We start from the raw sequence: 121,152 nt of genomic DNA, 5'->3' as shown, positions 1-121,152 counted from the left end.
GAAACAAATTGACACATTAAAAACAACCTTTTGTTTTTAATGTAATGTATACTAGTGTAAACTCTTAGAAACAAAGTGCTATCTGTAACCTAAAAGGTTTCTTTGGCGGTCCACATAGGATAATCCTTATTGGTTCCAAATAGAACCGTTTTGGGTTCCATGTCGAACCCTTTCCACAGAGGGTACTACATGAAACCCAAAATGATTCTACCTGGAACCAAAAAAGGTTCTCCTATAGGGACGGCCAAAGAGTCCTTTTGTCACCCTTTTTTTCTAAGAGTGCAGAATCTTGTAAGCCTAAAGCTTTTCGTCAGTCTCGTTTGACAGCAGTCAATGACCTAAGCGGACTGTACGTACCTGTACACTCCTTTATGGTTCTTTGCATTGTGTGTTCTCTATGCTCAAGTGAAGTCACATTCCATAACATGTTAGAACAGAACAAACCCGAAACTGTTTGCCTAAAACCAGGGATAACTCCTCACGGCATGGCTACACCCATTCAGCCTGTACTCCTCTGTTTCGATAGGGGATGTTTTTGATGTAGTGTGTGGAGCAGGGGAAGAGTCTGCTATCTCCATGCCTGTGTCATCCCCCCCAGTCAAAAAATACCCCAAGCTCACTTTTCCAATTCCTGTTTTCTGTTTTCTGTCGCTGCCATCTTTTTTTTCATTGCCTTGTTCAGTCCCCTCTGGTGGCTCTGTCAATAAGCCAGTCATGACAATGACACGTGGAATTTTTCATTACCTTGCCCCAGGGCACTATATAGTTCACTACCCATGCCTCTTTCCACTCTTGTTCACACCCTCTCTCTCTCGGATTCTCTCTATTTGTCCCTGTCCTGTTCAGACGAAGCCTGCTGTGTTCCCTAGCTGTCTGTACTGCTGTTTAGCGAGGAGTAGAGCTGTGTAGGATTGAGCAGGACAACGTGTGACCACGTAGAACAGTCTAGGGCTGTGTGTAGGGCTGTATTAGGGCAGTGCAGGGCACAAGGGCTGTGTTGGGCTGGCAGAGGTAGGGCTCTCCCATGGCCTACCCTCAGTGCCCAGCCCCTGGGTCCTATACCATGGTCATCATCCCTCTCCGGAGCAGCCTCTACAGTCTTGATGCCCTACGCTTCTACCTATGGGTGAGACCTGTGTGTGTGTGTGTGTGTGTGTGTGTGTGTGTGTGTGTGTGTGTGTGTGTGTGTGTGTGTGTGTGTGTGTGTGTGTGTGTGTGTGTGTGTGTGTGTGTGTGTGTGTGTGTGTGTGTGTGTGTGTGTGTGTGTGTGTGTGTGTGCCTGCCTGCGTGCGTGCGTGCGTGTGTGTTGATACTTATCAGGGGCTTCAGTTTGACAGATTCATAGGTAAAATATGCTGCCGTGAGTGCACACCGTGTCTCTGTCTGACTGACTGACTTATTGTACCGTACAGTATGTTCTGCATATTACCTAAGTGAGCGTATCAAGACAGGAATGCCGGCGTGTGCATTTCACATGGTCTTATTTCACATAGGATTATGTAGAGAACTGTAGTTGCGATTATAGATAGTCGGTGTCTGTTCAACATGAAATGACAGAGGGAGTTACAATGAGGTAATCAATTCCAAACGTTGTAAACACAAGCTATTGTATTGAGTTTGTATTGAGTAACCCCAGCCATAGTACACCCCAGGTCCCATCTGGAGCTTCATTACACACATACGGCTACACTATTACATTTTGTCATTGCTTAAAATGACTCTATTCACTCCTTGTTTCATGAGGTAGTTCTAGTTTCATGGATACAGATCCATGTTTAGTCTTCGACATCAGAGCAGCGGGACTCCATTGCAACAGCCACCCCGATGACAAATTGCCACATGTTTAGTCCAGCTCCTCACAGCTTCCTGGCAAAAGCCTAAATATAGTATTCCAGTCACACAGTAGTAGGCTACTCATCTACACTATATTTCCATATCCAACACAACATACTTGTAGCTCTACCAACTTCATTTCCCAATACAAATCTCCTATATGGAAAATAAAGCTAATTGAATTTGAATGTTGCCTAAATCTCACTTCTTGTTGTCTCAGATTAAGAGGCTGAAGAACTTGGAGAGGGAGCAGGACGCTCTGTGGGCCGGGCTGCAGGTTCTGGAGCAAGCCCGACTATGGTACCGACATAGACTGGAGGACAACAGATCCAGGCAGGCTAACGTGGGCACCGGGGCTGGAGCTAGGGCAGAGGTGTGGGGAGGAGAGGTGAGTTACTACAGTGAGGTTCAGATTGTTTTACACAGATAGACAGAACTTCGCAAATTGTTCTCCATGTTGGCACCAAACAATAAAATGAGCAGTCTAACTAACATTTTTTACGGGAATTTTATGCCTTGGAAACTCAAGCTGAGCTTGCATATTCTGTATATACAGTTGAAGTCGGAAGTTTACATACACTTAAGTTGGAGTCATTAAAACTCGTTTTTCAACCACTCCACAAATTTCTTATTAACAAACCATAGTTTTGGCAAGTCGGTTAGGACATCTACTTCATGCATGACAAAAGTAATTTTTCCAACAATTGTTTACAGACATATTATTTAACTTATAATTCACTGTATCACATTTCCAGTGGGTCAGAAGTTTACATACACTAAGTTGACTGTGCCTTTAAACAACTTTCAGAAAATTTCAGAAAATGATGTCATGGCTTTAGAAGCTTCTGATAGGCTAATTTACATCATTTGAGTCAGGGGTACCTGTGGATGTATTTCAAGGCCTACCTTCAAACTCAGTGCCTCTTTGCTTGACATCATGGGAAAATCAAAAGAAATCAACCAAGACCTCAGAAAATAAATTGTAGACCTCCACAAGTCTGGTTCATCCTTGGGAGCAATTTCCAAATGCATGAAGGTACCACATTCATCTGTACAAACAATAGTATGCAAGTATAAACACCATGGGACCACGCAGCCGTCATACCGCTCAGGAAGGAGAGGCGTTCTGTCTCCTAGAGATGAACGTACTTTGGTGTGAAAAGTGCAAATCAATCCCAGAACAACAGCAAAGGACCTTGTGAAGATGCTGGAGGAAACAGGAACAAAAGTATCTATATCCACAGTAAAACGAGTCCTATATCGACATAACCTCAAAGGCCGCTCAGCAAGGAGAAATGTCCTCTGGTCTGATGAAACAAAAATAGAACTGTTTGGCCATAATGACCATCGTTATGTTTGGAGGAAAAAGGGGGATGCTTGCAAGGCGAAGAACACCATCTCAACTGTGAAGCACGGGGTCGCAGATTCATGTTGTGGGGGTGCTTTGCTGCATGAGGGACTGGTGCACTTTACAAAATAGATAGGAAAATGATGTGGATATATTAAAGCAACATCTCAAGACATCAGTCAGGAAGTTAAAGCTTGGTCGCAAATGGGTTTTCCAAATGGACAATGACCCCAAGCATACTTCCAAAGTTGTGGCAAAACGGCTTAATGACAACAAAGTCAAGGTATTGGAGTGGCCATCACAAAGCCCTGACCTCAATCCCATAGAAAATTTGTGGGCAGCCATGAAAAAAGCGTGTGTGAGCAAGGAGGCCTAGAAACCTGACTCAGTTACACCAGCTCTGTCATGAGGAATGGGTCAAAATTCCCCCAACTTATTGTGGGAAGCTTGTGGAAGGCAACCTGAAACGTTTAACCCAAGTTAAACAATTTAAAGGCAATGCTACCAAATACTAATTGAGTGTATGTAAACTTCTGACCCACTGGGAATGTGATGAAATAAATTACACCTGAAATAAATCATTCTCTCTACTATTATCCTGACATTACACATTCTTAAAATAAAGTGGTGTTCCTAACTGACCTAGGACAGGGAATTTTTACTATGATTAAATGTCAGGAATTGTGAAGCTGAGTTTAAATGTATTTGGCTAAGGTGTATGTAAACTTCCGACTTGAACCGTATGTCTTTACAAGCTAACAAGTGTCGTTAAACCGTACAGTTGATATTACACGTATCACTTCTCATCACTCTGTACAGGGGGTGTCATCGTGCCGCCTCAGGTCTCAGATCCAGAGGGTGAATGGATCTTTGGGTAGTCTGATGATTGAGCCCAACGTAACCGGCTGTCCATCCTCTCCGAAGAGGGTCGAGGTATCAGACAATGAGCTACGGTGGCAGAACACGGTACTGGTACAGGTGAGAGAGAACCCCTTTAGTATCTTTATCCGTGATCTCCAACCCTGGTCTTGGAGAGCTACCGGGTGTGCTGGCTTGTTTATTTCACAGCCTAGCACTAAAGCATCCTACTTCACTTCTTTTGATTGATGTGGATGGGTAGATTAGGTCATTTTTCCTATGTTTTATTTTGGCAGGAGGTGAGCGAGAAGAATTTTCAAATTTCCCTGTTGGAGCTGGAGAGAGACCGCCTTTTGCAAGAGCTGAGTGTGCATCTGGGTGCAGAAGTGTAGTGGGCATCCTGACTGAGTTATTTGAGTTTGTACACTGCTGTCAAGCCCATTTTCACTTTTATCAAACATGAACACACACGCGACTGCACACCGCTTCATAACTCTCCAACTAAAGTTATTCCAATCAATGTCCGGATTTCATTGTCTCTCACCACTGTAAATATGTTTGTAAAATAATAATTCAATATACTCTATGTACAAAGACTGAATGTGTAATTGTCTCATTTTCTTCAGTCCTGTTGTCTGAATAACCAGACTGACATGTAGGATCATCACCTCAGGCTCGGGTCCTCACCTTCCAAACATATATGCAAATGCAAAGTGGTCTTAGCCTAATCAAGTGTCTGTCTATTGGTCATGTACCGCCTATGAAACACAGAGCAACACCAAACATCCCCAGAAGGGGGCGGTAGACCCTCAGCTATGGTGAAAAGTCAAGTTGAATTCAGCATGCATATGTTGCAGTTCAAAATCTACAATCAGTACATAAGCAGAGACAAACTCTAATATTTAGATGATTGTCCAGTTATGATTTTTTTTTAAAGAGATTGAAAAGGCCATCTGTGTCTCCAAGTACACTGCAATCTGATACACCAACTCCTTGTGCAGTAGATTTGTCTATGGGCAGTAGCTAGTACCCAGCCAGCACCCTGTACCCTCTCTGTCAACGTTCATCATAGTTCACATTTCCGCCCCAAACCTGTGAGGTTTCTGTCGATACACGTTACCGCTCCTCCGCTGGTGGTCCCGCACTGATGTTACCTCAGCTGATAAGACTTATCTAGCCTCTCTATCACTGACACATGGCTGGCTCGCACACACACACACACACACACCTCGCGAGGATAAACACACTAAGGCAGCCATGCCCCGCACTCAATCTATTCGCACAAACACTGTCAGAGTAAATATCATTCCCCTATTTCATTTGGTATAGTGTGGCTGTATGCTGGCTTTTATGGGTCATCATGAACAGGAGCTTTGGGAATGTTGCTTTGGGAATACTAGTGCAGTCTACCACATGGCAGCAGCCTTATTTATCTGACGTTCTATTACTTCCTTATGTTTCCTTCCTGCTCCTGTTTTCATTGTTCTTGCCATCTTCTGGAGACGTGGACCAATAATCTTGTTGTGGGTGATCTTCATCAGATAGAGAGAATGGCGGTGTCATTGTCCCCCAGAGAGTGTTTATCCTGTACCTATACCGGCCCAGTGTCTCTGCTCACTTGTTTGGCCCAGAGAAGTGATGTTGCTGCCGTTTATCTGTGTTTGGAATTATACATATCCCACCAAGGACTTATAGTAATCCCAAACAGAGAGCGAGAGAGGCAGGGCACTGGGATGGACACGCCCAAGCACTGCACGTTTACCAAGGTACATATAACGTGCTATCGTTGGCCAAAGCTTTCAGATTGTGACGACTGCCTGAAGCTCAATTTTGAAAAGCAGCTATTGGACTGAGAGAGAGGAGGCTTGCTCAGTCAGCTAGGCCAAGGTACGTTGAATGCTACTGAACTGTCACACCAACACATCAAATACAGTATGTTGCACACACTGTATTTGTAAAGTGCACATTTCTTTGGCCAAACAATAATGATAAAATTGCATTCATAAATGCAACCACGTACAAACCCTTGGTAACAAGAAAAAATGAAAAAATCCATTACGGACCATGCTTCAAATAAGTAGCCCCTGTTCCCTCTCTACAGACCACCACTGAACCATCAAGACCAGGGTACCAGCACTCAGCTAATTATTGGTTCTAATTCACACTGCAGAGCCAAACAACCTTTTATTGAGGATGTCACGCTTCTATGACACCGACAATCTTTCTTCCTTGCCAGCATGGTTCATTGACTTTCAATTCTGCTGGTCTCCCACTCAACATATCCTGTACCCAACCTGTTGTGATTTTTTTTCTTCTTCTGTGGTTTTCCTAGAGTTGTATTGATTTGTATCTATGGTTTTCTTATGAAGGAGAATTAGGATATACGCGCACCCACTCCCCTGCAGGTCTGTAGTGGTGTGAAATGTAAACAGATACATAGTTTGATTGCTTCCTCTCGGGTGCTGCGGGTATTTAATGCATTCCACAGACTATTAGGATGGAGAACTTCCTGCACACCCTCAGATGGTTACTAGCTTTGAAGTACTCAGGAAGTCTAATAGACTTCACTGGGGGTCTAAATTAATCTATAACATCTCCAAGATGTAAAACAGTAGTGTTGTGTTTGCATCAACAAAGTCCTGTGTATTTTCTTTTCTTGGCTGCCTGGCAATATCAGATAATGGATGTGTTTGTTTATGACAACTGGATAATGGTGTCCATTTTATTAACAAAGGTATACTGAAAATACTGTACATCCTATTTTAATACTTGTTGTAATACGGTGTCCCAAAAGCGCACCATACAAAGAAAATAAGTCTCACTTTTCATCACTGCCAAAGATTATGCTAAAATGTAGTGTCAAAAGTTTCAATCATCCACACATAATAAAGTGTGATAGATGTTAACCTATTAGTCAGAGTGTATAGTGTTAACAGACATGAGACACACACTTCCGATGGATACATCACTCCAGGCTCTCCTGTCATCAAGGCATTGATGTTCAGGCCTTCTCTCCCCTGGACTGAGTTCAAATCCTGAAAGGATGGATGACTCAAATCCACTTGTTTTCAGTCCATCACATCAGTGTCAAATAGCTACGGATGAAATATTATTAATTCGCTCTCAAATCATTTTACTGGCACACTGAGTCACTGACACAACTGAAAATGTCAAAAGGAATATAGACCTACACAATTATATCTCTAGTGGCCTGTTTTCGAGTGTGATGAGATGACACTGTATATGAACAAGGCAGTGCAAACCACGTACTGTACCTATGCAAAATATATTTGGGTTAAGGTCATTCTAAGCCTCACACTGGTTTACAAAGGCAAACCAAAATACCCTAGCGCCTGGGGCTTCATGAGAGAAACATTGTGCAACTTTTAACCTGATTTCGCATCTGATAGCAGGCTTTACAGAGTCCACGGTGTCCATTGTCAAAATGCACCGTCTTGTTGCTTTTTGTCAAAATCAAGTGATCAAAATGTTCATTGAAATTAATGATAGAGAGTACACAGTTCATTCATACATAACTTTCATGTCATTTTGTTTTAACCAAACCTCAACAAGGGTAGCATAAAGTGATAGGAAATACAGTTTATTCGTTTTACACAGTTCTAGAAACTCAACTCTCCACTGTCGCTGTTCTTTGACTCGCCGTCGCTGTAGCATTCTGTCATCTTTGGCGCGGGCGCACGGCTGCGCATCTCTCCAGCTGACATTTCAACTATCCCACCACCACTGGACACGTTGACATCTAACAGACTCTGCAAGTGTTTTATGTAGTATATTGCCGCACGCAGTGTCTCCACTTTGCTGAGTCTTTTGTCCTCGAACTCTTGGGGAAGATGCTCCCGGAGCCGTGCGTAACCCTCGTTTACGCAACGCACCCGCTGCCGTTCCCTTTCGTTCCTTTTTCGAATGAACGCTGGTTCGAATGAATAGTCATATACACCGATGTGCCTGTGGAATGGGAAATATGAGAGACTCCCTGCGAATCTCTGACCGTACACAGGATCCAGGTAGGTTGTTGTGTCCAGGGGAAAGGGAAGTCCAAGCGTGTCCTTGTAATGCGCTATCTGGTGATTCATGGAGAGGCCGAGCGCTATGGGTTGGACATATGGGATGCGCTCAAATAATCCCTTCTTCTGTTCCGACATCTCTCTGCAAAGAAAAAAATTATTTAGGGTTGAATTATACTTATGATATAGGCTATTCATTATAACACAATACTCTTTGATTAGCCTATAATCATGCAAACTATGAAACTCATCCAACCCATGGTTTTAATGGAAATTATAGGCTATTTCTAACTGTCATGCATCTTAATTTTCCAAACACCCAAAAGCCTTCGAAATTACAGTGTAAAATCCATGGCACAGACTAGAACATTTCCATTAATTCCACAATTGAATTCATGACCTGAGCTTACCTTCTCACAGAGTCTTCATAATCATCTCTCATCGTGCGTTATCGCCTTTCCCCGTTTATGATTGTCTATTGAAGTATGCAGGTGAAATGGTAACCTGTTAGAAAGCAAGTTGTCACATCCCCATTCCCTCTGTCTGTGACAATCTCTAGTTTTTGTTGGTTATCACGCCAGGTGGGTGTGATCCTATACTGGGCGGGGAGAAAGAGATACGCAACCCTTTCTCTCAAAACAAAACTACAGTATGCTATGTATATGAGTAGACATGTATTACTGAACAAAATTGAATAATTGGGGATATACTTTTGACAGCAACATGATAGGGATAGTGGGGACAATGGGAGATAGAACTGTCAAACAAAAGCCATGTCTAATTTGCATATTGAATATGTCACTTCGTTTAAGTTACATTTACAAAGTTCTGGAACTGTGTAGCCTAAAAAAAACTTTTTTGTTACTGTCTGTGATAAAATAAAAAAAACAGAGAGGCTTTGGCAAATGACCTTAGATCAGATGTTCGTCCTGCAGTGCTGCTTCCTCCTTGCGCATGCTCAGTGTGTCACGCTGTCATGGACCCGAACAGAGAGGAAGCCTTTTGGTACGTTAGCTTTTGTTTTCTTAAAATGTTCACTTACTGTATGCTACATTTTTATCTATTGCATGAATATACAACATCACAGCATTGTCTTTGAATCGTCAACGTGAGCTATACGCTCAAATAGGGATCGTAACGTTTGTTAGATCAAATTGTTCGTTTTTTTTGATTCTCGTTAACTAGCTAACGTTACTGTTAGCTAGCAATTCTTAGCAAGCTAGATAAATAGCCAGCTAACTATATTAAATATTACCAATTATATTCATGTGGCTAAAAGGTGCAATATGCAGAAATCTTTTCTCCTTTTCCTAATAGTTCGCCTAATTCTAAGTTTGTGTCTAAACAAACAATGGACAGTGTAGATAATAATTTTTCATTAAACCAATCATTATTTTGTACTTTCAGCTGTTTGAAGCTGGTGTACAAAACGTTAAAAAAAAAACTTCTTAGACTTGCTTTCAACGAGAATGACAGATCTATACGTCAAATTTCTATGTGAGTTTGGTCAGGTCGCCCAAAAGTTAGCTTACATATTGCCTACTTTGTTGATAGGGTCTCAGGTCAGTGGCTCTGATTTTGACTTGTAACATGTTCTATAAAAGAGATCTCTTGCTGTTAGCTAGCTAACTCATGCATTGTGTCATATTTTGGAACATATTTTGGTGAATGGGACATGAAGCAAATTGATAATTGATCTCTGTCTCTATCCTCTCCAGCTGGCAGAATGCACACATTTCACACTATCTTGGATGAGCACACACTGCCGAAGTCAGGTATCCAAACACTGTGATAGACTTTCGACACACATTTCATGTTTTTTGTTGTTGTTGTCAGCCTCAAATGGGATATAACACCTTTGACTTTTGTTGATTCCTCTCCAGAATGAATGACATGAACCTCAGCCCTGTTGGGATGGACCAGTTAAGTGTGCCCTCTGTGAGTGCCAGTCATCTGGGTCTACCCACCTCCCCAACACACATCCCCATCACTACACCAGGTAAAACACATTCACTTATCTGGTGAAACTATATTTTCTTAATTTGTTTACATATTTATTGCAAATATAGTTGTTGATACAATGATCAATACATACATTTTCTTCAGGCATGTCTGTGGCTATACCCAGCCTGGGGCCCTCTCTTGGGTCTCTGCCCTCTGCTCTGTCGCTCATGCTGCCAATGGGTCCTCTTGGTGACAGAGGGGTCATGTGTGGCCTTCCAGAGAGGAACTACTCATTGCCTCCTCCCCCCTACCCACACCTGGAGAGTAGCTACTTCAGACACATACTGCCAGGTAGGGCTAAGCACTTCTCTTCACCACAGTATGTAATCTCCATTGTATCTCTCATGGATATCTTAAGGATGCATGATATTACACCATGACACGTTAGCTGATCTATTTGTATGTGGATTGGACATGATTTCTCTTTCTCTTTATCAAGGTATCCTGTCTTACCTGGCAGACCGGCCTCCCCCTCAGTACATTCACCCCAGCAGTCTTAACATGGACGGAACTCTCTCTGTGTCCAGCCAGAACCCCTCAGGGCTGGACCCTTACAGTGGCCCTGGAGGGCCTCTGGAACAAGGCCTGGTGTCCCTGGACTCCCGTCAGGTTGGTGGCCAGGGAGACCTCCACCAGGGTGGGGGCCACGAGGTGCAGCTGGACTCCACAGGGCTGAACATGGAGTCCCGGGTCAGCAGCCCCATGTCCCCAGACAGGATGGGAGAGGACCTGGCCAACATGGAGGGGGTGGTGGGGGCTGAGAACCAGCAGCAGCTGGGAGGGAGAGGGCAGAACCATGAGGGCCTGGGAAGAGTTGAGTCCTCTGGGGGTGTGATGCCCCTGCACGGGCCTGGCCTGGAGCTTCCTGTGGGGATGGAGCCAGAGCACCTAGGGGGCCGGGTGGGGAACTCAGGGGGAGGCGGTCTGGGGGAGTCTTTACACAGCTCAGGGGAGCTGAACTCTGGGGTGGTGAGTGTGGTTCTTACCCAGTCCCAGCTGGAGCCTGTGTCCCTCCATGGTCATTCGGGCATGGGCCTAGAGCCGGTGAACGTGTCCCCCATCACGGCAGAGGTGTCCCTGGGGCCAGAGAACAGCCTGTTGCTGGTCAACTCCACCCTGCAGCTGGAGGACTCCACCTCCAACAAGGAGAACATGGTCACTGCCTTCACCATCTGTGAGTAAGAGGGAAGGATGACGGACATTTTGCTTTTGTGTTTACTTGTGCTGAGTTATTGCTGGGCCCGGTGGCTCATTATGGTCTGTAAGGGAAATTTGAGCTTAGTAATGTATGAAGCTATACTAGCTTACTGTTGTTCTGTTCTCTTGATCCATTGGAAGTCTTTGAACTTCTGATCTGTATATCTTTGTCCTAACTTGTTGTTATATTGTGTTGGAGAACAGGGTGTACGCTGTGTGAGCGGTCGTATCCCTCCGACTGCCCAGAGCACGGCCCAGTCACCTTTATCCCTGACACGCCCATCCAGAGCAGAGCCCGTCTGTCTCTGCCTCGCCCGCTCTGCCTCCGCATCTCTGTAGCTGATGAGCCTTTAGGTATGGAAACCCCTGTGGAGATGCAAGCTTCAATTCATCGGGGCATGGACTCTTACAAGGTGTCAAGTGTTCCTCAGGAATGCTGGCCCATGTGGACTCCAATGCCTCCCATAGTTGTTTCAAGTTGGCTAGATGTCCTTTGGGTGGTGGACCATTCTTCATACACACCTTAAAACTGTTGAGTGTGAAAAACCCAGTAGCGTTGCAGTTATAGACACAAACTGGTGCACCTGGCACCTACTACCATACCCCATTCAAAGGCACAAATCTTTTATCTTGAACATTTACCCTCTGAATGGCACACATACACAATCCATGTCTCAAGGCTTAACAATCATTCTTTAACCTGTCTCCTCCCCTTCATCTACACTGGTTGAAGGGGATTTAACAAGCGGCATCAACAAGGGATCATAGCTTTCACCTGGTCAGTCTGTCATGGAAAGAGCAGGTGTTCAAAAAAAATTGTACACTCAGTGTGTATTGATCTGGGCATTTCCATGTAAAAGGAGCCATGAGCACCAACATGTGAAGTTCATAGGAGCATTTAAAATTGGGTGTCAAATGAAAGCCAAGAGTCCATATACATTTTTTATTTATTAAGGCATATATACATTTTTCAACCATGTTCATTCCTAAAATTGAATAAGCAAAAATTTTGATTTCTGGTTAAACAGGCTCTACCAGGAAAAAGTATTTAAAATGTATTATAAATAGATAAAAAGACAATAATATTGAAGACCCCTGTCAACTAATATCAAAACTTATATTTTGTTTTGGGGACATCTTCCTGCCTTCTGTAAGTTTAAACATTTTGTGCCTTGAAATGACGTTACCAAAAACGCACATCTTTTACGATATTATCTCATTTCTCTCCCTAATGAGGAGAGAAGATAATGAAAGTTCACAGAAGTAAGAAGTAAAGGTAGACCTGACAATTAGTTAGTGTTTTTACTGATATTTTATTGAGTGATTTTAAATTCAAAGTTACCAAATCGGTCATTTCCGCAATTGAATTGGCTACAATGGGAAATCACAGTAGTCACAAACCACAGTTGGGTTCACAAGATTGGACAGTACAGCATAGTATAGTACAATAGTGTCGAGTTCAGTACAGTGAACAGTAGAGCACACGAGTTGAGTACACTAATGTACTGAACTGTACTGTTCTGAACTATACTTTGCTGTACTGAACTATACATTACTGTACTCAACTGAACTCTGCTGTTCTGTACTCGACTCTGAGCTCTACTGTGCTGTACTGTACTGTACTCTACTGTGTTTGCCGTACATTTTAAGTGAAACATCTGAGTTTCAGCGCAATTACGTTACTGTGGAATTGCCCATCTATGAGATCTGCCCACTCAAAAACAACCGAAAGCTTGTTTGCCCCTCATCAAAATCTCTATATGTGTGTGTGTCTCTTAGGACTGTTTGCCCGGGACATCATACCTCCCAGGACCTGCTTTGGGCCCATGGTGGGTCAGCACTGTAGCAACGTAGACCTGCAAGACTGGTCAGACAAGGACACCCCTCAGATATGGAAGGTCAGTGGCGTATACTATACACATGTCCTCATTTAGATTTCAGATGACCTTATAATAGAATTGCATGTGAGTCAATGAAATGCTATGTCAATTATGTGGACGAAGGAAGGCACCATTCTGACCAGTAGATGGTGGTGTTGTTTCAGATGTTCCACAACAACGTGCTGGAATTCTGTATTGTGACCACAGATGAGAATGAATGCAACTGGATGATGTTTGTCCGCAAGGCAAGGTAATTATCACTTAGTGAAGCCACCTCATGCATTTTGCTCAATGTTATCTTTGATCCAAAATGGCTTCCATTCAGATCTGTGGTGTCTCTGTGAGCAGGACCAGAGAGGAGCAGAACCTGGTGGCCTACCCCGACAATGGGAAGCTATTCTTCTGCACGTCCACTGAGATCCTCCCAGACCAGGAGCTGCTCTTCTACTACACCAGGGACTACTGCAGGCAGATGGGGGTCCCTCAGGTCCCAGAGGGCCAGATGTGCCAGTGCGGCAAAGAGTGCCAGTCCTTCGCCGAGCTCAAGTCCCACCTGAGCAGCCACAACAACCACGACCACCCCCATTCCCACAGCCCCAGCCAGGACCACCATCAGGACCACCACCAGGAGGGAAAGCTGCCCAGCGGTACCTCCAGCTCCTCCTCATCCCCCTGGGCCTGCCACTCCCACAACAGCAGCCACTCTAATAACACAAATAACTCTGGCTCCGACACACACTCACACAGACACTCGCTTGAGAGGAAGTACAAGTGCAGTATGTGCTCGCGGGCGTTCACCACGTCCACTAAGCTCAACGTGCACTTCATGGGACACGTGGGGATGAAGCCGCACAAGTGTGAATACTGCAGCAAGGCCTTCAGTGATCCGAGCAACCTAAGGATGCACCTCAAGATACACACAGGTAGGGGATGGGTGGCGTGGCCTGCAGGTAGGGGATGGGTGGCGTGTCCTGCAGGTAGGGGATGGGTGGAGTGTCCTGCAGGTAGGGGATGGGTGGAGTGTCCTGCAGGTAGGGGATGGGTGGCGTGACCTGCAGCTGGGGGATGGGTGGCGTGTCCTGCAGGTAGGGGATGGGTGGAGTGTCCTGCAGGTAGGGGATGGGTGGAGTGTCCTGCAGGTAGGGGATGGGTGGCGTGGCCTGCAGGTAGGGGTTGGGTGGCGTGACCTGCAGGTAAGGGATGGGTGGCGTGACCTGCAGCTAGGGGATGGGTGGCGTGGCCTGCAGGTAGGGGTTGGGTGGTGTGGCCTGCAGGTAGGGGATGGGTGGCGTGGCCTGCAGCTAGGGGATGGGTGGCGTGACCTGCAGCTAGGGGATGGGTGGCGTGGCCTGCAGGTAGGGGATGGGTGGCGTGGCCTGCAGCTAGGGGATGGGTGGCGTGGCCTGCAGCTAGGGGATGGGTGGCGTGACCTGCAGCTGGGGGTTGGGTGGCGTGGCCTGCAGGTAGGGGATGGGTGGCGTGGCCTGCAGGTAGGGGATGGGTGGCGTGACCTGCAGGTAGGGGATGGGTGGCGTGGCCTGCAGGTAGGGGATGGGTGGCGTGGCCTGCAGGTAGGGGATGGGTGGCGTGACCTGCAGCTAGGGGATGGGTGGCGTGACCTGCAGCTAGGGGATGGGTGGCGTGGCCTGCAGGTAGGGGATGGGTGGCGTGGCCTGCAGGTAGGGGGTGGGTGGCGTGACCTGCAGCTAGGGGATGGGTGGCGTGGCCTGCAGGTAGGGGATGGGTGGCGTGGCCTGCAGGTAGGGGATGGGTGGAGTGTCCTGCAGGTAGGGGATGGGTGGCGTGGCCTGCAGGTAGGGGATGGGTGGCGTGGCCTGCAGGTAGGGGATGGGTGGCGTGGCTTGCAGCTAGGGGATGGGTGGCGTGACCTGCAGCTAGGGGATGGGTGGCGTGACCTGCAGCTAGGGGATGGGTGGCGTGGCCTGCAGCTAGGGGATGGGTGGCGTGGCCTGCAGGTAGGGGATGGGTGGCGTGGCCTGCAGGTAGGGGATGGGTGGCGTGACCTGCAGCTAGGGGATGGGTGGCGTGGCCTGCAGGTACGGGATGGGTGGCGTGGCCTGCAGGTAGGGGATGGGTGGCGTGGCCTGCAGGTAGGGGATGGGTGGCGTGGCCTGCAGGTAGGGGATGGGTGGCGTGGCTTGCAGCTAGGGGATGGGTGGCGTGGCCTACACTCACACGTACTGTATACACATTGCCATGGGACCTTTCAACATAGCAGCTTAGCATTATCTGTGTCAGTCTCAGGGGTGTTTTTAGATTAGTCAAGATATTATTAGTTACTTTAAAAGACATGAGGGTTCTACTGTATACAGTACCAGTCAAAAGTTTTCTTTATTTTACATTGTAGAATAATAGTGAAGACATCAAAACTATGAAATAAAACATATGGAATAATGTAGTAACCAAAGAAGATTTCAACAAATCTAAATATATTTTCTATTTAAAGTAGCCACCCTTTGCCTTGATGACAGCTTTGCACACTCTTGGCATTCTCTCAATCAGCTTCACCTGGAATGCTTTTCCAACAGTCTTGAAGGGGTTCCCACATGCTGAGCACTTGTTGGCTGCTTTTCCTTCACTCTGCGGGCCAAGTCATCCCAAACCATCTCAATTGGGTTGAGGCCGGGTGATTGTGGAGGCCAGGTCATCTGATGCAGCACTCCATCACTCTCCATCTTGGTCAAATAGCCCTTACACAGCCTGGAGGTGTGTTGGGTCATTGTTCTGTTAAAAAACAAATGATAGTCCCACTAAGAGCAAACCAGATGGAATGTCGTATCGCTGCAGAATGCTGGTTAAGTGTGCCTTGAATTCTAAATAAATCAGTGTCACCAGCAAAGCACCCCCACACCATCACACCCCCTCCTCCATGCTTCACGGTGGGAACCACACATGCGGAGGTCATCCGTTCACCTACTCTGCGTCTCACAAAGACACGGTGGTTTGAACCAAAAATCTCAAATTTGGACTCGTCAGACCAAAGGACAGATTTTGACCAGTCTAATGTCCATTGCTCGTGTTTCTTGGCCCAAGCAAGTCTCTTCTTATTGGTGTCCTTTTAGTAGTGGTTTCTTTGCAGCAATTTGACCATGAAGGCCTGATTTACGCAGTCTCCTCTGAACAGTTGATGTTGAGATGTGTCTGTTACTTGAACTCTGTGAAGCATTTATTTGGGCTGCAATTTCATTCATGTCTTAAACATTCATGTCTTAAAGTAATGATGGTCTATTGTTTCTCTTTGCTTATTTGAGCTGTTCCTGCCATTATATGGACTTGGTCTTTTACCAAATAGTGCTATCTTCTGTATACCACCCCTACCTTGTCACAACACAACTGATTGGCTCAAACGCATTATTAACTTTTAACAAGGCACACCTGTTAATTGAAGTGCATTCCAGGTGACTACCTCATGAAGCTGGTTGAGAAAATGCCAAGAGTGTGCAAAGCTGTCATCAAGGCAAAGGGTGGCTACTTCGAAGAATCTCAAATCTAAAATATATTTTGATTTGTTTAACACTTTTTTGGTTACTACATGATTCCGTATGTGTTATTTTAATAGTTTTGATGTCTTCACTATTATTTTACAATGTAGAAAATTGTAAGAGAAAAAAAACTGGAATGAGTAGGTGTGTCCAAACTTTTGACTGGTACTGTGTAAGGGGATTATTTGGTCTACATATGCTTCTCGTTTAGGTTTTACTCACTCGAACTTCATGTGCTCCCACAGGTCAGAAGAACTACAGGTGTAATGTGTGTGAGAAGTCGTTCACTCAGAAGGCCCACATGGCGTCTCATATGGTGATTCACACGGGGGCCAAGAACTTCAAGTGTGACCTGTGTGACAGGATGTTCATCAGGAAGCAGGACCTCAAGCAGCACATGTTCACACATACACAGTAAGTCAACTAAACCAAGCTATTGACATGAGTAGTATGGAAAAAGTCTCTGCTCTAGTCAATAGCCTGTAACTAGGGCCCAAAGTTTCTGCTCAGGTCACATGGCCAGGGAAAACTGCTGGACACCAGATGTAAGACATATCGGTAAACATGTTTTATAAAGTGTCTGGATCTCCATCAGTCTATTTTCCTCTGTTCTTATCGCCATTTCCCCTCCCCCTTCTATCCCTCTGCACTCTTTTCTCCACCCCTCTCCCATCATCATTCCCAATGCACAGAGAGCGTCAGATCCACTGCCCCAAGTGTGACAAACATTTCTTGAGGACCAACCACCTGAAGAAGCACATGAACTCCCACGAGGGCCGCCGGGACTACGTCTGTGAGAAGTGTGAGAAGGGCTTCCTCACCAAGTACCACCTCACCAGACACCTCAAGATCTGCAAAGGCCCCAAGACTGACCGAGGGGCCCAGGAGGAGGATGAGGAGGAAGATGATGATGATGATGATGATGAAGAGGAAGTAGAGAGACTGGTTGATCCAGATAGCAGAGAGGACTGTGGCTTAGAGGGATACGATTCTGAGAAACCGTTGTCGCCACACAATTGACTGTGACTTCATTGTACCATTACTAGATATGTTTATTTATATTTACTTAGTTTTAACTGTTAGTTTGTTTTGCCAATATCTCACTTGTTGTTGCTTTTATTTTCAAATATCAGTTTAACATTGGGAAAAATCAAACAAGGATAATCCAGATTGTGATTTAGAGGTACTGTATATGCATAGACTTCATGTTTTATTTCTTCAGGTACATTTTCCTTGCCAGACAACGATGATATGCTGCTCTATCATCGCTCCATACATTAGTTTGAAACTGCCATCCTATAAGTCGTTTGTGCCGATGTCAAAATGATGTGATTCATGTAAGGCCGGCTTTGGCCCAACCCATCGGTTTCTGGGACCAATCAGAATGTGTTTGGGTTCTCAAAGAGTCGGGGAGGAAAGCAAATCCAGACTCAACATGGAGAAGTGATGTTAGTGGGCTTGATGTTTGGCCGGAGCGATGTGGCTGAGTAGCCAGTCAATAATTTTCCTAGAAAAAGTGATTAAGTTTTAACTCAAAAGACATGGCCTTTTAACACACAATAATATATTTTTTTACGTGGTCATCTTTATGGAATAGATGCTGAGTTTGAGTCTGTCTCTGGATGCTGGTTGAATGTTGAAGAGGTACACCTTGTCTGCCACAATTTTATTTTTGTATGTATGTGCAAATATATGAATAATGTTAAACGTCTGAATTCCTTATTGATTGTGATAATGTAACAAAATATTACATTCCACATCTCATCTGCGATAAGGTATTACCCAATTCACAACACAGCAGCACGTTTTGAAAAAGGGGCGGGTGTACGAAACGGAAGTAGTTAGACTGCTCTTGGACATTACATTTCCGGTTGAAATACAAAGTTTGCAGCGCCGTTGGAACTAACGGGGTATGTATGAAATATACTTACATTTAGCTGTATTTACTATATTACATTACACGTATTGGTGGTATGACTAACTAAGTAAAAACAAGTTAAACGAGTTGGTAAAACAAAAATCATACATTGCCAGCGATTTAGTGTTTATATTAGCTAACTAACTGTTGACGTTAGCATACTATGCTAGCCAGCCAACTGATTGCCAGAACATACTGACCCTATTATTACGCTTGTTTACACTGAGCTGCACTGGGGTCGGAAAGCAATCATGGTTACATTAAGACACAGTGAAGCTGCGTAGGATATGGGTCGGATAACGTACCTCGATGCAGGGATGGGATATGCCAGTGACCCTGTACTCTAAATTTGACCATTATTACATTATTATTATTATTACACTGATACATTGTGAAGATTGAAACACTGATAGTTTTCCTGGAAAACTGCCTTTTTCGGCCTCATGCCAGCTAGTGGTAGCGATCGATTGCAGCCATTTTGGAGTTGTAGTGTCAGGCAATCAGCTCTTTTTGTTGTTCAACATGATGTGCTTTTCCATAATGGCTGCAGTGGCTACTGCTTGCTAGCATGAGGATGAAAATGGTAGTTTTCTGGGAAAGCAAGCAGTATTTCAATCTTCTCGATGGAGCAGTGTGGACGAAGGTAAAATTTGGTGTACTGTGGCATATCCCATTCCTGCATTGAGGTACATTTTCAGACTCATATCTTGCACCGGCGCCATGGTGTGTTAATGAAACTAACCATTATTGCGTTCCGACCCCAGTGCCGCTCAGTGTAAGAACGTTTTTAAAGGCAGGGTCGGAATCTTCTGAGTGTCAGACACTGTTAACCATTCTGTCTGAATTTAGCAGCCTACGTGACTCCGACGAAACAGGAGGGCATGTCTACTCTCATCGACAGGACGATGAGGATGAGGAGGGAGGAGCAGGCGCGCCAGGTGGTCCTCGCCTGGGCAGTCCTCAATGTGTCGCTAGCTGGCATGATCTACACAGAGATGTAGGTTGTGTTTCCTTGTCAACGACTGACTCGCATGATTAGTAGTCTGTTGCTAACTAGAAGCAAGTGGTGCTAATGCCTTTCTCAGTAATATGTACATTGTCCTCTCAGGTCAGGGAAACTGCTGAGCCTGTACTTCAACATCTCTTACTGGCCTATCTGGTACATAGGTGAGTGCTCTTGTTGCTGTGTAGTTAATGGAGAGAAATTAAACATGGTTTTGGGAGGGGGTGGCCAGGTGTGGCACTGATGCACACTGGTTACAGATGAGCCATAACCTGTCAAATTCATCTTATCTCTCCTTCCTTTTCCTTTCCCACAGAGCTGGCCTTCGCCTCAGTCTTCAGCCTCAACGCCCTGTTTGACTTCTGGAAGTACTTCAAGTACACCATGGCCCCCTCTACCATCGCTGTTACCCCTGAACAGCACCGCCTTCTTGGCCTCAGAAACTCAGGTGAGTCATTGGCTGCAAAGTGGTTAAGACGATGGTGTTGTACATGTTTGTTTTATCTATGAAACCCAAATGTAGTCTATCCCTCTTGTACATTTGTCTTTTTAAACTGCCCAAATGAGTTAATACTATGTTGGTGTTCATCTCTATTCAGGTATCCAAGCGTCACCCCTGCTGAAGCAAGAGAAGCAGGAGGCTCAAGCCCCGGCTCAGTCGTCGCCCCTCCAGGGTCAGAGTGTGCTCAGCTTCAGTCCCTCCAGACCTGCCAGCACCAGCCCCAAGTTCTCCCCCAGCTGTGTTCCTGGATACAGCCCCCTTTTGAGCAGCCCGTCCACCCCGGGCAGCGGGGGACACTTCTCACCGTCTCTGGCCTTTGGAAAGGTCTGTCAGACGCACAATGCTCTCTATCTAGCTATCAATCTGATGCATTTGTGTTGGGTGTTTGTCAATGAAAATGGTACACTAGAGGTGTTACTGTAACCATAGGCAGTATCTAGCTACCATTAAGTTTCCTATGTTGTGGCTATCACTTTTTTGTTTTCCTTGTCATGTCTGAAATCTACTGGCATGAAGTCTGGGAGATCAAGCTTTCCCATTTGTAACATCTTTCTGTTGATTGCAGTTGAACTACAGCCCCCCCCCATCCTACCCCAGCAGCATTGGCCCAGTGGATGGCACCAGCCTGAGGGCACGCTACCGCACCTCTCCCTCCATGTTCAACTCCCCCGGGGGCAAGGAGGACTACATGGAGTCCCTGAAGACCCTGGACAGGTTCCTCCGCACCGAGGAGGAGAAGAGCCACCGCAGTCAGTTAGGTATGAGTGTGACAGTGTAGCTTAGGCCTGGCCTTATTACCATTTTCACAATGAGTTACTACTAGTGAAACTGGTCTGGATAAAAAAACAGACCATGGCTCACTTGATAAAGAGATGTCAATCCCACTGTGACTTTCTTGGTTAAATAAAGGATAATAATGAACTACAACTGAGCTTTTGTGTCTCAACTGTGAAGAGCATTATTGTAATATCCTGTATGCATCCTTTGACTGTTTCTCAGGGAGCCCAGAGTCGGTGTCGCCCTCCCACAGCCCCACGTTCTGGAACTATAGCCGCTCGGTGGGGGATTACGCCCAGAGCCTGAGGAAGTTCCAGTACCAGCCGGCCTGCCGCTCCCAGGCCCCCTCAGCCAGCAAGGACGAGACTGACCTGGGCTCCAAACAGGCTGCCGAGGAGGTCAGCAGGATCAATCAATAAAATAACTATTCTTTATTATACCAGAGGGAAATTGGTTTTCCTAGCAGGAATACACATTCTCCTGTAACTGTTCTTTTTGATCTGCAGGTTTGGGCCAGAATCACAACAAGTCGTCTCGTGGTGGACAGCATAGACGGCTGGACGGCCAAGCTCAGAAATGTAAGGAGATATAACACTGAAGCTCCGGTAAAATCTGTTATTTTGTCTGAGAAAGTGGTTGATAAGTGTGTAGTTTCTCCTTCTTTCAGTGGATAAATGACACCATTCTAGTGCCACTGGTGAAGGAGATGGACTCAGTGAATGGCCAGCTAAGGAGAATGGGTTGCTCTGAGCTCCAGATTGGAGGTATTTATTTTGCAATGAGGCAAAATGGAAAATTTAGTTTACGCCAACCCAGTTATACTTACCATGTCTGTCGCCCTATTCAACAGAAGCCAGTATAGCCAGCCTAAAACAGGCTGCTGTTTTGAAGGCCTCGGTCATCCCTACCATGACTTCTATTGTGCAGTACCTTGACATCACACCTAATCAAGAGTATCTAGTGGAGAGGATCAAAGGTAGGCCTATGCGAGGTTATGTTTTGTATCCTTGCTTATTCACTGTGCTATAATCCTGTCATATACTATAGGTGTCCACAACTGATGGACCAAGGTCATAAGACTTGATGAAAGCAGAGATTGACATATCATTATTGACAATGTGTTTATTTCCCCTCGTCAGAGTTGGCGCATAGTGGCTGCATGAGTTCTTTCCGCTGGAACAGGGGCGGGGATCTCAAAGCCAGGAAGTGGGACACAGACCTCCCTTCAGACTGTGCTGTGAGTCTCATCTGTCACCTCTCTAGTCTCGACCAAAAAAAGTATAGTCTGACCTACTCCTGTCACTATGACGATAGTGAGAGATCAACATGGTTAAATCTCAAACACATGTTGTGTTTTCTTGTCCATTAGATCCTCACGCATGTGCTGTGCACATACCTGGACTCCCGACTCCCGCCTCACCCCAAGTACCCCGACGGAAAGACCTTCACCTCGCAGCACTTCACCCAGACGCCAGACAAACCTGGTAAGGCCGAGCAGCACAACACACACAGAATGGACATCGTTCTTCTTCTATTCTTCACTGATACCCCGCTCTTGTTTCTTAAGTAGACGTGACGAATGAAAACCTCTTCTGCATTCACCAAAGTAGCACCAATCCCCCGCACTACCAACTTATCTACCAGGGCCATGTCTACAGCCTGCCCAAGGTAAGAGCCAATCTCTGCCTCTTTTGACCGTATGGCCTTTTTGGTCATGCCTTTAGTGAGTGAGATGTATCTGTCAAAAACCACATGTGCTCCATTCATTTGAGTCCCCTCTGATTGTGCTCCCAGGGAAGGAACAACCTGTTCCACACTGTTCTCATGTTCCTCTTCGTCATCAAAACCAAGGAGTCTGGGATGCTGGGGTGAGTACTCCCAACTATTCCACTGTATTTAAACTTCCCAGTCCAATGTGCCATCATTGACTCATGATGGGCACTGTAATAAGCTCTTTGTGATAATGTGCTGCTGTGCCACTTTAGTAAAGTGAACTTGTCAAGACCACATTGACAATCAATCTCTATGTAAAACATGAGTGTTTTAATTGCACATAAGTTGTACTCGTCTGTCTTTTTACAGGAGAGTAAATCTGGGCCTATCAGGCGTGAACATCCTGTGGATATTTGGGGACTGATGCATGCAATCTATCTCTATTCTTGAGCATTTCACAGCAGAGTGTCACAGAGGACTTTAGAGGTCAGATACTTCCTCAAAATTTTGTCAAAGGTTTGTTTGTGAAACAATAAATTGTAGCTTCTGATAACAAGAATATTCTGTAGATGTTAGTTACCATAACTGTCTTCAGATCCAGGTTCATAAGGAAGCACTTATGAGAGTAACATTTTGTTGTACATTTGTTCAGTCATTTTCCTTAGAAACGGCAGACCACATTTTCTCAGTTCTATTTCATTTGAAAATAGCTATTGTCATTTGTGACATTTTTAAATCAAATTATTACAAGGACCATGACATTTAGTTTGATTTTATGGTGCATAAAAAACAACAGTACTGTATTTTAACTCGAGGCATCCACAACTGACTCAATTTTCTAAATATTCTGTGAATGTATCAGGATAGTGTCCTTGTAAATAATATACCACAGGTTTGTCTGGTGGATTGCATTGTGTTGAACCCTCCTGGCTTGAATGTATGTTAGTGTTTTCCTTTTTGTATGAATTGTTTGTGAGAGCTTGAATATTGCAGCTAGAATGCTTGAGTTCTTCCTTTTTGTTGAGTGACAGGGTTTGGAGCGGTAGAAAGTTACCTGCATAAGAATGCATGGCTTGTTTACTAGGGCTGCAGTTACTTGCATTGGCATACATATTATGTCTTCTAATTAGACGTTTGTTCCACAGTTCAAATGCTTGATAAGTACAAAGCCATGCACATGGTATTCCTTTTAGAATATCATAATTATGGAAGGTTCCAAGTAAATTGCTGTTATTTTTATTACCAAAGTCTTTGCTTGGCATATTCTGATGTATACTGGTCAAAGAGGTGCCTTTTATGATGGGTTGTGTGAATGTCATTAATTTTGATAAAAAATAAAAGCTAATTCAAAGCTGGTAAAGGGCTGCATGGACTTGTGGGCTAATGGGGTGACTCCAATGCACTCCAAACCCCCCCATTCAATAATTTTGAATTATTTGTAGTGATATGGTTTTCAATTGAGACATGGAAATAAACATAATTGATTGAATTCATCCGTCTATGGTTGAAAGCATATTGATGTTTCCATATATTTTTACTAGAGTTCCTCTTTAGTCCGTACTCTGTAAATCACTTCATTGTTATCAATGCATAGACTTAGGCGCGAGAGCTCTACATTACATTACCAGAACCCACCCCATGGTGGCAGTATTTATTTGCTCCCAGAACCCATTTTCTTTAGATTGACCTAATGAAATATCAAATGTTTTGTCACGTGCGCCGAATACAACAGGTGTAGACATTACCGTGAAATGCTTACTTACAAGCCCTTAACCAACAATGCAGTTGTAAGAAAATGGAGTCAAGAAAATATTTACTAAATAAGCTGAAATAAAATAAAAAAAGCAATATAGAGATATAGAGATGTGCATTGAAAGAGGGGGTTGTCAAATGAAATGAAAGGATGTAAGCAACCATGTCCAAATGAAATATTGTTTTTCAGATGGCATTGTGCCATGTGATGCAGAATGGAAAGGCTTCAATTGACATACATTTGTATTGCATTCATATCAGAATACAGTATCATTGTAAATACAGTTTAAAAAATAAAGGTTAAATTAAGGTTAAATAAGAATCGGTGTTTTTGTCACTGGTGCGTTTACTTTGTATTCTTGCTTAGAGGACTACATGCGAGATATTTTCTAATTCCTTTACATTTTTTTAAAGGTTTTTTTCCCAGATAAACTCAATGTAGTTTGGATACAAGACTTGAATCAAATATGAAGTGTCATCCCTCACATGAGCAACTGGCTATATATAAAGTTCTGTAGTACTGCACTGTATAGTCCTCGTTAAATTCAAACGTAATCTACCATAATGCATTTGAAACGGTAATACTTCTTGGGAGATGTAGTTCTGTACTGTTATCTGTCAAATTATTTGGGAAAGCTTGGGGGTTTAAGTCCTTTTATGTAGCTAGTCTATTTACTTTTATTTTGATAGGATCAGAAATAGTGCTTGTATGGCATTGATCATTATATATCCACTAAATGTTTGAGACTTAAACTACGAAGACCACAATGCCTTGCTTTTAATCAGTACTCTGCCACTCACAATCCGTCGCCTAGTTATGTGTTGGGAAAAGGACTCCGCGAAATAGCAGCGATGTCAGTCCAGGTTTTGGCAGCGGAAATGGCCGAGGTCGAATTAAAAGACGTCCCCAGCAAAGAATTAACACCCGAATCGCCTCTGACAACAAAGGCAGACGACAAAGGGATAGTTGAAAGCGAACCAAAAGCTGTCGTTCCTTCGGCTACTACCCCAACGATGGAGCCTATCGTAAAAACCGGGGACCCGAGCCCTGGTTTTCTCACCCCGAACACTAAGATGCCGCAGGCGTCCGCGATGAAACGGACAGATCCACAACAAAACGGTGGAGAAGCTTTCGTAAATCGCGACGGTACGGTGGCAGAGGCCCCAAGATTGAAAAAGGTGAGGATCAACGTAAATGCGACGTTGGCATTTATAATGGTATTCTGCTTGGGGCAGATGCAAGTTTTTTGTTTGCAATGCTAATTAACGTTAGCTAACCAGCAAGCTAGAAATCTGGCATTGTGTGACGATGGCTGTAGCTCAAGCTAGCAATTAAAAGCCGTTTTGCTGCAACCTGACTAGTCTAGTCAGACAAGTCGTTTTTATAAAGATATTCAGAAAGTAACGACAATGTTAGTTACATAATATTTGTAAAGTTATTGTGTTTACGTTCGCTGCCACAGATCATACCATACTGTCTAAAATGATAGTTAAGTTAACGGTGCGCTGTCGTGGCGCTGTGTGATGCCAGTGTTGGGACAACAACGTGTCCATGTAGCTAAACTAGCAATGACGCTGTGAACAAAGTAGCTGGTCCTGATTGAAGTTTAATGGCATCTGCATTCTACCTGGTGATGGTTTTGTTAACGCGTTTCAAGACTCACTCACGCCATGTCACAATTTTGTCCTGACAACAAAATAATATGATGTCCACACATGTTCATCAAAATGTCGGTATTGTTGCCACATGTAGCTAATGTACATTTGACAGATACAGGTACAACCATGACAATACAACTAAAATAGCATTAGTCAAATCGTGGTGATGGTCAAATACATTCAACAAAGACCGTTGTAAGACGTGATTTAAATGCTGTTGTGAGATGAACTGAATTTGCATGGGGGTTCTCAGCTGTAGAGCACAGCGGTGGTGTGTCTGATCTGGAAAGATGCAGTTTTGAATGCAAGCTAGGCTACATGACTTTATCAATGACCATTTTTCGCCATCGCTCCAGTTTAACCTCACCACAACGGTAGCAGACTCATCTGACTGGTCTGTCGCATCTTTGTCATCTATTTCTTGTCTCATTCAGCCTGGCAATAGATTACAGACTACTTAGGGGAGTTTCCATCATTCAGGAGTACTCTGCTAGGCTCTCCTGTTGCTATATATCACCAGAAGATGTAGGTCTATGTGTGTTCCCTGTCTCAACACCTCTTCCCCAGGAGGGGGTTGGCAAGTCTCAAAGCTCACTGGTCAATTACTCTTATCCTGCCAGTGTCATGGAAAGTTCTGAACTGAAGAGAATAATGGGTTCAAGGAAAGTAAAACTTCTAAGTAATTCCTTGAAAAAAAATGGTGTCGACTAGGCCTAAGAAGTCTCATGATAAATGGTCGTTTAGGATTTATGGCCTGTGATCGCTGTCATAAAGCTATTAATCAAAGGTGTTCAAAATCAATGTTGTGGAAGGCAGTTCATTTGCAGATGGCAATTAAATTGTGCTGTCATGTTCAGGAAATGAAGTAGGGTCATAATTGGATGCACAACATTACAGAAAATGGCAACTTTTTATGTCTCCAAGTTTGTGCTGACCCTCCCTAAAACATACTGGTTTGTAGCAGTGATTTAATCCCTTGTCCCCAAATAGGCAACAGATCTGACAAAAGACCCTCACACTATAATTTTTTTAAAGCATTTGTTTTACCCCTTTTTCTCCCCCAATTTCATGGTATCCAATTGTCCCATCGCTGTATCTCCCGTACAAAGGTCGAGAGCCGCGCGTCCTCCGAAACACAACCCAGTCGCACTGCTTCTTGAGACAATGCCCGCTTGACCCGGAAGCCAGCCGCACCAACGTGTCGGAGGAAACGCCGTACACCTGGCGACCGTGTCAGCGTGCTCTGCGCCCGGCCCGCCACAGGAGTTGCTAGTGCGCGATGGGACAAGAACATCCCTGCTGGCCGATCCCTCCCCTAACCCGGACAACGTTGGGCCGATTGTGCGCCGCCCCATTGGGTCTCCCGGTCGCGGCCGGCTGCTACAGAGCCTGTACTCGAACCAGGATCTTTAGTGCCTTAGACCACTGCGCAACTCACACTATTCTGCCACCAAGCCAGTGACTATTAACACTGAACACAGGACTGGTAAATAGTGGTCACACAGAGAGAGGAAGTGAAAGAGGACTGGCTTACGACAGATGGTCCATCAGCCCTCCGTGTCCGATAAGAGCAGCCGGACCAGGGACCCTATGCGCAGCAAGGAGAGGAGGCTGCTGCATGGCATCTGGCTCGTTATGGTGACTTGTCCTTAAAGGGACCACCAGCAATACCTTCATGAGAAGATTTAGTGCCGTCCGCCATGGTACAGATTCAGTATTCTGTTTTATACATGTGAGCTACTTAGACAGCGTTTTGAACATCACTAGCACTTTCTGAAGGGGAAAACACATTTTATACCGGCCTATGAAATGTTGTATCATCTCACTTCACAATCATCAAAGCAGCCATGCATTGAAACAGGAACGTGCATGCAAAGTCTTAGGCCTATTTATAGGCTGCATGCACGTGTGTGCTGTGCATATTGTGTATATAGGCTGCATCTGTTGAATCACCCAGTGCAGAAAGGGCAGTGAGATGGAGAGCAGCAGTAGATTTGATGGTATGTGGCATGGATGGCTGGTTTTAATCCATGCCTATGCCTAACCACATGGGGGATTAAGCATGGGGGATTAATCTGCCTACTCTAGGTGGGCAGATGTTAGCCTTCGGACCGGCTGAGTGATCCGCTTAACCCCCGACAGACTCTGCCATCCTATCATGATGTTTCTGGACGGAGCGAGGAAATATACGCTGCCCCTGCCAGGAAGAACGGATTAGCAGCGGTAGGTTTCAAGTTTCGGCACCATGTGTGGCTGAGACGGCTGCTAATGAATGTACCCATCCTCGCGCCAAGCACAAGCTTTGCCAAGTTACAGATGCTGACGACTGCCATGGGTAGGTGCTGATGACTGCCAAGGGTTAGATGGGCAACCACCCTGGTAATTTTCCACCCTACTCTCTGACCCAAGGAAAAGGTCCCCCAGCATAAGGTATTTTCATTAAGCTGGAGGTCCTAGCAGGGGTCACTAGTTTACTGTGGGCTGGGCATGATCTGTAGGCTAAATTGCTTGCAGACAGCTCTGTATATTAAAAAGAAATGTGTTCTGTTTGAGATTGTGAAGAAACTCCTTGCAAAACGTCCTGGTTTATGGACTAAAACATGACTATCTGTCTAGGTCTTTTCCAGGCAGTTGGTCTGTCAAGCCCTTTTGACGCTCTGAAGTGGGAACATCCACCCCTGCAAAGGGGCATGAACCTTACTCTAGGAGAGTTGGAGTGGAGGGGATTCTCTCTCTAGCTCTGTGGATGACGACCTATAGCCTACTACTTCTTGCTGTTCCAAAGCGTAGGAGAAGGAAAAATAATGCTGTCTCCACCTAGCTATTCAAATCAATACACAGGGAAGTGTGTTATCCCTGCTCTTCGTGCTCATATCTCCTCTGCTGTCAAGAAGACGAGTTTTGGGCATGGCTGCCGTGCCGTGACTCGACCCCGATAGTGCTGGTCATTGGCAGCCGCCCCGGGGATCCCTCATCTGAGTCAGGCTCTCTGACACAACCGTCTCCATCAGATTAACAGCCTGATTGCCTGCTCTCTCAGAAGAGCCCATTCTGCTCCAATGATGTAGCTAGTGATTCAGGCGGAACAGCTAGAATGAGGATTATCACATTGCCCTGTCGGCTGCTGCCCTTTCAAGGTCAAACACTCCTGTGTCATAAAAATGCAGTTATCTTGGCAGATGCTTTATTACACTTGCATGAAAGGCTAGTGCAAAAAGGATCTCTAGTAGCTATTGTTTAACTATTTATCAGTCTTATGGCTTGGGTGTAAAAGCTGTCCAGGATCCTGTTGGTTCCAGACTTGCATCGGTACCGCTTGCCGTGCGGTACCAGAGGGAACAATCAATGACTTGGGTGGCTGGAGTATTTTTTTGGGCCTTCCTCTGACACCGCCTGTTATAGAGGTTTTGGATGGCAGGGAGCTCGGCCCAAGTGATGTACTGGGCCATACGCGCTACCTTCTTTAGCGCCTTGCAGTCGGATGCCAAGCAGTTGCCATACCAAGCGGTGATGCAGCCAGTCAAGATGCTCTGTGGTGCAGCGCTATCTGAGGGCTCATGCCAAATCTTTTCAGCCTCCTGAGGGGGAAGAGGTGTTGACGTGCCCTCTTCATGACTGTTTTGGTGTGTGTGGACCATGTTAATTCCGTAGTGATGTAGACACCGAGAAACTTGGAAGCTTTCGACCTGCTCCACCACAGCCCCGTCAATGTTGATAGGGGTGTGCTCGGCCCTCCGTTTCCTGTAGTCCAGGATCAGCTCCTTTTGTCTTGTTGACGTTGTTTTATATCGGAGTGCCTTTTGATTTTGAGGGCCTGCACATGCGCAGTTCGGCGTGAGACTACCGTTAGACCGGATTTTTACGTTTTCTGCGCATTACCTTAGCTAGCCAAAATTGCCATGACAACACCTTGTCCTGATTTAGTGGGGGAAAATCCTTTGTGCTTGGTCCCACATTAGCCATTAACTGTTGGCTAAAGATTGTGAATGAGTTTGAACATTCGCAAAGGTCTCTGGCTGAGGCCACCCCCAGAAACCAGAGATCAAGGCCTGTGTCAACAACCTCGAGCCCAGTTGAGAAAGACACGCTCCAGTGGGGCTTCAAGGAGAGCCGTGCACGTGATGCGGTGTTCATTAACACGGAGGATGGTTGGAGGAAGAAGAGGAATGGTCGGTGATGGGGACTAGGTTTGTTGGTGTAGTGCTCACAGCAGCAAACTGAGCTGGAAAGATCCCTCCGTGCCTGGGCCTTACTGCCTAGCTCCAGGCCAGTCTACAGGAGCCTGATGTACATCGGCCAAACCACTACAAAAGACCACTCGAGGCCTAGTCTATTCTGCCCTTTGTGTTGTGTTAAGAACTGGCAAGCGCGAGTTTACGACCAACACACTATCTTTTGCCCGCCACACGCAATAGGACAACTCGCATTTTCTCACCAATGCAGATATATTTAGATATCAAACCGATATGAATGTCTAGTGCTCATGTTGACTATTGTGCTTCTCAGCCTGCCTTGGACACTCTGTAGGGAATGGGATGTGAGTGTGTGTTTTGGCATGGTGCCCAGTCAGTGCACTCAAGTCTTCGCCTGATTATCGCTGTGGTTTTTTAATGGCCTTGGAAAAAATTCTCTCACAGTCGTTCACGCACACGCCGTGTTCACCTGAGGTCACCCCACTCTCTCGTTACCCCCGTGTTCTGCTGTAGGCAAACAATAGCGTGAAACAAACCAAACAAAGAAGTTTCTGCTGACTTACCGCACTTCCTTTGTGGGTTGAAAGTCATTGTGTTCTGTAGAAGTGTTAATTCACTCTCCCTTTTCTTACAATGTAATTACAGCACAATACTGGAGTCCCGCTGTACCTTCCGTTGCCTTCATCTGTGGTGTTGTGATTATTCCCAGGGAAATGGGCTGTTCGCACCACGGCTAGATAATCTCTCTGCTAGACTCCAGACCCTGAATGGACTCATGTGTTTTGTGATATTTCTACCACACATATGCTTTAAGTGAAAAAATGTAGGCTCGCTACTCCAATTCTTTTTTCTTTTTTTTTAGAGTGCATTACAGCTGGATCTGGCTTAGGATATCTCTGTGCTGCAGCCAGACAAACTTTCTCGCAAAGCTGTCAGGTGCGTGTGTGCCTTGTCAGCATCTGGGGTTCCACCTTCAGACCCTCTCCCTTCCTGTCGTCACTTTGTACTATGGCTCTGGAGGGTGTGTTCTGTGAGGTGAAGCATTCAGAACGACCCAGCTAGAAATATAACCAATGGAGCTTCTGAAGTCGTCAGAACTGGTTTCCACAGGCTCAGTAATTGTACCCAGTATAATATTCGTACTAGAGCTCGACCGATTATGATTTTTCAATGCCGATACCGATAATTGGAGGACCAAAAAAAGCCGATACCGATTTAAGTTAATACATCAATAAAAATCAATTTAGTCTCAAATAAATAATGAAACATGTTCAATTTGGTTTAAATAATGCAAAAACAAAGTGTTGGAGAAGAAAGTAAAAGTGCAATATGTGCCATGTAAAAAAGCTAACGTTTAAGTTCCTTGCTCAGAACATGAGAACATATGAAAGCTGGTGGTTCCTTTTTAACATGAGTTTTCAATATTCCCAGGAAAGAAGTTTTAAGTTGTAGTTATTATAGGAATTATAGGACTATTTCTCTCTCTACCATTTGTATTTCATATACCTTTAACTATTGGATGTTCTAATAGGTACTTTAGTATTGCCAGCCTAATCTCGGGAGTTGATAGGCTAAGTCATAAACAGCGCAATGCTTGAAGCACAGCGAAGAGCTGCTGGCAAATGCAGGATAGTGCTGTTTGAATGAATGCTTACGAGCCTGCTGCTGCCTACCACCGCTCAGTCAGACGGCTCTATCAAATCATAGACTTAATTCTAATATAATAGCACACAGAAATACGAGCCTTAGGTCATTAATATGGTCAAATCCGGAAACTATCATTTCGAAAACAAAACGTTTATTCTTTCAGTGAAATACACAACCGTTCCCTATTTTATCTAACAGGTGGCATCCCTAAGTCTAAATATTGCTGTTACATTGCACAACCTTCAATGTTATGTTATAATTATGTACAATTCTGGCAAATTAATTACGGTCTTTGTTAGGAAGAAATGGTCTTCACACAGTTCGCAACGAGCCAGGCGGCCCAAACTGCTGCATATACCCTGACTCTGCTTGCACAGAACGCGAGAGAAGTGACACAATTTCCCTCGTTAAAATAAATTCATTTTAGCAGGCAATATTAACTAAATATGCAGGTTTAAAAAATATATACTTGTGTATTGACTTTAAGAAAGGCATTGATGTTTATGGTTAGGTACACATTGGTGCAACGACAATGCTTTTTTCGCAAATGCGCTTGTTAAAATCACCCGTTTGGCGAAGTAGGCTGTGATTCAATGATAAATTAACAGGCACTGCATCGATTATATGCAACGCAGGACAAGCTAGATAAACTAGTAATATCATCAACCATGTGTAGTTAACTAGTGATTAAGATTGATAGTTTTTTATAAGATAAGTTTAATGCTAGCTAGCAACTTACCTTGGTTTCTTCCTTCCCTCGCGTAACAGGTAGTCAGCCTGCCACAGTCTCCTCGTGGAGTGCAATGTAATCGGCCGTAATCTATGTCCAAAAATGCCGATTGCCGATTATGAAAACTTGAAATCGGCCCTAATTAATCGGCCATTCCGATTAATCGGTCGACATTTAATTCGGACAGTTATACATTAGCTAACCGTTAGCTGAAGAAGATCATGTTGAATGATGAAGTTTAATACGAATATTAAGTAGAGGAATAATAGAAAGATGAAGAACCAGTGAAGGGGGGGCTAGATGGAGTCAGAGTGCAGAGTGTTCATTTGGAAAGTCCCCAGACAGTACATCTCTGACAAAGGCCTCCTCACACAGGCCACAGGGAAGGAATTCCATTCAGACTCTGACACCAGGCCCCTGTACAAAGAGCCAGCATTGTGTTCAAAAAGTGCGGCATCACAAAAGCCCCCCCCCCACAAAGGAAAAAGCACTGTTCTGTCTGCCTGGTTTCCTCCCCGCCAGAGCTAAAAAGGCACGAGCCACGAGCAGCGCTAGGCTAATCCAGTACTGGGAGAGACCATTCCCGTGGCGACGGGATAGAGGACTCCTATGAGCTGGATTAGTCTGACTGTACAATCAGCTCTGTTGTAGTTGCGTTGGTTTCAACCTGCAGCCTCTGTTACTCTGGCTTTGACTATTGGCATCTGTTGGGTTGTAATACATGGGCCTTGATACTTCACAGCTGTTGTGGCAGGTAACCTAGCAGTTAAGAGCGTTGGGCCAGGAACCAAAAGGTTGCTGGTTTGAGTCCCCGAGCCGGCAAGGTGGAAAAAATCTGCCATTCTGCCCTTGAGCAAGGCAGTTAACCCCCCCCCGACAACAAATGCTCCCCAGGACATGGTCATCGATTTTTAAGGCAGCCCCCTGCATCTCTTTGATTCAGAGGGGTTGGGTTAAATGCGGTACACACAATTCGGTTGAATGTATTCAGTTTTGCAACTGACTAGGTAACCCCCTTTCCCCTTCGTAAACAACCAGTGTAGACTAACATTGACATGCTTACTTACGGGCCATTCCCAACACTGCAGAGAAAAACGTAGAAACAAATAATAACACAAGGAATAAATACACGATCAGTTATGATTACTTGGCTATATACTCTGGGTACCAGTACCGAGTCGATGTGCAGGGGTTTGAGGTAGATGTGTAAATATATCCTAGTTAGGGGTAAAGTAACTAGGCAACAGGATAGATAATTAACCGTAGCAGCAGCGTATGTAATTAGTCAAGAGTTAGTGCAAAGAGGGTCAATGCAGATAGTCCAGGTAGCTATTTGGTTAACGATTTAGCAATGTTATGGCTTGGGGGTAGAAGCTGTTCAGGGTCCTGTTGGTTCCAGACTTGGTACACTGGTATCAATTTTATACTGCGGTAGCAGAGAGAACAGTCAGTGACTGGAGTCTTTGGCAGTTTTTAGGGCCTTCCACTGCCACCGCCTGCTTCCACTTCCACCACCTGTTTCCTCTGACACCGCCTGGTTTTTCGGCCCAGATTACACGACCACTGACTTTTGCGAGGGAAAGCTTCATTACGGTCAGGCGGACAAATGCGCGAACAGACATTTTGTCATTCGTTCAGAGCTCACAGATGGTTGGATCCCTTCCACGGTCGCAATTAAACAGTGCAGACTCAGAATAGCATGACCCTAAAAATGACTTAACTGCCCTCAGTGTGTTTTATGTAATTGTACATTTCCATTGAGACAATACTATTTTCGGGAACACTTCTTACAGACATATAATTCCACAATCCCCAGCTCCCCCTCCCTTGCTTTGTTGTTGGAGAAATAATCTCTAAATTGCTTCCCGTCTGTATAAGTGTTGTTTTCTATCACTCTCAGGCTTAGGCTAGATGCAGGCCTAGCTGTCTGTCACTGACCCCTAGACCTTGAGTATCTATTTTTTTAAATATATATATATATATAAAACAAACAAAGAAACAAACAGATACTCAAGGTCTAGGGGTCAGTGACAGACAGCTAGGCCTGCATCTAGCCTAAGCCTGAGAGTGAGATATATATATATATATATATATATATATATATATATATATATATAGCTAAAACGCCTAAATCCTTAAGCTTTATTCACAAAAAAGCATAAATGGCATAACTGTTGCGGTATTAATCCGGCTGCATTTATAGACTAATGGAGGGAGAGGCAACATCAATGAGTGTGTGGCTGGGCTTTGGGGAATGGGGCAATCTAGTATATTGATCGTGTTTCTCTGATCAGGGAAATGATTGAAAAGCACTAGATCCCATGATCAATAGTCATTGGGATGGGTCGGTGGTGTCGCTGTCCACGGTCGTTTGGTTAGGCAGATTGGGTTCTCAAAACCACCCTGAGGGATTGGGACCGTGACCTTGAGCTAAGTGACACGCACCCTCCATCAGTTGAGTTGGAACATTGTTCTCATGATGTTTTGTGTTTATCTTACATCAATTGTCAGACTTTTCAGCTGCCGCTTTTAGAGCCTTGGCATTATGTGGCTCTCGGAAAGCCCCCTTTTTGCAGTGATCCCGCCTGACACAAACAAATATCTTCTCCTGAATGTGCAGGTAGGTAGCAGGAAGCCACGCTTAATCCCTGCTAAGCCTTGGCATTCCCTATCTGGTTTTACAGTGGCTTGCATGCTTATTTTCAGTGTCACCGAGCCCGTTCTCATGGCTACATGTTGAAATGGGTGAACTGCTGGGGCTGAAGCAGCTATACTGTGCTTTGTGTGGTAAAGGGTGTATTTCTGAATGCACCAGGCTCTCTGTGTGTGTTTTTTAATTGTCCTTATTTATGGGAACACTTGTCTGTGTGTATAAATCAGCCGGGCACTGCTTACATCACACCCCCGAGGGCAGCCAAGCGGCGCTGCACTCTCCTCTCTGACTCGAACTCAGGCTCACGTAGCCACCCTCCTCAGTAGCCATTGGAAGAGATCACGAGACACTTCTGAGCAGCGATTGGATGGAGCGGTCCTCTTTGGAGGGTTCTCTCTGCATCATCAGTGTGTGTGTGTGTGTGCGTGATTCCATGTGCATAGACTACCCTCTTCTTATCTGTCATTGACGGGGATGATCCTGTTGGATCTCTCGTTTTCACCATTCACCCAGTGGATTATTGCTCCGAGTTTGGTGAATGGAGGGAATGTGGCCAGTGATTTCCCCGGGACCTACGTACTGAAATGACATGAAAGGACATGACAACCTTTTTAACTCATCGCCCTGCTCTTCCTGCTTTGAAAATGGCCTCAAGGTCAAAACTGCAGGCACCCATTTTCCACCGCGCTGCTCTGCTCACACACGGCCCAAGCCGCAAACACAAACCAAGTCGACATTGATAAGGAGGCATGGCGGATTCAAGCAGCGCTGAACTTCATAAATCAGAGTGAACTTCAATATACTGGTGTTACAGTGCTGGGGCTGTCGGCTTATCCATCAGGGCTACTCAATCTGCCTAGCTGTGGACAAACCCCTACGTTCAATGGTGTGGAGGTCTACCACTGTTTAGGGTCCCAAAGATACTGTTAAAATAACAATTGTCTCTGTTACAGTCTTGTGAATGTGTAGTCTTTTCCATTTGAGTTTGTGCCCTTAGAGGTGTTGTATGGTCATTGTGTGGGTTTCTTCTATTGGATCTGTGAGGAGTGTGTGGGAAGAAAGAGATGGAGGCTCTCTCAGGGTAAGGGGGGGGGTTAGTGTCCAGGAATACTCAGGGCAATCCAGCCCACGCAGATTCCGAACCCTGGGTTCTGTCTAGCCGTGCTGGTTGTCCCTAAATGGTAGCTGAGCAGGGTGAGCCTCTGGCTGTCTGTCCAGGTTTCAACATTAACTTTATTTTCCTCACTGTCCCAGTCAGTGTCTGTCTGTCTGTCTTGCTCACAGAAGAAATAGAATGATTAACTGTGTGGGTGTCTGACATGCTGATAAGTGCAGAAAACAACCCCCCCCCCCCATCAGCTGCCCCAAACACCAAAATTAGCCCCTAGTACTTAGTCTAGTAGACAGTCGGTTGGGTCTTCCCTGAATCTCCAACCCCCCCCCCCCCCAAACCAAAGTCTTAATAGTGTTAGGCCTGCAAATGTAAATAGCGGTAGGCGATGTGTTTTTTTATTTGAAGTGAGAACCATATTTTAAAGGTTAAATAAAGTACAAAAGCTTCACCGTTTTCATTTTGTAGCTGCAAGCATATCTTGTTTTCTTGTGAGGATTTTCCACGCAAAACAACTATTTTCAGAGCTGGGCCTACGATACTGATATTCCTGTTAAAATCTGTTCACTCAGCCCCACATTTAGTCTCTATATAGCACACCATGTACCTTTTTTTGTTGTCATTTGTATCTCGTCTCAGTATAATCAGAGGGCACTTTGTCCTGCATTATCTGGGTCTCTTTTGATCCAGTCGTCCTCTAATGGAGTGTTATTCCGTGACAGCAGGGCTGGGGAGGCTGAAATAAAATGGATCGAGTGCCGTGTGGCCTAGCCTCTCGCTCTGTTGTGTTAGGTGAGTCGTGGCTGGCGGAAGCGAGCGAATACGGGAAAGGATTGTATGAATGAGTGTACCTGAGGCCGTGTTAGTGGGCGAGCTCAAAGAACAGCCTCTTCAATTGCTCTGAAGGTCCTGTAGCACGAGTGCTGCTGGTTTTTGGTAAGCACCAGAGAATGACGTAAGTGGAAACATACAACACAAATCGCTTTGGGTAAGCCGTATCCTTGAGCCTCAACATAGTTATTATTGTGATTTAACAAAAAAAAATTAAATGTTCAAATGAGAGCGTCAACATAGATCGCTGAGTGGAGGAACACGTCCTATGTGAATGGTTGCTGCTTACCCCGCTGGCTCATAGAAGTTCTACATATTCTATTTCTACGCGTAGGCTCTTATTACCTGTAGGAGATCCATATTCTTAGAACAATGTCACATTCTAAGAACTCCCTCCTGTAAAGGGGTCAGCAGCGTGTTCCCCTCCCTCACTGAGAACAGGTGCAGCAGCCAGTGTGTGGGTGTTCTCTGCCCTGTCACCCTGGCCAGCTGGTCCCAAAGGGGAGCTATGTTTCTCCCTCCAATTGCACTCCTAAAAAGTACTCCGGTCGGAGACTAAGTTGTTGACATGGCCTGTGCTCTGTTCTTGTCCTGTTAAGTTTAGCCTAGTTTTTAGAAAGCGGTCTTTTCAGGATCGCTTAGGCTATTCAATACCAGGTCTCTGTGGAGTAGTCTGGTACCCTGTTTCTCCTGTTTGCTGACAGACATTAACCTCACTGTCACAAATGTTGCCAGCCAGTGGTTGGTTTTGTTGCCTGCCCTGTCTCTTGCCGGTGATATGGCGTGGCGGATGGAAACATGAGATGTTGACACAAAGCAGTGTCTGTAATAATTGGGAGACATTAACATTCAGAAGTGTCAGACCCTTCACCGCTGCAGTCGACACATGAGGTTATTTTATTCTTTTTTTCTCTTTCTGAACAATCCGGATTTTCTGACTACTTATCTTTTCTACGTTTTTATATCCCTGACCCTGATCTTTCGCCAGTCCATTTGTTTTTGTTTAGCATTTAGAACCTGAATTCATAAAATGGGCCATCAATCTCTGTGCTGTCGAAAGCTGCCACCACCATGTGACGGTGACCTGATTTTAATTTTTTTAATGTATTTTTAAAATCTTGGCAAACAGCAAAGCATCTGACTCCTGGACGGTCTGTTCCAAGAACTTGTTTCCCTGTGGGTAGCCAACTCCACTGTGAGGAGAGCCTGAGTGAGGTCCGAGAGGATTATTAACAGCCTGTAGTCGCTCCCCAACAGAGACTTCCATCCTTCCTCTGGCTGACTACTGACAACCTTGCTTCGGTTTGCGTGTCTCTTTTGCTCTGACTGACTCAAGTCAATGAAGTATTGGGTGGCCGACGATGGTAGGTTTCATGAACCACGGGTCTCTTGAAACAATATTCTATTTGAGACTAACCAGGGTAACTTTTAAACTTTTGCAGATTTGTTAGAATCTGTGGAAAAGTGGAGCATGCGCAGAGTTGCAGCCTCTATAATTACATAGAGCGAAGTTTATCGTCATGAAGGGCATCATTTCAACTCAAGTACCGATAGAGATGTACTGTATGACCCTTCTGTTGAAGCCTGGAGCTATGATTGTCCCAGTGTCCTTCCCATCTCCATTAAAACCCTTTTGAATAATGGGCATCATTCAGAAAAATAATGTTCACGATCCCACGTCCTCAAGCCGGGGTGTCAGGCCAGTGGATTATCAGATTTGTTGGATGCGGACGTTGTACGTGCGATTCAGCAGCCCGGCACAACTTCGAGGAAGCAAACGGAAGTTTCCGAAAACGAGTCCAGACAGCCTAGTTTGATCAGGTTTGTTGTGGTTCTAGTGTTCAAAGGTTCTCTATAGCACCCGCCTCCAATAAGTCTGCGGCAGTAAGTTGGTGAGATGTTCATCTTGAAAGAAACTCTAACTTGTAGTTAATGGGTCAATTCCTGGGGGGATGTAGCATTCTGGTTAGTTTTGACCAGTATCTTCTAAAATGGGCAGTGAGAGGCAGATGGGCTGAAGCGTTTGAAGACTCTTCTCGTCAGCAAAATGGGACACTCATTCCAGGCTGTCCTCAGCCCACCCTGCCAAGACTCTCCTCAACTGTGCCCAGAGAGACTTATGGTGTTGACAATGTCTCCTCAGTATGCCTAATTATCTCACCCGTCGTTATCTTTCGCAGTCAGATTCTACACGCGCTAAAGATCTGGCCTAATGTTATAATGTGTCCTAAAGACAGATTTGGGATCTCTTTAAAACCAAAGCAGAGCTTAATCACATACTTGTGTTCCTCTTATAGCCCATTTAGGACTGGGTTCTGGTTTATTTGTTGAAGCTACCACTCCCCCCCCCCCCCCCCACCATCCACATGGTAGCAGTCCAGACTCCAACCCCTGTCGTTACTGCCGAGTGCGCACACACACAGGGCCTGCTCTAGATGTGTCTCTGTACAGCTCAAGGGTCACAATGGAGTATGCACACTTCACACGCAAGGATCAGTTTACACACACACACAGGGATATCCTCCCTCCCCTGGAACCGAAGACAATAAGCCTTCTCTCCGTCTCTCTCACTCCTCCGCTGTACTTTTTCCCCCCTGGGTTTCACAATGTTCCTCTGCTGTAAAAAACTGAACTGTGAGCTCTCTGAGCGGATAAGGACTCTGAGGAATGGCTTGTCCTGGCTGCTCCTGTTGGCATGGCCCAAGTCCTGACTGTTCTGGCTGTGCCGTGCCATAGAGACAGCGCAATCCATGTCATCTCTCTTAAGACGTGTCACCGTCCGCGGCAGCCCATTGGACTATCCTCTGTTTACTTAACACTCTGTTAGGGAGTGAGTTTTCCCTTCCCTTCAGCTCGTCAAATGACTTCACCTTTGTGTCTCTGAAGCGGAAAAACCCCCACCACATCAAAGTTCAGTTCGGTCCCGCGCTCTGTCCTGGTGCTTTTCATTGCCTCATTGTTTGAAAGGTCAAACTTCTTCACCGAGGGCGGTAACTGATTTCAAAATCCCTGGGTTTTGTCTTCCCATGTTTGTTAAGTTTGGCAACGTGACATGGAGGGGGAAATTGGCAGAGGATGCTGGGAGATTATGTATTTGAAATGCCTCACGCACTCAGTAATAGCCGTGCATGCCACTAGCTAAATGACATCTTGGGATTTGGTCAGTTTCAGTGGACAGACTTCTCACGCAGTCAATCATTACATTGCAGGCGCCTCTTCACAAAAGTATTTTGAGAAGCGAATTGAATGAAGCTGGTCTATCGTCAAACTCCAGGCCCCCCCCCCCCCCCCTCTGCAGATCAGTGTCTAAGCAGTGAGCACCCAGCCCTTTGCGTGCAGTCCCCCATCTCATGTCTGCCAATGTGGGCTCCACCCTGCCCTGTCTGGGGTAGGCTGGTTCCCAGGCTCCTGTTACTACGGCCTGCTCCTCAGTGTTCAAACTTCCTTCAGGGCATCACGTTACACTGACTCAATTATATTGCATGTCATGCCAGTGTGGGCTCCACATGCAGGCTTATCATTGTCATCTGCCCAAAATGATTGGTGCATTATTGATATCAATGCTTCTGGGTGCATTGTTTGAGAGAGAGAGTGATCCCACATGCAGGTGGGATAGTCTAGGGATTTGGCCAAACAGTATCTTGCATCTCTTTCGTATGTTGAGGGAAAACATTTTCATTAAGGAAAAAAGGATGGCGCAATGTGTAGTAAAGATGAGGTAGGCTAAGCTAAATTGTAGCTATAAAATTGTCTTTCGATAATACCTAGGTGTTGGTGGGAATCAAACAGAATGTGTTTAATATTAAATTTTTTTACATTTATTTTGACAGGGAGTCGTGCTGTTATTATATATATATTATTTTACATCAATACATGAAAAGCAAAACAAAACCATAGAAAACACATTCTTCAGTAAAAAGGTCCTCAATCGTCCTTGTTGAATTGCCCTAGAGGCACCAATTCATCCAATTTTAGAGTGGTGGATTTTCCCACAAGTAAGCTGCAAAAAAAATACTAAACCGATTTACCTAACTCAGTGGAGATGGATGGGATAGCCATCCCTGAGACTGAGTCTGTTATCTCGTACGTCTAAGTTAACAATGTAGAAAGGTACCGCTGAAGTTTACGCTGGAGGGCATTATAAACAAAAGCATCGATCTACGAGCCTTCAGAGATCCAGCCTACTTTCTGATCCAGAAGGACACGGGCTGGGGTTGACTCGCTGTCCTCTGATCTAAAAAAAAAAAACGAAAAAATTTTCTGCTTCTGAAGAGAATTCTTCTCCCAGAAACAACAATTTATTCCTCCCGGTGGAAAAAGCTTTTTATCAATTTGTTTGATTTTGTAGGAAAGTGGATATCCCTGTCTCTGTGAGAGTAGTGCTTTAGTCGTGCTGACCGGATTGCTAGATTTGAACATTTTCCTTCATGAAGGGGTTTTCCTCATGAAAGAGGAGTCGTTTTTTCCTAATAGTGAGAAAAACAAATAAATGAATCCGTCAATGCAAAGGCATTTCTTAACATTGTGTAAATATTTTCCCCTTAACATGTCCTGGGCTCCCTTTTATTGCTTCAAGGGGTTTGTGTGTCTCTTTCCTGGTCTGATCCAGCTGATGTGCTGTCATGTCAGGAATCAGGATCGCCTGAGACTCCTCTTCTCCCCATCCAGCTATGAGCCCTCCAGCCAGAGTAGAGCACAGTCTGTAGCTAGTGTTGGCAGAACAGCACAAATAGTACTGTACAGCAGGGCCTGCCTGTCAGCTGCAGGGATGGAAGCCCAGAGTTCTAACCCCTCTCACACACTCTGTATACGCAGTTGGAGTACGTATTTCAGCAGGCTGGTTTCGTAGTACCGTGTTGTAGTACTTTTATCTTGGACTCACTCTGTGTTTCTCTACCTATTTTTTTAAAATTTTATTTTAACTTTTTCACTCCTCCCTCTCTCAAACGGTTAATTCCTCTTCCTGTCTTGTCTTCGTTCTTCCTGATGTCGATTTATGGCAGCCCCCCGCACCTCTCTGATTCAGAGGGGTTGGGTTAAACGTGGAAGACACATTTCAGTTGAATGCATTGTTGTACGACTAAGTAGTTTCCTTTCTTTCCTTGCCCTCGTTCTCTCACATGTTCCCTTTCTCATAGTCCTCCAACCCATCCAGTATCGTCCACCCAGGCCTGTACTGGTCCCATGTGTCTCTGGCACCTCACTCCCTGTTTGTTTTCATTCTCTCTGTTGAACTATGGACTCTGCCTGGTGTGGATTCCACAGTATCAGATCCGATCACATCTGTGCCTGTTTATTTTTCTCAGGACTGTAACTTAATGCTCTGTGCTGTTCGAAGCCCCTCTTCTCGCTGTTATCCTGGAACTCCTTCCAGGGCTTCAGACCCCATGGCGTCTGGTTGCTCAGTGGGTATCGCTCTGGGGCTTCGCCCTGGAACAGCTTACCCTGCAGCCGACCCTAGTGAGACTGGGCCTGGAGCAACACACATGCCGGCCTCAGGCTCTCCCACTTTCAGCTCAGGATACCACTATAGTAATATGACTAATATACACCGTGGCCAGTATATTAGGTACACCACACCATTCACGAAAGTGGATGCCTCCTACAGACAGTCACGTGGCAGTAGCTTGCTATATAAAGCAGCCAGACAGGCATCGAGGCATTCAGTTACTGTTCGATTGAACGAGTGGCTTAAGTGACTTTGAGCGAGGTATGATCGTCGGTGCCATGCGCGCCGGTTCCAGTATCTCAGAAACCGCCGGCCTCCTGGGCTTTTCACGCACGACAGCGTCTAGGGTTTACCTGAGAATGGCGCGCCAAACAAAACAAAAACGTCCCGTGGGCAAAAACATCTCGTTGGCGAGAGAAGTCGAAGGAGAATGATTTAGAATCGTGCAAGCCAGCAGGCGGGCCACAAACAGGAAAATAATGGCGCAGTACAACCAGTGGTGTGCAGAACGGAACGCACTCCTCGTCGGTCCTTGTCATGGATGGGCTATTGCAGCAGACGACCACACCGGGTTCCATTCCTGTCAGCTAAAAACAAGAAGCGGCTCCAGTGGGACGGTGATCCCCAACACTGAGGAGTGGAAAAACATTGCCTGGTCTGACGAGTCCCATGTTCCTGTTGCGTCATGGTGATGGCAGAGTCAGGATTTGGCGTAAGCAGCATGAGTCCACGGCCCCATCCTGCCTGATGTCGACGGTACAGGCTGGTGGTGGTGGTGTGGGGAGTGTTTTCCTTGCACACGTTCTGTCCATTGAGCAATGTTTGATAGCCATAGGATATCTGAACATTGTTGCTGACCAGGTACATCCCTTCATTGCTACAGGGGGGTCCGACCCAGTACTAGATGGGTGTATCTGAATAACTGGCCACTGAGTGTATATGACTAGAGCATATCAGAACCGTATACCATGGGTATGATATTTACAATTATTTTTACTTATTTAAATGTTCTAGTTACGTCGGTAACCAGTTTTTAATAGCAATACGGCACCTTGGGGATTTGTCGTGTATATGGCCAATATTCCCCGGCTAAGGGCTGTATCCAGGCACTCCGCGTTGTGTCGCGCTTAAGAACAGCCCTTAGCCGTGGTATATTGGCCGTATACCACACTTCCCCGGGCCTTATTGCATAATGAGACCTCACCTTTGGTGGTCTTGGCCAGTCAGTCACGTTACACAACTACCAAAAGCCCGCCGTGCCAAGCGAATACACTGCCTACCTGGTGACCCAAACCTTGCCGATGCAGGTGCCTCTCAGTCTGGGTTGAGGGGGCACCTGGCACCTGTCCTCCCCAGACACTGTAAATGTGGCACGGGATGGTCGTTTTGGGCCATGGGGGTGCCTGTGATTCTGCCTGGCTGGCTGGCCAACATTGACCTGGTTCTTCTCTAGGCTACAGTCAACTAGCCATGCCCAGCTCCAGCGAGAGGTGCCCGCGGGCTCTATTCCGCAGTGTTGGGTTAGCATCTATTATTTACATCTCATTAGCCTTGCAATCACTGAACATGCATAATAATGCCTGCTGTGCAGTGCTGCAAGGTTAATACCGTTAATGCAGACTCTGCAGTAGGATGCAGGGAGAGAGAAGGCTAGTATTCACTACTATGCAGCATTGGTGGTGCACCACAGAAGGCTTTGATCTCGCTGAGACCCCCTGCCCTGTCTCATCCTGGATGTGGGATTAAGACGAATCATTGGTCCAGTCTGATTTAATCCATTTCTGTAGCTTCTATTTAATCCACAAAAATTGACAATTAGGCCTAGCTATGAGTATTCCCTTAGCCGCATTGGGGAGAGATCCACATGGTTGCCCTCTCTCTCTCTCTCTCTCTCTCTGTCAGTGATCAAGATGAATTGCTGCTGTACATATTTCTAGATGAATGGTCTTCCCCCACTACAGTCAGTAATATTTTCCTCTAATCTGTTTAAACATCTCTTCCCTCTGCTCTGTGATCAATGTGTTTTACTGTTCCGCAGGAAATGTAGAACGGTAGTTCATTCATCATGCCCTGCTGATAATCCTTAGCCCGGCATCCAAACGGTTTCCCCTGCCTTTCGCTGTTGTGTCACTACAATGGTGGGCGCAGCGTTCAGTCTGGTTTAACCGGGTTAGGTAATCCTAGTGCAGGGCCAGAGTGCTGCTGTAGGGCAGGCAGTGTACCCTGCTAGCAGTCTGTGGTCCTCCCTCCCTCTCGCTCTTGCATAACCATCAGCTCTCACTAGCACGTTAGCTAATGCTACGCATGCAGCTGTGAGCACATTTTCAGATCGAGCATAAATTGGCTTTTAGAGTAACATATGGTCATTTTGAGGGAACAAGGGGGAAGTTTATTTGAGTGGCATATAATCCGCTCACATTCTCTTCAATCATTTTCACGCTTTGGTTTCCTCAATGTTTTTAAAATGTATTTAATTTAAAATGTTATCTTTATTTAACCAAGCAGGTCAGTAAAGAACAAATTCTAATTTTCAATGATGGCCTAGGAACAGTGGGTTAACTGCCTTGTTCAGGGGCAGAACGACAGACGTAGTTGTGTTGTAGTTGTGGATGGATGTCAGCGTTCTGAATGGAACTCATTTCATAAGCCTGTGGTTGCTCATGCGTTCATTGAATGTCCTAACACGGATCATGCGTGTCAGCCTCACTTATATTCCGGTGCTGACCTAGTCTAACACATATTACGAAATGGAAATGATCAATTGCCGCGCTCCCAATTCTTGGCATTCTGTCTCCTATTTATAACCAACATAGTTAGTACTCCTGGAATGTGTCAGCAGTCAGCTGGTATGTCTGATCACACAGGATTAATGCTTTGTTTAATGACCCAGGGTCCTCTCCTCCTGCCCTATGAAACCTCTTAGACCCAGGTGTGTGTGTGTGTGTGTGTATATGTGTTGGCTGTCGAAGAGAACTTTGCTCAGGACACTCATAAGGTCAGGAGGCACATGTCCGTTTCCGTCGCACACTAGCATGACGATCTGGCATAAGGACCAAGTCGGATGGCCAAGTTTGAAATCCGTTTCCTGTTGTTGCCCCTCGGTGACCCTTGGTTTGAACTTTGATTAAAACAGACTAAAATGTTTTGCAACAAATGAAGCCAAACCTTTGCCGTTTTGTGATCTCTCACTGCTGGGCAAGTGGGCTTTGGCTATTGTGAACTGCCACCATAGAGATCCTGTACATCTATTTCTCCTAGGCTACAATATTTCCTAGTTCAGCGACCTTGGTCTCACACAAGCAAAATGGGCCTAATCACTTACACAACGTCTCTATTGTCTGTCCCAGTGGTGGCAGCCCAGGGTCTCTCCTTGGCAGAACCCACTGTCCTGATCCCCCTGATTCTGAAGTAACACAGCCTCAAAGTACAGCTCTGCAACCCTCCTTCCTACCATTTTTCACCCTGGGTCCACCGGTCTACTATGAATGACCTCAATAGTCTCCAGCCAAGAGCCATTGTGGGTCACCCAGTTTTTGGCCGTGATGAAGAATCCCCAATCCAATCCAGCCTGGGAACAAATAACAATTAAACAAGTTGAGGGGGAGAGGAGTGGAAAAACAGAAGGGGGGAACAATTCTGCTTTGTTTCTGAGGCACAGCACATGGGTGACCGTCCAGACCAGTCGGGGCTGGATCGGGGGTAAAGCAGCCTGGGTAAAGAGAGGGTATAAATGGACAAGGCCCATAACTGCTAGTTTTCCAGGCCCACGCCCTCTAGTCCAAACACAGTTTCTCACCTCACACCAGTCCACTGAGTCATGTTGTCGAAGAAGGATGACGACAGTGGAGGTGAACCCAGTAGGAAAAAGATAGGTTGGGTGGATTAGGTTGGGACTGACGGGCTTCGGTAGATTAAATTCAATCTATATATGTGTACAGGCATTTATGGATCTCATTGCTGGTGACAATTTTTCCCCCCAGTTTTCAGCTTGTTCTGTATTTATTTGGTTGGCAGACGCAGACTTGTGTCCGAGCGCTGTATGGTGGGTGCGTGAGGGAGAAGGAGAGAAATGCATGTTTGAGGACTGTGTACAGTGGGGCAAAAAAGTATTTAGTCAGCCACCAATTGTGCAAGTTATCCCACTTAAAAAGATGAGAGAGGCCTGTAATTCTCATCATAGGTACACTTCAACTATGACAGACAAAATGAGGGGGAAAAATCCAGAAAATCACATTGTAGGATTTTTAATTTATTTATTTGCAAATTATGGTGGAAAATAAGTATTTGGTCACCTATAAACAAGCAAGATTTCTGGCTTTCACAGACCTGTAACTTCTTCTTTAAGAGGCTACTCTGTCCTCCACTCGTTACCTGTATTAATGGCACCTGTTTGAACTTGTTATCAGTATAAAAGACACCTGTCCACAACCTCAAACAGTCACACTCCAAACTCCACTATGGCCAAGACCAAAGAGCTGTCAAAGGACACCAGAAACAAAATTGTAGACCTGCACCAGGCTGGGAAGACTGAATATGCAATAGGTTAGCAGCTTGGTTTGAAGAAATCAACTGTGGGAGCAATTATTAGGAAATGGAAGACATACAAGACCACTGATAATCTCCCTCGATCTGGGGCTCCACGCAAGATCTCACCCCGTGGGGTCAAAATGATCACAAGAACGGTGAGCAAAAATCCCAGAACCACACGGGGGGACCTAGTGAATGACCTGCAGAGAGCTGGGACCAAAGTAACAAAGCCTACCATCAGTAACACACTACACCGCCAGGGACTCAAATCCTGCAGTGCCAGACGTGTCCCCCTGCTTAAGCCAGTACATGTCCAGGCCCGTCTGAAGTTTGCTAGAGAGCATTTGGATGATCCAGAAGAAGATTGGGAGAAACTGAGTAAAAACTCAACTCGTCGTATTTGGAGGACAAAGAATGCTGAGTTGCATCCAAAGAACACCATACCTACTGTGAAGCATGGGGGTGGAAACATCATGCTTTAGGGCTGTTTTTCTGCAAAGGGACCAGGACGACTGATCCGTGTAAAGGAAAGAATGAATGGGGCCATGTATCGTGAGATTTTGAGTGAAAACCTCATTCCATCAGCAAGGGCATTGAAGATGAAACGTAGCTGGGTCTTTCAGCATGACAATGATCCCAAACACACCGCCCGGGCAACGAAGGAGTGGCTTCGTAAGAAGCATTTCAAGGTCCTGGAGTGGCCTAGCCAGTCTCCAGATCTCAACCCCATAGAAAATCTTTGGAAGGAGTTGTAAGTCCGTGCTGCCCAGCAACAGCCCCAAAACATCACTGCTCTAGAGGAGATCTGCATGGAGGAATGGGCCAAAATACCAGCAACAGTGTGTGAAAACCTTGTGAAGACTTACAGAAAACGTTTGACCTCTGTCATTGCCAACAAAGGGTATATAACAAAGTATTGAGATAAACTTTTGTTATTGACCAAATACTTATTTTCCACCATAATTTGCAAATAAATTCATTAAAAATCCTACAATGTGATTTTCTGGATATTTTTTCTTCTCATTTTGTCTGTCATAGTTGAAGTGTACCTATGATGAAAATTACAGGCCCCTCATCTTTTTAAGTGGGAGAACTTGCACAATTGGTGGCTGACTAAATACTTTTTTGCCCCACTGTATATACGTTTGGTCAGTACCGTGCATGGTTCTAATGCCAGTGTTAATATAATACCACTCGTGGACCCCAGGAAGAGTAGCTGCTGCTTCTGCAACGGCTAATGGGGATCCTAGTAAAATGCCAATACCACCAGCCACGCCTCTTCCTCTGAGTGAAGAGGAAGGAAGCCACGATGAGGGGAACCAAGTGGATACTTGAAAAAAAAAACGACCTCCTATCATGAGTACGCAAGACCTTTGCCTCCTCCGTGACTCAGATCCATTTGGTTGGTGGTGTGAAATTCAGATTGCGCAACCATGAGTCACTCCCACTCCCTCTCGGTCTTTCGGTAGTCACGCCGTAGCTTCCTGTACAGAGAGGTGGACGGACGCGTCCGGTACTCTGGATGTGCGTCAGACACTCCTGTGGGATTATTTCAGCGTGACTGGGTCGGTGTTTTGTGCGTACACGCACTCATTCGACGGTTTGTGCTTTGTTTTTGCGCTCTGACGATAAGTGGAACGTTTACACACATTGAAGTGTAGTCCAGGTGCTTGGGGAAATGAAACCGGATGAGATTTAAAGAAAGCTTTTCAATCTCAACTCTGTTTTCATCTGTGAAATCTCTCTGTGCTCATATTTGGAGTGATTTGTCCAGATTGTGAAGCGTTACATAATCGTTCAACAATGCCGCTCTACATCACTGAGATTTAATACGTTTTTCATCCGGTTTTATCATAACATAATCTACGGCATCGCTTTCTGTTTAGTTTTTCCATTAAATTGTGTCCGTGTTGCTCGTTTTATGACACCAGTAAGTAATCCATCAATATTACCAGCAGCAGGATTAACATATTTCCTCCAAACCAAAACTGCCTCCCTGGCTCTGACCTGTTAGTAGAATGTAGGTCTAACATAATGTTACTGCAGATAAATTGGGATTTAACCCGTGGTTGTTCACTGTAAATGGAGTCTAGTGGTGCGCCGATTAGGCTCAATTCAGACCTTAGGGATGAACTGTTGTGTTAAATCAATCACTAGCCCCTAACCCCTAGACACTTGCCTCCACACCACTTATAGATCTTACAGAACCTGATGTGGATAAATGGTGGAAACGCTACATAGCCTTGATTGCTACGGTTATCATGTTGCTTAGGCTATACCCATCTGATACTTATTTTTGAGGTGTACAAGGGGCCAACAAGAAAGTCTATCAAGGAAGGAGTTGCTGGATTCTTTTAGTTTTTGACTGGGTGTTGGAGGTTGGACGTTGGTGCTTGTCTGGGCGTTGTGGTCTCATTCCTCCCTCTGCCAGCAGATCCAGTTTGCGGACCAAAAACAAGAGTTCAACAAACGTCCCACCAAGATCGGCCGCCGCTCTCTGTCCCGATCCATCTCCCAGTCCTCCACAGACAGCTACGGCTCAGGTACTGAGAATACACGCGTGCGCCCACACATACACACCTGACACGTGCACACACACCTGACACGCTCACGAGCCCCCCCCCCCCGACACACCCTGTGCCTAACTCTAATCACAGCCCAGGTACAGTATCCAGTATCACACAGTAAGAGTCTATTCCCAGATAGGTGGGGAGCAGGAATGTTCTCTGTAACGTATAACAGGATTAAGATGAGACGATACAGGCCACAGAGAGCCGCTAGTGTTCTCTCTAGTTTCTAACACTGTTCCATTCAATAATAACTGCAGCCACACACACACACACACACACACACACACCAATGTCCTTGTGAAAGTTTGAGATCAGTGTTTTTTTGTTGTTTTCTGGCGGGCAGGCCAGTGTAAGCCGGATTTAAGGTTGGGGGTCCATAAAAGAGAGGGGGAGAGAGAAAGGTAGAGGCACTATACGTGTTGTCCTGGTCACCTGTTTATCCCACTCCTGGTTCCCAGAGGCCCCTTTCAAGAGCGGGGGAGAGAAAAAGGGGAGGGAGAAGGAGAGAGGAGAGGCGACATCTTCCACTGAAGCGCTGGGAATGATTCTGTAGTAGGATGAGGGGCCTGTCAGTCCTGCGTGTCATAAAAAGGGCGTGACCTTTGCTTTACAACCAGAGTTAATCTGGCAGGGTGGCGTTCAGTGTTGTAAACATGTTTGTCAGGAGTGAAGTGTGAAAGACGTAGTGTGAAAGACGTAGTGTGAAAGACGTAGTGTGAAAGACGTAGTGTGAAAGACGTAGTGTGAAATACTACGTCCCTGGCGTGACTGGCATCTCCTATGTGGCCTCTCATTCTTCCACTTGTGATGTCACGGTAGTCTACCTGGCTGTCCCTCATCTTTTTGAATGTCACGCACAGACACTCGCCGGCCGCTTCACCCAAATGCCTCAAGTCCACTCTCCCTCCTTTCTTCTTTGTCCTCTCACTGTACCTCCATTGCATTCTGTCCCCCCCACTCTCAACCCTTTCTACCCCACTGGCTACTCTCTTTCTCTCCCTCTCTTTCCTGATCCCCTGTACTGTGACCCCCAGCCCTCAGCTCTGTGGTTGCTGAAATTATTCTCACAGAAAGAGTCAGCAGTCCGAGTCCTGACTGTCCCCACTGACCGTTCTGTCTCTTTCTTTTCCTCTCTTTTTCTCTCTCTCTCTCCTGCTCACGTGCTCTCTGTCCTGGGCCTTGAGTGCGCGCACACTGTGGGAGAGCTGTCACTCGTCTTAAGGCGTCCACATGCTTCCCACCTGAAACAGTTTGTAGATATATTATGACGTTTTTGGTCTTCGGCAATGTTTTTCTTTCGGGCGTTCGGTCGCCCAACGTCTACGCCCCTTCGTCAGTGATTGGTCAACAGTAGGGACTCTTCAATGAAGCGTTGTCATTCAGCGAGATACACGACTTGTTTTCATGCACTTTTTTTTCACTTGAGAAATATTGCATCCAATCTAAAGTTAATGTCAAATTGCGCGACTAAAAAACGTCCAAATTAATGACTGATTTCTTGAATTGTTAGATTCATTCAATTTAATTCTGGCTACGGCGTCTCAAGATGGGCACACGGTACCACTGTCGCTATTTTCTTGTTTTTCAAACCTGGGTCTTTTAATGGAGTACGCGAGGCACGGACGTTCACTTCACCTAGCCGAGTTCTGCTAGGATCAAACCCAACCTAGTATGTAGATGCCCAAGCTCTTCTGGTTTATTCTGCCCTTCGGCTCAGTCCCTAGATATATCTTGTAATGTGAGCTATGCAGTTGTTTTCGGACATCAGAGTAGATTGTGGTCTAGTGTGTGGTCATGTCACGTGTTATTGGTTTAATGTCTATATCCTGAGGCATTTTAATGTGTGTGTGTGTAGCTCGAGTGCTGCTGTTGCGTGTGTGTCCTGTCCTCTGACCACTCTTCTCTTTTAGCTGCGTCGTACACGGACAGCTCTGACGATGAGACCTCTCCTCGGGACAAGCAGCAGAAGAACTCCAAGGGCAACGGAGACTTCTGCATCAAGAACATCAAGCAGGCCGACTTCGGACGCAGGGAGATCGAGATCGCTGAGCAAGGTGGGTTAGGGATGATGTGTGGCAAGGTGGAAGATGTGTGCGTACGAGTGTGAGGGAGGGAGAGAGAGGGATTCTCTGGTGTGATTGTGTGTGCCTTGCTGACAGGCCATCTCCCCTAGGGCTGTTTGCTTAGTGGCCGTATGTTCCCAGCCTGTGAGAGAAACAGCAGGGGGCCGCCTGCCTTTCCCACTAATACCCAATCAAGCACTCTGTGACGCACTCCATCCTCTGCTGAAACCCAACAGGACACACCACTGACCACTCAGCCCTACGTGTCTGTACTGCACCACTGACAACACACAGTCTCCCGTGTCTGTACTGCACCACTGACCACTCGCAGTCCCATGTGTCTGTGCTGCACCACTGGCCACCCACGGCCCCACGTGTCTGTACTGCACAACTGACCACCCACAGTCCGACGTGTCTGTACATCACCACTGACCGCCCACAGTCCCGCGTGTCTGTACTGCACCGCTGAACACTCACATGCCCATGTCTGTATCGCACCACTGACCACCGACAGTCCCACGTGTCTGTACTGCACCACTGACCACTCAGTCCCACGTGTCTGTACTGCACCACTGACCACTCAGTCCCACGTGTCTTTACTGCACCACTGACCACTCAGTCCCATGTGTCTGTACTGCACCACTGAAGCTGTAAAGTAACATTTCGCTTGTTTGCAATGTATGCTGTTTAAATGTATGCTGTTTAAATGCGGTGCCAAACATTGGGATGCAGGGATGATGAGTGCAATCTAGATGAGATAGTCGACGTATCAGCAGTGGGCACAGAAAATGACATATTTGACTGTTTCAATCAGAGAGGACTTAATTTTATCCATGTGAACGCACGGAGCCTGCTGCCGAAATAAGAGGAATTAAAACTCCTTGCTTTTAACACACGGGCTGCAGTAGTTGCTGTGACTGAGACCATGGGTCAATTGAGGACAATGAGGTTGAGCTACCAGGTTATAGCGTTCATAGAATAATCCGAAACGGTGGCGGCGTGTGTGTGTGTGTGTTTTTCCTAGGAATGATGTGCGTTTTAACCCTCGTTCAGATCTGAAAATGGGTGGTCTCGAGGTTGCATGGGTAGATTAACGCCTTCCGAAATGTCGTCCTGTACTTGTCGGTGTGTGCGATAGGCCTCCTAAGCGGAATCATTTCTAGGATTTACTTGAATCGAATTGCTGTGATCCCAATGTATTTGCTGATGGAGAATGTGTTCTGCTGTGGGTGGTCAGCGACGCAGTACAGACACGTGGGACTGTGGGTGGTCAGTGGTGCGGTACAGATTTTTAATACATGTGTAGTCATCACCCAAGATAAGTACACCAGTAAATGCCCTGTGTAACTTACATCAGTTATTTAGACTGAAATTGTTGAGCCAACCCGGGTGTGTATTGACAGTAAATCAACTTTGGATTTGATTATTGTATCGGATCAAGAGAACGTTTGTCAGTCCGGGAGTCTTAAATATTGGTTTTAGTGTCCACATGGTAACCTACTGTATCTGGTAAGAAATCCAAAATGTTACTAGATCCATGTAATACGTGAAGGGTACGTTCTTTGAAACAATTCTCAAAATAATGTTTTGTGGAGGTCCTTTGGAATTTTTGGATGGGTCTCGCGTACTAAACGGTGATGAATGTTGACCAAGCTTGGTGTTTCTTTAAAGATCTGTTATTGTCTGCGCTCGACTCTGGCTCCGACGAAACAAATTTGAATCAAACAGCGGTCAGGGAAATGGATCACTTCCCAGATCTTAGACCTCGAAAGGAAATGGGTTCGCTACCTGGCCAGATTCAGAAGTACAAATCTACAACCAGATTATGACGGTTATATTAACTGTAGAAACCAGGCAGAATACAAAATGGATAAGGCCAAATCCCAACGTTATATAGACGCCGTTAATGACAACTTACATCAGCCTCGTAAACTGTGGAACATTTTAAAGGGCATTGGTTCAAAAACTCCCCATAAGGTAAAATCCTGTCGTTTTGGCCTGGATATTGATGTTTTATGCTATGACCGGCAAAGGTTGCAAATTATTTAAACTTCTTTTTTTTTTTTTTTTTTAATAGCCTCATCTCTGGTTAAGAAGTTACCCTATCTGCTCTGAACACTATGGCCAGTCTTTCATTAACAACTTTTACCATAGCAAAGCTATCACAAATGAACAATCTACTGTGCTTAATGAGCACAAACAAAGCAACTGGGCTGGATAACGTTCCTGCGAGATTCATAAAGGATAGTACTTGTCACTGCTAAAATGATAACACATATTGTAATGCTTTCAATTAGTAGTGGTGCATTTCCTAGGGATCTCAAAACAGCCCGGGCGGTACCACACCACAAGAAGAGCAGTAAAACAAATGTAGGAAACTACAGGCCCGTGTCAATCCTCAGCACCTCATCCAAAGTTGTTGAGAGATTAGTTTATAATCAACTTGAGGGATACCTGAAACTTCACAAACTTCTTTATGAACTACAATCTGGCTTTAGAACAGCTCATTCCACTGATACTTGCCGTATCCACCTTTTTTGACCACATTAAGAAGGAAAGTGAAAAGGGGAACTATACAGGTATGGTCATGTTAGACTTGCAGAAAGCTTTTGACACTGTAGACCATGATATTCTCCTGATGAAACTGAAATGCACGGGTCTAAATGATGTAGCAGTGAATTGGTTTAGGTCTTGTCTGACCAACAGAACACAAGTATGTGATGTTCTGTCAGAGACCAAAGAAATATCCTGTGGAGTACCGCAGGGATCAGTTTTAGGGCCTCTTATTTCTTATATATGTTAATGATATGCCAGATACAGTAAAGTGCAAACTCTTGCTTTATGCTGATGATTCAGACATACTGGTATCAGGGAAGTTTACATAGAGGAGACCCTGAGTAAGGAATTGCATTTAGTTAGAGATTGGTTGTCTGACAACAAATTGTCACTACATATGGGAAAAACTGAATCGATTTTGTTTGGAACAAAACTGAGATTGCTTAGGGCTGACAAGATAACAGTAAACTGTGCAGGCAAGGAGATTGAATCTAAAACACATGTATCTTATCTTGGTGTGTCCCTAGATCAATCCCTGGAGACCTGATTGATGCTAAAATCATTTCTAAAATGATTTTTTTTTATACCTTAACACTAGATATTTTACCATTAAAGTTAAGAAAGTGCTTGTCTCAACCTTGATTCAGTGTCATTTTGATTATGCTATCAAAAAAGCTGAAAAAGAGAATGCAGGTTATGCAAAATAATGTTATCAGGTATAAGCTGAATGTCCCCTCTATGACCCACGTAGGGTACAGCAGTTCCGGGAGGTGGGCTTGTTGCCTTTGGAGTCCAGAGTGGACCAACTTAATCATATGTTTGACATGTTAAATGACCGTGCCCCAGGTTACAAGAAACACCACATTGATATGGTCTATAACCAACACAGTCACAATACCAGAGCTAGTGACATGTCTTGTAAAATCCCAAGAGTAAACAGTACCGCAAGGAGCACGTTTTTCCATACAGGCATTTGTCTATGGAATAGCCTCCCCTTGGAGGTAAAAAATAGCTTTAAAAAGCAGGTAAAGTTTATCATTTGGACACGGCTGTCTAAGTAAGGGAAACCACTCCACTTGCCCCTTGTGCCCCCTACTGCTGGTCAGGTGTATTTATTTGAACGATCGGTATGATTTGCAATTAATAGATTGTTTTAATGTGAAATGAATATGGTTGATTTTTAAGGTTAGGGAGAAGGGCAGTGAATAGTGCCGCTTTTTACGATGTCAATATAAATGAATGTATTTATGGGGGTTTGTAATTTTGCCTGGTCTTTTAATCATTGTGTTATTGTTTTTACCATCGAGGACCACTTTGGAAATAAGTGTTTTGAATTAATGCTTTCAAGTGGTATCCTCTGGGTCCACATTGTACATTTTGTTGTACATGTCTGTTGCCCAAAATAAATTCAATTCAATATACAGCTGATATCACACAGCCCTGGCTCGGTAGGTTTTATCACACAGCCCTGGCTCGGTAGGCCTTATCACACAGCCCTGGCTCGGTAGGCCTTATCACACAGCCCTGGCTCGGTAGGTTTTATCACACAGCCCTGGCTCGGTAGGCCTTATCACAAATGGCTCGAGCTCTGAATGTCTAGGTGACAGACCATAGACAGCACAACAGAACCCAGAGGGGAAAGATTCCACCATCTGGGAGGGTTCCCAAAGAATTTTGGCCAGCTAACTTTCATTAACCATGCTTTAACCATTTTTTTTATTGACATTTTTATGTCATTTTAAAGATTATACAGAGAAGGATGCCTTTTTGAAGTTTTGAAACAGGACCAATGGTTTTGTAGTAATGTTGGGTCTGGAATGACCTGTCTGTTGCGTTGTCTCCTCCACACAGAGATGCCAGCCCTCATGGCCCTGAGGAAGAGAGCCCAGGGAGAGAAGCCGCTGGCTGGGGCCAAAGTAGTGGGCTGCACCCACATCACAGCTCAGACAGCCGTGAGTTACACACACACACACACACACACACGCCACCATCCACCACTCAGTCCACTGTGAGTCTGCCGCTTCTGCTCAGAAAACCGCGACTCGCAGCCATACTGAATGGCGCTCGTCTTAAGACCGCTTCATGCATCTTTTAGCTGCACGAACGTCTCCGTTGGCTGTGTCCTTAACTGAGCGCGCGGTCTGGTCTGTGTGTGTGTCGCGCAGGTGTTGATGGAGACGCTGTCTGCCCTGGGGGCTCAGTGCAGGTGGGCTGCCTGTAACATCTACTCCACGCAGAATGAGGTGGCAGCTGCTCTGGCCGAGGGAGGTGAGTGTGAACAGGGCTGCTTCATTTGAGCGTCCTGTGTCGTGTGGGAGCTCGTTCTCTGTCGCGACCGCTGGCTCTCTCAGTGCCCATCAATTCAATGGTAGGATATTCATAAGAACATGCTGTATTGCTACATTTCTCTTACTCTCTCCCCCTTTCTCCGTTGCTCATCTTCTCGATTCTCTCTCAGGGTTCTCTGTGTTCGCGTGGAAGGGCGAGTCGGAGGATGACTTCTGGTGGTGCATCGATCGCTGCGTCAACCTGGAGGGCTGGCAGCCCAACATGGTACGTGTCTGTCTTGTCTCCCTCAATCACTCCCGTCTCTCAGTAACGGACTGGCACCCAGACTTTGTGATGGCGTAAACGGCGCCAGTCCTTTATCCCGATCAGTTAGAGACGCGCGTTGTGTGTCCCGCCCCAGATCCTGGATGACGGCGGAGACCTGACCCACTGGATCTATAAGAAATACCCCAACATGTTCAAGAAGATCAAGGGCATCGTGGAGGAGAGCGTCACTGGAGTACACCGGTGGGTGGATCACTGCTAACCACACTACTTCATTATGCGTTGACTCATCGTCTTGACTGAGAAAAACAGTATTTTGCCAGTAAGCTTCCCCCTTGCTCAGGGGTTTGTTTTGAAGCGAGTGGTCCATCCTCTATGGCCATGTCTCCATCTAGTGGCTATAACGGGTAGTGTCAGGTTTTACTGGTTATGATGCCCCTCTCTTATTGCTGCTCTGTGTATAGGTTGTACCAGCTGTCCAAGGCGGGGAAGCTGTGTGTCCCGGCCATGAATGTCAACGACTCTGTGACCAAGCAGAAGTTTGACAACCTCTACTGCTGCAGGGAGTCCATCCTGGACGGGTAGGACAACTCCGGCATGCCTGTTCAAAGCAGAAAGACCGAGGAAGATTACGTCATTGTCGTCACATATATAATTGTCTTTGGGCGCTGACGGCCGGGAGTCTACGGATGACTTAAACATTTTGTCATGCTAACTTCCTGTGATTTTTGTGTTTCTTCGCTTTCCCTCCAGTCTGAAGAGGACCACTGATGTAATGTTTGGGGGAAAACAGGTGGTTGTGTGTGGATATGGAGAGGTAAGAGTCTGTCTTACCTACTGTGTACTAGTGATGGGGGGGGGGGGGTCGATAGTTGCATTTCGCTACATTATTTGTGGACAATATTATATTGATATTTGTATCGATAAAATAATAATACAATAATGTTTTTTGCTACTGTAGGTAGCATTAGCTGTACCTGCACCAAAACTCTGCTATTTTTCCTCCTTTTTTATTTATTTATTTTCCTTTAACTAGGCAAGTCCGTTAAGAACAAATTCTTATTTTCAATGACGGCCTAGGCCTTGTTCAGCGGCAGAACGACAGATTTTTACCTTGTCAGCTCGGATTCGATCTTGCAACCTTTCGGTTACTAGTCCAACACTCTAACCACTAGGCTTCCTGCCGCTCCAACTGGTACTTATCATTTTTTAACTCAAATTTTACCAGGTAAGTTGACTGAGAACACATTTCTCATTTACAGCAACGACCTGGGGAAAAGTTACAGGGGGAGGAGAGGGGATGAATGAGCCAATTGGGAGTTGGGGATGATTAGGTGGCCATGATGGTATGAGGGCCATATTGGGAATTTAGCCAGAACACCAGGGTTAACACCCCTACTCTTACGATAAGTGCCATGGGGTCTTTAGTGACCACAGAGAGTCAGGCCGCCCTTTTTACGTCCCATCCGAAAGACGGGACCCTACACAGGGAAATGTCCTCGATGCCTACTGGCCCTTCAAACCCATTTCCAGTAGCATCTGGTCCCCCATCCAGGGACCCACCAGGACCAACCCTGTTTAGCTTCAGAGGCAAGCCAGCAGTGGGATGCTGCTGGCGATCTAAACACCTTATTATATCAAAATGGACCACCAGATGAAAATATTTACCATCCAAGTCTATAGTAGAGCCTCCATCTGTCCTATGCCCATGTGTGTTTTTATTTGCGTATCCATAGGTGGGGAAGGGCTGCTGTGCTGCTCTCAAGGCCATGGGCTCCATCGTGTACGTCACAGAGATCGACCCCATCTGTGCCTTGCAGGCCTGGTGAGTTCAACCAATCAGAGCCTGGTACGTGAACTAATCAGCCAATGGCAGCAGGGTGAACGAGGAAGTAACACGTTTTTCCCCCCGTCCCTGTTCAGCATGGATGGCTTCAGACTGGTGAAGCTGAATGAAGTGATCAGACAAGTGGACATTGTCATCACTTGCACAGGTGAACAATTCTCCGTTGTCCCCTCGGTCAGCACTAGATGGCCACGTTAGAACACATAAGTGGCAATAGTGTCAAAACGAATAACCAAGCGTAAGTACATGAGCTTGTTGGAGTTTAAGTCAGGGTTAGGGTTTAGATTTCTTTAAGTCAAATTTGTGGTTAAAAACCCCTGTACTCCCATCCTTTCCAGCATGGGCATAGCAACAACAACCACCTTCTCCCTACGGCTTTACTGCTTGGCTGATCCAGCCTGCACCACTCTATTCATACACACACACACACACTCCCAGCAGCCTAGAGGGTGACTAGACAGTAGGGTATAGGCCAGCGGTCACCAACCGGTCGATCGCAGTCTCCAAGGCATTTCTAGTCGATCACCAGACATTTCTGTCAAAAAAACAACAATGATAAATGCTTGCGTACCTATTTTTTGTTTAGAGCTGTTGGTGCACTTCATTCAGCAGCCCTAGTGCCAGGAAGGCAAAAGTGTTCCCGTTCTGAGCCATTTCATGTGTCTGAAGGCAGAAGGTTGCCTAAACGGCAGACCCAAAGAGCAAATCAAGTTCACCTATAGGCCTACCGCTGGCCAATCAGAGAGCTCAGATCAGTGTCTGCACATTTTCCTCGAGCCACAGGCTGTAAAAAGAAGCCTCGAACGCACAGCAAATACTGTGTGATTTCTTAACTTATTAAAAACCATAACTAGAGAGAGACAACGAATACAGCAAAGAGCTGCTGTTTTTATGAGTACATGTTTGTTGTTATTCAGTACTGTCGACACTTTATTAAACACCTTTTATAAGCTATAAAATGAGCGTTCTCCCTACTCCCACTCGTGCTACAAACAGCACTGCAGCGGCAGTGAATGAGTATAGCGAAGTGTTTCCATACGCTTGTGTTATTAGCGGCTTAATTTTTTTAGTATCGAGGAATATTTCAATTTCTCTGGTCATATGAGTAACATCATGAATTGGTTCGTGAGGCAGAAATAATGCAGTGCGACTTGAGTTTCGCCAACAGCAGGAAGACTGCCCCCCCCCCCCTTTCAAAGCAAATTTTATTTGTCACATGCGCCGAATACAACAGGTGTAGTAGACCTTACAGTGAAATGCTTTCTTACAAGCCCTTAAACAACAATGAAGTTTTTAAGAAAATACCTGAAATAAAAGTAGCAAATAATTAAAGAGCAGCAGTAAAATAACAATAGCGAGGCTGTATACAGGGGGTACCGGTACAGAGTCAATGTGCGGGGGCACAGGTTAGTTGAGGTAATTGAGATAATATGTACATGTAGATAGAGTTATTAAAGTGACTATGCATAGAAAGTAACAGAGTAGCAGCAGTGTAGAAGGGGGGGCGGACAATGCAAATAGTCTGGGTAGCCATTTGATTAGCTGTTCAGGAGTCTTATGGCTTGGGGGTAGAAGCTGTTTAGAAGCCTCTTGTACCTAGACTTGGCGCTCCGGTATTGCTTGCCGTGCGGTAGCAGAGAGAACTGTCTATGAATAGGGTGGCTGGAGTCTTGGACAATTTTTAGGGCCTTCCTTTTACACCGCCTGGTATAGAGGTCCTGGATGGCAGGAAGCTTGGCCCCGGTGATGTACTGGGTCCTACGTACTACCCTCTGTAGTGCCTTGCGGTCGGAGGCTGAGCGGTTGCCATACCAGGCAGTGATGCAACCCGTCAGTATTCTCGAGAGGGAGTGAGGAGTGACGGTGAGAGGCAGCCTCACCGCTGCTCCGTCCCTCCCCTCAGACTAACCATAAGATGCAGGCCATCAGTCCAGTAAAAAAGCTAATTATTATGCTCACTCAGCTGTGTCTCACAAGTAATACATCAAATGATCTATTACCATTTCTGATCATTCCAGAGAAGAACAACATTGGCTGGACAATTCAAGTGTAGCCAATATGCACTGATAATGTTATTGGGCCTATAGCCTACTGCACAGACCTCGTTGCTACAGAACTGTTTTTAATTGGTTAATGTTGCATAGGCTTACTTTTTTAAAGTCATGTTTAAAAATATATATTTAAAAAATAAAGTGATCTTGACTCAAAAAATGTTGGTGACCACTGGTGTAGACATTACAGGAGTCATCTCAATCACTCCGACCTAGCAGCCATGTGCGTAGCCAGCCAGTCAGCGCTCCACGTTCAGATTCAATCAGAGTGAAGCGTTCATTGGGCCAGACTGCATTACCTTCCTAGTCTATTAAGCCTAATGACAGGCTGCAGTCCTCATCCACGTTAATTGAAAAAGGACAGACGGCCGTAATCACTCGGGCGAATGTGTATGCGTGCGCACACAGACCTGCACGTTCACGCACTCCGACTTAGAGACACGCGATGCCATTCAGACACTTATTCATACTGTAGATCAATGTGGAGAGTGGATGTGGAGCCCAATGGTGCGTTCTGACTAGATCGATTTTTATCTAGTGCAGGAGATTTATTCCTAGCATCATTTGCGTAGCATATACAGCAACGTAATTCCTTTTTGAAGTCGTTTCGTTATAAACGTTATAATCGGCAGTAGTGAACAGTAGTGAACATGATGATTGCGAGAGTGTAATATCGATGGCACGTTTTAATGACGTTCCCGCCACTTCAGGAAATAAGAACGTGGTGGTGAGAGAATACTTGGACCGTATGAAGAACGGCTGTATCGTCTGCAACATGGGACACTCAAACACCGAGATCGACGTGGTGAGTGAACTGTGTGTCTGTGTGTATTGGTGGGAGATGAAGGGGGGGGGGGGGTTATTGTGACAGTTATTGTGACAGCTTGACTGATCGTGTGGGCGGAAGACACTGCTGTCACCAATGCTTGTCACGTTATTGTCACTGTGGGGGAAGCTGTGATACGACAACGCCCCTGACCTGACGTTGGCGTAGTTATGGGTTGACTCGCTGTGGCCTATGCCTGTCAGTTGTTATCACTGTTACTGTGACATCCTCAGGGTCATAGTGAAACTATTTTCATAGTGACTGTTGTCATCAGGGCCTGACATGAACTTTTTGGTCCACCCGCCACTGTGGCAGATTAAAAAATCTACCAGCCACTCAGAGTTTTTACCAGACAAAATATTTATTAAACTTTTTTTTCCTTCTTTTTTTTAACGGATGAGCATGCTTTGTAGTGTTTCTAAAACAATACATTTATTACTAGTAATAAGTGAAGTGGTATATTACTCAATGTTATTTCATTTTTTGTGACCTGAGTCTTAACCAAAATACCTAAAATGAGATAAAAATGTTATGCTGCCCCTTTAAGGGCGGGCGGTTACCGTGGCAACGAGGGCACTGAGCCGCTGGAGTCGAGCAGCTGGACTCTCAGTGACTGCCTGTGATATAGAGAATCTGAATAGTAGCCGATGCCTTTGCTAGCAGCTGAAGCAAACTCAAACATTGAAAAACAAAACGATGTAAATAGCCATGAAACAAGGACAAAGTCTCACTTTAGAGTAAATTCGACCAACTTTGGCTTCCAGAGTGGCGCAGCGGTCTAAGGCAGTGCTTAAGGCGTCACTACAGACCTGGGTTCGATCCCAGGCTGTGTTGCAGCCGGCCGTGACTGGGAGACCCATGAGGCGGTGCACAATTGGCCCAGCGTCGTCTGGGTTAGGGAAGGGTTTGACCGGCCGGGATTTCCTTTTCCCATCTCGCTCTAGCGACTCCTTGTGGCGGGCCGGGCGCCTTCAAGCTGACTTCGGTCGCCAGCTGGACGGTGTTTCCTCTGACACATTGGTGCAGCTGGCTTCCGGATTAAGCGAGCAGTGTCAACCAAGCAGTGCGGCTTGGCAGGGTCGTGTTTCGGAGGACGCATAGCTCTCGACCTTGGCCTCTCCCGAGTCCGTAAGGGACGGCGATGGGACAAGACTGTAACTACCATTGGATATTACGAAATATAAGAAATAAAACAATTTGACCACTTTTTTATACTTGTGCCCACCGGTTCCAAAATGAGTCGTCAGCGCGGTGGACACAGCTCCCCAGCCAGGCTGTGCTCCTGCATGTTGCGCGAGTTGGGATATTATTATATGATTTGTAGTTCTTTGTGTGATTAGCTGCCAGCTATGAAACAAAATGTCAGAAATACGGTGAAAACGGCTACTGCAGTATTTGTTCAGCTGTACATGAGCTCATATTTGACCCCTAACTCTGTTTATTTGCAAATGGGATTGACATGCTTGTGGAGCCCTGACCTACCGCCAACGTGGCTGGTGAAACGGACATCTTACTGACCAATGCCAAAATCGATCCACATTTGGCGGGGGTTAATTTTAGGCCCTGGTTGTCGTAGTGAAACTGTTCTCGTGGTAACTGTTTCCTGTCCGTTTGTTGTCCTCTCCTCCAGGCGAGCCTGCGGACCCCGGAGCTGACCTGGGAGAGAGTTAGGTCACAGGTGGACCACGTCATCTGGCCCGACGGCAAGCGGATAGTGCTGCTGGCTGAGGTGATCTATTATTATTATCATCATCGTCACATTAATACAAGGCTGTCCGTGACGGTACTACCTCAGATCATTGACCCTTGTGATTTGATCTATAAATCCTCTCAACTTCCAAATAACTGGGCGTGAATAGATCCAAATGATCCATATGTAGCTGTACAACAACCCCTATCTGAGTCTGAGCCTGGTAAACAAGCAGTACGTCTACACCATATTCCCTCTCTCATAGCGGAGAGAGACAGAGGCTCTCTCTCTCTCTCTCTCTCCGTCTCTCTCTCTCTCTCTCTGTGTGTGTGCAGCACTCCCTTTCTCTTAGCAGAGAGAGACACAGAGGCACTCTGTGTGTGTGCAGCAGTCTCTGACAGAATGAAACCACCGTGAGAGCGAGCCAGACAGATAGCCAGACGGAAAGCCAGACAGAAAGCCAGACAGGCCAGGTGCTTCAGTGTGTCTGCTATTTGATCTCCTCCAGGCTATAATCAGAGAACGTTTTATTTTCCCCTCTCACTCTTCCCTCTTTTTTTTGACTCTATTCTCTCCATCTTCACTCCTGGACTCTCTCACTTCTCCTCTACTGTCTCGATCCGAGGGGCTTTTTCAAAGAGATGTCGCTTTTTTTTTTTGTTAGTTTGGTTCTCAGGAGCTCACCAGTAGCTGTGTTCTGTTCTCCGGACGCTTTCTACAGAACAGGGAAGTGTGGGCTGTCTCAGTTCCCCCGGGCAGTGTGCATACTGCATAAAGCAACAGTACGCCCCGTTGTACTGTCACTGCTACTCGCAGCAAACAGGGAACTGAAACCAAAGCACCACCAAAGTGTAATTGCTACGTACTAACACAACATGTTGCAGCTCTCTGGGAAATAATGCACACTATCACATGCTTTCTGTGCCACCGAGGAGTGTATGATGGCGGTAGTAAATGTAGATCAGTTCCTCCTCCTTTGTGAACGCTGGCTCGTTAGCAGTCTGAGCCCAGTAACAGTACCAGTCCCATGTTCTCCCTCGGTTTACATGTCTGTCTGCACCACAGCTTCTGTTATTCCAAGCTTGGACTCGGCAACACTTTTTCTGACATTTGATGATGTCGATGTCAACCACACACACACACACACACACACACACACACAGTATCTTATCATTGAGACGGAGCTGTAGGCAGTTTTCTCTGATTCTGTGTGCCGTTTAACTGGTTGTTAACCCAATGTGTGTCTCTCGATCTGTCCTCAGGGTCGTCTGCTGAACCTAAGCTGCTCTACGGTCCCCACCTTTGTCCTGTCCATCACCGCCACCACCCAGGTACCGTGTGTTGTGCGTTTTTGTGCGATTTGTGTGTGGGATGGATCAGCGTCGGCGTGTGTGCCGCTTCGTACAGTAATCTGAGCGATTAGGGTCCTGTCATTGCTCTGCCGCTGACCCCAGGGCAAGGCTGCGTGCGTCATGAGAGCGACCGTGGCGTTTCCATGGTAACATAAGTGTGTGTGTGTAAGATTGACATCCGGGTCTTGTCTCATACCTCAGGCCCTGGCTCTGATAGAGCTGTACAACGCCCCAGAGGGACGTTACAAACAGGATGTCTACCTGCTGCCCAAGAAGATGGGTAAGAGGCCGAGCTCTATGTCCACACACACACAGACATACATCCCTCCTCTGTCCTCAACCCTCTGTCTCACACACACACACACACTCCGTAATCCTTATTCGCTCAGGCCTCAGCCGAGGCAGCCAGCAGTCACCTGACAGCACCCATCCGCCTGTCTGAACCTCTGACAAAACCCTTTTTAGGGGAAAACATTGAGTTGAAAGAGGATCAGCCAGAATGCACAACGGACTCGGCTCAGCTAATAGAAGCGATAGATACAGTATAGGGATAGAGATGGCATGCATGACCGTGAATATGTTTTGAAGCAGCTCTGTGCGAACTCAACCCAATCCAAGACATGGCTGCAGGGGTTATCTATGTTCTACGTCATGATCCAAAACAAACACTGGATGTTAGTATATCAGGTCGTGCTTGTGGCGTTTAGTCTTTTGTTCTATTTATTTACAGTCATTGCACTGTCTGGGAAATATAGAATCCATAGTAGAACGCATCCTATTTAGAGAGGTGTGTGTGCGCGTGTGCGTGCTTCGTTCACTGTAGAGGTACATCTCATGGAAAGCCTGAGTGTGCATGCGTACGTGTGTGTCTGCAGCTGGCAGCGTAGCCGGGTCTCTGCTGGAGTAAAAGCAGGGAGAACGAGAGGCAGAGAGGCTCAATATAGGTCAGCCTGTCAGACCCTGCTGCTAAGCTCACTGCACCATCACTGACGGAGAGGGAGGGAGAGACCGGGACAGGAGAAGCAGCCCCAGTGCGTTCAGCTAAACCCACACAAACAAATAAATGAGTAAATAACCAACAGCCCCGTGTCCTTGCAGGCAAGAGTAACTAGGCGCTCTCGTCCCACTCCTTTTTCTGTCTCTATCCATCTTTCTCTCTCGCTCTTTTTTTCTCTCTCTCGCTCTTCCCCCTCCACTCCCTCCTTCTGTATTATTCCAGATGAGTATGTGGCCAGTCTTCACCTGCCCACGTTCGATGCTCACCTCACAGAGCTGAGTGACGAGCAGGCCAAGTACCTGGGCTTGAACAAGAACGGGCCCTTCAAGCCAAACTACTACAGGTAAACATTAACACCCGAATGCTTCGATTGCCTGCTAATATTGTACGTCACATACGCTGAGTATACCAAACATTAGGAACACCTTCCTGATATTGAGTTCCACTCCCCCTTGCCCTCAGAACAGCCTCAATTCGTCAGGGCATGGACTCTACAAGGTTTGAAAGTGTTACACAGGGTTGCTGGCCCATGTTAACTCCAATGCTTCCCACTGTTGTGTCAATGTTGTCAAATTGTCTGGATGTCCTTTGGGTGGTGGACCATACTTGATACACACGGCAAACTGTTGAGCGTGAACCCAGCAGCGTTGCAGTTCAAATCCAATAAAATTGATTTATAAAGACCTTCTTACATCAGCTGATATCTCAAAGTGCTGTACAGAAACCCAGCCCAAAACCCCCAAAACAGCAAGCAATGCAGGTGTAGAAGCACGGTGGCTAGGAAAAACTCCCTAGAAAGGCCAGAACCTAGGAAGAAACCTAGAGAGGAAACAGGCTATGAGGGGAGGCCATTCCTCTTCTGGCTATGCCGGGTGGAGATTATAACAGAACATGGCCAAGATGTTCAAATGTTCATAGATGACCAGCAGGGTCAAATAATAATATTCAGTGGTTGTCGAGGGTGCAACAGATCAGCACCTCATGAGTAAATGTCAGTTGGCTTTTCATAGCCGAGCATTCAGAGTATCTCTACCGCCCCTGCTGTCTCTAAAGAGTTGAAAACAGCAGGTCTGGGACAGGTATTACGTCCGGTGAACAGGTCAGGGTTCCATAGCCGCAGGCAGAACAGTTGAAACTGGAGCAGCAGCACGGCCAGGTGGACTGGGGACAGCAAGGAGTCATCAGGCCAGGTAGTCCTGAGGCATGGCAGTTCTTGACACAAACCCGTTGCACCTGGCACCTACTACCATACCCCGTTCAAAGGCACTTAAATCCTTTGTCTTGCCCATTCGCCCTCTGAATGGCACACATACACAATCCATGCCTCAATTGTCTCAATCCATGCCTCAATTGCTTAAAAATCCTTCTTTAACCTGACTCCTCCCCTTCATCTACACTGCTTGAAGTGAAATCAATAAGGTTTGTAGCTTTCACCTGGATGCACCTGGTCAGTCTGTCATGGAAAGAGCAGGTGTTCTTAATGTTTTGTCTGCTCAGTGTATATCTTTCGTGGTGTTATTGCAAAGGTGTAATGTTATAAATACAGTTATCAGAGTTCTAATGAGAAATCAATCAAATGTATTTATAAAGCCCTTTTTACATCAGCCGATGTCACAAAGTGCTATACAGAAACCCAGCCTAAAACCCCAAACGGCAAGCAATGCAGATGTAGAAGCCCGGTAAGACGGCCATGCCGGTAGGGAGATGCTTGGTAGAGAGAGATCCACAGTGCAAGATTGTTACTACATGATTTGACATTTTGTTTTTTCTCCCCAAGGTATTAAACCAACTCTGAAATGAAGAAAATACCATGGCTCCAAAAATCGTACAGAACCAAGAAGAAAGGAGAGCGGAGGACGGAATAGTCACACACCTGCTTTTTACAAGAGGGGAGGAGCTGTGTGCTAATTGCTCAGAGTGGAGGGCGTGGCTTTACCTGCGCTTTGGCAGTGTTTTATTTATTTCCGCTAGAATAATGTAACTCTAACCTTTTTTGAGCTGCTCCTGCCATTTTGGGCTCCTTAGCAAGCGTCTCCTGGAGATTTCATCGTCTTCTCTTAGCTACTTGTCTGTCTGTCAGTCAGTCGTACGTAAACTCCGTTGCGAGATCTTTTTATTGTTCGTTTAAAAACTAATGAAGACTTAATGAAGAAAAACAAATGTACAAAAAAATCTCTGTGTGAATGAAAGATGACCTCTGAAGATTTAGGGATGGACGTGTGGTTCATGTCCTGTTGTCTGTCTTTACCTACTCTTGATTTTTGTTTTGTTTTCAAAGATCAATTGAAAGGGATTAGATGAAGAGGTGGGAGGGGGGAGGTCACTGGGTCCAATCATGTCCTGTCTTTGATAATTTGATTCAGATGTATTCTCTGTCCTTGTTTTTAAGTATGTTTTAATGTGTTGGTTCTCCTATTCCCCCAATCAAACTGGACAGTGACAGGTGTGGGGGCGGGGTCTTTCCCTGTGATTGGTTGGGACCTCTCTCCCGCACCTATCACTCAAACACAGTGAATCCATCTCAGCTCCCTGTCCCACAGCCTCTCAATAATGAACTATGTTCTTCAGCTCCCAAACTGCTCACATGATGCTAGTGTTATATGAAAAGTATTTTGCCGACCAGAGTTTATGACATCCATCCACGATGTCCGGAGCTAGATTCTCCTTTCAAAGCATTATACTGTATTATAAACTGAGTTGTTCGAGCCCTGAATGTTGATTGGCTGAAAGCCGTGGTATATCAGACCGTATACCACCATTGCAAAACATTTATTTTTACTGTTCTAATTATGTTGGTAATCAGTTTATAATCGCATTAAGGCACCTCAGGGGTTTGTGGTATATTGGAAATGTACCAGGCACTCTGCGTTGCGTCGTACTCAAGAACAGCCCTTAACACAGGTATATTGGCCATATACCACAAACTCCCTCGTACCTTATTGCTTAATTAGAGGCATGACAGGTATGGGAGATCATTACAAGGGGATATATTTATGTAGAAATGTCGATTTTTATATCTTTCCTCTACCCATCTAATATCTTAACTTTGAAATTAAACATCTGTCTCGTTTATAAAGATAAGCAATTAAATGTTATGATAAATGTTCTGGATGATTTTTTTGAAAACTGTGACAGACTATTTCAGTGAGATACCAAATGTACAGCCAGGCTTGTAGTAGTTTCTTTGGCCAGGTCCTCAATAGTAAGCTGCCGTAAGCAAACCTGTACAGTAATTACAGCGTTAAAACCAATTAGCCATTGTCAGGCGTTAGTTGTGATTTTAACTGCAGTGAGGCTATAGCTTGATGACTGGGTCATTACATATGCTTGTAATTAGTTGGGGACCTACATTTCACACGTTCCAAAAAAGAGTCACCACTTCAGACATCAGTTTACCTCATTGTTCCAATTTATTATGCATTTCTGATAAAAGGTCATAGTCACCTTATAAATGTCCAAGATTTGGTGTCTTCGTTAGTTTGAGTTTTTCTGTTGAGGGCCAAACTCCTCTGGTACGATTATTAGTCCGGCTTCATTTCCTCAACGTTTTTAGATTCAACTTTGTTAGAAATCCCAGCTGTTAGGGTTTTCACCTGAACCAAAAGCCCGTACTACAAGCAAGCTGGGAGGAACCAGCTTTTCTTCAAATTTTTTCATGTATTTTTTTTTTTACATCGTATAGAACGGACTTAAATCCCTGAGAACATACACCCATATGCTCCCATGTTAATTATGCCCATACTATACATTCTAAAATGTCACTGTGTTCATGTCATACTCGTGAGCTACCATTTTATGCCCCAGCCTCCATAATTACCATCTTCCAAGTCGGAGGCCCCCTCTGTGTGACCATCCATACAACCCATATTTCTGTTTGTCTGACATTTTAGAACATGATCCTTGTGCTGATTATCTCATCTGTTAGAGTGGTTTATCGTGTCTGACCGTGTGAGCCTGTGCGTGCTTGAGTGAGTGAGTGTGTGTTAGGGTCATGTGTAGTAGGACATGGTTGCTTCGATACAGTTGTCTCAGGATCATAGCCGGTGCGTTCCGGGGGTGAAAGAGCATTAGTCGGTCCAATAGCTGCATCACGTGGGCAGGGTTAACGCCAGCATCTTGTATGGTTAACTCAAAAGTGTAGGAATTACAGCATATCAACTCTTGTATTTATTGTTCGCAAATCCACAAGTCAGTACAAATGGAAAATTCTTCTCAAATTTTTAAGTTGTCGAAACAATGTTTAAATATTGCAAGTGATAATGATAGATGAGCAATAATAGATCTGTAATCTTAAAGAATAAAAATGTCATTGTATCAACCTTTCTCGTCTAATATATGATGTGCTGTATTTTTATTCGTATTTTCTTGAATATATCTACATTTGGATAGAAAGATTGCTACCAATGCCTATTAAGCATATATGGTTGCGTTTACACAGGCAGCCCAATTCTGAGACTTTGCCACTAAATGCTTTTAACCGATCAGACCTTATACCAATTATTGGGCAAAAGATCAGTATTGGGCTGCCTGAGTAAACTGATTTCCCATGGCCTTGAGGCATCACTAGACTCTGGCCGATCTGATAGATGAGAGGATGACTGCCTGCTGCTGCTGGGAGCTCAAAGAAAGCTAGACATCAGTAATGACACCACTTGAGAGAGGAAGAGAGGATGTTATGTGAAGTGCTTGAAACAAAGTATTATCATTGTGAACGAGGGCGTTTCAATACAGCTTGGATGATTTGAGCACAAGGCACTGGTACCAGTGTTTGGCCAAGTTTTACAGGACTGGTTTAGGTTATGTTCCCTCAATCTTATTTACAAGCCATGTGTCCTAGAAGACTTATTACTGCAGTTGTGAAGAACACGTGCTTCTAACATTAACACTGGTTATTAAGTGACTCAACATGATAGATTGTGTCCATGTGAATTATGTTCTCAGAACTCGTAAGTTTGGTTACTTACTCGGTCACGGGGCTATAATTGGGGTATGTGCTCAGATTAAATGGATTACTGTGTTGCCAGATGACACAGTGACGGGGTGACACTGGGTGTGTCGAGAGCACTTGAAAGCAGCTGTTGTCGCCACTCAGTCACAGTCGTAGTGTGTGACCTAATCAGAGTGCACCCACTCTGCTACAGACACCCTGAAGCACACACGCAATCAGATGTTGACTGCCTATTATACCGTTCATGCTACACACGCACTGACTTCACTCAGTTAATGTGAAAGGTCTGACACACAAAGGTAAAAACGCAAGATTCATTATTAAACTGTTGTTTTGGTCCCTAACAGCCACCAATATTAACCATATCAGGAAATCAAATGTATTTGTGTCATGAGCAGAATGCAAAAGGTGTAGACTTTACAGTGAAATGCTTACTTATGAGCTCTTTCCCAACAATGCAGAGTTAAAAAAAAAAAAAAGGTGCTAATAAGACAAAGAGGACATAGTAACCCGATAAATGTGGCCTAAACAGAATGATATTAACACAGGTGCATTTCACATGTTTCATGTTTGTTTTGACCTGTGTTCATCAATAAATCCCTGCGTCCAGTATAAACACCCCCGCACCCAACCAGCCACCATGTGTCAAGTTCACCTACGTGAAACGGATATGACCTTTGCCCTCTCATTAAACTGTACACTCCAATCAGATCATGTTAAGTGCTTTTCTCAGTCACGGGGGTTGTTACGGGGGGGGACATGAGAGTGAGCAAGGCAATCTACGTCAAGCAGCCCCCTGCTACAGTCACTAATCAATAATTCACTCAGTTCACTGTGGCGGTGGTGGGATGAGAATGACCGTGGAGTGGTCTAGGTCTAGTCTGTCGTCACCCCTCTCCGACCCCTACATTACCACCACTCGATGTGGCAGCCTGCCTTAAGGGATGGATGTTTTGGGGGGAATATTAAATTCCCTCTAGAGCAGTGTTCTTCAATCATGATCCTGGAAGCAGGCTTTTGTTCTGGCCCAGCAATAACATACCCGATTCAACCAAATAGTCATCAAGCTCTTGATTCATTTAATCCGGTTTGTTACTAGGCTGGTATAAAATAATTGTATTGACTCATAGGTTTTGTGTCTTGTCTCAGGTCTTGGATTGATTGAAATGCCCACTCTGACTAAGGTGTGGAGGATATCAGGATACGACAGATAGTCTATACACAATCCAGTCATTCTGACAGAACAAGATGGATTAAACAGCTGTGTGAACACGAAATGGTTACATTCAAGTACATAGATACAATTGAATAGCCTATCAATACTAAGCTATAATAGCAAATGTTTCATTTAAATCCACCGAAACGGACAATGTTTCTAATGTAGGTGCCATTATGGAACACTCAACATCAGCACCAATTCATTGACCGCATTAGAACACTCGCATACTCTACTCCACGGATTCACTCGCGGGTAAGACCAACCCGCCAGTCACCATTTACAGTACAAGTTAACCCCGCCCTCTCTGGCGTCCAGTCAACCAATCACACTAACGGGGACGGGTTTCCTGAACTTGGAATACTGAAATCTGTTACAATTTGTCAGGCTCGAACCTTACCGGAATGCACGAGCTGCAGAAAAAGTGAACGAACCAACACAGAAAGATGCAGGCAGACGAAATGGAGGTACCTATCATTAATAACATTAACAACAACTGCAACAAACAAAGGCCTCTGCCGAATGGGAGATATGTGTTCATGAATTTGCTGAAGGATTGGGAGGTAAAGCCAGTTTGTAGCTACTCGTTGAGCCAGTAAAGAGGGGTCCATGTCCGTGTGGGTTGTTGTTGCTGGGGAGCTTTAAGCTTTAAATGCCCTTTTGCTACAGAGCCGCTTTTGAAAGCATGCAGCCCAGGTTGTTATTTTGGTGACAGAGCAAGTGGATGCTATAAATACCGTAAGTTTATGGTTAATTCTGAGCGTGGCAAATACAGGTAGCTAATGTGACTGTCAATGTCCAGTACGTTTTGTGGTCGAATCTTATCTTGCAGCTACCGCCTGTGCATTTGTGCATGACATCGTAGACCGGTGTCAGATTGGCAAATATACAGTAGGTTTATGTACACAGTATTGATGTTGGGGATATAATAAGAAGAAGAAATCATTCGGTGTGTACTTATTTGTCCCATATGCTCTGGCAGCAGCCTATATGTAGATATGCCAGTGTGTGAATCAATACATTTTTTGAATTGCATTTATTTGTCAGTGCAGAAGAGTGGATTTGAAATTGATAGAATAAGGCATAGGCTATTAGCTAGTTTCTCAATTATTACATATTAAGATGTAATTACTAACTGGATATTTTTCATTAAACACACTAATCGGTTTTCAAAATGTTTCTCTAATTATATTGTTCCACTATTGCCTATAGTTGCTTTCAAGTAAACATGCTTGACATTATGCTCCATACTACTAGGCTACCGTATATAGTTGTTCTCATAACTCATTCATTCAGCCATTAAAAATTAAAACAAATCAATTGCATTTTGGATTCATGTCTTGGCAGTGTAACCCAGATCCAGACTAGGTTGCCTAGCCCTGCTAGTGGGTGAACTGTGGTGGTGGGTAACCTACATCTATCCAGTGAAATCACACCAAACATATCCTGGATCGTGTTTGTTGGGCATATTATATGGTGGGGGGAAAATGAAAATAAATAAAAAAAAGGAACTAGAGCATATTTCCCCTCCAGCCTCAAGCTTTCCAGGACAGAGGTGTGTGGTGGGGGGGGGGGGGTTCAATGCTGGTTGACGGGCATGAAATAAACACATGAAACCTCATCTCCACACTGGTGAAATCTAAAGGATCCAGTTGGCTCATTTCTTTACCAATGGCTTCTTTAAAGCAGGCTAATGCGTCTGTAAACAGAACTCGGTGTAGTCAAGTAGCAAAGACTCCGTTCAGTGCTCAAGCCACACAATGTACGCCAAAGTCATCATAGCCGATATGAGATATGATCGTTCCACTTAATTCTATTGCTTTGTCCAGGCTATTCCTCATGTGATCTGTGTTAGAGTTGATTATTGCATTGGCCCATTGGCTTGGCTGGCTGGCTGGCTTCGGTCATAGGTTATTTTTAACATATGCTTATATGAGAAGAGGGGGGATGGGGGCTGGTGGGGATTTTGACGGGATGCCCAGTGTTTGCACACACTGACGGTGGAGCGCAGGGTTCACTGTGCCAGTGTGGAAGGAAGGGTAGTGTTCATAGCAAGCTGGAGGGGGTGGGGGGAGAGAGAGAATTGTTGATGCCAATGGGTAGCCGAGTGAGAGAGACCAAATTCCCCACTCTCCTTCAAACAAACATGCTCTATTGAGAGCAGTAACAACACAAACCTTAGTTTCCCCGTGCAACAGACACAACCTTCTGGCATCCTCTCATCTCCTCTGCGGGGGACTAAGCCAATCAGACACTAGGATTGATGCCTGTGTTTAATTATTATCCCAATCAAACAATCGTGAGCTGAAGTTAAGATGTGGTTTCTAATCAAATCAAATCAAATGTTATTTGTCACATGCGCCGAATACAACAGGTGTAGACCGTACAGTGAAATGCTTACTTACAAGCCGTTAACCAACAACGCAGTTTTAAGAAAGTATTTACTAAAATGAACCGAAGTAAATAAATAAATAAATAAGAACATAGAAAAATAACAAATAATTAAAGAGCAACAATAAAATAACAGTAACGAGGCTATATACAGGGGGTACCGGTACAGAGTCATTGAGCGGGGGCACGGGTTAGTCGAGGTAATTAAGATAATCTATCTCTACAGTACCAGTCCAAAGTTTGGATACACCTACTCATTCAAGGGTTTTTCTTTATTTTCACTATTTTCTACATTGTAGAAAAGTAGTGAAGACATAAAAATCTGTCAAATGTATTTATAAAGCCCTTCTTACATCAGCTGATGTCACAAAGTGCTGTACAGAAACCCAGCCTAAAACCCCAAACAGCAAGCAATGCAGGTGTAGAAGCACGGTGGCTAGGAAAAACTCCCTAGAAAGGCCAGAACCTAGGAAGAAACCTAGAGAGGAACCAGGCTATGAGGGGTGGCCAGTCCTCTTCTGGCTATGCCAGGTGGAGATTATAACAGAACATGGCCAAGATGTTCAAATGTTCATAGATGACCAGCAGGGTTAAATAATAATAATCACAGGGGTTGTCAAGTGTGCAACAGGTCAGCACCTCAGGAGTAAATGTCAGTTGGCTTTTCATAGCCGATCATAGCCATCTGGAAATATGGCTGAATATAAACAGTGTAGTTATTCGCTCCGCAAGGCAATCAAACAAGCGAAATGCCGGTACAGGGACAAGGTGGAGTCGTAATTCAACGGCTCGGGCACGAGACATGTGGCAGGGTCTACAGGAAATCACGGACTACAAAAACAAAAACAGCCATGTCACGGACACCGATGTCTTGCTTCAAGACAAACTAAACACCTTCTTTGCCTGATTTGAGGATAATACAGTGCCACCCTTGCGGCTCGCTAACAAAGACTGCGGTCCCCCCCTCTCCTTCTCAGTGGCTGATGTGAGTAAAACTTTTAAACTTGTTAACCTCGCAAGGCTGCTGGCCCAGACGGCATCCCTAGCCGCGTCCTCAGAGCATGCGCAGACCAGCTGGCTGGTGTGTTTACAGACATATTCAATCACTCCCTATCCCAGTCTGCTTCCCCAAATGCTTCAAGATGGCCACCATTGTTCCTGTACCCAAGAAGGCAAAGATAATTGAACTAAATGACTACCACCCCATAGCACTCACTTCTGTCATCATGAAGTGCTTTGAGAGGCTAGTCAAGGATCATATAACCACCACGTTACCGGCCACCTTAGACCCACTTCAGTTTGCATACCGCCCCAATAGGTCCACAGATGACGCAATAGCCATCACACTGCACACTGCCCTATCCCATCTGGACAAAAATAATACCTATGTAAGAATGCTGTTTATTGACTAGAGCTCAGCATTCAACACCATAGTACCCTCCAAGCTCATCATCAAGCTGGAGGCCCTGGGTCTCAACCACGCCCTGTGCAACTGGGTCTTGGACTTTCTGATGGGCTGCCACCAGGTGGTGAAGGTAGGAAACAACATCTCCACTTCGCTGACCCTCAACACTGGGGCCCCACAAGGGTGTGTGTTCAGCCCTCTCCTGTATTCCTTGTTACCCACGACTGCGTGGCCATGCAGGCATCCAACTCAATAATCAAGTTTGCAGACGACACAACAGTAAAGGGCCTGATCACCAACAATGACGAGACAGCCTACAGGTAGGAGGTGAGGGCACTCGAGTCAGGAAAACAACCTCTCACTCAACGTCAACAAAACAAAGGAGATGATTGTGGACTTCAGGAAACAGCAGAGGGAGCACCCCCCTATCCACATCAATGGGACAGCAGTGGAGAAGTTGGAAAGTTTTAAGTTCCTGGGTGTACACATCACAGACAAACTGAAATGGTCCACCCACACAGTGGTGAAGAAGGCGCAACACCGCCTCTTCAACCTCAGGAGGCTGAAGAAATTTGGCTTGTCACCCAAAACACTGACAAACCTTTACAGATGCACAATCGAAAGCATCCTGTCGGGCTGTATCACAGCCTGGTACGGCAACTGCACCGCCCTCAAACTCAAGGCTCTCCAGAGGGTGGTGCAGTCTACACAACGCATCTGCGGGGGCAAACTACCTGCCTTCCATGACACCTACAACACCCGATGTCACAGGAAGGCCAAAAAGATCATCAAGGACAACAACCACCTGAGCCACTACCTGTTCACACCTCTATCATCCAGAAGGGGAGGTCAGTACAGGTGCATCAAAGCTACGACCGAGAGATTGAAAAACAGCTTCTATCTCAAGGTCATCAGACTGCTAAACAGAAATCATTAACTCAGAGAGGCTGCTGCTGATATTGTTACCCAATCACTGGACACTAATAAATGGATAACTAGTCACTTTAAATAATGCCACTTTAATAATGTTTACATATCTTACATTACTCATATCACATGTAAACTCAGCAAAAAAATAAACATACCTTTTTCAGGACCCTGTCTTTCAACGATAATTTGTAAAAATCCAAATAACTTCACAGACCTTCATTGTAAAGGGTTTTAACACTGTTTCCCATGCTTGTTCAATGAACCATAAACAATTAATGAACGTGCACCTGTGGAACGGTCGTTAAGACACTAACAGCTTACAGACAGTAGGCAATTAAGGTCACAGTTATGAAGACTTAGGACACTAAAGAGTTCTTTCTACTGACTCTGAAAAACACCAACAGAAAGTTGCCCAGGGTCCCTGCTCATCTGCGTGAATGTGCCTTAGGCATGCTGCAAGGAGGCATGAGGACTGCAGATGTGGCCAGGGCAATAAATTGCAATGTCGGTACTGTGAGATGCCTAAGACGGCGCTACAAGGAGACAGGACGGACAGCTGATCGTCCTTGCAGTGGCAGACCACGTGTAACAACACCTGCACAGGATTGGTACATCTAAACATCACACCTGCGAGACAGGTACAACAACTGCCCAAGTTACACCAGGACCGCACAATCCCTCCATCAGTGCTCAGACTGTCCGCAATAGGCTGAAACAGGCTGGACTGAGGGCTTGTAGGCCTGTTGTAAGGCAAGTCCTCACCGGACGTCACCAGCAACAACGTCGCCTATGGGCACAAACCCACCATCGCTGAACCAGACAGGACTGGCAAAAAGTGCTCATAAATGACGAGTCGCGGTTTTGTCTCACCAGGGTTGATGGTCGAATACGCGTTTATCGTCGAAGGAATGAGCGTTACACCGAGGCCTGAGCTCTGGAGCGGGATCGATTTCGAGGTGGAGAGTCCATCATGGTCTGGGCGGTGTGTCACAGCATCATCGGACTGAGCTTGTTGTCATTGCAGGCAATCTCAACGCTGTGCGTTACAGGGAAGACATCCTCCTCCCTCATGTGGTACCCTTCCTGCAGGCTCATCCTGACATGACCCTCCAGCATGACAATTCCACCAGCCATACTGCTCATTCTGTGTGTGATTTCCTGCAAGACAGGAATGTCAGTGTTCTGCCATGGCCAGCGAAGAGTACGGATCTCAATCCCATTGAGCATGTCTGGGACCTGTTGGATCGGAGGGTGAGGGCTAGGGCCATTCCCTCCAAAAAAATTTGGGAACTTGCAGGTGCCTTGGTGGAAGAGTGGGGTAACATCTCACAGCAAGAACTGGCAAATCTGGTGCAGTCCATGAGGAGGAGATGCACTGCAGTACTTAATGCAGCTGGTGGCCACACTAGATACTGACTGTTACTTTTGATTTTGACCCCCCTTTGTTCAGGAACACATTATTCAATTTCTGTTAGTCACATGTCTGTGGAACTTGTTCAGTTTATGTCTCAGTTGTTGAAACTTGTTATGTTCATACAAATATTTACACATGTTAAGTATTCTGAAAATAAACGCAGTTGACAGTGAGAGGACGTTTCTTTTTTTTGCTGAGTTTATTTCGCTCTAGTACGTCTTAGCTCTCAAATGGTGTTTGGAACTGAAAACCACCTCACAATACACAACAAGTCTCCATCTGGAGTGGGATCTGGGCCCAATGTAATTTAAATGAACAAGTCATTAGGCCAAGCGATTCGTACATTTTCCATCCCTCCTATTGAATCTCAACCTAATCTGACAGACATTTTCTGAGGCTTTGGGTGCTCCAGGTTCCAATGAATTACAGATGTTAGCCTATCCCTGACTACTGCTGCCCTTCTGTGGTAGGATGCATGAAAAATAACTACAGACAGTCCTCGCACTTCAGCCACTGACACATGCCATTTAAGGACCGTGATTCGCTGTCATTTTCTCTCTCACTAAATTGCTGCTGAGACACTCGCTCAAGGCTGACCAACGGCGGTCCTTAACCTATTTCAAAGTCTCGTCTGTCTCTATCCAAGTGCTACGGTCTTTTGTATTGGCTGGCAGTATGTGAATGTTGTTGTTTCGCGGTGCTTTGATAACTGGTGTGATCGTGCATACTGTATCAGTCTGTCTCAACCTGGGAAAATAATGCTTTTAGCAACTATGACGGCTAGCAGAGGTGGGCTCGGTCTCTGTCCTTATTCCCGCCATGCTGTGTGTGTGTGTACGTACTGTGTTTGAGAGTGTGTGTGTGTGTGTGTACTATGGGGTCCTGTAGTAAAATGCCCAGAGGGCAAGCAGTAATCATGGGGTGAGGCTAATGTCAGAGCGGCATCAAAGACCCTTAACTGGATACGTACGTTAACCCACTCTGAAATGTAGGGCATGTTGACTCCTGCGTCCCTCTCGTTCAGTTTTTCCACTCTGACTGTCGCCTGTCTTTGCATAGCCATGCGGAAAAGAAAGCTCAACAAATGTGGTCACCCATCCGAGAAGGAAGAACAGTGAGTGGAGGAACCTGAACTGTGTGATTTCTGAGGTTATAAAGGAATTATAACCACGGATGTACTGTGTGTGTGTGCGCCTTCATTTCCATGTGCGGTTCTGCCTAGACTTCAGTGTTTTCTGTTTTCAGAGCTCCATGGAGTCCCCTAACCTGGAGTTTGAGTATGGGGACACAGACAGCCTGACCACTGAACTCTCAGGTAAGGTCTTTACACCCTAACCCAGCGGTCACCAACCAGAGACCCTGGGCAGCTACTGGGCGAGCTTTTGTTCCGCAAAACACCTTATTCAACTAATTATCAAGTCCAGTTGATTAGTTGAAACAGTTGCTGGAGCAAAATCATGCAAGGCAACCACTGTAGCTTTCCAGCAGAATTGGTGATCACTGCTGTTCAAGTATACCCACAAGGGATATGCTCCGTCTTATGTTCTGTTCATAACCAGAAGCTAGTCACTGCAACAAAATGTGCTACAGTATAGTGTAGTACAGTGCTGCACTGTCAGCAGCTACATGTGATTGATTTAATGCAAGATCATAGTTTTCCCTTGTTGAATGCAGCTGCTTTGGTTAGGTAGCTAGTACCGCTGAGACATTAGCTTACACAAACACAGACACTACAGTTGCTCTCTTGTGACTGTTCCTCCAGGCTGTAGTGACTGTTGAGATTTAACTACTGTGTACTCGCTGAAGAAGGATTAGTCAGCGATGTCATGAATCTAATAGAAACACTCTACAGAAAGGATAACTGGGAGCCAAAATATATTTTTTTATGAAAGGGACTTAATGAAACAGTTGGCTTATATTTATTTTATTTTTTGATTTAACCTTTTAATTAACTAGGCAAGTCAGTTAAGAACAAATTCTTAATTACAATGACGGCTTACCCTGGCCAAACCTGGACGATGCTGTGCCAATTGTGCGCCGCCTTATGCGACTCCCAATCACGGCCGTATGTGATACAGCCTGGATTCCAACCAGGGACTGTAGTGACACCTCTTGCACGGAGATGCAGTGCCTTAGACCGCTGCGCCACTCGGGAGACCATAAATTATAATATATGCAATTTAGCAGATACTTTTATCCAAAGCGACCTAGTCACATTGCGTTCATAAATCTGACAAATGTGTGGCCCCAGGAATCAAACCCACAATCCTGGCACTGTGAGTGCCATGCTTTACCGACTGAGCCATACAGGGCTTCCACTACAGTATACCCCGTGATGTCTTTCATGACATTACCTCTGTTGAATCCTTCAGTACAGTACTATATGTCATCCTGTCTGTCTGATGGTTCCCCTGTCCCCTGTTTGTCCACAGAGATATACAGTTACACGGAGGAGCCCGAGTTCGCCCTCAACAGGGACTACTTTGAGGAGGATTTCAGGAGCCATGGTACTGTTAACTTCCTGTCTGTCAGTGGCGGTTTTGTCTTTCCAGCCAACACTACATGCCTGTCATAATGTGTGTGTGCGTGTGCGGTTGTGTGTGTGCGTGTGCGGTTGTGTGTGTGTGCGCGTGTTAATTTTTTTCTAAAGCAGTGAGTGTGCCAAAGGGCTTTCTGACTCACCTTGAACACACTGTTTGTTTGCATACCCTCTGTGTTTGCCTGTTATTCTAGTGTTTACACACAGAGAGAGAGAGAGAGAGAGAGAATGTAGAAGTGTAATGAAATGGATTCCCGTCTTGGTAATCGTCTGGAAAAAGAAAGTCTGATAGAGAGAGGGGGTGAAAGAGGGAGAAGGACAGAGGGAAAGGGATAGAGGGTCGAGGGAGCTGATTAATTGACTGCTCCCAGGTGTAACGTTTCCCTTTTTCTGTGAGTGGTTCAGAGGGAGAGAAGGAATTGTTCTGCACAGTGGTGTGTGTGTGTGTGTGTGTGTGTGTGTGTGTGTGTGTGTGTGTGTGTGTGTGTGTGTGTGTGTGTGTGTGTGTGTGTGTGTGTGTGTGTGTGTGTGTGTGTGTGTGTGTGTGTGTGTGTGTGTGTGTGTGTGTGTGTGTGATTGCTTGTTCTAACCAGACACTTTCAGCAAGAGGTTTTGGGAGAAGGTGACACACACACACATACAGGAACACACACATCTTGCCAAACTCTGCTCTGCAGCCGTTGTCTCTCTTAGCGCCACGACAAACAGAGCTGCCTTATCTATACGCTGCAAAACCACAGCCGTAGCCGACTACTGTGACCAACTGTTCCGTATCATGAGCATTGTTATTAAACAGCCGGTCGATTTAGTTTCATCTCCTAATGTGAATCATATTGACCGGATGAATTGGACCGTGTCCATTTTGCTGATCTAATCTCCATACTCATTCAACCCCTCTCACATTCTCTGAAACTCTGCCCAGTTCGTTGCTGTACTGTAAAATGTGGTTGTATTCTTACTCCGCTTCGGAAGTAAGCGGAGTAAGCGGAGTAAGGAAGGTTCATAATGAGTAATAATACATCATGTGTAGCGCCAGGCATTCAGTTCCACAGAGATTTATTGTCCCCAAAGGGCAACTTTGTTTCAGCTGCAGCACATTACATGACTTAAGAGAGCTAGGCTAGGTCTTGTTCTTCCCTACTCTGTTTCCCTAAAGCCAATAGGAATGAATCGATGGATCAGTGGAAAGCTTGGCTGGCTGTCTGTGCTGCAGAGAGAGATAGGAGATGTGCTGTCTCTCTGTATCTGGGGTTTAAAATATGTCAAACGGTGACGGGGCCCTCATCAATGTTTTAACACATCTGCCAGACTGCCACTTTCCATCACTGCTAAATCTGTATGCACCCATGTCATCTGCGTCGCTACTCTCCGAGTACTTTTACCATAATGACATTATCAGAGCACTTATCAGAGCTGCGCATTAAAAGTTACATGGGATGAACTTTATACAGGGAAGTTTTGTCAAAGAGTTCAAGTGCTTTCAGCAAGTATTCACACCCCCTCACGTTTTCCAAATTTTGTTGTGTTACAGCCTGAATTTAAAATGGATTAAAAGTTGATTTTGTGTCACAGTCCTACACACAATACGCCATGTCAAAGTGGAATTATGTTTTTAGACATTTTTACAAATGAATTAAAAATGAAAAGCTGAAATGTCTTGAGTCAATAAGTATTCAGACCCTTTATTATGGCAAGCCTAAATACGTTCAGGTGTAAAAATTTGCTTAACATGTCACAAGTTGTATGTATAATAATAGTGTTAACATGATTTTTGAATGACTACCTCATCTCTGTTACTCACGAATAAAATTATATTTCAGGCCCAGCAGTGAATTTCAAACACAGATTCAACCACAAAGACTAGGGAGGTTTTCCAATGCCTCGCAAAGAAGGTCACCTATTGGTAAAAAAATATATATATATTTTTTTTAAAGCAGACATTGAATATCCCTTTGAGCACGGTGATGTTATTAATTACTTTGGATGGTGTATCAATGCACTCAGTCTCTGCAAAAATACAGGCCTCCTTCCTAACTTAGTTGCCGGAGAGGAAGGAAACCACTCAAGAATTTCACCATGAGGCCAATGGTAACTTTAAAACAGTTACAGAGATTAAAGGCTGTGTGATAAGAGGAAACTGAGGATGGATGGATGGATGGACACATCACTGAGTACCACTCTTCATATTTTCAAGCATGGTGGTGGCTGCATCATGTTATGGATATGCTTGTCAAGGACTAGAGTATTTTTTTGAAGGGGATGTAAAGAAACTGAATAAAAATCCTAGAGTAAAACTTGATTCAGTCTGCTTTCCACTGGACACTGGGAGACAAATTCACCTTTCAGCAGGACAATAACCTAAAACATAAGGCCAAATATATACTGGAGTTAGTCACCAAGACGGCATTGAATGTCCCTGAGTGGCCTTGTTACAGTTTAGACCTATAGCAACTTGAAAGTCTATGGCAAGACTGGCTGTCTTGCAATGATCAACAACCAACATGACAGAGCTTGAATTTTTTTAACTAAAAATAATGTGCAAATATTGTACAATCTAGGTATGCAAAGCTCTTAGACACATACCCAGAAAGACTCACAGTTATGTAAATGTATTTAAATGTGATAATTCTGTATTTCACTTTCGATACGTTTGCAAAAATAAACAAATAAATAATAGTTTCACTTTGTCACTATGAAGCAGTGTGTGTAGATGGGTAATACATTTTTTTTAAAATACATTTTGGATTCAGGCTGTAACACAACAAAGTGTGGAATACGTATGAATATTTTCTGGAGGCACTACATGTCAGAATATGTCTACTAAAAGAGGGGAACTGACTAGCTATTTCAATTCCATTGATCACGATGTCCTACAAGAATCCCAAGAGTTGAGGTAAAAAATAAAGGTCAGAAACAGTCCTATTTATACACTACTCCACACTTTTAGGAATCCATCGCTCATAGCCTAGAAGTAAAAGGTGTTGTTGCCTTGATGTTGGATCCTGGCATTCTTTTCTCTTTAGTGCGCGTTCACAGTGGGTGATCAGTGTGTGTACTGCTATACCTGGCCAGGGCTGAAATAGCCTGCTGTGACCATGCATGTGAGCTGAAGCCAGGTCACTTTGACTCTGAGACCACTAGCTGCTCCTGGGTCAGTGTGAGTTTAATGACCAGAGCTGATCCCAGCCAATCTTTTTCACGTGTGAAAGGGAGAGAGAGAGAGGGAGGGAGGGAGGGAGAGAGAGAGGGAATGGGAGAAGTAAGTGAATAGATAGAGTGACAGACGTACAAGCTCAGAGTCACAAGGTCACACAAAGTCACCAAGACTCACCTGGTCTCTTTCACTCTGTCCCTGTCTCTCTGCAGTGCGGGGGAGGAGGTGGATTGAGCTGGGTCAGGAGCAGCAGAAGGCCTATGTGATGAGACTACTAGATGCTCTGGAGGTCACTGACCGGGACAAGAGGCTGAAGGTGGCCCGGGCCATCCTCTACCTGGCACAGGGTAATCATCATCACCGTCACTGCACACTACAAGATAATTTGCTTTGAGTGTAGCAAATTTTGACATGCATCTAGGAGATTAAGGGAATATTTAAATATTTCCCTTGCGATTTCTCTGACCAACATTTTCTTATGAAACAGAGGACATGTACACTATTTATGCTTGAGTCCTTCAGAGTCCGTTGAGAGTGTTGTGTGGTGAGTGAGCATCTGTTGAAGGCTACGTGTGGCGTTCCCCAGGGGTGTTTGATGAGTGTGACACGGATGCGGACGTGATCCACTGGTCTCGCCACAATGTGTTCCTGCTGTATGACATGGGCATATTCACCGCTCTCCTGGAGCTGCTGAGCATGGAGATAGAGTGAGTAGGACAACATTACTACAATCGCACCGTAACGCTACCACAACAGCCACAATGTCTCGTAATGAATGTATTATTATGTTTCTCAACAAGCGTTAGCACCACTGTGGTTAGCGCTTACCTCCTCCTTGATTAATGGTCCAATACAGCTGTTTTCTTTATCTCAATATCAAATCATTTACAGGGTGACAATTAAGTACCTTACTGTTATTGTTTTCAATTAAAATGGTCAAAAGGAAACTAGTTAAAAATAATTTCTTAGCAAAGAACAATTTCTCAAGCAAGAATTTTGCTAGGACTGTCTGGGAGTTGTCTGAGTGGGGAGGGGAAAACTGAAATCTAGCTGTTATTGGCAGAGAGGTTTGGAAATCTTTCTTATTGGTCTATTGATGTCACCAGGCAGGCCTAAATTCCATCCCACCAAAACAAGCTGAAATTTCAGGCAGCCTTTTTAAACAACTCTTACACTATTATTTTTATTTTTCACATTATTATTCCAACCTCATAGGTTGGAAATGTATATAAAACACAGGGAAATCACGTGTTTGACTGCACTGGGCCTTTAATGCTACAGGGATGGTACACAGTAGCATTCACTCTCATTAGTTGTTCGCTGGAGTTGGAGAAAGAGATACAGTAAGGGAAAGATACGAGGAAAGAGATACAGTAGGAGAAAGATACGAGGAAAGAGATACAGTAGGAGAAAGATACGAGGAAAGAGATACAGTAGGAGAAAGATACGAGGAAAGAGATACAGTAGGAGAAAGATACGAGGAAAGAGATACAGTAGGAGAAAGATACGAGGAAAGAGATACAGTAGGAGAAAGATACAATAGGGGAAATAGATACAGTAGGAGAAAGATACAATAGGGGAAAGAGATACAGTAGGAGAAAGCTTCCCAAAGTTGTCAGGTTGGCTGCATGTCCTTTGGGTGGTGTACCATTCTTGATACACACGCTTGGAAAAACCAAGCGGCGTTGCAGTTCTTGACATAAACCGGTGCGCCTGGCACCTACTACCATACCCCGTTCAAAGGCGTTTAAATATTGTATCTTGCCCATTCACCCTCTGAATGGTACACATACACAATCAATGTCTCAATTGTCTCAAAGCTTAAAAATCATTATTTAACCTGTCTCCTCCCCTTCATCTACACTGATTTGAAGTGGATGTAACAAGTGACTTCAATAAGGGATCATAGCTTTCACCTGGATTCATCTGGTCAGTCTGTCATGGAAAGACCAGGTGTTCATAATGTTTTGTACACTGTACAATTTCAGGTGGGCTTTTCAAACAGCTCTTCCACAGAAAGGGCATCACATAAGCATTACCCACTGTTCCTCTCTCCTCCGGAGTCAACTCCTCTGTGTCCTTCCTGCCTGAGGTTCCTCCTCTCCCTAGTGACGAATCTACTGCTGCCTCAGTCCTTTAGGTCTCTACCACCCCCAGCCATTGACTAATCTGCCTAGTAGGAATGCTGTAGGTAGTTGCTGGTAGAGATGGTGCTGATTTGGTATTTTATTGGGATCTCCATTAGCTGTTGCAAAAGCAGCAGCTACTCTTCCTGGGATCCACATGAAACATAATACAGAATGACATAATACAGAACATCAGTAGACAAGGACAGAACTACACACATTTTTAACAAGGCACACGTAGGCTACATATCAATGCATACACACAAACTATCTAGGTCAAATAGGGGAGTTGTTGTGCCGCGAGGTGTTGCTTTATCTGTTTTTTGAAACCAGGTTTGCTGTTTATTTGAGAAATATGAGATGGAAGGAAGTTCCATGCAATAAGGGCTCTGTATAATACTGTACATTTTTTTGAATTTGTTTTGGATTTGGGGACTATGAAAAGACCCCTGGTGGCATGTCTGGTGGGGTAAGTGTGTGTGTCAGAGCTGTGTGTAAGTTGACTATGCAAGCAATTTGGGATTTTCAACACATTTAATGTTTCTTATCAAAAGAAGTGATGCAGTCAGTCTCTCCTCAACTCTTAGCCAAGAGAGACTGGCATGCATAGTATTAATTTTAGCCCTCTGATTACAATTAAGAGCAAAACGTGCCGCTCTGTTCTGGTCCAGCTGCAGTTTAACTAGGTCTTTCCTTGCGGCACTGGACCACACGACTGGACAATAATCAAGATTAGACAAAACTAGAGCCTGCAGAACTTGCTTTTTGGAGTGTGGTGTCAAAAAAGCATCTCTTTATTATGGCTATACCTCTCCCCATCTTTGCAACCATTGAATCTATATGTTTTGACCATGACAGTTTACAATCTAAGGTAACGCCAAGTAATTTAGTCTCCTCAACTTGTTCAACACCATTCATTCACCACCACCCACCATTCATTACCAGATTTAGCTGAGGTCTAGCACTTATTGAATGATTTGTACCAAATACAATGCTCTTAGTTTTAGAGATGTTCAGGACCAGTTTATTACTGGCCACCCATTCCAAAACAGACTGCAGCTCTTTGTTAAGGGTTTCAGTGACTTCATTAGCTGTGGTTGCTGATGCATATATGGTTGAATCATCAGCATACATGGACACACATGCTTTGTTTAATGCCAGGTCATTGGTAAAAATAGAAAAGAGTAGAGGGCCTAGAGAGCTGCCCTGCGGTATACCACACTTCACATGTTTGACATTAGAGACTCTTCCATTAAAGAAAACCCTTTGAGTTCTATTAGATAGCTCTGAATCCACGATATGGCAGAGGTTGAAAAGCCATAGCACCTAAGTTTTTTCAACAACAGGTTATGGTCAATAATATCAAAGGCTGCACTGAAATCTAACAATACAGCTCCCACAATCGTATTATTATCCATTTCTTTCAACCAATCATCAGTAATTTGTGTCAGTGCAGTAGATGTTGAGTGCCCTTCTCTATAAGCATGCTGAAAGTCTGTTGTTAATTTGTTTACAGAGAAATAGCATTGTATTTGGTCAAACACAATTTTTTCCCAACAGTTTGCTAAGAGCTGGCAGCAAGCTTATAGGTCTGCTGTTAGAACCAGTAAAGGCCGCTTTACTATTCTTGGGTAGCGGAATTAATTTGGCTTCCTTCCAGGCCTGAGGACAAAGACTTTCCTCTAGGTTCAGATTAAAAATATGACAGATAGGAGTTGCTATAGAGTCAGCTACCATCCTCAGTAGCTTTCCATCGAAGTTGTCAATGCCAGGAGGTTTGTCATTATTGATCGTTAACAATAATTTTTCCACCTCTCCCACACTAACTTTACAAAATTCAAACTTACACTGCTTTTCAATTCATTATTAGTTTTTTTATACATTATTATAATTGCTCAATGTTTGTCGTGGGCATTTCCTGCCCAAAGTGGGCGGTAAGTTTGCCCACTTTGCCAATTAAATAATTATTTAAATAATTGGCAACATCAAATGGTTTTGTGATGAGTAAGCCATCTGATTCGATGAAAGATGGAGTTGAATTTGTCTTTCTGCCCATAATTTAATTTAAAGTACTCAAGTACTCACTTTTTTTACATCATTCTTTATATCATTGATCTTGGCTTCATAATAAAGTTTCTACTTCTTTTTGTTGAGTTTAGTCACATAATTTCTCAATTTGCAGTAAGTAAGCCAGTCAGATGTACAGCCAGACTTATTAGCCACTCCTTCTGCCCCATCTCTTTCAACCATACAGTTTTTCATTTCCTCATCAATCCATGGAGCCTTAACAGTTCTAACAGTCAGTTTCTTAACAGGTGCATGTTTATTAATAATTGGAAGTAGCAATTTCATAAATTAATCAAGTGCAGCGTCTGGAGGCTCCTCATTAATCACATCAGACCAACAAATATGTTTAACATAACAAAATCTTTTGTACAATCTCTTATACACTATTTTAGGTCCAGCTGCTGGAACTTTGGCTTTCCTGGATATAGCCACTATATTGTGATCACGGCATCCAATGGGTACGGATACAGCTTTAAAACAAAGTTCTACAGCATTAGTAAAAATGTGATCGATACATGTGGATGATCTTGTTCCTGTAGTGTTTGTAAACACCCTGGTAGGTTGATTAATAACCTGAACCAGATTACAGGCACTGGTTACAGTAAGAAGCTTCCTCTTGAGCGGACAGCTTGATGAAAAACAGTCAATATTCAGGTCCCCAAGAAAGTAGACCTCTCTGTTTATATCACATCAAGCATTTCACATATATTATTTAGATACTGACTTTTAGCAGTTGGTTGCCTATAGCAACACCCCAAAAGAAAATGCTTTAGAAGTGCCAAGTGAACCTGCAACCACAACACTTCAATATCACTTGACATAAGATATCCTCTAAGCATTACAGGGATATGGCTATGAATATATACAGCAACTCCTCCCCATAAGCATTTCTGTGTCTTCTATAAATGTTATATCCTTGTATTGCTACTGATGTATCATCCAATGAATTATCTAAGTCAGTCTCAGAAATGGCTAATATATGTGTCACGAGAATTTTCAATCCCAATGATGATAACTAAACAATAATTTAATCTTTGACCAATTCCCCAAGGTTTGTAAGACCCTGGGTTTAATAATAATTAGGCAAAGTCTCAGATTCTGCAAAAGGTACATTCTTTATTCAGAGAGTACTCTGAAGTCAAAAATGCAAACACAGTCATTTTATAACTCTCACCCCCACCTACATACACACACACACACACACACACACACAGAGTTTATCACTTTTCTACCAGCCTGGCAGTTTCTAGCCGTTCCTCTCCTCGCTAGATTAGAGGGGCCTTGGAAGGGCCCTCTTTCCTGTTGTCTGTTTGCAGAGTTACAACCAGGTCATGTGTAGTTCAATTGTCCTTTGTTTTCTCAACCATACATTTCTCACCCTTAACTTGTCTCACACACACATTATTGAATTATAGTCTTATAATTCTAATACATTTCACACCATTAAATACGTTTCAGGGTGGAATTCTTTAGTCATTACTTTAAACATATACATTCCTTTATCAATATGAATGTTATCTGATGTTAGCAAGTTATTGATTTCATTAACCTTATTTCTAAGGCTACATATATTAATATGGGATTTTTTCAGCCCTTTCCTGGGTAGCTTGTCAGAGAGAAACATAATATTGAAAAGAGCAGACAAAGCAAGAGAAAAAATATATATTTTCAGCAGTCTGTTAATAAATTGGTGTGTGTGTGTGTGCTGCGGGGTTGAGGCTACAAACCCATAGGCTTGGCTCTCTCATCCCTTCCAGGATTATAATAGCTGATCGGTTAGGTGGAATATTGGTTAGAGGCTAAGATTTGATTGGGGAGCAGGTGTGTGTGTGCGTGCGTGTGCAGAGCATCTCCTCTGAGAAGTGGAAAGCAGCCACAGAAATGAACATCTATTTTTTATTATTATACTGGTGGGAGTGACTAGGGGTGGTGGGAGGTGGTACAGGCCATGGTCTATGTGTGTGTTCTGCTTCTTCTGTTGGGTATTTCTGTCCGTCCCCTGGCTCCTCTTTAATGAAAGAGTCACCGCCAAGCCAGGCTAATCCCTGCTAAGTGTTGCTGAGGGACCCTGGATAGTGTGGAATTAAACACACATGGACACAAACAGTTGAAGTCGGAAGTTTACATACACTTAGGTTGGAGTCATTAAAACTCATTTTTCAACCACTCCACAAATGTTTAGTTAACTAACTAAAGGTTTGGAAGGTCGGTTAGGACATCTACTTTGTGCATGACACAAGTCATTTTTCCAACAATTGTTTACAGACAGATTATTTCACTTATAATTCACCTTATCACAATTCCAGTGGGCCAGAAGTTTACATACACTAAGTTGACTGTGCCTTTAAACAGCTTGGAAAATTCCAGAAAAGGATGTCATGGCTTTAGAAGCTTCTGATGGGCTAAGTGACATCATTTGAGTCAATTGGAGGTGTACCTGTGGATGTATTTCAAGGCCTACCTTCAAACTCAATGCCTCTTTGCTTGATGTCATGGGAAAATCAAAAGAAATCAGCCAAGACCTCAGAAAATAAATTGTAGACCTCCACAAGTCTAGTTCATCCTTGGGAGCAATTTCCAAACGCCTGAAGGTACCACGTTCATCTGTACAAACAATAGTACGCAAGTATAAACACCATGGGACCACGCAGCCATCATACCGCTCAGGAAGGAGACGCGTTCTGTCTCCTAGAGATGAACGTACTTTGGTGCGAAAAGTGCAAATTATTCCCAGAACAACAGCAAAGGACCTTGTGAAGATGCTGTAGGAAACCGGTACAAATGTATCTATATCCACTGTAAAACGAGTCCTATATCGACATAACCTGAAAGGCGCTCACCAAGGAAGAAGACACTGCTCCAAAACAGCCATAAAACAGCCAGACTACTGTTTGCAACTGCACATGGGGACAAAGATCGTACTTTTGGAGAAATGTCCTCTGGTCTGATGAAACAAAAAAATAACTGTTTGGCCATAATGACCATCGTTATGTTTGGAGGAAAAAGGGGGAGGCTTGCAAGCCGAAGAACACCATTCCAACCGTGAAACACGGGGGTAGCAGCATCATGTTGTGGGGGTGCTTTGCTGCAGGAGGGACTGGTGCACTTCACAACATAGATGGCATCATGAGGATGGAAAATTATGTGGATATATTGAAGCAACATCAAGACATCAGTCAGGAAGTTAAAGCTTGGTCGCAAATGGGTCTTCCAAATGGACAAGCATACTTCCAAAGTTGTGGCAAAATGGCTTAAGGTTAACAAAGTCAAGGTATTGGAGTGGCCGTCACAAAGCCCTGACCTCAATCCTATGGAACATTTGTGGGCAGAACTGAAAAAGCGTGTGCGAGCAAGAAGGCCTACAAACCTGACTCCGTTACACCAGCTCTGTCAGGAGGAATGGGCCAAAATTCATCCAACTTATTGTGGGAAGCTTGTGGAAGGCTACCCAAAACGTTTGAACCAAGTTAAACAATTTATAGGCAATGCTACCAAATATTAATTGAGTGTATGTAAACCTCTGACCCACTGGGAATATGATGAAAGAAATAACAGCTGAAATAAATAATTCTCTCTGCTATTATTCTGACATTTCACATTCTTAAAATAAAGTGGTGTTCCTAACTGACCTAAGACAGGGAATGTTTACTAGGATTAAATGTCAGGAATTGTGAAAAACTGAGTTTAAATGTATTTGGCTAAGGTGTATGTTAACTTCCGACTTCAACTGTACATGCACACGCACGTTCACAGACAGGCAGAGAGACGCACACACACACACACACCAACACACACATGTTAATTCATGAATACACCATTCTCTCTTTTCCTTTCTACCTCCCACTTCCATCCCTCTTCGCCTCAGCGTAGGATATGAGGCACCTGCTGGCTCTTAGTGAGGGGGATAAGAGCAGAGAGAACAGGGTGAGAGCAGAGAGAAAGAGACAGATCACCGGCCTCTGATTCACACTTCAAACAGCTCATTGGCGAGGCGGCAAAGCCTTCACAAGGCCTTGTTTCCTTCCTTTAGTCTTTGTGCTCCTCTGTCTGCTCCTGCCGCCTCTAGTCTTGGTCTCTTATCAACCTCTGATTCTACGGCTTAGCCTTAGCAGGCAAGCAGCCGCCTCCTATTATTTCGTAGCACCTGTTTATCCTGCCTTCATTCTCAGTTGTGATAATGCTGTGTTTTCACTTCAAATTAAATAGAATTAGTCACATGCATCGTAAACAACAGGTATGGACTAACAGTTGATTGATTACTTACAGGCCCTTCCAAACAACGCAGAGAGAATTTTTGGTGGAGAAATAATCGGAAAGTAAAACGCATAATAATAAAAGTAATGAGCAACGATAACGTGGCTATATACAAGGGGTACCAGTACCAAGTCGATGTGCAGGGGTCCGAGGTAATTGAGGTAGATATGTACATATAACTAGGAATTAAGTGACAGACAGTAGCAGCAGCGTATGTGGTGAGTCAGAAAAATATATGCAAAAAGGGTCAATGCAGATAGTTCAGGTAGCTATTTGGTTAACTATTTAGCCGTGTTATGGCTTGGGGGCAGAAGCTGTTCATGGTCCTGTTGGTTCCAGACTTGGTGCATATATACCCCTTGCCATGCGGTAGCAGAGAGAACAGTATATGACTTGGGTGGCTGGAGTCTTTGCCAATTTTTAGGGCCTTCCTCTGACACCGCCTGGTATAGAGGTCCTGGATGGCCGGGAGCTTGCCCGTGATATACTGGGCCGTACGCACTACTCTCTGTAGCGCCTGGCGGTCGGATACCAAGCAGTTGCCATACCAAGTGGTGATGCAGCCAGTCAAGATGCTCTCAGTGGTGAAGCTGTATAACTTTTTCAGGATCTGAGGGCCCATGACAAATCTTTTAAGCCTCCTGAGAGGGAAGAGGTGTTGTCGTGCCCTCTTCACGACTGTGTTGGTGTGTTTGGACCGTGATAGATCCTTAGTGATGTGGACACTGAGGAACTTGAAGCTCTTGATCTGCTCTACTACAGCCCTGTCGATGTGAATGGGGGCGTACTCGGTCCTCCATTTCCTGCAGTCCCCGATCAGCTCCTTTGTCTTGCTGATGTTGAGGGAGAGATTGTTGTCCTGACATCACACTGCCAGGTCTCTGACCTCCCCCCTATAGGCTGTCTCATCGTCGTTGGTGATGTCGTTGGCAAACTTAATGATGTTAGCATTTTGAGCGGCCACACAGTCGTGGGTGAACAGGGAGTACAGGAGGGGACTAAACATTCACCCCTGAGGGGCCCCTGTTTTGAGGGTCACCTGTTGCCTACCCTCACCACCTGGAAGCGTCCCATCAGGAAGTCCAGGATCCAGTTGCAGAGGGAGGTGTTCAGTTCCATTGTCCTTAGCTTAGTGATGATCGGTCCCGTGTGGCTCAGTTGGTAAAGCATGGCGCTTGCAACACCAGGGTTGTGGGTTTGAATCCCATGGGGGACCAGTACGAAAAATATGAAAACGTATGCACTCACTACTGGTCGCTTTGGATAAGAGCGTCTGCTAAATTACTGAAATGTAAAAAATTATGAGTTTGGAGGGCACTATGGTGTTGAACACTGAGATGTAGTCAATGAACCGCATTCTCACGTAGGTGTTCCTTTTGTCCTAGTGGGAAAGGGCAGTGTGGAGTGCAATAGAGATTGCAGGGTGTCTGGGATGATGGTGTTGTGAGCCATGACCAGCCTTTCAAAGCATTTCACGGCTGCAGAGTGCTACGAGGCGATAGTCATTTAGACAGGTTACCTTGGCGTTCTTGGGCACAGGAACTATGGTGGTCTGCTTAAAGCATGTAGGTATTACAGACTGGGTCAGGAAGAAGTTTAAAATGTCAGTGAAGACACTTGCCAGCTGGTCAGCGCATGCTCAGAGTACGTGTCCTGGTAATCTGTCTGGCCCTGTGGCCTTGTGAATGTTAACCTGTCGGACTAGTAACCGAAAGGTTGCAAGTTCAAATCCCCGATCTGACAAGGTACAAATCTGTCGTTCTACCCCTGAACAGGCAGTTAACCCACTAGGCCGTCATTGAAAATAAGAATTTGTTCTTAACTGACTTGCCTAGTTAAATAAAGGTTTAAAAAATAAGGTCTTACTCACATCAGCTATGGAGAGGGTGATCACACAGTCGTCAGGAACAGCTGGTGCTCTCACATGTTTCAGTGTTGCTTCAAGGTGAGCATATAAGGCATTTAGCTTGTCTGGTAGTCTCGCGTCACTGGGCAGCTCGCGGCTGGGTTTCCCTTTCTAATCTGTGATAGTTTGCAAGCACTGCCACATCCGACGAACGTCAGAGCCGGTGTAATAGGATTCGGTCTTAGTCCTGTATTGACACTTTGCCTGTTTGATTGTTCGTTGGAGGCCGTAACGGGATTTCTTATAACCGTCTGGGTTAGTGTCCCGCTCCTTGAAAGTGTCAGCTCTAGCCTTTAGCTCAGTGCGGATGTTGCCTGTAAACCATGGCTTCTGGTTGGGATATGTACGTACCGTCACTGTGGGGACGACGTCGTCAATGCACTTATTAATGAAGCCGGTGGCTGATGTGATGAACTCTGAAAATGCCATCGGATGAGTCCCAGAACAAATTCCAGTCTGTGCTAGTGAAACAGTTCTGTAGCTTAGCATTTGCTTCATCGGACCACTTCCGTCACTGGTACTTCCTGTTTTGAGTTTTTGCTTGTAAGCAGGAATCAGGAGGATAGAGTTATGGTCAGATTTGCTAAATGGAGGGTGAGGGAGAGCTGTGTGTGGAGTAAAGGTGATCTAGTTTTTTTTCTCCTCTAGTTGCACAGTTGACATGCTGGTAAAAATGGATTTTGGTTTTCCTGCGTTAAGATCACCGGTCACTAGGAGCGCCGCCTCTGGATGAGCGTTTACTTGTTGACTTATGGATCTATACACCTCATTGAGTGCGGTTTTAGTGCCAGCATCGGTTTGTGGTGGTAAATAGACATCGACGAAAATTACAGGTGAAAACTCTCTTGGTAAATAGTATGGTCTACAGTTTATCACGAGGTATTCTAATTCAGATGAGCAGAACCTCGAGACTTCCTTTAATATTAGACGTTGTTGTTAACAAAGAGACACACGTCACCTCACTTGCGCTTACCCGATGTTGCCATTCTGTCCTGCTGATGCATAGAAAAGGCACATGGATTGAATCACTTTATCAAGGGGAAAACATTGGAACCGTTTCAAGTTTTTATCACAGTATCCTTAACATGCACATATTATCTTTTAGATCATCTTAGGAACTCATGGCAGGTTGAATTACAGGTGCAGATATCAGAGGAGAGCTGGGGGAACATATGGAGAACACTATATTAAGGCACTGCATGTAACCCGAACAAGGGTTACATGTAGTTTCAATTCAAAGTACTACATCGTTTTTTTTAATGAGCCCTGATAAACTTAATAAAATGAAAAAAAGGAATAGCAGCTACGTGTTGGAGGCAGTGTGGACAAATAGGTACTTTATGACATATATTTAGTCAATGTCTGAAAATCCAGTCTTTTTGGTCTGAAATTCTCCATGTTATTCAGGACATCACAGGTATTATTATTCAACCAGACCCATGTCATCTCCTTCTAGGTATTGTTCCTGTGGATACACTCCAATCCTCTCCACTTAAATTGATAGATCATCCTTTTAGCAGCAGCAGAGAAATGTGTAACAAAATGCTGTAAAAATGAACATGCACCCTCAAAAGATATGTGGTCAGGTCTATGCGGGGAACTTGCTGACATGGAGATAATTACATCAGTCTTGCTACATAGACAGCGTAGGTATAAAGCGTTAGGTATAAAGGCGTCTGATCAGAGTTCCTGACATATCCTACGGGTCTTATTCTGTCATTTCTGGACTTTTTGTTTGTTTCTGTTGTTTTTGTGTGACTTAATCCAAATTGTATACTTATTCAGACTCTTGAAATATTTGCTCTATACAGCCAAAATGTACCCTTAACATGTGAATGTAACTACGCTCCTTAGTAAAGGCAGCAAAGATACGTTGTGTATGTATGGTACATTTTCTCTATGTGCTCTTGAATAAAAAATGTATGTAAAAAAAGAAAAAGAAAAGACACCTAGATTTATGTCATCCTTGTTCAGCCAAGTTTCCGAGAAACATCTTACAATTCTTCACGTCCCGTTGTTCGCCAGCGATTGTACATTCACCAATAGAATCAAATCAAAGTTTATTTGTCACGTGCGCTGAATACAACAGGTGTAGACCTTACAGTGAAATGCTTACTTACAGGCTCTAACCAATAGTGCAAAAAAGGTATTAGGTGAACAGAGGGTAGAGCCGGTTTATCAGGGTGCCGGCACATCTGCTTCTTTATCGCAGTCTCTTTCTCTTCCCGAGTGTCGGGGATAAGGGCCTGGTCTGGGGTGAGCAGTATGTCATGAGCCGCCGACTCGTTGAAGTAGGAATCTTCATCCAAATCGAGGTTACTGATCGCTGTTCTGATGTCCGGAAGCTCTTTTCGGTCAACAAATAAGATCAGTGTATAAAACGTCCGCTATACGTTCCATCGACATTCTAGTCTTTGTCACTGCAGTTATAGGAAATGAGAACTTCCTGACCCCATGACCTGACCATGTCCTAGACATAAGCGATGTCTCTAGTCTGTTGTGTTTAGCTGTGGTGTGGTATGATTTGTACTGTGTGTATGCTAAACTGCTTCTGTGTTCTCCTCTGCAGTAACAACCAAGCCTGCAGCAGCGCAGTGAGGAAACCTGCCATCTCTCTGGCGGACAGCACAGAACTCAGGTGAGCATCCTTCTACCGCACTAATTTTTACAGCAGTCCCCCAATCAGCCAAGCCAAGGTCTTCAGCAACCACTTGACACGTCAACCCCCCCCAGCCCAGTCCCAAGTACCAGTTCAGCCCAGACTCTAAAGTACCAGTGTACCAGTGTCAATCCCTCACTGACTTCCATAGACTGATAATTACCTGTTCCTCCCATCCCACCTCTACCACTCTGTCTAGGCAGTTCTATATGTGCCTCCCCCAGTAATGATCTGCTATGAGAGCAGATCTGTCCTAATATCAATCAATCAATCAAATGTATTTATAAAGCCTTTTTTACATCAGTAGATGTCACAAAGTGCTATACAGAAACCTAGCCTAAAACCCCAAACAGCAAGCAATGCAGAAGTAGAAGCACGGTGGCTAGGAAAACCCCCTAGAAAGGCAGGAACCTAGGAAGAAACCTAGAGAGGAACCAGGCTCTGAGGGGTGGCCAGTCCTCTTCTGGCTGTGCCTGGTGGAGATTATAAGAGTGCATGGCCATTTTAAGGCCAGATTGCTCTTCAAGATGTTCAAACATTCATAGATTACCAGCAGGGTATAATAATAATCAGTGGTTGTAGAGGATTCAACAGGTCAGTACCTCAAGAGTGTCAGTTGGCTTTTCATAGCAGAGCATTCAGAGGTCAAGACAGCAGGTGCGGTAGATAGAAAGAGAGTCAAAAACAGCAGGTCCGGGACAAGGTAGCACATCCGGTGAACAGGTCAGGGTTCCCTAGCCACAGGCAGAACAGTTGAAACTGGAGCAGCAGCACGAGCAGGTGGACTGGGGACAGCCAGGAGTCAAGAGGCCAGGTTGTCCTGAGGCAAGATCCTAGGGCTCAGGTCCTCCGGGAGAGGAGGGAGAGAGAGAATTAGAGGGAGCATACTTAAATGTATTTAGGAAATTTAAGTACATTTTAGTTCTCCACAGGATATATAAGTTCTCCCCTGGAGAATTATACCAGATATAACAGACTGACCCTAGCCCCCCGTACATAGACTATTTCAAGATAGATACTGGAGACTGAGACAGGTGGGTCGGGCGACACTGGCCCCGTCTGACGATACCCCTGGACAGGGCCAACCAGGCAGGATAAAACCCCATCCACTTTGACAAAGCACAGCCCCCACAACACTAGAGGGATATCAACAGACCACCAACTTACTACGCTGAGACAAGGCTGAGTATAGCCCACGAAGATCTCCTCTTGGGTCAGAGGCAGAGAATCCCAGTGGAGTCGGCCAGGCACATGCAGCAAGGGCGGTTCGTCGCTCCAGTACCTTTCTGTTGACCTTCACACCCCTGGGCCAGACTACACTCAATCATAGGACCGACTGAAGAGATGAGTCTTCAGTAATAACTTAAAGGTTGAGACTGAGTCTGCGTCTCTTACATGGATAGGCAGACTATTACATAAAAATTTTGCTATATAGGAGAATGCCCTGCCTCCAGCTCTTTGCTTAGAAATTATAGGGACAATGAGGTGGGAAACCAAATAACACGTCCTAATAGCTTGTAGAAAATGGAGGTTTTCCATCTAGATCAAGGCGTTAATGCACAGGACACTGCCTCGCTAATGTTGTATAATTACTGTCGTGTGATTTATGCTGATGCATTAGCTAGGCAAGTGCATGTGGAAAGGTGTGCAACAGTATTAAGTATGCGCACACACACATTTACAGATTCACGCATACAAACTACACATGGGCAGACATAATGTATGCACAAGCACACATAGTTATGTTTTTGGAGTGGAGAGCCGTTCTACCTTGGTAGCTTACAGACTATTTGTCTTAATGCATGTATGCATGCACACACCTGTTCATTCTGACCTCTGACCTCTTGTGTTCCACTAGGGTCTTGCTAAGCATCATGTACCTGATGGTGGAGACCATCCGTCTGCAGACAGAGGATGACAGGCCAGAGTGGAGAACTGCCAGAGAGGCCTTCAAGACTGAACTGGGTTTGTGTTTGTGCGTGTGTATTTGTGTGTGCAGTGTAAGACTTTTCTTTAATTTCAACAGTAAAACACTGTGAAATACACAGTAAAATACCTTAAATGTGTTTTACAGAATTAATTATGGTGCATTGTGGGTTAATGTTGTAAGCGGGGAAAGAGTCTCTGGCTCATTAACATACTGTATGTTAATGTGTGCCTTCTAAGAGGCTATATTTGTTGCACAGGTGAGTGAGAATGCTGTACCCCCCCAGAATACAGTGGTATACTGTATATAATGAATTCTACAAACCTTGTCCTGTAAATCTCCAGTAATTTACTGGCCAATTGCTGCCAGTAATTGACGGTAATTCAGAATACAGTACCATACTGTTTTCTTGGAGCGCCAAAAACCTTTTGACCACTAGTGGGTGCATGGTATTGTTGTGTCTTTTAAGAGGCTATATTTGTTGTGCCCTTTAGTGAGAATGCTGTACGAATTTAACTGATATGTGGTAGTGGTTCCCTAACAGTGAAATGTATATAGGGAACAGATCAGAGTTAGCCTGGCTGGCGTGACCCACGTGACTACATAGCTCGAGAACTGGTGTCTGCCAGACTAGATCAGAGTGGTAGCGGGTCTTAAACCTTTAATGGTTGAATATTTAACCATGTCCATTTGATTTGTTTTGCCCTGTAATCACGGACAGTTTGGAAGCCTTTGATTAGGCCTGTAGAAGTGCAAGTGATATAAAGCACCTAGTATTCATTAATATGCTGTAATATACAAATGCCTAGCAGCCAACCTTCTTGCTCCAATCCCTTGTAATTACAGTAAAATACTGCAATAATTACTTTGTTACAGTTTATTAGTCACCTTTACAGTATTGTACTGTGTTTAATTTCTTTGACATTATAGTCATTTACAGGAAGCTGGCATCAAGTTGGCCTGAATATCTCAGTAATGTATTGACACTATCCAGTAATAGTCAAATATATATCATAAGATATCTTGTTTAAATTACAATTATTTTGAAGACCAGTATCCTTTAACTACAACAATATTTTCAGTAAAGGTTACAGATACTTTTTACATGCTATGACTTTGATGAGCTTTTTTTCTCAACCTTGGTTGAGTGCACCGACAGTAAGTTGCTAATGTCAAGAGTGCCTGCTAAATGACCAAAATGTAAATGAAAACTTGCAAAGACCACTGGGTAATTACAGAAATATACTGTAATTGTAATTGGTACTGTAATTTAGATTACAGTAACTGACTTGGTACTGTAAATTAGATTACAGTAACATTTTTGGTACCATAAAATGGATTACAGTAGCTGTACTGTAAAAGAAAGTACAGTAACTTACTGGCCAATTGCTGCCAGTAAGTTACTGTAAATTATACAGGAAATGTTTTAGTGTGTGCACTGTGTGTGCACTGTATGTGTGCCATGTGTGTACTCTAGGTGCGTGCTGGCTGTTAACCCTTTCCTTTCCTCTAACCTCAGGTTCTCCTCTGTACAACGGAGAGCCATTTTCCCTGCTGCTCTTCACCATGGTGACCAAGTTCTGCAGTATGAACGCTCCACACTTTCCCATGAAGAAGGTCCTGCTGCTGCTCTGGAAGACCATCCTGGTCAGTAAGCCACAGCACAGACATCCTCTCCTGTCCCTTTAGTAGGCTAGCCGCTTCGCAACAGAGATATTTCATCCACCGTTATGTTGTCATCTATTGTACATTCAAAACACTTGTTAGAAGGATGTTAGAATGTTATAGTAGTGTCAGGCTAGACTAGTTCCACAGTGGAATTGACGGGGCTTGGAAAACGAGGTTTGCCCATATCTGCATAGAGCTCTGTGCATGTGTGCTCATGTACATCTCTTTGGCTTTCTGTGTCCATCTTTCTCTGTGTGTATGTGTCCAAATCAAACTGTGTGTGTCTGTGTTACAGTTCACCATGGGGGGCTTCGAGGAGCTCCAGGAGATGAAGGTTCGAGGCAGAGAGAGGCTGAGCCTGCCCCCCCTACCTGAGGACAGCATCAAGGTGGTCCGGAGCATGAGAGCAGCCTCTCCTCCAGCCTCGGCAATGGAGCTCATAGAACAGCAACAGCAGGCCAAGAGAGGACGCCGCAGCCGCAGGGTACGTATCCTACCAAACATTATATTATGCGCATACTGTTCACGCACTGTCCCTGGCGCTTTTCACATACGCACACCTGTGCGTTGGACTCACACTCGACTGAATACACACCTGATGTGCTCTAACAGTGAGCCTAACTGAACCCTGCGGTCACAGAGGGCACGGTGCGTGCGGCTAACAAGCATTGATTGCTCAGCCGGGCTATAGCAGTAGGAAATGTGAATAGGAACCATGTGCACACCATCCGTGTACTGTATTCCCCTGACAGTGGAGGGAATGACACGTTTGTTCTTAACTTTTTCCTCTAATCCCAACTGTGCTGTTTTTAGACTAGAGCTCTGACTTCACCAGGCTCTCAACCCCCCTCCTCTTCCGTGTGTCCCTGCAGAGTGCCTTTGTTGATAGCTTGGAAGGAGACAGTCCCTTTCCCAAGAAGCAGGTCTTTACCCACTTTCCCTCTGCATTTTCCCTGCCTTGGGCTGGTTCTTGCACCTTCTATTCCTCCACCTCTTTCGTCTCCTCTTCTTTCTCCTCTTCCTCTTATTCTTTCTCCTCTTCTTCCTTCATCTCCTCCTTGTCCTCCTCCTCTTCCCCCTTCTTTTTCTCCTCCTTCACTGCGTTCTGCACTGTATGGGTGGGTACAGAGGCAGGGCTGGCTGTGGTCATTGAGGTCGCATGACGGGAGCTTTCCTCTAGTCTCTACCTCCACTGAGTTGTTTAGCCGCCACAGTATCACTGTAGACAACAGTTCACTGCAGCTTCTTTCCCACCACAGAGCCAAATGGCTTGTTCTCCATGGGATACGAGTCATATCCTATGCTGGTCACACTGCTTCCGTCCCCTCTGTTGCTCTCCTCACCACCACACACCTAACGACTAGTTACTACCAGCACACCACCGTACGTTACATTGCACTGGCGTTTCGCTGCTATTGAATGCCACCCCCTCTGCTTGATGCTTGTTGCATTGATGATGCCTCAGTCATTCATTAAAACTATAGAAGTGGCATGAGATTACTGGGTTTGTGTTGTATGACTGATATGGTTGTAAGTGGAATGTTTAACACTTGAATATGGAGTCGGGCCCAAACGTTCCTCTGTTTTTTTTTTTACTGGGAGTTTCTGTAACCTTTTGTCTTGGAGTGCAGCCTTACGGTTAGTAAATCTGAGTATTGCTTGTGGTTGAAGTGGGAAGCCAGGGCCTAACCCTGTGTGTGTGAGGGGACGGCCTCTTTTATGCCCCCTGCTGGTTGTTCTGGGTTCCAGCCCCTGGTAAAGCAGGACAGCCTAGACACGTACAACGAGCGAGACCCCTTTAAGAACGACGACGCACGAGACGAGGAGGAGGACGGCGAGGAAGCCGACAGTGGCATCGAGGGCGAGGTGGACCCCCTGGACCGTGATGTCATCATCCAGCCACCACCCCCACCGCCCCCGCTCAGACCCCCCACTGAGAGAGCGTCCCTCCCCAAGGGTCTGCCTTGGGCCCCCAAAGTCAGGTAAGACTGGGAGGCCCAGTTCCAAACAAACCTCTAGCCCCTCGCCATAACTCTTAACCCTTCTGTGTTTGCAAATCTGAAAGGATTGGATGGGTGTAATATAGTTGAAGCTCCCCAAACACCGTCAGAAGGCAGGGTGGATCACCTTATTGCTTACCTCAGATCTTCAAACTCAAGGGATAACATTAAAAATAAAAAGTTTAGACTGGGTTCTAGTTTTGTTATTCTACACACTCATGCTGCTGATAGTGCCCCCTCTGTTCAGGAGGACTCAAAGTAACCCACCTCAGTCACTCATACAGTAACAGCCTGGTCCCCTAGCTCCCCCTCGCAAGATGGCATCCGTCTACACAGCTGTGTGGATAAGACCGAGAGGGCAGAGGGAGACAGGGGAGGCAAGGAAAGGACGGCCGCGAGCGACCCAGTCTTAACTCTTATCATCCTCTACTCATCTGTAAACTCATGCATTATTCACCCCAACAGACGTGTGTGTGTGTGTGTGTGCGCGACAATGAAACATAGCGTAGTGCTGGGATAATTTAGCACGAGGCGGAATTCCAGATCCCAATATCGTACAGAGGCAGCATCGAGCGTGACTGATGAGGCTTTAAGCATGAGATGCATCATCTGGTTAGCAGCCGCATGTCTTTGATCAGTCTGTTTGGATAGTATCACTACAAGCCCGGGAAGCCAGGTTAGGAAACACAGTAGGTCTAGTAGTGTGATCAGTGAGAAGGTGGACCTCAGACTGGGGGTTAGTGAGGGGCAGCAGGCTTCAGGTGATTTGAGATGCCTGACCAGCTCGTCTGTCTGTCTGTCTGTCTGTCTGTCTGTCTGTCTGTCTGTCTGTCTGTCTGTCTCGACAGAGAGAAAGACATCGAGCACTTCTTGGAGACCAGCAGGAACAAGTTCATCGGCTTCACTCTGGGAAAGTGAGTGTCAATATCACAGTGTTCTATCTGAAAGGCTCGCTCCATGTAGTACACTGCCACGTGTGGTCATAGTTAGTGCAGTGCCAGGGAATGTTCTCTCTCTGTTGCTGCGCTGAGTGGTGCTATGTTTGTTTTCTAGTGACACAGAGACACTAGTCGGTCTCCCTAGACCCATACACGAGAGTGTGAAGACCCTTAAACAGGTAAGAAGGAGAGAAATCAGTCTTATCATTTCTCCTCTATCCTCTCCCCCTCTCCTCCCAATCTCTCCATCCCTCTCTCTCCACCAGGATCGAGTGTTAGAATTCAACACTTCATCGCCAGCGTATTTGACCAGCTAGTCAATATCCCTGGACATTGACGTCCCACTTAGAAATCAATTGTGTGTTTGAACTGACTGTGAAACACCGTTTACACTGAGGAATGCCCTTCTGTGTGTCAATCTGTGAAGTCTAATTAACGCCCGTTAAAAGCCTCTTCTGTTTACACATCGGGCGCTGCCTGACAAGTGACAGTCAGAAATACTATAGTATATCGCCATGGTGATGTCTCATTGAAAAAGTGTGAAGTGGAATAGAATGTATTGTGGTAATGAAGTGCTTTGCGCTGATTCTCATAGTGCTTTATATCGTGTTGTGGTGGCGTATAGGCTAACTCATCATTTCCCTCCAGCACAAATATGTCTCTATTGCTGAGATGCAGATCAAGAGGGAAGAGGAGCTTCAACAGTGCCCCATGACCCTGGTCAGTGACGCCTCTTACTGTTTACTTTGAAATTACAGGAACTCCTCTCTTTGAATGAGTTTAACGCTAGGCTAAAACAAAACTGGACAATGAAGTTGGGGGGCTGTCAATGTTTTGACTCCTAGTTGCACCACACCTCCCCAAAGCATCATGTCTGCTCAATGTCTACATTTTATATTTTTAAACTGTATTGCTTTGTTGTTTTTTTTATGCTGTAAATGTGTCTTTGCAATGAAACGTTTTGTTTCTATTTTGGCCAGGTCTCTCTTGAAAAATAGATTTTTTAATCCCAATGAGACTAACCTGGTCAAATAAAAATATGATCCTTCGTTTTCTAAGTGTTGGAACAGGGCTTTGTGAGTGGAAACAAGATGACTATATGTATAACTCATATTGTGTGGTGTTGTGTTGGTCAGGGGGAAGAGGATGTGGATGAGACGCCCACAGAGATCCTGTATCTGGGAATGCTTCCTAACCTGTCTCAGTATGTGGTGAGGACATCTGCCATTATATTCTGCTCCAACAAGACACTTCACATGGCATCATCTTCCTTTGCATCTTGAAAATCATGCCTGCACTGTAGATTTTTACTCAGTATTTGCTGTCTAGACCTGTCATGTTTCAGAGCTGAGAGGTTGAAAGCTAAAACCCACATTGTATTTGATCAGATTGCCCTTCTGAAGCTGCTGCTGGCTGCAGCACCTACCTCCAAAACCAAGACGGACTCCATCAATATACTGGCTGATGTGCTGCCAGAGGAGATGCCGTATGTGTAATAGCCTCTCCTTGTTCCTTCATAGTCATCTTTTCTGTTCAGGCTTAAGTTGGAAATGAATTTAGTTTGTTCAGAAATAAAGTCAATGCATATAGATTTGTCAAGTCAAGGGAAGTTGTTGCTATGAATCACATAAAAGGTGTGTGTGTGTGTGTGATGGCAGGATCACGGTCCTCCAGAGCATGAAGCTGGGTATTGACGTGAACAGACACAAGGAGATCATTGTCAAGGCCATCTCTGCACTTCTGCTCCTGCTGCTCAAGCACCTGAAACTCAATCACATTTACCAAGTAAGCTACCTACTACCACTATCTGTCTTTCTTTCTCTCTACCTCTGTCTTTCTTTCTCTGTTTCCCACCTTTCCACCCTCACACACCAGGTCGGCCTCTATCTCCTGCTCTCCATCCCTTCCTCTCTCCCCCTCTCCTCCACCCCTTCAGGTCTGCCGCTGCTCTCTCGCTCTCATATCTCTTCCAGTGGTGTAGTGGAGGGCGAACGCAAGTAAACGCAGTTTAACCATTTTTGCAGAAAAATGCATTGAAAGTATAGAAAGCATGACTTTTTTTCACCACAACCCGGCGATCAGTTTACCCAACAATTTTTTGGAACCCCTACATCACTGGTCTCTTCCCCCCCACACCTTTCACACCCTCACACACTAGGTCAGCCTCCACTCTCTCTCTTTTCCCAGCCCTCCACATTCACCACCACATTTCTCTCTCTTTCTCTCTTTATCTCCTCTCCCTGCCCCCACCCCTTTGGCTCCTGGCAGCCTATAGACAGATCCTGCACTGGAATGATAGGCACACAGTCAAAGGTTCATACGTCTCCCCGCAAGAAGAGAAGGCAATGGATAGAGGGAGGCAAAATAGAGAGAGGAGAAATACCATCAGACAAGAAATGGGCACATAGCAGCACCATCCATCTTCCAAAATGCAAAGCTGAGCTCTCTCCAAAATCTGCTCTTGTAAAGGATTATAATTCCGATTTCTGGGGGGATTAGCTTCATTTATCGTCCTCCTGCTACTGCTTCTCCCTGAGATGAGCGAGTGTGTCTCTCTTCAGCACACAAAATCATGCTCCTTAAAAAAGGGATTGGTTCAATATTTACTGTTTGGCACGCCACCACTAGTGATAGGTAGTGAATCCTCTTCACAGAGAAATGGAGCATCTGCTCTTTTGAGAATAGTGTGCTTATACCTGGCTGCATCCCATACCTTGCAGCAGGTCAGGACTATTCTGTCAAATCCTAAATGAAAAAGGAGCTAGTTCCCCATTTTTAAAAGGATGATAGATGAAACATAGCTGGATTTAAAATTATAGTAGCGCCATCTACTGCCCAAAGATGATTACATTCACTCTTATTTCCCACTACCAACTGTCAAAATGAAGCTTGTTACAAAGACGTATTAATGCAACTGCAGAACCCAGCTGAGTGAAAGGGTTTGAGTCTGCCTATGGCTCCTATCCTGCTGGCTCTTAGACAGCCATGGCGCAGAGCTGAGTAACTCTAGGGAGAGCAGATTGGCTAAATCCTCTTATTGGAACCGCCGTCGTGAGAATGTAGAGGGGTTGTCATTTCAGAGTGTCTTTTACACCCCAGGATTTGGACGATAGAATGCTTTGAATTCATATGCATACAGCAATAATAGTAGCTGTGCTAATAAAATGTGGTCTCGAACATTCTTTTGATGATGGTAAACGAGTCCATAGAATGTATAAAAGAGGAGAAATCGGTCTATTCCTGAACTCCGCAGGCTGCTCATAAAAGATAGAAAGACTGGGGGGTTGGAGGATTTATCTTTTATTATTTAATAGCTATGCATTTTTCCTTATTAGGAATTAAAGGGCTATCGTGACTTAGTGCTTTATCTGGTCCTCCATGGTGACTTTGCAGTGACCTTGTTTTCTCTCTCTCTCTCTCTCTCCTCAGTTTGAGATTGTCTCTCAACACCTGGTGTTCGCTAACTGCATCCCCCTCATCCTCAAGTTCTTCAACCAGAACATCCTGTCTTACATCAGTGCCAAAAACAGGTAGGACTCGCTGACTACATCTGACAACCACTTAGTTTCTGCCACAGTGCCAGAGGTACATCTGCACCCACATAAAGGCATGGCTTCCGTCTGCCAGGTATTTGTTTCCTGCTCATAGAAGACACAGGGGTGGAGGTGCCAAAACACAGGGGGTTCAGGTGTGGATGGTAAATGTGTCTCTCACCTCAGTGACAGGTGTAACACCACTGTTGACAGAAAGATGGGCTGTAATAATCTCGTGTGTGATTCTCTGTTGGCTCTCATTGTAGTATATGTGTGCTGGACTTCCCTCACTGTGTGGTCCACGAGATGCCTGAGCTCACGGCTGAGAGCTTGGTGAGTCCAGATCACAAACCCATGTGTTTACATCAGACTGTTCAAATGTTAAAGACCTGGCTATGGGTTTATCTGTTGGCTGCGATTAGACACTGGCCATGTCCGGCTACCCGTCCTAAATAGTAGGCCGTTATAAATGTGTTCTTTGTGTGCGTTTCAATTCTCCTAACCCTTTCTTTTCCTGTGATTTGTAGGAAGCCGGAGACCGTAATCAGTTCTGCTGGCGTAATCTCTTCTCCTGCATCAACCTGCTGAGGATCCTCAACAAGCTGACTAAGTGGAAACACTCCAGGACCATGGTGAGAGAGACCAGGTGTTGCCTCTCTCTATGATCATATGTCCCTTATTCAGTGCCCACTTGTAGAACCGATCAGATCCTTTCAGATCTACTAGGGTGTAGAGGCTAGCGGACAGTTTGGAATTCAAAGACTTGTCGGGACACTTTTGAGATGCACTGTGTCCTTCTCTTCCACCTCCTCCTCTCTCAGATGCTGGTGGTGTTCAAGTCTGCTCCCATCCTGAAGAGGGCGCTGAAGGTCAAACAGGCCATGATGCAGCTGTATGTCCTCAAGCTGCTCAAGATCCAGACCAAGTACCTGGGCCGCCAGTGGAGGAAGAGCAACATGAAGACCATGTCAGCCATCTACCAGAAAGTACGACACAGGCTCAATGACGACTGGGCCTATGGCAACGGTAAGATGCAATTAAACTTTTGAACGCATACCTGAAGTCAACTCTTAATTCACTGGTGTGTAGGAGATGTGAAAGCTATGCAACGAATCAGAATGTGATGATGAATGTGAATGTAATGATGTAGGTACATACAATATGCCTTTGATTAGGATCTCCGTAACTGAAGTCCAATCACCCAACTACTGTAAGATAGCCGGTATCTAGGCCGGTATCTGCTGCCATAGTAACCAAACCAGGAGCCAGTTAGGGGTGAGAGGCCCTCAGAGAAAAAGAGACGACTGTCTGTCATCACATGTCTCAGGTTCTATTCTCAATGGACCAGATAGACTGAGAGAGATCCCTTGGTCCCTCTGCTGTAAATTGCAATCTCAGACTTGACTCTTTTCTCTGTATTGATTGATTATTGAGGTTTAACTGTCCTTTAACAACAGTATAACATGTGTATTCCAAACAGAACATCGACAGAGACAATGGAAAGGGTTATGTGGTGCTGTTCATCAAGTTAATAGACCTGCGAATAAAACTCTGCTGTTAATTGTTCTTTTGTCCTCCAGATATCGACGCGCGGCCGTGGGACTTCCAGGCGGAGGAGTGCGCCCTGAGGGAGAGCATCGAGAAGTTCAACAGCCGTCGCTACGACAAGAACCAGAACGGCGAGTTCGCCCCGGTGGACAACTGCCTGCAAAGTGTTCTGGGCCAGCGTGTTGAGCTGCCGGAGGACTTCCACTACAGCTATGAAATGTGGCTGGAGAGAGAGGTGTTTTCACAGCCTATCCAATGGGAAGGTCTACTACAACAGGCCCGGTGAGGGGGGAGGACACACATACCAGGGACACAAGCCTACGACTACTGTGATCTTCATGTAAATATGTGGCAGAAATAGAACATCTCTTTGTAATCACCTGTATCCATGCAGAAATTGTACAGTAACGATATAGACAGTAATAATGATGTCATGGCAACTTGGCAGGAGCAGGCTCTTACAGTACAACTATGTGGAATACTGTCACTATTCTGTCAGTTACGACAACCAATCCAACCACTATGTCCAAACCACCAGTACATTTTTTCTCACTCAATTTGGTTCGCTTCTGTGCTTTGTGGAATAATTAATTTTATATCCATGGCATGTCCTCTTTTGTTTAATGAAGATGTACATTTGAAGTACTGGCACTATGTTTAGTTTATGTTGTAATGTTTTACATGTGTCTTTATTTATGATCACAGCCATTATGTTTCAGTATGTATATCTCATAGCTGCAGATGATGTTGTGGTTGATATTTCTAGACAAAAATGCCTATTTGTAAAGAAAGTACTGTGTATTAACAGGCTAACGATTAAGTACCTTACTGTGATTGTTTTCAATTAAAATAGCAAAGAGCAATTTCTCAAGCAAGAATTTTGCCAGGACTGTCTGGAGTTGGTCTGAGTAGGGAGGGGGAAATTAGTGTGATTGGTAGACAGGTTTTGAACTAATTTACCCCACCTGTGGATGTCACCAGGCAGACCAAAACTCCATCCTACCAAAACAGGAAGAAACAGCTGTTACATTTAAAGGGCATTATCATAATTTTCACAATTTCACCGTATTATTCCAACCTCAGTGTGGAAATATATATAAAACACAGGAAAATCACGTTTTTGGGAGAATTTAACAACATTTCCCCTTTTCTAGATTAATAGTATTTTAATTTGTGTAATCACAAACAAAATTTCTGTAAGTCATTGATCATCAACCAGATTCAGCTGCGGGATGATTTTTTTTCTTCTTCAGCGGATGGTCAGGGTGCCGAAACATAATTACAAATAATTTGTTGACATAAAAAAAAAAAAAGATTTAGTATTTTACAAAGATGATAAACTTGCTTACATTTGTATACGATCACATCTCTCTATTATGTGTGGGAATACTTGGCGAACAGATTTCCAAAATTAAAATCACTTGGAGCTGATTTCCTGGTGTTTTTAGAGTTTTTCATGTCTAACAATGAGAAGAAGAAAAAAGAACTTGGGGGTTGTCCAAATTCGGCCCACGGCCAGCAAGTGGGGGGGGAACCCTGCTGTTAGTAGTATGTGGTAGTTCATTTATGTTTATAAAGGTCTGTGAAGCCTTAGGCCAGATAGAGAGAAAATAAAGGATAAGGACACAGGCAAACTTGAGATGTCCTTGGTTGTATTATCTTTGTATTGAACAATGATTGTGTAACTGAATTGTGCTTCTTTGTGGAAACTAAGTCTGCAGGGCTGCAGTTTTAGCTTTCATATTTAAAAGTGTATTCTGAAATTTGATACAATATTTCAAAATGTGACTTGTTAAAATTCTGTTTTTAGAACACAAATTCAAAATGTAGGGTGTTTCGGTAAATGCACCTACATTATTGTCTATTGAGTCAGCACAGTCTGGAGTACGTCTCAAAAGACATGTCAAGTTTATCCCACACAGGCAAAGAGAAAGTCATTTTGACCTTTTACTTCTGGGTTTTCTTGAATGCAAAAGATTTTAAAAAACAACTGCTTATCTTGAGGTTCTCAGGTTTTCAGTGTGTACAATAATTCTAAAGTTCAGGGTGTACAACTATGGCTTCCTCCTCACTACCTATACAGTATGTAAGTATGAATGCAACTGGTGGACTTGCAATAACATGGTAATAACAATCGAAGCATTGAAAAGTAGTCTACACTTGGATTGGCACAAACAGTAACCTAACACAATGTTGATAATTTCTTTCTTTACACTTTTTTTCAGAAACCCTAACCTCATGTGACAAAGTAATGAGTGCCAGTTTTGATTATGAATGAATGCCTTACTCCGAGCACCTCTCATTCAAAACAACGCAATCTCTTTTTCTACCTGAAATTGTACAATCACTGGAAATACTCTACAGTACATGTATGTTTGAGTTCTGGCACAGTTGGAGGAAGTGTTCCTAGATGTGTTTTGCAGTGTTTGGATATTTGTGTTTTTGTCAAAATTATAGGAGAGTGCAATAATAATATTGATTTTGTTCAGGGGTATCACTGTCCTGTACAGAGGCATTATTCTGTTGAAAGACATATCGGAAGTTGAAACTTGTAAGATAATTCTGTCCAATATATTCTGTATTTTCTAAATAAAGAGATCACTGGTTTTAATATGTATACATTTATTATGGAAAATGTTTATGAAGTCTACACTCTAGACTCCAGCCCTTTTTACAACCTATTCAGGATAGTGTTGTCTGATTTATGTGCGTTCCACACAAGGTTTCCGTGATCAGGTAGTGTGAGAATACGTGATGTTTTCCTGTCAAAGTGTTTTTTTAATCCCAAAGTTAAAAAGGTAAGCAAAATAGTTCCCCCCTTGGTATAGGTCTATTTATTGATTGTGAATAAGGAATGGTGTTTTTGTAATTTAATATTCATGATGCCAGGAGATAATCAGCAGATTACCATGGTGATGAAAACAAATAATTTGTGGGAGACAAAGGACATGTGATACAACAACTAACGTCATGCCCAGCAGCACAGAGGTCAGGGACAACCTTGTAAAAGTGGCTGCCTATTCAAACACCAAGAACAAGCCTAGTGTCTACAACAACAGGATACAAACACATGGGATGTCATCTCTGCCAGACTTTTACGGCGAAAGGTTGGTAAGCGTAACTATTTATATTACAATTCTAGGTTATTTCAATACTTGTGTGATTTCATTTGACATAAAAATAGCTTTCACTTGTTCACAAAAATGCAACTTGGTAAGGTTTGGGATGTGGGCATGCATCCTTTACTTAAAGTAAAAGTAACCTATTTGTGTGATGTCCCTGATGTTTCCAGGTTTCTTTGTTGACACATTTTCAGGGAATGAACAATCTCGCAAATCATATAGGAGAGGAATGTCCACACAATGGTGCAGTAACTTTGATGCAGTTGTTGCATACATTGATCACTGGTCAAGGGTACAGTGTAAAGCAAGTAGCCTAAAACATACTGCTTCACATGAACTTTCCATGTTATCTATAGTGATTATCAAATGGTTTGTCCACAGCCTACACAATCAAGAAAAATCAACAGAATCCAAAAAGTCAAGGTCACATAGTGGCAGGCCTGCCAAAAAGGCTGAGTAGAAGGTCATCCAAGAAGAGATCAGTCAGTGCCAAAGACACCAAGTCAGAAGTGGACATTCTCAGTCCAGCAGCCATGCAGAATGTTTACTACATTTCACACAATGCAGTTGGCTGTCTGGAGATCCGAGGCTTTGGATGGCCTGAGTCAACAAAAAAGAAAATAGGAGGAATGAAGAGCAAGAAAACAAAAAGTGATTCTACCATAAACCTTGCCAAGACCAAAACAAACATTATAGTTTAGTACGGGCTCTATTCAATCCGCAAGGCGGAAATCCAACTTTACAGCGTGATATAAATGTAAAGGCAATGTGCCCGATCAGTGGAGGCTGCTTGAGGGGAGTACAGCTCATAGTAATGGCCCGGAATGGATTAACACCATTCCAGCCAGTATGAGCCCTCAGCAGTCTCCACTGTTCCCGATTTAGCAGAGACTGCATTCATGCTAAACACTGCTTATTTTGGCTAAATAGAAAATTACCTTTACATTGCAGAATCTGTAACACTTCAGCTTAACAGATTGAATAGAGCCCCAATTATAATGTAGATTTTAGTTGATCTTTTCTGTTCAAATTCAAAATATCACTTTGGTGACCTCTGGTGGATTGGTTGTTATTTACAGAGAAGAGGGGAACGAAAACATGGAACTATGTTGACCTCTGCCGGCATACCATACCCAGATGCTCTCAAGAAAAACATAGCTGTGACGGCGGGTGAAGAATGCTTCTCTGGATAATGGAGGTCAAGCATAAACATGGCAAGTTAGAATAACTGCCCTACAAAATAGGGCCTCGCGTGTGGCGCAGAGGTCTAAGGCCCTGCTAGCTGTGCCACTAGAGAGCCTAGTTTGTGACCGGGAGACCCATTGGTTGGCGCACAATTGGCCCAGCCTCGTCCGGGTTAGGGGAGGGTTTGGCCGGCAGGGATGTTACTGTCCTATCGCGTACTAGCGACTCCTGTGGCAGGCCGCTAAGCACGCTGACACGGACGGCGAGTGTACGGTGCTTCCTACAACACATTGATGCGGCTGGCTTCTGGGTTAAGCGGGCGTTGTGTCAAGAAGCAGTGCGGCTTGTTTGGGTTGTGTTTGAGAGGACGCACGGCTCTCGACCTTCGCCTCTCCCGAGTCCGTACGGGAGTTGCAGCGATGGGACAGGACGGTAACTACCAATTGGATACTACGAAATTTGGGAGAAAAAAAGGGGTGAAAAAGGCCCTACAAAATAAATACATTTTACTGGATGGTGATGAAGTATTGGGTTAGTGTTGTCAAGCAAGGGACCTATCTTATGTGATGTAACACCTTTCAATTTGACACAGAACAACATTTACATTTAAGTCATTTAGCTGACGCTCTTATCCAGAGCGACTTACAAATTGGAAAGTTCATACATATTCATCCTGGTCCCCCCGTGGGGAATGAACCCACAACCCTGGCGTTGCAAGCGCCATGCTCTACCAACTGAGCCACACGGGACCACCAGAACCAACATCAGCAAATGTATTAATGCAGGCTGAACAGATTTAGGCACATCTGAATAAGGCCTACGATGTTAGAGAACAGCATTTAGCTTAGAATAGACACCAAACAATGCAATTTACATGAGTGACTCATTCTCAATACCATAACACCCACAGAAATAGAATCCATAGAATAGGCCTCCCACTTTAATTCTAGATAACATCACTCAAAAGCAGTAACTGCACAGTTTAGTTGGCAAAAAGGACAAGCGTATGTTGTAAAAATGCCATGTTTAGACTTGATATAAATGCAATTGCCAGTGCCCCACCTAAAGGCCTGCCATGACCAGCTGCTTGCAAGAATAAGGCCAAGGTTTCTGAAATTTATTAGATCCCACAGCAGTTAAGCATCTTCGCATATCCACTCATAAATAGAACCCTCATAATATTATCTTAAAAATGTAGCTAAGCACTTTAAGAATACAAAAAAAATAACACTGTACCAGTCCAGGCTGTACTGTAAAACCCCTGATTAGAGAATCATTTTTACAATGTATTCCTCTGCCCGTGTAACCTTAGATTAAATTAGATGAAAAAATATATGTCCTTTGCGGTGTGCATTTTGTTGTTCAAATAGTCCCCATCTCTTCAATCTGCCTCTGATCAACATGGTTGGAAACCATCTTTAATCTGCTGGAGGTTTCTTCTTTGCCGCCACATCCTTCTTGAAGGCTTCTATCTTTTTGGATATGTTGGGGACCTTAAACAGAGGTGGAGTAATCAGAGAAGAGTTCCAAAAATAAAAAGTTCAATAACATAGGCCTATTGTGTTTTTTTAAATCCCCTTTTTCTCCCCAATTTCGTGGTATCCAATTGTTAGTAGTTACTGTCTTGTCTCATCGCTACAACTCCCGTACGGGCTCGTGAGAGACGAAGGTCGAGATGCGTCCTCCGAAACACAACCCAACCAAGCCACACTGCTTCTTAACACAGCGCGCATCCAACCCAGAAGCCAGCCGCACCAATGTGTCGGAGGAAAGACCTAGCGACCTGGTCAGCGCGCACTGAGCCCGGCCCGCCACAGGAGTCGCATATCCACTCATAAATAGAACCCTCATAATATTATCTTAAAAATGTAGCTAAGCACTTTAAGAATACAAAAAAAATAACACTGTACCAGTCCAGGCTGTACTGTAAAACCGCAAGGATATCCATACCGGCCAAACACTCCCTAACCCGGACGACGCTAGGCCAATTGTGCGTCGCCCCATGGACCTCCCGGTCGCGGCCGGCTGCGACAGAGCCTGGGCTCGAACCCAGAGTCTCTGGGAGCTAGCGCTGCCTTAGACCACTGCGCCACCCGGGAGGCCCCAGGCCTATTGTGTTTTATGCAAATACACAGAACCATTGACACTGACTGACATCTATAGTGGATTGTGGACTAAACTCCACGGTGAAGGAAATTCCTGATGACTCCGCCAATGGAGTGGAGCCGAGACAAGGCTTCGTGGAAACGAGCTCTGACAACTTCGATTTGCCCAAGGTCAATACTTAAAAAATTAAAAATAATTATTAAACGCCTACCTTTTACCTGTTTGTCCTCTGTTGTTGCATGCCTTTCTTTTGCTGAAATCCATACTTTTTCAATCGAAGTTAAACTACAACTACAGACTTTTTGCTCATTGCTGTTGCTCTAAGATGCCAACACAGCGCAAATGCGCATTTTATCGCCAATTGAACGTCAACAAGGAAACAGTTGGTGATTGTATTTGATTAACGTTTATTGAAAAAATATGGATTTCAGCAAAAGAAAGGCACGCAACTACATAGGTACAAGGTAGGCGTTTCATAATATATATCTATATATTTATTTTTTAAGTATTGACCTTGTCGATGTAGTTAGACTCCACAAAGCCTTGTCTCTGCTTCATTCGGTTGGTAACGTTAGTGGAGTTAGGTCCGCGGCGCTAGTTGCTCCTCTTAGTAGTACCTCGTAGTTTTGAGCGAGGTACATCCCAACAACGTTTCCCAAAGTAAACCCAGCCTGCAAGATTAGAAATAAAAATTGTTATTCAAGACGGAATACATGCTGTTGATTTTACTAGCTAGGTCAGCAGCATAGTTATGATAGCTAGCACACAACATAGTTATGAAAGCTAGCTAAGTTGCAAGCTAGCTACAGTAGCCCAGCAATACACACAAAGAGACGCAGAAAGTTAGCAATATATCGTTTTCATTTCGATATCAACTCACCAGGAACTGTAGCATGGTCGTGTCTAACGAAGGAGACAATATTTTAGCAATCCAGTTGGCAGTTTCAAAGTTCGGTCGAACCAGCTAGCAATGTCATCAACAGTGTATAATGCGCATGTTATGTCGCCTTCAAAAAGCATTTATTGGCCACGACCCGTCTACACGGTTTCTGTCATCTACGCGGATGCTGTGTGGTCAAAAGAGTTCTTATTCGGTGGGGTTTATCGGCGGTTGGCATCCAACGTTATGGTGCATTACCTCCACCTACTGTACTGGAGACCGCACCCGATTAGCCACCGGGAGAAACTAAATCCTACCTGCCAGCTCCGTTGCTCTTAAAAAAAAGACTACATCTAATGACGTTCTACGCAATATACTTTTAAAACTAATTTCCTGTATCCCCTTCTCCCTCATACTAGATCTCAGCCTCCCGCTTTCCCTTTGATACTGCCCACACTGTAGCAATACATGCTCCATGGTCTCCGTTTCCTGGCAATAATCACACTTTCCTGTTGGAAGCTTTCAAATCATATCGAATTTTATTGGTCACATAGGCATATTTAGCAGATGTTATTGCGGGTGTAGCGAAATGCTTTCCTATCACATTTAAGGTCTTATTCAACCGGCTGTGTCCCAGTAATCTTGTAAAAAGGATTTGTCCCTTCCTGCCATCCTCCCTGACTTTCCACTGTATTTGAAATAAATGCCTGCCCAAGTATCTTTATTCCACTGCTCCTGCCATCTCTGCACCATCACTGTCCGTATCAGGCTTTTTGCCTCTGCCTTGCTCAGTGAAACTACAACATCCCCACTATTAAGTGCTTGTTCAGCCAATACTGTGGTGTCAGGAAAATAATCTCACACTCAACGTCAACAAAACAAAGGAGATGATTGTGGACTTCAGGAAACATCAGAGGGAGCACCCCCCTATCCACATCGACGGGACAGTAGTGGAGAAGGTGGAAAGTTAAGTTCCTCGGTGTACACATCACGGAAAAACTGAAATGGTCTACCCACACAGACAGCATGGTGAAGAAGGCGCAACAGCACCTCTTCAACCTCAGGAGGCTGAAGAAATTTGGCTTGTCACCAGAAACAAACTTTTACAGATGCACAATCGAGAGCATCCTGTCGGGATGTATCACCGCCTGGTACGGCAACTGCTCCGCCCACAACCGTAAGGCTCTCCAGAGGGTAATGAGGTCTGCACAACGCATCACCGGGGGCAAACTACCTGCCCTCCAGGGCATCTACACCACCCGATGTCACAGGATGGCCAAAAAGATCATCAAGGACAACAACCACCCAAGCCACTGCCTGTTCACCCCGCTATCATCCAGAATGCGAGGTCAGTACAGGTGCATCAAAGCTGGGACCGAGAGACTGAAAAACAGCTTCTATCTCAAGGCCATCAGACTGTTAAACAGCCATCACTAACATTGAGTGGCTGCTGCCAATATACTGACTCAAATCTCTAGCCACTTTAATAATACAAAATTGGATGTAATAAATGTATCACTAGTCACTTTAAACAATGCCACTTTATATAATGTTTACATACCCTACATTACTCATCTCATATGTATATACTGTACTCTATACCATCTTGCCTATGCCGTTCGGCCATCCATATATTTATATGTACATATTCTTATTCATTCCTTTACACTTGTGTGTATAAGGTAGTTGTTGTGAAATTGTTAGATTACTTGTTAGATATTACTGCACGGTCAGAACAAGAAGCACAAGCATTTCGCTACACTTGCATTAACATTTGCTAACCATGTGTATGTGACCAATAAAATTTGATTTGAGTACATCAACTGCCTCGTTCCCCTCCACATGTGCTGGGACCCAAGTAAATGTTATCTGTATACCCATTTGTCTAATCCTGCCATGGGTTTGTAGTACCTCATAAAGCAGGTATTGTCTGCTACGTGATCTAAAGGACTGGAGACTCAGCAACACTACACATGAATCAGAGCAAATAACACGTTTCCTGACTACCACCCCACATTCCTGCACTACAAATGCTGTCCCAGTTCGTCCTGTCCTTGGATCTTTTGAACCATCTGTGTAAATGGCAACAAAATCCTGATACACAGTATCCAGATGTCGCTTCAACAAATCTTTCTGTAGTCTCTCCTACTTCTAGATCAACTACTGGAGATGGTAGTAGCCATGGTGGATTTACAGGAATAGCTACCGTTAGACTAAACTCCCTTCCATACAGTGTAATCTCCTTCACCTGGGTATTACCGACCCACCCAATGATCGTGTTCGCTCACGTTCCCAGCATGCCTGTAAAATCCCTTTCGCAGGATGAGACACCCCATGTCCCTCTAGGTTGACCCAATAATTCATTGCCAGCTGCTGTCTCCTAATCTGCAATGGCATATCCCCCATCTCCACCTGTAGTGCAGCCCTGGGGAGGTCCGGAACGGCCCTCTACATATTCTGAATCCATGACCTACTATAAAAGCATAGCTACTAGTATTATTTCATCTTCAGAAACATAACATTAAACCGACCGTTGGGCGGTGCGAACGTGGCGTGGGAGGCGGTGAAGAAGTTCAGCATTTCCCAACTTTATGTAAATCACCAGCGGTGACCTAATCAGGGTTGGGTAGATTACTTTCTAAATGTAATCTGTTAGTTACTAATTACCTGTCCCCTTAAGAGGCATCAGAAGACACATTTATGTTACTAATTGAACCACATCTATTGCAAGATAAGTCAATGTTAAATTTTACTTTATGGGTTGCTTATGTAGGCTTAGTTTAACCCATCGCGATTAAATTATATCTTTACATTTAAAAACCAGTCTATTACAATTCCAGTCAATTCATTAAATGTTATATCCCTTGATCTTCAAGAATAGGACTTGGAAATATGAAAGTATAGATTAGCCAAATTGTTTTACCTGAGCATAACCGCTAAACTAAGGATTTATTAGCCAGCCCTACTCTGTTGTTTATGATTTTGTTTTCATGGAGGACTGATTGGGCTGATTGATTCGAGTTGAAAAATAAAATGCAGCAGTCATGGAATGGCATGCTTTGAGCACTACTGAAAAGTACTATTTACATGTGAAAAATGAATGCCATATGCTGCATTTGTTATAGGCCTATTGTTACACTTTTTGTTGGCGACAGTTTGAAATCTTGATAATCCACAGATGAAACAATAACAAAACGGTCGCCCGACCTCCGTTTTGGTAGAAAGCTGAGGGATGGGCCTGGAGAAATGTAACCACTCTCAGATGAATAGACAGAGCTATGGATACAAGGACTTGACCATCCATGATATCAAAAATATTTTAACCATGTTAAGAGGCTATACAGTGTTTGTTTACATTTACAATGTTTACAAACACTGGAGAAAAACAAGTTTATATTTTGGGTTCTCATGGAGTGTGACAGTTGAACTAAGCTCATTAAGCATTTATAAGTTATATTTTTCAAGAATCAATGGATATATAAGTCCAAAAATGGATGCAGCAACGACAGATTGACCCTTTAAGTCTATCAAACGTGTGCGAGTTTGAACATGTGTCCATTAGGCCCATGGATTAAATTGTTTTATCACCATGAATTACATTGAGCAATAAAAGCCTCACTTTTATTCCATAGGCACTGTGCAGCTTTTGAAAGAGCACGTTTTTCACTGGCTGTCCACTGGTTTCAAAAACAATGATTAATAGGCACCTTAAACGTCTTGAATTCAAATCATTATTGGTTTCAAATACACATTTAGATTTGTGAACAGCCATCCACAACAATCGCAATCCGTAAAATGTAAATAGCTAACAGAGAGCAACAGTGTGATTCACATCAATGCACTATGTAGATATCAATAAGTGATTACCGCATCGCCGTAGGCTACACCACTGCTGTCATCCTTACCTCCAAGTGTTAATTCAAATTGGATAATCTTTGGATGTCGACAGCATAGCATTGGAAGACATAGCTTGGACTGTAGCCTACAAAAAGCTTATTCCTGCTCTTTTCCCACGATCCATCAAACCCATTTGATGTGTCATCATAGTGGCCTCTGACTTGTGTTCAGACTCGCTCAAGAGGAACACATTTAAATGTGCGCCTTTTTTCAATGCTGATTTGAATGTCATTCAGACAAACAGAGAAGTGTCAAAATATTTTTTTCCCCTCGCAAACATTTCTGAATTTAAAAGTAATCCTCCAAGTAATCATCTTGTTTTTCAAAAGTATATAATCTGATTACAATATTTTTGCTGTTAACATAACGGTTTACATGTAATCCGTTACTCCCCAACCCCGGTCATAATGCAACATATGGAATGCCATGGGAGTGGTGAGACAGTAACAAGCCGTTGTCTTTGTGTTGCAAACAAGAATATAAAACTCAACATGGAAAGTGTTGGTCCCATGTTTCATGAGCTAAAATAAAAGATCCCCAAAATGTTCCATACGCACAAAAAGCTTATTTCTCTCAAATTGTGGACAAATTTGTTTTTATCCATGTTAGCTAGCATTTCTCCTTTGCCAAGATAATTCATCCACTTGACAGGTGTGCCATATCAAGAAGCTGATTAAACAGCATGATCTTTACACAGGTGCACTTTGTGCTGTGGACAATAAAAGGCCACATACTGTATGTCTCAAGTTTTGAGGGGGCGTATAATTGGCATGCTGACGGCAGGAATGTCCACCAGAGAATTGAATGTTAATTTCTCTACCATAAGAGAGAAATCGTTAGAGAATTTGGAAGTACGTCAAACCAGCTTATCAAACGCAGACCATGTGTATGGGATCGTGCGGGCGAGTGGTTTGCCGATGTTAATGTTGTGAACAGAGTGCCCTATGGTGGCAGTGGCGTTATGGTATAAGCTACGGACAACAAACAATTGCATTCAAATTGCCATCGATAAAATGCACAGAGATACCGTAACAAGATCCTGAGGCCCATTGTCGTGTCATTCATCCGCCGCCATCACCTCATGTTTCAGCATGATAATGCACGGCCCCATTTTGCAAGGATCTGTACACATTTTCTGGAAGCTGAAAATGTCCCAGTTCTTCCATGGCCTGCACTCACCAGACATGTCACCCATTGAGCATGTTTGGAATGCTCTGGATCAACATGTACTTCAGCGTGTTCCAGTTTCCGCCAATGGTCCAGCAACTTTGCACAGCCATTGAAGAGAAGTTGCACAACATTCCGCATTTAACAGCCTGATCAACTCTATGTGAAGACGTGTTGCGCTGCATGAGGAAAATGGTGGTCACACCAGATACTGACTGGTTTTCTGATCCACACCCCTACCGTTTCTTGAAGGCACCTGTGACCAACAGATGCAAGTCTGTATTCCTAGTGAAATCCATAGGTTAGAGCCTAATAAATTTTTCCCAATATGAACTGTAGCTCAGTAAAATATTTGAAATTGTTGCATGTTGCGTTTGTTTTTAATTCAGTAAACTTATTGAAAATCTTTCTGGTTGATATCTTTAAAAGTATAACAATTACACCACTTTGCACACACATTTGAAGACATTTTTAAATCAAAATGTTTTTTTCATGTTTTATTTTAGTATCTGAGTCAGTAGATTACCTTGGTTAAGTATTTTCTATACAGTATGC

The 121,152-nt window shown here is 44.6% G+C and overlaps 7 protein-coding genes across 16 annotated transcripts; 5 read left to right on the top strand and 2 right to left on the bottom strand.

The window, feature by feature from the left end:
* Positions 1–794: 794 nt before the first annotated feature.
* LOC139534186 (suppressor APC domain-containing protein 1-like) lies at positions 795–4,635 on the top strand. The gene is made up of 4 exons (XM_071333068.1): positions 795–1,126; positions 2,054–2,221; positions 4,001–4,159; positions 4,336–4,635. The coding sequence occupies exons 1-4, from the start codon at positions 1,025–1,027 to the stop codon at positions 4,429–4,431; spliced, it is 525 nt and encodes a 174-aa protein (XP_071189169.1). The 5' UTR covers positions 795–1,024; the 3' UTR covers positions 4,432–4,635.
* A 2,989-nt stretch (positions 4,636–7,624) lies between these two features.
* Positions 7,625–8,611, bottom strand: LOC139534185 (achaete-scute homolog 3-like). Its single transcript, XM_071333067.1, has 2 exons — positions 8,475–8,611; positions 7,625–8,206 (listed from the first exon to the last, which is right to left on the bottom strand). Exons 1-2 carry the CDS (start codon positions 8,504–8,506, stop codon positions 7,660–7,662), a joined length of 579 nt encoding a protein of 192 aa, XP_071189168.1. The 5' UTR covers positions 8,507–8,611; the 3' UTR covers positions 7,625–7,659.
* A 380-nt stretch (positions 8,612–8,991) lies between these two features.
* On the top strand, positions 8,992–18,355 carry LOC139534183 (PR domain zinc finger protein 4-like). The gene is made up of 11 exons (XM_071333061.1): positions 8,992–9,069; positions 9,783–9,839; positions 9,948–10,063; positions 10,171–10,359; positions 10,508–11,242; positions 11,470–11,619; positions 13,045–13,163; positions 13,310–13,395; positions 13,494–14,068; positions 16,894–17,062; positions 17,341–18,355. Exons 3-11 carry the CDS (start codon positions 9,949–9,951, stop codon positions 17,666–17,668), a joined length of 2,466 nt encoding a protein of 821 aa, XP_071189162.1. The 5' UTR covers positions 8,992–9,069; positions 9,783–9,839; position 9,948; the 3' UTR covers positions 17,669–18,355.
* Positions 18,356–18,455: 100 nt separating this feature from the next.
* On the top strand, positions 18,456–24,050 carry LOC139534184 (transmembrane protein 209-like). 4 transcript variants are annotated; one of them, XM_071333065.1, is made up of 15 exons: positions 18,456–18,558; positions 19,416–19,563; positions 19,675–19,733; positions 19,886–20,017; positions 20,169–20,395; positions 20,637–20,829; positions 21,071–21,246; positions 21,355–21,426; positions 21,516–21,612; positions 21,699–21,824; positions 21,988–22,085; positions 22,218–22,332; positions 22,419–22,516; positions 22,643–22,716; positions 22,931–24,050. In XM_071333065.1, the coding sequence occupies exons 2-15, from the start codon at positions 19,448–19,450 to the stop codon at positions 22,983–22,985; spliced, it is 1,638 nt and encodes a 545-aa protein (XP_071189166.1). In that variant the 5' UTR covers positions 18,456–18,558; positions 19,416–19,447; the 3' UTR covers positions 22,986–24,050. The 4 variants fall into 4 exon arrangements, with proteins under 4 accessions (XP_071189166.1, XP_071189164.1, XP_071189167.1 ...); XM_071333063.1 differs by having other exon boundaries at positions 22,416–22,516; positions 22,931–23,120; XM_071333066.1 differs by having other exon boundaries at positions 18,464–18,558; positions 19,419–19,563.
* A 1,046-nt stretch (positions 24,051–25,096) lies between these two features.
* On the top strand, positions 25,097–69,936 carry LOC139534181 (putative adenosylhomocysteinase 3). Of its 4 annotated transcripts, none has more exons than XM_071333059.1 (17): positions 25,097–25,492; positions 49,548–49,656; positions 51,594–51,737; positions 56,154–56,254; positions 56,468–56,570; positions 56,761–56,855; positions 56,992–57,098; positions 57,320–57,436; positions 57,609–57,672; positions 58,592–58,680; positions 58,779–58,849; positions 61,463–61,557; positions 63,209–63,307; positions 64,531–64,599; positions 64,822–64,900; positions 65,840–65,960; positions 67,395–69,936. In XM_071333059.1, the coding sequence occupies exons 1-17, from the start codon at positions 25,166–25,168 to the stop codon at positions 67,399–67,401; spliced, it is 1,797 nt and encodes a 598-aa protein (XP_071189160.1). In that variant the 5' UTR covers positions 25,097–25,165; the 3' UTR covers positions 67,402–69,936. The 4 variants fall into 4 exon arrangements, with proteins under 4 accessions (XP_071189160.1, XP_071189161.1, XP_071189158.1 ...); XM_071333060.1 differs by having other exon boundaries at positions 25,109–25,492; positions 49,545–49,656; positions 67,395–68,721; XM_071333057.1 differs by lacking the exon at positions 67,395–69,936 and having other exon boundaries at positions 25,109–25,492; positions 49,545–49,656; positions 65,840–65,964.
* Positions 69,937–72,098: 2,162 nt separating this feature from the next.
* Positions 72,099–110,851, top strand: LOC139534179 (striatin-interacting protein 1 homolog). Of its 4 annotated transcripts, none has more exons than XM_071333055.1 (22): positions 72,099–72,248; positions 79,167–79,236; positions 80,354–80,428; positions 83,827–83,961; positions 84,201–84,321; positions 96,537–96,605; positions 98,485–98,591; positions 100,073–100,200; positions 100,517–100,705; positions 101,094–101,144; positions 101,971–102,203; positions 103,070–103,135; positions 103,275–103,338; positions 103,808–103,879; positions 104,296–104,370; positions 104,548–104,645; positions 104,818–104,944; positions 106,589–106,689; positions 106,959–107,025; positions 107,220–107,324; positions 107,514–107,718; positions 108,273–110,851. In XM_071333055.1, exons 1-22 carry the CDS (start codon positions 72,228–72,230, stop codon positions 108,524–108,526), a joined length of 2,433 nt encoding a protein of 810 aa, XP_071189156.1. In that variant the 5' UTR covers positions 72,099–72,227; the 3' UTR covers positions 108,527–110,851. The 4 variants fall into 4 exon arrangements, with proteins under 4 accessions (XP_071189156.1, XP_071189153.1, XP_071189154.1 ...); XM_071333052.1 differs by having other exon boundaries at positions 72,165–72,344; XM_071333054.1 differs by lacking the exon at positions 72,099–72,248 and adding an exon at positions 78,849–79,035.
* A 2,455-nt stretch (positions 110,852–113,306) lies between these two features.
* Positions 113,307–115,883, bottom strand: LOC139534180 (short transmembrane mitochondrial protein 1-like). The gene is made up of 3 exons (XM_071333056.1): positions 115,534–115,883; positions 115,271–115,324; positions 113,307–114,040 (listed from the first exon to the last, which is right to left on the bottom strand). The coding sequence occupies exons 1-3, from the start codon at positions 115,546–115,548 to the stop codon at positions 113,966–113,968; spliced, it is 144 nt and encodes a 47-aa protein (XP_071189157.1). The 5' UTR covers positions 115,549–115,883; the 3' UTR covers positions 113,307–113,965.
* Positions 115,884–121,152: the final 5,269 nt, after the last annotated feature.

The sequence above is a fragment of the Salvelinus alpinus genome, chromosome 11, assembly GCF_045679555.1.
Source record: "Salvelinus alpinus chromosome 11, SLU_Salpinus.1, whole genome shotgun sequence".
Taxonomy (NCBI): Eukaryota; Metazoa; Chordata; class Actinopteri; order Salmoniformes; family Salmonidae; genus Salvelinus; species Salvelinus alpinus.
This window is presented reverse-complemented; position numbering and strand designations above follow the sequence as displayed.

Bases quoted from the DNA above. Each gene is read 5' to 3' on its own strand.
- LOC139534185 (XM_071333067.1), bottom strand. From the start codon at position 8,506: ATGAGAGATGATTATGAAGACTCTGTGAGAAG. The intron at 8,207-8,474 runs GTAAGCTCAGGT...TTTTCTTTGCAG, and splicing joins TATGAAGACTCTGTGAGAAG to AGAGATGTCGGAACAGAAGA.
- LOC139534184 (XM_071333063.1), top strand. From the start codon at position 19,448: ATGTCTACTCTCATCGACAGGACGATGAGGATGAGGAGGGAGGAGCAG. The intron at 19,564-19,674 runs GTAGGTTGTGTT...TTGTCCTCTCAG, and splicing joins GGCATGATCTACACAGAGAT to GTCAGGGAAACTGCTGAGCC. The intron at 21,613-21,698 runs GTATTTATTTTG...CCTATTCAACAG, and splicing joins CTCTGAGCTCCAGATTGGAG to AAGCCAGTATAGCCAGCCTA.
- LOC139534186 (XM_071333068.1), top strand. From the start codon at position 1,025: ATGGCCTACCCTCAGTGCCCAGCCCCTGGGTCCTATACCATGGTCATC. The intron at 1,127-2,053 runs GTGAGACCTGTG...TTGTTGTCTCAG, and splicing joins CCCTACGCTTCTACCTATGG to ATTAAGAGGCTGAAGAACTT. The intron at 2,222-4,000 runs GTGAGTTACTAC...CACTCTGTACAG, and splicing joins CAGAGGTGTGGGGAGGAGAG to GGGGTGTCATCGTGCCGCCT.
- LOC139534179 (XM_071333052.1), top strand. From the start codon at position 72,228: ATGCAGGCAGACGAAATGGAGGTACCTATCATTAATAACATTAACAAC. The intron at 80,429-83,826 runs GTACTGTTAACT...GTCTCTCTGCAG, and splicing joins GGAGGATTTCAGGAGCCATG to TGCGGGGGAGGAGGTGGATT. The intron at 107,325-107,513 runs GTGAGAGAGACC...CTCCTCTCTCAG, and splicing joins GGAAACACTCCAGGACCATG to ATGCTGGTGGTGTTCAAGTC.
- LOC139534180 (XM_071333056.1), bottom strand. The intron at 114,041-115,270 runs GTACTACTAAGA...CCTCTGTTTAAG, and splicing joins ACCTCGCTCAAAACTACGAG to GTCCCCAACATATCCAAAAA.
- LOC139534181 (XM_071333060.1), top strand. From the start codon at position 25,166: ATGTCAGTCCAGGTTTTGGCAGCGGAAATGGCCGAGGTCGAATTAAAA. The intron at 56,856-56,991 runs GTACGTGTCTGT...GTCCCGCCCCAG, and splicing joins AGGGCTGGCAGCCCAACATG to ATCCTGGATGACGGCGGAGA. The intron at 61,558-63,208 runs GTGAGTGAACTG...CCTCTCCTCCAG, and splicing joins CAAACACCGAGATCGACGTG to GCGAGCCTGCGGACCCCGGA.
- LOC139534183 (XM_071333061.1), top strand. From the start codon at position 9,949: ATGAATGACATGAACCTCAGCCCTGTTGGGATGGACCAGTTAAGTGTG. The intron at 13,396-13,493 runs GTAATTATCACT...CTCTGTGAGCAG, and splicing joins ATGTTTGTCCGCAAGGCAAG to GACCAGAGAGGAGCAGAACC. The intron at 14,069-16,893 runs GTAGGGGATGGG...GTGCTCCCACAG, and splicing joins GCACCTCAAGATACACACAG to GTCAGAAGAACTACAGGTGT.